The sequence below is a fragment of the Capricornis sumatraensis genome, chromosome 15, assembly GCF_032405125.1.
Source record: "Capricornis sumatraensis isolate serow.1 chromosome 15, serow.2, whole genome shotgun sequence".
Classification (NCBI taxonomy): Eukaryota; Metazoa; Chordata; class Mammalia; order Artiodactyla; family Bovidae; genus Capricornis; species Capricornis sumatraensis.
The window spans coordinates 68,514,482-68,657,590 of record NC_091083.1 but is presented as its reverse complement, the minus strand read 5'-3'; the positions used below and the strand labels follow the sequence as shown (position 1 = coordinate 68,657,590).

General features: G+C 49.7%; 2 protein-coding genes across 2 annotated transcripts; both read right to left on the bottom strand.

Annotated features, from left to right (window-relative positions):
* Positions 1-21,617: 21,617 nt before the first annotated feature.
* On the bottom strand, positions 21,618-41,402 carry AAR2 (AAR2 splicing factor). The gene is made up of 4 exons (XM_068987482.1): positions 41,349-41,402; positions 37,584-38,383; positions 33,370-33,599; positions 21,618-22,864 (listed from the first exon to the last, which is right to left on the bottom strand). Exons 2-4 carry the CDS (start codon positions 38,338-38,340, stop codon positions 22,697-22,699), a joined length of 1,155 nt encoding a protein of 384 aa, XP_068843583.1. The 5' UTR covers positions 38,341-38,383; positions 41,349-41,402; the 3' UTR covers positions 21,618-22,696.
* Positions 41,403-47,253: 5,851 nt separating this feature from the next.
* EPB41L1 (erythrocyte membrane protein band 4.1 like 1) lies at positions 47,254-119,139 on the bottom strand. The gene is made up of 23 exons (XM_068987484.1): positions 119,104-119,139; positions 102,411-102,601; positions 100,608-100,772; positions 98,594-98,698; positions 97,744-97,786; positions 94,081-94,156; positions 88,189-88,407; positions 85,923-86,010; positions 85,245-85,397; positions 83,278-83,375; positions 82,648-82,823; positions 81,239-81,384; positions 80,327-80,362; positions 77,738-77,920; positions 74,544-74,648; positions 68,103-70,097; positions 67,487-67,594; positions 66,017-66,427; positions 64,173-64,277; positions 62,002-62,082; positions 54,307-54,387; positions 53,882-53,998; positions 47,254-48,181 (listed from the first exon to the last, which is right to left on the bottom strand). The coding sequence occupies exons 1-23, from the start codon at positions 119,111-119,113 to the stop codon at positions 48,173-48,175; spliced, it is 4,701 nt and encodes a 1,566-aa protein (XP_068843585.1). The 5' UTR covers positions 119,114-119,139; the 3' UTR covers positions 47,254-48,172.
* Between the last annotated feature and the right edge of the window lie 23,970 nt (positions 119,140-143,109).

The following is a 143,109-nucleotide window of genomic DNA, read 5'->3' as shown; positions in this document are numbered from 1 at the left end:
CTGTTGATGAGACGGGGCTTCTGAGCGGGAGCTCGACTCCAGCAAAAGCGTGTTCTGGCTCCATCTGAGACTGGCCTGGTTTGCTTCCAGGTTTTGTTCTTTTTAAAACTGGTTCACTCAGTAGGTATTTAAGACAAAAACCACAGTCTGATTTGAGGGAAAAAAATAGTATTGGGGTCTAGGAACCCGACAGATCTAGGCTGAATCCCAGCTCGGCCACTTGCTCGCCGTGTGGTCTTATAAGTGACATCACTTCTCTGGGCCTCTTCTGTGTAGTGGGGAGAAGAATAGCTACCTCATCCCGGGTTTGTTGTGAGAAGAAATAAGCACTCTGAAAGGCACCCTGCTCTATGCCTGGCACACAGTAGGAGCTCAATAAATGTCAGTTACCTTTCCTTACTTCTGAGTAGAGTATGGCTATAACCCATCTCTCTTCCATTCACAAAGCCTAGTACAGTGCCTTGTATACCCTAAGCACTCGATAAATGTATCTCAAATAAACGGATGAATTTCTCAGTCTTCTCTGCTCCTCTCTAATCTCAGTCTGCATGTTGACATGTCTCTTCCCCAGTTAACACTGATATCTCTAGGGGCAAGGATGCTCACTCTTTTGATTTGTTTTCATCCTTTTGTATCCTCAGCATGCAGTCGGTGCTTAACTGGTGATTACTAAAGCAAAGCGAGAGACTTCCAGGTTCAGCACAGAGTCCTGTGGTCAGGATTTGCAACAGGGTCCCGAAGAGGATTTACAGCAAACTGCCCCAATACAGTTTGTGATTCATGCAGCCCGGTATTTCGCAGGAGGTCCTCTGCATATAAGTTAAATAAGGAGGGTGACAATATACAGTCTTGACGTACTCCTTTTCTGATACAGAGCTCTCTGCTACCCCGCTTTCCACTTTTCTTTACTAGAATCATCTGCCAACCAGCACGTCCCACTCTAGTACCAGAGGCCCCCGCGGTCTAGTCATCATAGCTCACACGATGGGTGCGCTCCCAAGGGCATCCACAGGCCCTGGATACCTCTCAAAATTTTTTCTAGGTCAGGAAAGCACACACGATTTTGCAGAGTGTCTTCAGTTCATTTCAGTTCAGTTCAGTCGCTCAGTCATGTCTGACTCTTTGCGACCCCATGGATTGCAGCACTCCAGGCTTCTCTGAAAGCCAACTCTCAAAGTCATGTCCATTGGAGAGTGTCTTAGGTCAGGTTTTCTCCCAGTGCAGATCCTGGATGAGGACTGGGCTGCGATAGTTGTGTTGCGATGAGGGGAATAAGCCAGGAAAGGGAGAGACGCCAAGAACAGGGCTAATCCTTGAGTTACCGCTGTGGCTGTCTGTCCCACTGAGGGGTGAGGAAGGTTTTCTCCACCACCCCCGTCCCCATGGGTAAAAGTGGCTCCTGGGGCCATGAAGGCCCTAGGACTTCTGGTGAGTGTCACTCCATGGCAGAAAACACCTTCAGGCAAGGAGGCCAGTAACCGGCACCTCCAGGGGAGGTGGGCAGGGCACACCACCCTGCCACAGCGCCATATTCACACGAGCCCTCTTGTCATGGGGGAATGACTGTCAACAGACTTCAGTTGCTCATGGCTTGGGGTACAGGTGACAGGCTCCTTTATCTTTCACTCAAGGATGCAAGTGAGTGGGGGCTCACCGTTCTATGACTCTGAATCCCCTCAAATTGATCATTAAAGTGATTCATTTGGAGAATCTAGGACTTTAACAGTTGTCTGTATAACAAACCTCAGATCCCAACGGAGAGGTTGTAAACCACCGCCCCACGGGACAGAGATAATAATTTCCCAGGGATCTCTGAATCCCCAAAGTCTGTTTCCCTTGGATCCAGCCTGCTTCACGTGGGCTGCAGGCTCCAGCCCCTCCGATCTCTCTGCACATCCAGATGACTGGGGTGAAGGGGCTCTTCCAGGGTGCCCTCTCCCAGGCTGTGAGGAGCTCAGAGGTTTTATAAGCAGATCTTTGCAGGAAACCACCCTCCACAGGCAGCCCCTTTTCTTGTTTTAGCAAAGTTACATTGTAACTAACTTTTAAACCAGGCACCCCCATGCTCTACTCATCTCCCCGCCAAGCACACCTTTCAGATCTTTTGATCACACAATACCTTGCCTAATCTGTTGGTTCTTTCCATAGATCAAAGAAGTAGAAATGAAGACAGACCTCTCTCCCAGCTTCCCCTTCAGTCGTCTCGCCAACAAACTGTGTGACCACATTGTGTGAACAAGATAATCTAGGGGAAGATCACAAGAAGCCCAGGAGCCTGCACACAGTGGGGGATGGCAACGACTTTGACCCTCTGTCTCAATGGTTACCAGAGATTACTCCCCTTCTCTCTTTAAAACTTCCATAGCTGAGAAGAATCTTCTAGGGTGGTTTTTGGACCACGTTGATTAAAGGCATCTTGCCTTTCTATCAACATCTGTGAGTACTGATTTAGTAAGTGGTGAGCAGTGGGACCCCTGATTCGATAACAGATTCTGTAGCTGTCCCCAGATGACTCCTCCAGAAGCCAGGTCTCTTTCAAGCTGTTCCTTTACCTCTTAGCAGCCATTTGTGGATTGAGGCTTCTTGTATTTTCTAGGCTTTTCCTGAATCTGTTTCAGGAAGGGCCAGCTCTGAATAGCAGAATTGGGGCATAACAGTGATAATAACAAAGATAACAAGAGTAACAATACTTGTCTCCCTGAATCATTTTTAGAGTGAGGCAGAATATAGAGGAAAGACTATCTCACATTTATTTGGCATTTTGTAGCCTCCCAAATGACGGCTCACATATGAATAATTTCCAAAACACGTTGTTATTATGTGAAGTCCTAAGTCGTGTCCAACTCTTTGCAACCCCTGGCACGCCAGGCTCCTCTGTCCTTCCACTATCTCCCGGAGTTTCCTCAAACTCATGTCCATTGAATTGGTGATGCTACATAGCCATCTCATCCTCTGCTGTGCCCTGCACTACCAAGTGAAAATTGCTGGGGCTACAGGGGTGAACGAGGTGGATATAGTCCCTATCCTCATGGAGCCCACATTCTAGTGAGAAAGATGGACAAGAAATAAGAAATTAGGGACTTCCCTGGTGGTCCAGTGGCTAAGATTATGTGCTCCCAAGGCAGGGGGCCCAGGGTTTGATGCCTGGTCAGGGAACTAGATCCCACATGCTTCAATTAAGGCCTGGCATAGCCAAAAAAATAAATAAAATACTTTTTAAAAAGAAATAAGCCATTAGACAAATTGTGATGATCAGTAGCATTTGGTAAACACTTGCTGAATGCCAAACACTGCACTAAATTCTTTGCGTGGATTGCACCATTCAGTCCTTACAATACTATTTTTAAGACATAATGTTTTGTCTCCAATACACAGATGAAGACATTGAGGAACAGAGAGGGTAAGCAATCTGCTTGAGACCACACAGCCAGCCAGAGGCACAGCTGGCAATTCTGAAGCTGAGGTTTTCTGATTCTAAAACCCATGTTCTCAGCCGGGCTTTCTCAGCCCTTTGCTCTCTGCCCCTCAGTTTCTCTACTTGTAAAATGGGAGAAAATAATAGCATCCCACCCCCACCCTCACCACAATTAACCAAGACAGCGGTGGGAACACTGTAAATGGCCAAGCGTGAGCTTCTGGCTTTCTTATTGCTGACTGAAACCCTGGCCTCTTGTGCCCGCCCCCTGCCCCTGAGGGCTGCCTGTGCACGGCTCGATCCACAGATACCTGGAAGGGCTCTTGGTTCACAGAAAAAGCCTATTCCCTCATCAGCCCTCCAATGACAATGTGGTTCTGTGCTGATTTAATTATAGATTAATCAGGAGAGTGGGGTTGGGGTGGGGGCTCTCCTCTTTTCTTCAGCAAGCTGGAAGATGACCCCCCAGTGCACACACACATGTGAGAGACAGAGGTAAGCCCCCTTGGGCTCCTTGTCTTAGGGGAGAACTGAAGCCGGTCTAGACCCCTCTGAGTGCGGCTCAGGATTCTCCCAGCTCCATCTGATACCTCCCAAACTGAGTTTCCAGCCCCTTTGCTGTCCCTTAGACACTAACTGTCCTTCTTATTCCATCCTCTTTACAGCCACTTTTTCTTTTCTTTCCTTTTTTTCAAGTTTTTTTTTTAAATGTGGACCATTTAAAAAATCTTTATTGAATTTGTTACAACATTATTTCTGTTTTATGCTTTGGTTTTTTGGCCACGAAGCATGTGGGATCTTAGCTCTCTGACCAGGGATCAGACGCCCATCTTCTGTATTGGAAGGTTAAGTCTTAACCACTCGACTGCCAGAGAGGTCTCTATAGCCACATTTTCAAGGTTCAGTCTAAATGCCACCTCCTGCAGGAAGCCTTCCCTGATGCTCCAGCTGGGATGGCTTCTTCCATTCCTCTTCTGAATTTCCATGGAAGTTGATCTGGCTTCATCTGAAGGTCCTATTTCTTACCCTGAGCTTACCTCCTTCATGGGAAGAGATCTCCTGGAGGACAAGTGTGTCCCCAGCATTCAGCAGGGGCTGGCATCAGTAAACTGACAGAATGAACACTGAACAGACTAACTCTACAGAGAAATTCCCATGGGCTTGAGCCTGGAGCCAAGAGCCTCCTGCCAGAACCCCAGCCTCAGGAGGACCTGCTGGCCCCAGGAAGGGCTCACACATCCACACTTGTGGCCTTTCCTCAGAGGCTGGATGGCTTCTTGGGCTTCTCCTGCCTTCCTGGGGACTGGCCTCCTGACAGTCAGTCAAGGGGAGCTGGTATCAGCAGGCAGGCACAGGCTGGGGAGAAACACCACCCACCCCACTCCTTCCATGGCCAGAACAGACCCAGGCATCATCCAGCAGCTGCTTTATTTCTCCCTGGGGAACCAGAACAGATGAACCACCGCTCAGCCGTGATGATGGTGGAAGGTGTTGATTGCTTATACCCACTCCTACCCCCTCCCACCCCACTCTGTGATCACAGACATGTATTATCTTTTGCAACCCTTCCAGTGCCCCAGGGCAGTGCCAAAGTGTACATGCTAAGTCGCTTCAAGAGTGTTCGACTTTCTGTGACCCCATGGACTGTAGACTGCAGACCCCTCTGTCCATGGGATTCTCCAGGCAAGAATATTGGAGTGGATTGCCATGCCCTTCTCCAGGGTATCTTCCCAACCCGGGGATCGAACCTGTGTCTCTTTTGTCTCCTGCATTGGCAGGCCGGTTCTCTATCACTAGCGCCACCTGGGAAGCCCTAGCAGTGCCAGTACTGGTCCCTTTTGCAGACAGTAAACTGAGAGGTGAAGCCACTTCATTAGCAACCAACAGAGAAGGATTTAAAAGCCAGTTCGGCTCCAGAGCCTGCGCCCAGTGACTCTTCCTGCAGGCTGTACTCTAGGCCACCTGCCTGGCTTCAGCCCAGGCCCTTGACCCCTTGACCCTGGGGAGCCCTTGCCGCGTGGGACCCATAGCTCCGGCCCGCTGCCCCCTGGCGCCGGCACCTGGCAGCCTCTCGGGCGGCATGAATGAACCGGCTCAGGAATGTGCAGGCCGGCCCGCGCGCAGAGCGCCCGCGGCTAAATCCGACCACAATGCGGGATAAATTAAGCGCCAGGGTAAATGCATTAAAAATCACGGGCGGAGGAACACGCTGTTCAGGGAGGGGTCTGGAAAGTGGGGAGAGGAGCAAGTGGGAGAAGCTCCGCCAGGCGCTGCCAGCCGCTCCCCAACAGCCCCAAATGAAGTTCCCTTCCGTGGGGGAGGACTCTCCCTCCATCTCCACCCGCCCAGCGGTTCCTATGGAAACGCAGGGCGAGTTTAGGAGGGAAAATGCCTGTCGATGAGCGGTATGGAAAGGACCAAGAATAGCTGCTGGAACTGGGGCTGCGAACAGGTGTCAACGGGCCTCTTTCCTGACATGGGGATGAAGGGGAGAGCCTGCCTAGTGTAGCCACACAGCAGCGCCCCCATCGCCCCACAAACTCCTGTCAGCATCCGGAGAGGGGATGTGGGAAGAGGACCACGTTTGATCAGACCGAGGGTCCAATACTGATGGCAGATGTTCTTGGGTAAAAGCATAGTAATATGCGCTTCCCAGGTGGCTCAGATGGTAAAGAATCTGCTGGCGATGCAGACGACCTGGGTTCCATCCTTGGATGGGAAAGATCCCCTGGAGAAGGAAAGGCAACCCACTCCAGTATTCTTGCCTGGAGAATTCCATGGACAGAGGAGCCTGATGGGCTGCAGTCCAGGGGTCACAAAAAGTTGGACATGACAGAAGCGACTTAGCACACACGTGTGTGCATACACATACACACGTATGTGTACACACGCATATGAAAAAGGCTAGTGTTTTACAGCGACTCCCTTTTTAAAAAAATTGTTAATTAATTTCCTTGGCTGAGTCAGGCCTTGGTTGTTGCGTGCGGGGTCTTTGTCATAGGGCTCTTTCTGTTGCAGCGCACGTGCTCTTCGGCCATGCGTTGCAGCACATGGGCTTCAGTAGTTGCAATGCCCAGGCCTAGTTTCTCAGAAGCATGTGGGATCTTAGTTCCCCAAGCAGGTATTGAACCCACATCCCCTGTATTGCAAAGTGAATTCTTTTTTTTTTTTTAATTGGAGGCTAATTACTTTACAGTATTGTGGTGGTTTTTGCCATACATTGACATGAATCAGCCACGGGTGTACATGTGTCCCTCCGTCCCGAATCCCCCTCCCACCTCCCTCCCCGTCCCATCCCTCTGGGTTGTCCCAGTGCACCGGCTTTGAGTGTCCTGTTTTATGCATCGAACTTGGACTGGTCATCTGTTTCACATATGGTAATTATACATGTTTCAATGCTAGTCTCTCAGGTCATCCCACCCTCGCCTTCTCCCACAGAGTCCAAAAGTCTGTTCTTTGTATCTGTGTCTCTTTTGCTGTCTTGCGTACAGGGTCGTCATTACCATCTTTCTAAATTTCATATATATGCATTAATATCCTGTATTGGTGTTTTTCTTTCTGACTTACTTCACTCTGAATAATAGGCTCCAGTTTCATCCGAGGTGGATTCTTAACCACTGGACCACCAGGGAAGTCCCTACTGCAAAATTCTTAACTGCAGCTTGGTGGTAAGAATCAGGGAACTTAAGGAGTTTTTCCTTATCTGCATTTTCTAATTTTTCATCACATATTCATTTTGGAAAGAAAGAATAGAATTATAATTTTGCATTTATCTTTTTTTTAAAAATGTAAACTCTTTGACCAGTCATCCAAATTCCAGAACCTTGTCCTAAGGGAATAATTAGGATAACCACAAGGGTTTAACAATAAGAATCAATGATTCATTGCTTCTCATGGGGAAAAATTAGACATAAGCTAAAATTTTCAGCGCTGGGGATTGGCTGAGCAAAATGTGGTGTAGTCATTGCAGGACACTATCCAGCCACTAAAAATCATGCTGGAGCAGTTCAACTGCTGACTAGGACAGATGTTTGTGAATATATCATTGGAAGAAAAAAAAGAACAGGTTTTAGAACATGATGTACTGAGTTAGCCCTTCTTTCTATAATATGTGTTTGAGCCAAGGTCTGGAAGGATATGTGTTTAGATGCTAATAGTTTTATTGGGATAAGTTGATGATAGGTGATCTTAATTTTCTTCTTCACACTTTCTTCACTATTATACAATAAATAGATATTGCCAGTTTACTATTACCTATATATTATTACATCTGGAGAAAGAAATGGCAACCCACTCCAGTACTCTTGCCTGAAAAATTCCATGGACAGAAGAGCCTGGGGGGCTACAGTTCATGGGGTCACAAAGAGTCAGACATGACTGAGTGACTTCACTTCATATATTATTACATGCATGGTTTTTAAAAATAATTTTTTAAAGAATTTTTGATGTGGGCCATTTTTATAATCTTTATTGAATTTGTTACAACATTGCTTCCGTTTTATGTTTTGGTTTTTTCGCCTCAAGGCATGTGGAATCTTAACTCCCTGACCAGGGCTTGAACTCAAATCCCCTGCCTTAGAAGGAGAAGTCTTAGCCACTGGACCACCAGGGAAGTCCCTAAAAAATAATTTTTTAAGAAGGAAAAATCAATAGCCTATTCTGAGAGTTCAGGCAATGAATGAATGGTGGGTTTTGCAGGGTGGGCAGGGGCTGAAGCCCCTGGGTAGAGGGCTGGGTTTGGGGGCAGCCTGCTTTGCACCTGCCCAAGGAGCCTCCCTGCGCATGCGCTAGTTAAGGAAGGGCCCCCACCACCACCCCCCAGGCCTGCTCTCTGCCATTCACCCTCTGGAATTAGCTTGCAGAGACCGTTTTAGGAAGCCTGTGGGCGGTTGGAAGCAGCTTGTGAGCAGAGCTGGGGGCCGGCTGAGAGCTGTGGAGAATGAGTGCCCAAAGGAAGGCAAGGCAGAAAATAAAAGAAAGCCAGCACCCTTTCCCATTTTTCTTTTTGGTTTGATTTTTCAAAAACAATCTCTGGAAAATCCTTGCTTGGGTCCAAATGTTTCCTCCTCCACCTTCCCCCATCTCCTCCAGGTCTCCATAGATGGGCTGTGTCTAAGCATGTGTGGCCAGGACCAGGGTTCTGGTCTCAATGCTTCCACTAACTTGCTGTGCAACCTCACCTCAATCACTCCCCCTCTCTGAGCCTCAGTTGTCTCTTGTATCAAACTGGACTAGAATGGCCTCAACATTCTCTTCCATCTCCATATTTGGGATTCCATCCCAAAAGTGAGGCCACTGGACCGGGTATCTCCAAGGCCTCCTTATAGCTTGAGATTCTGGATTCTGAGATTTGTGTTTTGAGGTCCTTAAGAGTCTAAAATATGCTGGCAAAGCTTCTGCATTTTGCACTCCATAGTTCTAGAATGCAATAATACTAAACTGCCAAGATTCTAGTTCAGGTTCTAGAGTGGGGCTGCTCACCGTTCAACATCAAAGACTGTTTCCGGGAACATTGTGCTCCTAGCCCCTGAGGCTGACCAGGTGCTTGGAAGCTGTCTCCATTAAGTGGGAAATAGACATTCTTAATCTTGGGCCCCTGCAAGGGGGACACGTGAGTTCAGACCTCAGGGAGCCTCCTAAAGGGCGGTGGAAATGATAGCTCATGAATAAAAGCCCTCACCACATGTGGGGCTGCAAGGAGTGAGAGGCCGTTTGGTAGCTGAGCCTGTTCCCTGAACTAACAGCAACATCTCCATTTACTCCACATCCACTAGGTGCCAGGCCTGCAGGCTACAGAGATTACTGGATCTAAGAGATAGCTGTGTTGATACCCATTTTCCAGCTGAGAAAGGAGAGGCCCAGAGGTCCAGTGACTTGCCAGAGTCACAGAGTGATAAGGGTAGTGGAGCTAAAGCCTGAGCCCACGTCGGCTGGCCTGAGAGTCTGCTGAATTGCTCCCCTGCCTCCCTGCAGACCCCAGCCCTGCTGGCTGCCAGTGGGCCAAATCAGGTGAGGGGAGAGATAGGAAGTGGCTTGCATACAATCTGGCTTCAGAACAAGGTCCCAGCGCACCCCCCGGGGCCTGCCCACATTCCCCAGCCAGTGGGCCAGCGTTTGTGCCTGTGTGGCTCCAGGAGGGTGTGTCTCTGTCTCCGTGTGGGTGTCCCCGTGCATGACGGATGCCCGTCCGATGTGTGTGAGTGGTTTGGATGTGGGTGCTGCTGTGCCTGTCCCGGAGTAGAGTGTGTGAGAGAGGCAGATGGGTGTCTATGGAGCCCACGAGAGGAAGGCAGGTGCCGGAGAGTTCTGGGCAGTGCTCCCTCCGTCCCCCTCATAGAGGTGGGTGTACAGACCTTCAGAGACCATGGCCTTGGGCCCCTGAAAAGTTGCCTGTCCCCCAGGTATCCCCACATTTGGCCAATTTGAACCCAGGGCCCCTGGTCCCCACCCCCATTGCTTTCCCTGGCCCCCACACCCTTCTGGTGGCTGGACCCACCACAGAGCAACATCAGGGGAACCTCTTGGAGGTTAGGGTCTCTCCTCAGCCTTGGCCTTGATCCAGGGAGGACCAGTGAAGCCCCTGCAAAAAGGCAGCTGGGTTCCAGGATCCCAGGTCCTGAGCCCACATCGTGTTCACAAACAACTTTCCTTCAGCCTCGGGATCCCCCTTTCCTTGGCCCTGAATCGGGCTTGCTATTGCTTGCTCTTGTTTGTCTTTAGAGGGTGGGAGGGAAGGAGAAAGTCCTAGAAAAAAAGGAGATTTCAGAACCCAGAAGGGAACTTCGTGGACGCCTAGAGAAGCTGCTCTCTGGGCGGAGCTCTCTGTTCGCCCCGCAAAGCCGCCTAGGTTTCCCACCTGCGTACTTGCAAGAATGGAGACGGGCTTCCCTACTGGCTCAGCGGTAAAGAATCAGCCTGCCACTGTGGGAGACGTAGGTTCAGTCCCTGGTCTGGGAAGATCCCCTGGAGAAGGAAATAGCAATCCTTTCCAGTATTCTTGCCTGTAGAATCCCATGGACAGAGGAGCTTGGTAGGCTACAGTCCGTGGGGCTGTAAGGAATTGGTCGCAACTTAGCAACAGACCAACAATAAACAAAGAATGGAGAACTCACTTCTTCTAAAGAGCTCATTGCATTCTGGGCAGGTTTAACTCTAAGTTCTACCTTATACTGAGGTTTTAGGCTTGCCTCTCTTAGCTTCGCCCCACTGGCCTCAGCTCTGCTCGCTGAGGTCCCTGAAGCTCAACTTTACTCTCTCCTGATGAGGTCGGGGGAAGTCAGTACAAATTGTGGAGACGGACCCTCAGGCCAAGAGGCTATTTCTGAGGCCAGGTGAAGGACTGAGAACCCTCAAAGACAGATACGCCAAGCTGAGCAGACACAGGGAGGCCAAGGGCTCACCATTCGCCGGGGGCTGATCTCATGACTGAGGACATGAGCATTTCTGGTCCTGCCAGACCAGGATTGAAGGAAACTTGGGGGTGGCTTCCCTGGCCCGGCCTGGGTCAGGGGTCTCAGGGACAGTTCCTGCCTCTGGGGAGCTCTTGGCATCACAGTGTGAAGAGAGAAGGGTGTGTGCATAGCAAACATTAGACGGGGAGGGGGTGTGGCTCCTTCCACAGCACACGGTCACCACCAGGATGAGCCATGACGTGCGTGTGCAGGAAGCCTGGCTCAGAGAGGGGGCTGGAGGAGTGCCGCTGTTAGGATATTATTCATCCATCCACCCATTCACTCACTCACTCTCCTCCTCTCTTTCAGGCCCAGGACTGAGGACTGGTGACCCAGGGATGGAGCCCCGCCCCTGAGGACTGAGCAGGAGGGGACAGACTCTGCTCTGGTGTGTCTTTGTGCCATCAGTGTATGCTGGACACACACTCCCTGGCTCCAGATGTAGTGCCCAGAGGGGGCTGTGAGTGTCGTAGGCTCAGGGTCCTGCTCGGGGAGGTGGGGAGCACACAGCCTTCTATCCTCCAGGACTGGGCACTGGGATTTCCCAGGAGCCTGGGACACAGCCAATCCCCTATGTGATAGAGAAGACCAGGCCCCAGAGACACTGACCAACTTGTCCAAGGATTACGGTAGGGTTAAGATTCTCTGCCCTCTTGCAAGGCTGTGGCCTCTTGGTGGGGAACACAGGTGAGAATGCAGATCTCAAGCTTGGGGCAGGTAGATGAGGGCACAGGACACCTGTCCTACTGAGCAGCCTCAGCCCCGCAGGACCCGTGCTCCTGGCTGCACAGGCAGCTGGCATGCCCGCCCTGACTTGAGCATGCTGGTGACCTTGGACCAGGGCTCTGCCCTCTCTGGGCCTGTCTCGTCCCTGCTCTAAGACAAGGGCACTTTAACTGCATCAGGAAAGACAAGCGGGTTTCCCCTCGTGTGTCAGTTTCCTGCACTGGCCGAGGCTGCCTGCGGCACCACATTGAGAAGGAAAGGGCATCACAATCAGTTTGTCGCATCTCCCCGGGGTGAGGACTGGAGTGGCAGTGTGTGCGCTGGGGCACACGCAGCCTGGATCTATCACCAGGAGCCCCCACCCCTGGGGCTCGGCGTCCAGTGAGTCCACGGGCCTGAAGCCTCCATGAATGCACCCCCCAGGGACCCCCCTTTGCTGCACGGGAACGTGTTGAGCCTCTTTCTGAGGAGCACCCAGAGCATCGTGCGCTGTGGCCCAGCCCTGCCCCCAGAGGGTCCTGAGCCCAGTTGGCTTGTGATCTTGGGCCCATCTCCACAGTGACACAGGCCTGATGCCCCGCCAGCTCCCCATTGCCTTCCTCTCTACTTGATTTCAACAGATGACCAGGCCTACCTGCCTTCAGTGCAGACTGAATACAAGTGCAGCGTCTGAGTGAAGGCAGGAAGGACTGTACCGAGAGGGAAGGGCAACAGCGAGCCTTCCCATCGCCTTCCTGGTACTTGGCTGTGTCCTGAACAGAGCGGGGAGAAAAGGACTTACTGTGTGCCAGCCGCTTCCAGTCTGTCCTTCGTGTGCTCTTCACTCGTATCCTGAGAGGTGGTTAATACCCCCACTTGCCAGAGGAGAAAACCGAGTCCCAGAAAGCTTCAGTGACTCCCCCTAGTACTATTATTATGGGCAAGGCTGGGAGGCTGCCACTTTCAGAATCCAGGTGTTTCCTCTTTAGCGTACCACACCTGTGGCTCAGGACATCGGATCTAGTACCAATGTCTGTTTTGCCAAGTTACTGTGGGGTGTCGCCCATTCACACTGCCTCATGTGCTGTTCCATTGTCGCCCATAAAACTGAAGAGTAAGTCTCCGTCTGCTCTCTTGGCTCCCACACAACCCCTACCCTGTCCCCACTTCTGCTGCTTCACCTCTGAGGCACATTCAAGAATGAATGAGTGCCGGCCTGGCAAGGGCAAAGTCTAACAATGTCAGTTCTCCCACCAGGGGATGGACAGAGACCCCCAGGGGTTAGAATATCATCATCCAGGCACACAGAGTACAGTAAAGCAGAAAAGCTACAATCCACGGGCTTTTGGTTGGCTTGCACAGCGTTGTTTTTTTTTTTTTTTAAATCTGAGTTTGTTGCCAACGCTTTAAAATAGAGAAGTTTCATGTAAAAATTCGAGTTTTTGGCTTCTCTTGAAAAACTGGAAGCTTTAACAAGTCTGCCTTGAATTGGCCGCCCCAGGCTGGAACACGGCAGCAGAGTGGGCTCCTGTCCACTCAGCCACAGGCCCACCTGACCCCTGTCAGTGTCCGAGTTTGCCTCCCCTGATGCAAAGGGTAAGGTCATGGGTCTGGAGTCAGGCTGAACTGGGTTAGTGCAAGCATGAGTGTGTGCTCAATTGCTCAGTTGTGTCTGACTCTTTGTGACCTCATAGACTGCAGCCCTCCCAAGCAAGAACATGGAGTGGGCTGCCATTTCCTCCTCCAAGAGATCTTCCCGACCCAGGGATCAGAATCGAATCTGCGGGATCTCCTTACATTAGCAGGAAGATTCTTTATCACTGAGCCACCTGGGAAGCTAGTCCAAGCATGTGGCTCGACTACAGTGTGACTATCGTAAAGTTCCCTAACTTCTCTGGGCCTGTTTCCTCGCTGGTAGGATGGGGATTCCCACAGCACTTCCTTCATGTGGATGTTGGGAGGCTTCATATGAAGGTGAATGGATGCAAAGCTACTGTACTGTCGAAGATGCAGCCTGGCACGTAGTGAGCACTCGGCAAATAGCAGCCATAGCCTTGATCACAGCCACCCTCTCCCGACAGGGGCCACGGGGTCTGGAGCAGCACAAGCAGCAGCCCTTGACGCCCTCCCCAGCCTGGTTTGGGCCCACCCTGGAGCGCTCCCTCGGCTGCACGTGTGCTTGTGGGGTGGCGGCAATCCTGTCTGGGTAACGCATCCAAAGACAACAGATCAATAGCCACTCGGCACTCCGATGCCATGGCTGAGGCCCACGGCACGTTCCAGGCTGCTGGCCAATGAGCTCAAGCTCCTTTTTCCTTTTGGGCAGAAAACAACTCTCCATGTAAGCTTAGATGAGTTCTTTTTTTCTCCTGGAATCTTGATTTCACTGACTGCAGGGTCAGCCTATGGTCTCTAGTGCTCCTTTGAGCTCTGACACCTTGAGAGTTTTGCAGACGGAAAGGCAAAGTCCAAAACCTTACCATTCAGGAATGAATTAGTCTGGAATCTTTTGGCTACGAGGCCAGGGACCTGTCACAAAGGGGCCTAAAGAAAAAAGGTATTTGTCTTCCTGGGACTGAATTATTTCACTCAGTATAATGTCCTCAAGGCTCATCCAGATTGTCACATATTGCAGAATTTCTTCTTTTTTGAGGGTGAATAACATTCCACTGTATGCATAATCTACAATTTCATTATCCATTCATCCATTGGTGGATGTTTAGGTTGCTTCTACATTTGGCTATTGTGAATAGTGTGAAGTATCAAAAGCAGTCAAATTCACAGAATCAAAGAATGGAATGGTGGTTGCCAGGGGGAGGTGGAAATGAGTTACAAGTCAATGGACATAAAGTTCCAGTTAAGCAAGATGAGTAAGTGGTACAACACTGAACCTGTAGTCAACAACACTGTATTGTACACTTAAAATTTCTTAAGAAGGTAGGTCTCATGTTAAATGTTCTTAGTTCAGTTCAGTTCAGTCGCTCAGTCGTGTCCGACTCTTTGTGACCCCATGAATCGAAGCACGCCAGGCCTCCCTGTCCATCACCAACTCCCAGAGTTCACCCAAACTCACGTCCATCGAGTCGGTGATGCCATCCAGCCATCTCATCCTCTGTTGTCCCCTTCTCTTCCTGCCCCCAATCCCTCCCAGCATCAGGGTATTTTCCAACGAGTCAACTCTTCGCATGAGATGGCCAAAGTATTGGAATTTCAGCCTCAGCATCAGTCCTTCCAAAGAACACCTAGGACTGATCTCATTTAGAATGGACTGGTTGGATCTCCTTGCAGTCCAAGGGACTCTCAAGAGTCTTCTCCAGCACCACAGTTCAAAAGCATCAATTCTTCGGCACTCAGCTTTCTTCACAGTCCAACTCTCACATCTATACACAACCACTGGAAAAACCATAGCCTTGACTAGACTTTGTTGGCAAAGTAATATCTCTGCTTTTTAATGTGCTATCTAGGTTGGTCATAACTTTTCTTCCAAGGAGTAAGCATCTTTTCATTTCATGGCTGCAGTCACCATCTGCAGTGATTACCACAACAAAATTAAACTGGGGTTGGGAGGGGGAGGCATACTGGCTCATTTGGAGGAATACTGGGGATGATGGGCTGTAAGTGGGTCTGGTTTCAGGTGTTCCAGAGATGTTGTTGGCTCTCTTTCTCACTCTCATCTCTCAATTCAGCTTCTTTCTGTGTTATTCTCATCCTCATTTCTGGTGCAAGGGCTTTTTTTTTTTTTTTTTTTTTAATGGATATGATGATCCCTATTAGGTCCAACCAACAGTCCTCTACACCATAACTCCAAAAGTATGCGCTATCTTTTTGCACCTTCTAGAAGCAGCATCCCAGGGATGATGGCAAGTGGTCTAGCTGAAGCTGTGTGTCTGTCTCTGAGGGTGGAAGGATGGAATGAGATACTGTGATTGGCACTCCTGCCAAAGATGGTGTGGGATAGAAAAAGTCTTCCTCAAAGCAAAGGAGGCTTGACATGGGTAGAGGGGTGAAGAAAAATGGGTTGTTTAGTCTGCAAAGCAGCAGCTACTGGCCATTCTGGGGTACAGCGATGGGACCTTCTCAGAGAGGGAGAGGTGATCTTTCAATCAACAAAGCATTGATGCCATTAGCCCCATGCTTGGAAAAAGGCAGTGCAGAATCACGAACAAACAATTCTAGCCTTGGGAAGCAGCAAGAAAAGCATTCCACGTCACCAGCCTGTAATATTGAGGGCTGGATACGGGTGTGGTTCTGGCTGTAAATGCTCTGAGGGGATCAGGAAGCCTTTTGAGAAGCCCTCGGTGGCCAAGGAAAGGACAAGGTTGGAGGCATGAAATGGTTGTTAGGACTTAAAATCTGGAGAGAAAAGTCAACAGCAGATGTGAGGTGTGATAGGTAGGAGCGGGGATGGATTAAGTGAGGCCAAGGAAACAGGGTTTTTGACTCCAGCAAAATACAAAATGAAAAATGGTAACACTGAGAAACACTAGAACCTAAATATAGGTTAGTATATATTTCATCTTAATACAGGAATGGACTTTTAAGCATTTAAAGCAGTGGGAAAAATTGTTGAAGCAGTAAAAAACCAAATCAAAAGAACAAGCTCAACATATTTGACATAAAAACGTATACATTTTAAAAAATCATAAAATTAAAAGGCAAACTGCAGGAAATATTTCTAATGTTAAGATCTATTATGATAAGATAAATGCTTATTTTATTGGGTCAGCCAAAAAGTTCATTCGAGTTTTTCTGTAATGTCTTGCAGAAATTAAAAAGTTTTTTAAAAAGGTTCAACAGGAAAATGGGCAGAGGACATAAATAGACAGTTTCTAACAGGGAACATGAACAATGGTCTAGCCTTCTTTATTCAATATATTCCACGGAGACACCCCCTCAATCCCCTACATCCCGTTCTCTGTCTTCGGCCTCCTCTGTGTATGTGTGGACATGTGTGTGTTAGTTGCTCAGATGTGTATGACTCTGTGACCCTGTGGACTGTAGTCCACCAGGGTCCTCTGTCCATGGAATTTTCCAGGCCGGAATACTGGAGTGGGTTGCCATTCTCTCCTCCAGGGGCTCTTCCTCACCCAGGGACGGAACATGGGTCTCCTTCATTGCAGAGAGATTCTTTAGCATCTAAGCCAATAGAGAAGCCCTCAGGCTCCTAGACTTGGAATAGAGCAACTTATTGATCCACAGAGGAAGTCCAGGTTTTTTATCAGGTCCTCACAGGCCCCACATCTCAAAGCGTCTTTCTCTCAAGCAAATACCTTTTGCAAATTCAATATCAATAGCAGGACAGGGTGGAAAGGCCCCGGCTCAGGTGTACCCCAGACTTGAGCAGCCCCTCGGGGGCCCCAGTGGTCTGCAGAGGCTAGAAGCAGCCTTCTTCTGGACCAAATGCTGCCCCCTCTCCTCCCACACCCAGGTGCCACCTCGCTTAAACCAGTCGGTCCATCATGGCCAAGGCCAGATCCGGACACTAAAAGTCTGGGCGGAAACATGAGCAGCTGTCATGAACCAAGAGGCCAGCAGGACCTGCCCACCACTCTTGTAAGTGGCTGACACTGCCAGTTACCAGGCTGGCAGCCTTGGATCCACTGGTAATTATCCCAGATTATGTAACCGTCCTTATTAAGGAGAGGAGCTGCGTGATGGCAGGGCTGTGCTGGACTCAGGCTGGGATTCGGGCTTGGAGACTTGGTCGCCTGTGCCTCACCTCTCTCACCTTGACAACTGTCTACACAATAAGGAATGATAAGACCTTCCTCAAAGACCTGGAGCTCTGCCCGAATAAGGTGAAGCTCATTCCCAATACGTTCCCAGCTGTGAGGAGAGAGGCCCCCAACTCCACGCCAGTTCATGTTAGTCCCCTGGAAGTCCACGGAAATGCCCTGGGGGAAGTGGGTGCTTGAATGATTCTTGTCCAGGGCAAACTAATACCAACAACCCTCAACTTTCTGTTAGTCGTGAGAAGCCAGCGTGACCCTCCTTCAAGCACTAGCAGGAAGGACAGCCGCACAGGTGCTGGCAGTGCAAGCGCAGCCTACGGGGCGCTGACTCACTTATGGTTTCCAAACAGAGCCGTCGAGTCCCTGCTCCACCCCACCGCCCAGAATCCCTGTGGCTTCCTCCCCAGCCCTTGATCATCACCCCACCTGCCCTAAGGTACCACATGGACACCTGGGAACTGGCAGGGCTGCCAGATCCCTGATGGGAGAGTTGACAGGGGACTCGTGGTGTGTGTGTAGGGGGGACTCAATGAGTCAGTATTCTGCCCAGGTTCTGAGACTTAAGAGAAGGAGGGGTTATCAGGGTAGAAGAGCCCTGGAAAGACATCCAGTACATCCCTGATCTGAGTCATGAGTCCAGCCCTAGCGTGCACACATGATGCCACCCTCATCAAGTCAGCATCACCCGTCCCCTCCATCGTGCCAGCCTCCTTACTGGTCTCCCTGCTTCCACCCAACCCCCTGCAGTCTATTTCCAACAGGGCAGCTAGTGATCCTGTTAAAACAAAAATCAGACCATGGCACTCTTCTGCTTAAAACCCTCTAATGGATCCCATTTCACTGAGTAAAATGCAACATTCTTGCCACAGTCTCTAAGCCCTGGACAACCTGATCCCTCTGTACAGTTGGAGATGGTCTCTCCTTCCATTTTTCACTTTGATCACTGCACTCACACCATGCTGACCCCCGGTGCTCCTCTAACACGCCAGACATGCTCCTGCCCCAGGGCCTTTGCACTCACTGTTCATTCTGCCTGGAACACTCCTGCCCCAGATACCTGCATGGCTCACTTGTTCACCTCCTTCCAGCCTCGGCTCAAGTGTCGCCCCATTTAAACTGCAGCAGGTCCTCTTGCCCTGCCAGGACTCTCCATTTCCTTCATCCTGCTCTTTTTCCAGAGCATTTCTCACAACTCAGGTAATCTATAGTCTACTTATTACGTTTATTGCCAGCTGTCCCCAACCCTCACCTCACTGGAATGTAAGTGCCCAGGGGTAGGCACTCAGAAAGTGTGAGTTGGGTAAAGAAGGGAAGCCACGCTCTGCCCTCCTGCAGTTTGGGGTCTCTGCTCTGCCTTCTGAAGGATGCAGAGAGCTCCTCTTTCAAGACAGCTCTCCCAGCCTCTCTGCTCTTGGGTGAAGGTCCCACATTTTTCTTCCAACTGCTTCTCATTCCACAGCTCTGTCTCCTCAAGACGAAACTCCATCTGTCGGCATCCCCCTTGGCCATGCAGAGCCCAGATTTGAGCCAGGTAAAGATGTCTGGAGGCGGACAGAGGGAAAACAGAGAGATCTGGGGAGGGAAGAAGCAAGACAGAGGTGCAAGGAAGATGCCCCTGTGCAGTTGCTTTGAAACTGGCCGTCTGACATTGCACTGAAGCCTCTTGACTACTCCTACCTTCCTCCCACCTTCCTCCCACCAAGGGTTTTTAACTGACAGCCTGAGAACCCTGAGGATCCCTGTTTTCCAGAGACATCTATTGAGTCTGTGCAGGTGAGCCCCAGATTGAGGACACAGGACAGAAGGCCTAGCAGGTGGGGGAGGGGCTGGACACACTCCTCCCCTGCCCCCCAGCAGGGAGCAGCTGACATTACATTTGGTCCTCAACCCCCATCTCAGCAGGGAGGCCACCTGCCAGTCCACAGCAGGTGCCCAGGGTTTGTGAGGAGAACGAGCCAGCCCCAGAGACAGACATTGGATGCTGCAGAGGAAGAAGGGACTGGAAGGGCCTAACGACTGCAAAGGCTGCCTGGACCAGCTGTGGTGAGCTCTGGGGTAAAATAGTGCCGTGGCCCCCGGGGGTGGCTCTGCGGAGTCACAGGGCCACACTGCCTCCAGGATTAGCAGGTAGCTCAGGTGAGGTGCCCAGCTCCATGCTACTTTCAGTCTTGGCGACCGTGACTCAGCGATGGCTTTGCCATGGCATCCTCTGCTTTTCCAGCCCCCGTTTCAGCAGGGGATGGCATCTCGGTCAAGCCAGAGTCTGATTAGTTGGAGAAACCAACATGTCACAGAGCCCTGAGAATATTAAATAATATTTACAAGGGGATGATGTTGGGAAAGTAATTACCGGTGGGAAGAGGCAATCAGTGGCAGGGAACTCCTCCCCTCCTCAAGTGGTGGGAAATGAGCCGGAGTGGGGCCCCGGAGCAGCAGGGTTTGTCACAGGGACAGCGGAAGGCGTTGGGGAGTCGCTACCTCTGCTGATTCTGTTAATAGGATAAAGCAGCCTGGCAAATAAGAGCCAGGCCCCAGGAGGCCTGCGTTTGAGGGGATTTGAAAATCAGGCCAGGTCCTGCCAATAGCTTCACTTTTAAATGTGTTAGAACTGGAAGGGAGCTTAGAGATCAGTGATGCCACTGGTTCGTGGTTTTCAAGGTTTCTGCCTTCCAAAAATACTGCAAGTGTTAAGTAATAATTAATTTGTTTTCACATTTTTTATTCATCAAAGACACAGAGACTGCCAGCTGGGACAAGCAGGGGAAGACACAGTGTCGATGTCACTCCAGCCCCAAACGAGAGTTCTATTGTTGTTTTTTTGTCAGCTAAGCCATATTACCTCGTGTGAATGTAGTTTCCCTTTGAAAACATTTAAAATGACACAGGGGTCCATTTTTAAGTGGAGGGAGTCTGGAGGAGCCTGGAGTAGCTAAACCAGAAATCTCCACCCCAAGCAAATCCTCTCACTTTATACATAAGTACACTGAGGCCCAGAGAATGTACGTGTCTTGTCCAAGGTCACACAGCTGGCTGTCAACAGGGCCAGGGTTAGACGTGGGGATGCAGAGAGAGGGGAAGGCTGTCCTGGACAGGGAAGGGTAGGGAAGGAGTAAACCCCAGTGGATGCAGTGCAGAGCGTGGGCTCTGGGCACCAACAGGCTTGCCTTGACGCCTGCCCCAATCCTTACGAGCTATGGGCCCCTGGTAAAATGAAGCTCTCTGAGCCTATTTTGCTATCCGTAAAATGGGGATAATAAGAGCACTGGCCACATACTGTTGTGAGGATTAAGTGACAGAACAGAGGACTTCTAAACTGTAGCTACTTTTCCTTAACCCATTTGTGTCGGTGGGCAGAGAGGGGTGTCTGTATAGACATAAGACCAACAAGGTTAGAGAACAAGGTCACGTGGCCCGGCTTCCAGGTGTTGCCCTGACAAGGTCATCAGGAGCAACTTAGTCTCAGTGGAGCTCCAGGTACTAAGTTGCGATACTGTTACTTCTAAGTATTAAGTCAAAACCTAGCATGCCTCAGAGCCCAGGCCATATCCAGATCGACTGTCTTAGTTTCTGTAGGGTGGGACTTAGAAGTTGGAAGTTTGAAAAATTGAAATGACAATTTACACACCATAAAATCTACCATTTTTAAGTGTGCATTTTCAGTGGTTTTTACTATATGGTTGAACCACCACCCCCACTATCTACTTCCAGAACCTGTTCATCATCCTGAAGAGAAACCTGGTACCTGTTAGCAGTCATTCCCCACTTCTCACTCTTTCATCCCTGGTCTCCTCAAATTCGTCCACTCTGGACGATTCATACGAACAGAATCATAGGACATGCTGTCTTTGGTGGCTGGCTTTTTTCACTCAGCACAGTGTTTTCAAGGTTCATGTATGCTGCTGAATGGATCAGGGCTTCGTTCCTTTGGAATCTGCACTTTTAACAAGCTCACCAGGTAGTTCCGATGAGTGGGCTTTGGGGAGAAAAAGAATAGCGAACCCACACAAGGTGAATCTGCTGGTTACTAGATAGATACAGGGCCTCGATCCTTCCTTCCGGTGTGCTCATCTCAGAGGGCTCATGGCGACAGGCGACGTCGCTGGCCGCCTGCCTCCTCAGAGCCTGCAGAGGTGGGCAGGGTCTTCTGGCACCTGGGAGGGAGGACGTGTGTGGCTCAGGACAGCGTCTGACTGCGCGGGGCCCTGTGCATCCGCAAGAGACTCACACAAGGGGATTTGGTCTCAGCGCCAAGACTTTAATGTACATTATGCTCTTGGAAAAACAATTCCAAGGAAACAAGTGGAACTGAACATCTTAACCAGCGGGGATTCTCACTCAGAAACCTGGTGTGAGCCGCAGCCTTGGGAGGCGGTGGGACAGGGACCCTCATCAAGGCACAACAGGGTGAGGTCAGCCAGGGCCTGTGTGCGTGATGGGCGAGCCCCTCAGGACACCCAGGAAACAGGAACCATCATCTACTCCTGTGGTCTCCACAGCGGGACAGGGGCACCCAGGCTGACAAGGTCGTCTCTGGAGCTCTGGATAAAGATGCAGAACTTCTACAAGGCCAAAGAAACCTGTCCAGAGCAAGAACCGTTCTCTTTGTTGCTGAATCTCCAGGTCATCAGAAACAGTCGTGGTGACTCTGGTGAGGAACAGGCCCATCTGGGAGGGTTGCCAAGGGCCACTTCTGGGTCTGAGGCCTCAGAATGGAACAGGTGGGAGGAGGGTGGCACTAGCGAGCCTCTGAGGTCAGGGGCTACAACCATCTTGAAAGGTTATCCACTGGGACCTCTGGACAGGAGCAAGGAACTTCAGAGACTGCAAGAGCCGACCACTCACCAGATTTAGCCCACTGTCTTATTTCGCCCTCCTCAACCTGGGGCTCCAGAGAGGCCACACGCCCATGTTTTCTGGGATGTATTCCCATCCACAAGGGGCAGGCAGAAATTCTGGCTCATTTCCCTATTACCCTGTGTTTAACTTTTAAAAAGTCAACAACTGACATCTCAGACTCCTGGGAAATCCAGGGTTTCCTGAAACCACTCTATGGAATAACCAATCCTTTCTCTTGGGCTTGGGGCTCAACAGCTTCTCTTCTGGAAGGAAGTAGACTGCTGCTGAGGCAGGTCTCTCCCAAGAGCCCATGTGGAATTCAGTTGGGTTAGCACCATGACCAGGCTGACGGGGAACCCACAAGGTGCCTGCGAGATGGGGAACAGCCTCTCTGGCACTGAAGGGACTTGATTACTGGTGAAGGAGGGGATTCTGGCTTCATCTTTGCAGGACCTAGCAGGGCTCCTGCCCCAGCAGGTCCCAGCTGCACGGATGAATGGAGAAGCCAGGACTGCGGCCGTGGGGAGGGGGCCTCCCCTGGCCGAGAGCTCTCCCGGTCAGCCCGTCCCTGCGCCGTCGGGGAGCTCCACCACCACCGGCGCGCAGTCCTCAGGCTCCGCCTCAAAGTCCCACCGGAACTTCTTGGTCAGGTGAGCTTGGAACCTTTCGGCTTTCTGCCTCAGGGTGGCATCCACAGCAACGCTGCGGGCAGAGGAGAAGAAAACCTACAGAGAACAGAGGAGAAGTCACTCCTGAGAACACGCAGGGGCCGAGAAAGTGGTGGAAATTTCCTCCGGGTGCTCGGCTCTCCGGGGCAGGAGGATCAGCTGCTGCTGGCACAGGCTCAGGACACCTGCTGTGCTCTCCCCCAAACCAAGAAAGAAGGTCCAAGCCCAGATGAGAAGCTGGGGCAGGACGAGAATGGAAAATTACTGTCTTGGGCAGAGATGCCCCACTGAGAATAAGGCCAGCAGGGCCATCACCCGGCCCTGCCCTCTGGTGAGATCTACTGGGCACGTGGGCAGGAACTTAGAAAAAATGGCAGCAGCGACACCAGCTGGTGCTAAGGTGTGGGGGGCTTATGAGCCCCTAGGTCCCGTAAAAAACCCCAGGCCCTAACCCGCTGAGGGTGAACCGCTGCTCTAGTCTAAATAGACTCCAGGTGTGGGTACGCATTGTATACAATGTGAGGTTTGTATTCTCCTTAAAAGCTGTCTTTGATTTTTTAAAAAAATTGTGGCAATATATGCATAACACAAAATATATCATTTTAACCATTAAAAAATTATCATTTAAAACCCTATATACCATTTACCATTTTAAAAGTACAGTTCAGTGGCATTAAGTATATTTACATTATTATGCAACCATCTCTAGAACTTTTTCATCTTCCCCAACTGAAGCTTTATACCCACTAACTCCTCATCCCCTCTCCTCCAGCCCCCGTAACTATCATTCTACTTTCAATCTCTATCAATCTGACTACTCCAGGTACCTCATGGGGCTTCCCTGGCGGTTCAGTGGTAAAGAACCCGACTGCCAATGCAGAAGGTGTGAGTTCTGTCTCTGGGTCGGGAAAACTCCCCGGAGAAGGAAATGGCAGCCCACTCCAGTATTCTTGCCTGGGAAATCCCATGGACAGCGGAGCCTGGTGGGCTATAGCTCAAGAGGTTGCAAAAGGGTAGGACATGATTTAGCGACTAAAAAACAATCAAAAAACCCCAACAGGTACCTTATATAACCTTACATAACATACAATACCTGTCCTTTTGTGCCTGGCTTCTTTCTCTTAGAATAATGTCCTCAAGGCTCACTCATACAGCATGTGCTAGAAATTTCCTTCTTTTTTAAGGCCGAATGATATTCCATTGTATGTATATACCACACTTTGTTTTCCGTTCATCTATCAAGGGCCATTTGGGTTGTTTCTATGTTTTGGCTATTATAAATAATGCTGCTATGAACATGAATCTAAAAATGTCTCCTATAGAAGCCTTGCTTTTGATTCTTTGGGGTGCATACCGAGAATGGACTTTTGGATTATAAGGCGATTCTATTCAATGCTTTGAGGAACCACCGTACTGTTTGCCGCAGTGGCTGTGCCATTTTCATATTTCCATCAGCAATCCAACACCTCTCTCTAACATCTTTTATTTTCTCTTTTTGTTTGTTTGTTCACAATAGCAACCCAAATGGGCGTGGCAAGAGTACTGGAGTGGGTTGCCATGCCCGCCTCCAGGGGATCTTCCCGATCCAGGAATTGAACCCGCGTCTCCTACATCTCCTGCATTGGCAGGTGGGTTCTTTATGACTAGTGGAAACACGGGCAGGGGCAAACGAGTAATTTTCTCTACATCTGAAACTCCATTTCAGACTGTCCTGGATTTCAATCCCTTCTAAGAATGACAGCAAACTCATTTCTCCTCCTCACACTATTTTACTATTTTCAAAGAAGTTTCACAGAGTAGCTCAATAGATCCTCACAAGGCCCTGGGAAGACACACTGCTGCTGCTCTAAGTCGCTTCAGTCGTGTCCGACTGTGCGTCCCCATAGATGGCAGCCCACCAGGCTCCACCGTCCCTGGGATTCTCCAGACAAGAACACTGGAGTGGGTTGCCATTTCCTTCTCCAATGCATGAAAGTGAAAAGTGAAAGTGAAGTCGCTCAGTTGTGTCCGACTCTATTATGGAAACAGAAGCTAAGGGGAGTTAAATGCCTGGGTCTAAATTACCAGAAAGGAAGTAGTTTTCCCAGACTCCTCACTGGCTCCCTGAAAGACCACCCTAGACAAGCGGCAGGAGGGTGAAAGCAGCAATTTGATCCACGTCACCCTGGTGCCCCAGTGACTGTAGACCACCATGGAAGGGATCTGGGCTCCAGGGGTCTTGACCTGACAAAGGTAACAGGTGGACTCTGCAGCTGCTTCTAGAGGCAGCCCCCTCCCGCCTGCCTCTCCACTGCCTTTCCGGTGGCAGGTGGCGTGAGGCTCACGTTTGTGGTCTTTGTTTGCAGCCACTCTGTTCGGGTGGGAGCAGGGACAGAAGTGACAGGGGAGGGGGTACAGAAGCAGAAGGTGGGGGGGTTACAGAATTTGGTTTCATTACTTGAGAATCGACTAAACACAGGAGCAGGAAGCACAGCCACAACAAAACACGGGATCAATAACTAATTAGAGGGGCTGTGTGAGCTCAGTGGCCAGCGGGCAGCGCGGAAGCCGGCGGCCTGTCTGCGGGCGGCTAATAGAGCTTGCTCTGGAGCGCTGAACTCGGGGGAGGGGGCTGGTACGGGAAGCAGGGAAGCCTTGTTGCAAACGGCCTTGGCGCTGGAGGCCCTGCACCCTCATGGGTCTGTCTCCAGGGGTCCGGGGGGGGCCTGATGGCTCAATTAGCAGAAGCCTCCACTCCTTACACGCTACACTGGGCTACTCACTTCACAGTCCTTCCTCTCCAGCTGCCCTGAGCAGCGACCCAAAGACGCTCCATCGTCTCTGCGTTTCTGCACACACAGGCGATTCCCTCTGCTTATAGCACCCTTCCACCCCTGCTTTCTCCTCCTGCACCTACAGCTTTCTACTAGTGACCCAAACGCAGCTCAGACGCCACCCTCCTTGGGATGTCTTCCCAGACCACAGATGGACCAGGTGCTCTTTTGCGCTCCCCTGGTGCCCAGGGTTACCTGGGACATAGCCTCACTCTCAGTCAGTGGTAATCCATTTACTACTGAGCTCTCCCAAGAGATGAGGAGCAACTCCCAAGCACGGACTCCTTTACATACCTGCATCCCGCTCCCCTGGTACGAAGTCTGACATATAAAAAGGACCCATGATATGTTTAATGAACAAAAGACAACCACAGGTTCTATGAAAATCCATTTCTGGGTTCCTTTGGCACACCCAGTGCCTACACCAAATGATTGCTCAATAATTATGTGATGGTGCCGGACAGAGCAAGGGACTCATCCTGGGGAGGAGGTGGCTTATTTACAAGGCCCCTAATGCCACTGGCTCACAGGCCGCCTCCGTGTGACAGGACTCTTATAAAAGCCCAAGGTGAAAGGAACTTAGCTCCAACCTCTGCTTCCCCAGTACCATGCCTGAGCTTCCCTTACGGCGTTTTTCACTCTCTGCTTGCATTACAGTGATCTGTGATCTATGCCCCTTCAGAGTAGAGGTCACTCCCTAATTATCCATGTGACCCACATGGCAGATTGCCCAGGGCCTGGCACAGAGTTAGAGCCCACAGGATGCTCCCTGAATGGATATGAATGAGACGGAGGGATCGCCCTGCATTCAGCAACGGCCAACAGCGAGGGACTGGAACAGGCTGGGCTCAGACTCATCGTTCACCCTCCCCACTCACCCCCTCAACACCACCAGCGGGGCAACATCAACTCTAGGCAGGTACAACAGAAGCCTTCAGTCTGAAAAATAAGGCTTCAGATTTTAAAAGGGCTATGTCCTTTTTGAAGAATCTGTCAGTCTAATCCTTGCTACAAACCTGGAGGTAGGAGGACAGGAAATTACTATTCCCATTGTACAGATGAGGATGGTGATAAATGCTGAGCAAGTGATACGGGTCAAGCAAGATGCAGTCCAAGTAGGGAAACTGAAATCCTTCTTCCCTACCAAGACCTTCTTTTTGTCTTGACACAGACTTAATCCATCCTTGATATTTTCAGCAGTGCCTGTGGGGAGCCAAGGGGCCTGGAGACCAGGTTCTTCTGGAACTGTGCCTTTTGTGGGCCTCTGAGACCCAGGGCACAGTCCAGGTTGACTGCTTTAACAAACCAACTTTACTGAGGCATCATTTATTTACAATTAAGTTCATCCATTTAAAATTTCGATTCATTTTGATGAATGTATACATTCATACACTGACTTCCCCAGTGGCACGGTGGTAAAAGAATCTGCCTGCAATGCAGGAGATGCTCAAAAGACCCGGGTTTGATCCCTGGGTCATGAAGATCCCCTGGAGAAGGAAATGGCAACCCACTCCAGTGTTCTTGCCTGGAGAACCCCATGGACAGAGGAGCCAGGTGAGCTACGGCCATGAGGTCGCAGAGAGTCAGACACGACTGAGCGACTAAACGACAGACAATATACCCGTGCAGCCAGTATACGACATAATCAAGGCAGATAAGTGTCTGCTTATAGCTTCTCCTTTTGGTACCTAGTTTTACGAGTTTAAAGGCCCACATCCCATCACTATCAGGATGCTGAACAGTTCCATCACTCTAAAAATATTCCCTCATGCTGTCCCTTAGGGATCAAATCCTCCCCATCCCCTAGCCCCTGGGACGCACTGATCTATTTTTGTCCCAAGAGTTTACAAAATTCACCATTCAGAAGAGGAGATATTTAGACAGTTTCACATTGAGACAGATGTTTAGACAATTTACTTTGATTCTCTTGTTTTTAGATTAATTGTATGCCTTCTTATGTAGATTTAGTAGTGATCTGGTTACTGTGAAACAGCAAACTTTTTAAAATCACTGAGAAATGAATCACCTTAATATGGGAATATTAACCCTGGATATTATAAAAATACTTTTGAAATAGAAAAATAACATTTTATAAACATCTGTATTTATCTAAAACTAAAAGCAAACCCATTGGGGATTTTTCTTCAAATGTAAAAAAAGGTATTAATACGTCTACCATTAAGTCTATATATTGTAAAATTGTAAATTATTTTAGTCAGAAAAATGAAAGCTTTCCTTTAAACCCAAGTTAAACAAATTGAGTTCAGTCGGGTCACCTTGAGAAATTCAAAATGCCACGGTAGACAGCTGAGTCACTTCTTATCCTATTTTTTTGGCTAGACCAAAAAGATGCAATTTTCTAATTTTTTAAACTCCCAGATGATTATTCAACTTAGAATGAAACTAGCCAGAGGTAGAACATTTTATTTTCACCTGCAGAAGAAGAAAGTGGTGTTAAAAGCAAGACTATCACTTCACAGTGATTATCAAGAAGGCAAAAAGCAGCAGCAATCATGCTTTCTAAGGTCAATTTAAAGAATTCAGGATGTTTTATCTGGGGCTCTAATCACATATGGGAGAGTCAGAATTCGAGTTCAGCCTTGTCATCCACCAGGTCTGGCAATCTTGGGCAAAATTATTTGTTTCCTCATCAGTAAGGAAATCAGTAAAATGGGATTATATACTTAACTTCTTAAATTGTTGTGAGAGCTAAACAAAATAACGTACAGGAAACGTGCAGAAGCGACAGCTGTCAGCAGGAGGTGCAGGAGCAGGCAGCTGAAGTTTATCATGGCTGGTGTTACGATAAAACACAGGTATATGTTGTTTTATTGCACTTCACGGGCACTGCATTTTTTTACAAATTGAAGGTCTGTGGTAACCCTCCATGAAGCAAGTCTATTAGCGCCATTTTTCTAACAGCATTTGGTCACCTTTTGTCTATGTCACATTCTTGTAATTCTCAAAATATTTCAAACCTTTCACCACCAGAAAGATTACAACTCACTGAGGGCTCAGATGGTGGTTAGCATTTTTTGGCAATAAAGTATTTCTTCATTAAGGTTGTTTTTGGACATAATGCTATTAAACACTTAATAGACTATAGTATACGACAGTATATGACTTTTAAAAAATTATTTATTTACTTGGCTGCACCGGGACTTAGTTGTGGCACACAGGATCTTCAGCTGCAACATTTGAACCCTCAGCTGCAGCATGTGGGATCTAGTTCCCCAACCAGGAATCGAACCTGACCCCCCTGTGTTGGGAGCATGGAGTCTTAGCCACTGCACCACCAGGGAAGTCCCAGTGTATGACTTTTATATACACTGGGAAGCCAAAAAATTCACGTGACTCACTTTGGGCGATATTTACTTTATTGTGGTAGTCTGGAACCGAACCCGTATCTCCAAGGTATGCCTGTGCTATAGACACTGTCAGAGCTGGTGTTCTCCCTTGAGAGTTAAAGATGGACAGTATTTAGAATACTGGCAAGAAATGAAGCTGGAAAGCCTATTCGGCCTACTGTGACTAAAAGTATTTAAAAAAAAAAAAAGGTTACATGACTATATGCCTAAATGCTATGCAATCAGCAATAAGAATTCTTATTCTGTACATAACTCACTTTATAACATACTATTAAATTCAGATTATCCTTTCATTGGCTTTAAACAAATCATGATGACTTAAGCTGCTTTAAGTAAAAGAAAAAACTGTATCTATTTTTGTAAAACAAATAATTTTTATTCATGCTAAATCCATGGGATTTGTAAATATCCCAGTGGCATCTATTGAAAGGGGCCTCTAATGGCAGAGGGCATTACATGGCTGATTTTACACAAGCTAATGTGGCTGTCTAAGTGCTCACACACAGACACCAGCCCCTCTCTGTGGGTAGTAGCCATTTAAATTCCGAAGCAGGAAAGCTGGTTCCACTTACTTGGCGACCTGTGGGGAGAGCAGGGGACTGACTGCAAGGCTTTTATGGGCTGATTCATTCCCTCACAGATACCGGAGGTGAGTGCCTGTAGGGGGGGCACTGGATCTCAGTGCCAAGATGGCACCAATGTAACTCACCATGGAAAAAGCGAGAAACACTTTTGAAATATCTTTCCCACATTTTGCCTGTTGAAATCTGTGTCATCCTTCAAGCCCATGGCCAAAGGCCTCCCCCTTTACAAAAAAGCCATTCTTGATCCTCCATCTCTTAAATCTCAACCCGTGTGAATGAACCAACCAACCAACCCTCTCTGGTGCTCCTAATACTCTTTGATCAGACTTCACTGTTTACAATATTGTAGCACGGTCATCTATTTACATTGTCACAGGAATTATCCACTGTGCCCATCTAAAAACACCTAGTAACACAATGTAAAATAAGTGCTAAACCTCAACCAGGTGTGGAAGATAACCAGATGGACAAAAAGTAGGCTTCCGGAAAAAGCCCATGGCTCGGTGGGGGAGTCAGACAGACAGCACATACATTTCAGCAAACACAGCCTGTGCCATCTAATAGTGACAAGTACAAAGTAGGCTAATAGTATGGCAAGGAGGGAGAGATTAGACATGGCACCACAGAGAGCGATGCCTAGCAGACACCTTGTGGGATGAGGGGTACACAGCAGGCAGGGAGAAAAGCAAGATTCAGTTAAGAAGATGTGAAATACGGGTATAAAGTTTTAGTTGTACCAGATGAAAAAGTTCTAGAGATCCGCTCTATTCATAGTTAACAATACTGTACTGTATCCTTGGACTGCAAGGAGATCAAACCAGTCAATCCTAAAGGAAATCAACCCTGAATATTCATTGGCAGGACTGATACTGAAGCTGAAGCTCCAATACTTTGGCCACTTGGTGTGACGAGCTGAATTACTAGAAAAGACCCTGATGCCGGGAAAGACTGAAGGCAAAAGGAGAAGTGGGCAGCAGGGGATGAGATGGTTAGACAGCATCACCAGCTCAATGGATATGACTTTGAGCAAACTCCAGGACACAGCAGAGGACAGAGCAGTCCATGGGTTGCAAAGTCGGACACGACTTAGCGACTGAACAACAACTGCACACTTAAAAAATTATTGTGAGGGTAAATCTCACATTATGTATTTTTTACAGTTAAGAAAATAAAAGGGAAGCATGAAACAACATGGCCGGTCTGGCAACTTGCAGGGAGACCACTGCCGCTGTGGCTGATGGGGAAATAGGGGAAGAAAGGAGACGCTGGAGAACAGGTTAGCAGCTAGATCAACATGGACCTCGGGACCTAGGTTTGCAGGCAGTAAGGACCACAGAGAGACAGGATCACAGGTGCCTTTTGGTGGCAGAGTGCGAGACAGATGGATTAACAGGGATAAACACGGAAGTTGGTAAAGTCTGATGCAATCCAGATGAGACCAAAAGGCCTGGGTTAGGGAAATGGTACTACCTTCTAAAACACTTAGTGCTATCTGGAGTCATTTGGTTAATTCATTTGTTTACTTTCCCACCAAAATATAAACTCCAAGGGACTATGTCTTGCTCATAGCTGTATTTCCCATCTTAGATCAGAGCCTTGTATACAGCAGGTGCTCAGCAAATACCTGCTAAATCAATGAAGTGAAGCCACTGCACAAGTCCTTCAACTTCCAGAGTTATATATCAGCTACCTGATAACAGGGACTCTTCCAACAGTATGGTGGCTTCAGAAAAGTGTTCTGTACCTCCGAGAAATAGGCTATCTCACGTATGTGTCCCTCAACACTTTCAGAAGAATGTTGTACATAAAGAAAGGATGCGCAAAAACAGATGCTGATTTATTTTTTAAAAGGCACATGTCCTGGATTTTTCCAAATAATGACACTGAATTTTCTTGGTGAAAACTCCAAAGACAGAATGCCTCTAACCATCAGCTTTGCACACCCCACCTGGATATCGAGCAATCCAGCTGGGCCCTTTATGCTTCATAAATCATTGCTGGCAACAAAGCCTCAGCAATTAGAGCTCAGCTGTTGGTTGCGCTGACAATGGCTGGGACGGCCAGTGACACAGTGTGGCTCTCCTATGTTTGCGCGACAGCATTAATGCACATCGCAAGGGCAGTGTGCATGCCCGTGGGCCACAGCCACTGCCAGAGGCAGGTTAGCAGGCTGCGGCCTCCTACTGCTCTGCAACCCACAACCCAGTAACTGTGGGGTGGATTTCCCCTGCAGAGGAAGAATAAAGGGATTTAATTTCTCTGTTGCATCAAAAACCAATAAAAGGGCAGTTTTATAACTTGTATGAAGTGGAATATGCCAGGCTCAAACCATCAGCTTGCCTGACTCATCCCTCATCTGCACATGTCCTTCAACTTCCAGAGTTTTATCGCAGCTGCTTGATCACAGGGACTCTTCCGACAGCATTTTGGCTTTAGAAAAGTGTTCTTTACGTCTGACAAACAGGCCCCTGATGGTGTCACCACTAATGTCAATCAAGACTCTTTCCAGAGGGGGAGACACTGTATTCAATACATAGGGGCATAAGCACAGGCCTGAAGTCCAAGACTAAGGCCTGGGTACAAATCCTGACTCTGCCACTTACCAGTTCTGTGACCTTATGTGAATGATTTAACCTTTGTAAGTCTCAGTGTTCTCATCTGTAAAATGGGAATAATCCTCCCTGCCTTATGGTGCTCCAGAGAGATTAAATGAGGGAACCCACATAAACAGAGAAGCATGGTGCCCATTAAATGTCAACAGGCATTTCATGACCGTTCATTCCTCCCCTTACCATGCGTGGGAGTGGGAGATGAGTGACTGGCCCCTTTTAAGGGGTAGGCCTACGGGGGTCTCCCACACAGGGAGAAGAAAGCAGTCCTGGAACAAAAAGTATGGAAACTGACAGCCTGCAGCTCTGCTTCTTCCACACTCAAGAAAGTTACAAAGCGTGAGCGACAGAGGCTGTCCCAAGAACATAAAGGGAGCTAATCTGTTTGCAAAGGGAGGAAATAGCGCAGGATGAAGATTTTAAGTTGTTTGAAGCTTCTTCCCTAATTACCACTCATAATGAAAATTTAATTGCTGAGTTAAAAGCAAATTTCACTTTTTTCTATCAGAGGATCTCTGCAGAAACTGGCACATTTTGTTTGAACAGGAAATCAAAGTTACTTTCGTGCTTAAATGAGGTCTAAGCAGTTGCAGATGTTTCCTTGGGAATAACTAGCTTCCAAACTCTGTCCTACTGGGTTGCGGCAACTCATAGCTCTAGGCCGGGAGGAAGAAAAACTGTTTTGAGTGCAGTTGCTCGAAGGGTGGGGCTGAATCAAATTCCAAGTGCCCCACTGCTAGGCATGTTGGGGTGAGGCAGGGAGAAGAGGGTATAGAGAGAGGGTCTCTGGCATTAAGGAGCTTACAATTGAGTAGGAGAAAGAGAACCAGGGAATAGGAAACTGAAATGAAGAAAGCTTGGCTCAGGAAAGCACTGTTGTTCAGTCGCCAAGTCGTGTCCGACTCTTTTGTAACCCCTTGGACTATAGCCCGCCAGGCTCCTCTGTCTATGGGATTTCCCAGGCAAGAATATTGGAGTGGGTTGCCATTTCCTTCTCTGGGGGATCTTCCCAAACCGGGGATCAAACCTGCGTCTCCTGCATTGGCAGGCAGATTCTTTACCACTCAGTCCCTGGGGAAGCCCAAAGGAAAGAACAGCAAGAGACAGAAATGTAAGCCTCTCTGGGTGCTTTCACACACCGTGGCCTTCATTCTGACCCACTTGGGTGTCAGCCAGAAGCCCGCTCACCTGTAAGGTGCTGGTGAGGAAGTTGTCCTGGGAGACAATGTCCACAAAGAAGTCGGCGGGGATCTCGCCGAGCTGGTGGTACAGGATGGAGATGAGGTTGACGTAGAGGGTGTGGTGCTTCACCATGGCCTCTTCTGACCGGCACAGAAGGTTCAGGAGCCGCTTCCAGTGCTCGAAGGCCTCGTACACATTCCCCAGCAGGAAGCACACGAAGGCAAACTGGAGCTCACCTGAGAGGTGCAGAGAGGAGAGATCAACCTGAGGGAGAGGGTTGCTGGCTGACTCGACTAAGCCATCAGGGCCACCGGACCTCAGCCTGAAGTGGCTGTCTAGCCTTGTCACTCCTCCAGAGCCTGGCATGGGGTTTTGCACCTAGCAGCTGCTCAATAAATGTTTGCTGAACTGCTATAAACTCAAGCCGTGAGAAACCAAACTGGTTTTAGATTTCTGTAAGATCAGATTGCAAGAGAAGAGGCACACCGAGTATTTACCTAGCATTTAACAAGTTAACAAAATGGGTCTGTGAACATTACGCCAAGTGGATCCTCAAACTGGCTGCCCATCTGAATTACTAGGAGAACTTGGGAAAAATAAAGCTGCCCGAGCCTCACTGCGAGAGATCCTGATGCAGACAGATGATGGAGCCTTGGCATGTGTAGCTCTAACAAGCTTCCTGGGTGAATCTGATGCACATGGTCTGCTTCAGGGGCAGGGAAAGGCTGTGTAACACCACGGAACCCTCAGCCCAACTCCATAAGGTGGTCAGGGAAGGTGGTATTTGCCTCAGTGTATAGATGAGGTCAAGAGACTTGCCCAAGGTCACACATCTAATGCTTAGCAACTGAACAACAGAAAGATAAAACAGATTTCTATTGGGTGGGAATGGTTCTAGGGCCTTCTAGAACAGGAAAATTCATGAATACTTGTTCCAGGGTGAGCCTGCCAGCCAAATTATTTGTGTTTGTTTAATCATAGGGCTCTACAATTTGCTTGCTATGAGCAGCTTGTGGCTAAGAGCATGGGCTCTGGAGCCAAACTGCCTGGGTTCAAGTCTCAGCTCCACCACTTCCCACGTGTGTGACCTTGGGCAAGCTACTTAATCTGTTTATGCTTCAGTTTCCTTATTTGAGGGATGCAGTAGAGATTATGTGAATCGATACAGTATTGCGTTGGCCCCAAAATTCATGCCAGGGTTTCCATAACATTGTATGGAAAAATCCAAACAAACTTTTGGGCCAGCCCAATACATATAAAGCACTTAGTGTAACACTTGGTGCAAATTAGACTTCCCTGGTGGCTCAGACGCTAAAGCATCTGCCTACCATGTAGGAGACCCAGGTTCGATCTCTGGGTTGGGAAGATCTCCTGGAGAAGGAAATGGCAACCCACTCCAGTACTCTTGCCTGGAAAATTCCATGGATGGAGAAGCCTGGTAGGCTACAGTCCATGGGGTCGCAAAGAGTCGGACACAACCGAGCGACTTCAATGTCAATGTCAATGTCGGTGCAAATTAGCACTCCAGAAACCTCAATTATTCCCACATTCCCAGCAGATCCCTGTCGCAAAGAGACCTGACAGTCCAGAAGCCACTGTCCTTGGGTGAGCAGCTGGGTCTCTGGGTGCCAAGATATACTGTTGCTGATCAGACATGTTTTCTCTGGCTTCAAATTTAAGGGGGACTTCTGTGGCATATCTACACATGGGCCATGAAAAGAACAGATGTGGGATGTCCCTGGTGGTCCAGTGGTTAAGACTCTGCCTTCCACAGCAGGAGGGGCAGGTTTGATCCCTGGTTAGGGAACTGTAAGGTCCCACAAGCTGTGGGGTGTGGCCAAAATTTTTTAAAAAAGATGTACTCAACACTAAACACCTCTTTAAACACATGGTGTCCAATTTCTGTCACTTCTGGAGAGCTGGAAAAACTAGTTCTCTGTTCCTAGGCTTGTGGAACTAAGTTTGATTTGAGCAGATTGCTACGGGGTCTAGACATTTTGGACATTTGATTAATATTTTCAAAATATAGTCAAGTTTTGAGGTTAATGATTTGCTTCTTCAGTTGGCTTTACCTGGTTAGTTTGTGGAAATACAAGCTGCTTCTCTGAATTTAGGGCATTCATTTAAATTTACACATCTCTGGCTTAGTCTAAAATTAAATTGAGATGAGAAATAATTTCAAAGAGCTGTCAAAAAGATACAGTGATCCTTGCAACAGACCTTTTCACAAGATTACTTTGAAGAACTGAAATGTTTAGGAGGTAGAAAACAGGATTTCTGTTCATTCTGAAGCCAGGATCTCAAGTGTTACTTATTAAATGAAAATTGATACACACCCTTAAAATGTCCCTCTTTATCAGCTGAGCCTATTATATAAAAGGCCCTATATTCAAAATTCTCACTGATCTTCCAATAGAAAATATGCAAATATTAGACTTGTAAAAGCAAAAATATTAGTAGCTATTAAAGCTGTGACAAACGTTTGCTGTCACTAGTAATCAAAGACGATAAACTGAAACAGAAAGTCACTCTTCAACCATCCAGTCAGAAGAGGACTCTGCTAAATCACCGTGTCAAATGCCATGTCAAAAGGTGATGGGCCACAACCTCATTAGCTGGCAAAGATGCCTGACCTTCTCCTGGCAGCATGCACTCTCTGACCCAACAATTTCAACCCCAAAATACGCAGAAGAGCACACCAGGAGACTCTTACACTTACAATATGGAAACCAGGAACATCTTCAAAGATTCATTAACAGGGGCTGGTCCAATAACTATGGAAGTTCAGTAGCCACTAAAGAGAAGTGACCATTTCAGTGACATGGAATAATATTTACATTAAAGCAAATTACAGGATAATATACTGTAATCCTGCTTTTGTAAAAATATCATATATACACAAACATATACTAAAAAGACTAAAAGGAAACAGAAACATATTAAACTGAGAAATACAAATGTGTACCTTAAAAATGTGTATGTATCTTAAAAACATTGTGTATGACTTAATTCCTTTTAAATTGTCAAGGTTTGTTTCAAGACCCAGAATACGGTCATACTTGTTTATGTTCTGTAAGGATCTGAAATGAATGTATATACCGAGGTTGTTGGGTAGAATGTTCTATAAATATCAATTAGATCCTATTCGTTGATGCTATTGTTGAATTCCTATATATATTTGCTGATTTTCAATCTAATTGTCCAATCAATTTTTGAGTTTAGTGTTGAAGACTTAAAACTATTGTGGGTCCATCTATTTCACCTTTCAATTCTATCAAGTTTTCGTTGACATATTTTGCAATTCTGTGGTCCGTTGCACACAAATTTAGAATAGCTATGTCTTCTTTGTGGACTGGTGCTTTATCATTATATAATGTCCTTCTGTGTTTCTTGTTAAAAAAAAAGAAAGAAAAGTACAACAAAGTGAACAAAGACAGCTATTTGCAGGTGGTGGGATTTGGACTTTCATTTTTGTTTTCCTTTAAGGATAAATATGTTATTTTTTGTAATAAGGGAGGGAAAAACAACAATAAAGACTGAAACAGTTAAAAGAAAATCACTGTTCTGGTTGAGAGTCAAGAGTAAACTGAAGGGGCAGGTGGAAGGCTCCCAGGGAACACAACGGACCGGGAGCCCTGGGCTCTGGTCTCACTTCAGCTATATCACTTAGCAGTCAAATCCCTTCCCTCTATGGACCTCACTCTGTAAAATGTAGTGGTGGGCAGGCGAGGCCACACTACGGGTTCCCTGACATGGGACTGTTTGCATCAGGCTCACCTACAGCACTTGCCTGTCAGGCAGACAGACAGGTAAAATGCTGGGAACCTACTCCAGATCTCTTGAATCAGTCTCCAGGGGTAAGGCCTGGGAATCTGTACCTGCATCAGGTCTCAGCTGTGTCATGCAGGACTTTTTGTTGTGGTGCACAGGGTCAGTAGCTGCAGTGTGTGGGCTTAGCTGCTCTGTGGCCTGTGGGATCTTAGTATCCCGAGCAGGGATTGAACCCAAGCCCCCTGCATGGCAAGGCGGATTCTGAACCACTGGAACACTAGGGAAATCCCTGGGAATCTGTTCTTTTAACAAGCATTGTGGATAAGACCCCCTCCTAGCCAGGTTTGGGAACCACTAGACCAAATCAGCAAAGAGGGACTCCCTATTCTCAAGCCGCTCGGCTACACAGCCCTCCCCTGGCCCACTCTCAAAGCCGTGTTCCTCCTCACCGAGCACGTCCTGGGGGCTGCAGGGGAACTGCTTGCTGAGCACAGTCTCCAGGGCATAACTGAGGTCCATGCTGTGCCTGGTTATCTCGGCCGGCGTGGCACCTGCCGGGAACATCTGTGTGGGCAGCTCGGAGAAGCGGATCTCTGTGCCGGCCCTGGGCTTCATCTCGGGCAGCCGGGCCAGGCCCTCTTGGTAGCTCTTGCACTCGGTGCCGCAGCGCGGGAGATTCTGCCCCACCCGGTCCTTGGTGTGCTTCATGGAGAGCACGGGCAGCACCTCTGAGAAGGCACATATCTGCCGACTCTCAGGCTGCAGCTTCTCCACGGTGGCCTCGCTGATGAAGTTGGTGAGGGAGATCCACTTCTTGAGCGTGGCGTAGGGGTAAGGTCCCAGGAACTGGTCCAGCTCCTGGAGGTTGGCCCTCATGGCCTCCACCTCAGCCTCTGGGGCTGGGGACAGGTCGACCTCTTCCCGGGCCGCATCCCAGCGTAGGACTTTCAGCCCCCGCTGCTGCAGGTTAAGGAAGAAGCCCATGCGAGGGCCCACCTCCCTGGGATTGGCCTTGTCCACAGAGCTGTAGTGGAGGAAGTGGATGCCTGGCGGGATCATCTTCACACCTCGGAACTTGGGCCCCACTTCCCAGGAGTTATAGTCAATGCCAAACTCTGTCCCCTTGGGCATATTCAGGATGACCACGGTGGCCCCTTCAAAGAACAGGCGCCGGGCAAGCTCAGGATCCATCTGCATGGCAGCCATGGGGCCAGGGGTGAGTGATCAAAAGGAAAACTTTTCTGTTCCGCTGAAAAAGAAAGAAGTCAGAGTTAATCAGAACCTTGGGAAGGATTCTTCATTTGCTGAGCATTCTCTATGTGCCAGATACTGAATTAGACCCCTGAAACAATTCAGTTCAGTCATTCAGTTGCGCCCGACTCTGCAACCCCTTAGACTGTAGCATGCTAGGCTTCCCTGTCCATCACCAACTCTGGAGCTTGCTCAAACTCATGTCCATTGAGTCAGTGATGCCATCCAACCATCTCATCCTCTGTCGTCCCCTTCTCCTCCTGACTTCAATCTTTCCCAGCATCAGGATCTTTTCCAGTGACATAATTTTCTACCTTAATTTTCATCACAGGTAAAGAAAACGATACTCAAAGAGAAGACGGTTTTTGTTTCTGAGTTTAATGAGCAAGAACACTCACTTCACAGCTGGAAAGACATCAGTTAAAGAAAAGAGACATGTTCAAGATCACACAAGGACCCAGTTAGAACCTGGGTACCCTGCCCTCCAGGCCAGTGTTCTTTCCACTGTGCACTTCGAAGCTCCTTCAGATCTCCTTCAGATCTGTGCACTCTTCAGATCTCCTTCTCATAACAGAAGATGAAGGTGGAGAATGCCTGGTTGGTCCACTCTAAAGGATTAGTGTGCTTAAACTGTCTTAAACTATAATTCTGTCTAAAACTTAGAAGATTCGAGAAGCATCCACCCAGTTTCCCATAAGCCTCAGTGGAGGCCCAGAAATGGACAGAAAGTGGAAACGGGGTGCTTAGCATCTAAAATTCACAAACGAGTATTGTAAAGTAAAATAAAGTAAAATAAAATAAAATAAAAAAATAAAATAAAATTCACAAAAGGTTTGGGCAGTGGAGAGCTTTTCAACCACAACCCTCTTCTCCTGCATATATACAAATACATATATAAAATATGTATTATATATATATATAAAGACGTCTAAAGTCCAGGGAGTGAAACAACTTTCCGAAGGGTCCACAGTCAGTAGCACCTCTGGACTGCTCACCCAAATGGATCCAGGTGGCATGGCTGGCCTCGGATCAGTATTTAGAAGACAAAGACCTTAGAACATTTATTTTTATCTACCTCTGAACTACCCAAGAGGACACACTGATAAGACTTCTGTAAACAGACATAGTCTCTGTATTTATAAGGATGGGTCCAACATGAACTAATTTTAACAGAACACGTCTAACTCTCTAGTCCCAAGACACCTACCTATTCAATTCAACAAATAACCTTGGAGAGCCTGCAGGATTTTTGCCAGACACGAACAGAAATAATCATGGAGAAGACAGTTACTGCCTTCCAGGCACTTCCAATCTAGCCAGACATATCAACAAGACCACAAAACTTCACAAACAGAAGAACCAGCTGCCTGTTTAATTCCTTTTACTCATTTTATTTAAACAAACAAAACAATACCATGAGGAAAGGAAGACCAACCCTTTTCCCAATATGGAAAGGACATATTTTATTGTCTTTACCCAAAACCTACCCAAATGATTATGACTCTAAATCAACATTTTTTTTCAAACTGCAAGTCACAATCAGATAATGGGTTAAAAGATCAACTTAGAGGATCTCAACCAACATTGTTTGTTTTTTTTTAAATAAAAGGGCAAAATTTTTAAAAATCAGAGTACATCCTAAGAAGTAAAACTAAGCACTGTTTTCTGAAGCTTTGTGTGTTTGTATGGACTCTTGGTCACCATGTAAAATGTATGCGTTACTGTAGGTCACAGTGCAAAAAGTCTGAAAGCCACTGCTCTAAATAATTTATATCATCTTACTATCCCCAATCTTGAGTTCAAAAGGCACTTAATATATTTATTAAAGGAACAGCTATTGCATTTAGAATAACTGCTCATCAATTAGCCATTTTCCCAGTGGCATCTGTGTGCTCCTCTTTGATAATGCCACTTCTTTCTTTCTACTTCCAGCAGATTGTAATTCTCTTCACTATATCTTCCACAGCTGGCAAATGACCTGGCACAAAGAAGATGCCTTGAGATACAGAGTATCACATCTACCCACTTCTCTCCACCACATCCTTAATCTAAGCTACCATGTCCCTCAGCCAGATCGTCCCTGCAATCCCTTCTCCATCCAAAAGCAGGAGTGACTTTCTCAAACCGCCAGTCTAAGCATGTCACCACCCATACTTAACATCCTCTGAGAGACTTCTCACGTGGCTCTTGGCAAACCTACAAGGGCTGTATGGCCTGGTCCATGGAAACTCCTGCAGCTTGTCTTATATCATGCTTCCTCCACAAGCTCTGCTACAGCTACACTGACTCTTTCAGACCCTCAAACAGAGGCTCCCCTGATAGAAAACTCTTCCCTCCTCTCTGTCTCAAACCATTTTTCTGATCTCTGCTTAATATTTACCTTCTCAGCAACACTTCCTCGACCTGGGGCTAAGTCAGATCTCCTGTGATGTGCTCTCAAAGTGCTTTTTATCTTTCCATTTCACTGATCACAGCTGCAAGTTTGCAAATATTAATAGAGGGCTGTCACCTAGAGGAGATGCGGGTCTTTCGTACCTCTAGCACATATTAGACGCTGGCTAAACATCTGTTTAATAAAAGCACGATGTCCATTTTGTAGATGAGAAACAAAGGCTCGGTTCGTGGAAAAGACCTTACCGAAGATAGAGTAAACCAGAACCACGTCAGGCGGAGCCAAGGCCTCCGAGCCCATAAGTTCTAAAGTTAGGAAAAAAGAAGTTTCCCAGGTGCCCCCAGGAAGTTCTGGCGACGGCGTATCTGACGGTTACAAGGGGAGCAAGTAAGAGTAACCCACGTGAAAGAGGCAGGTGGGTCCCACCCACCGGCTCAAGACCGGGACGCCACAGTCCCAGCTCGGTGCCCGAGTTCAGGCCCTCGGCAATCCCCAGCCGGAAAGAAGGGTGGCCGGACCACACAGACAACGAAAGCAGAACAGTTAAAAGAGGAAAGGAGGCTGCACTCACCGACTGGTGTCTCGCCCGGGTCCAGGGATCGCAGAAGCGCACCGGAAGTTCTCCCTCTTTGGCGCCGGACGGGAACAACAGGGGAAAGGGGCCGGGCGGGTCCCTGGGTCGCGGAAGAAACGGCCCGTGCCAGCAGGTTCCGCCCCATCGAACGTTGCCTTTGGCTGCTGGATTTAGTTCTTGAACCCGTGGACAATAACTTTCATCAAACGATGCATTTTATATCCCGGTACAGAAACACATCCGCAAGGCACGGCTTTTCGGTTTCAGTCGTGGTCTCTGAGGTTCGGGTCAAGGTCCTAGCTGTCCAGTAGCCACAGTCAGAGGCTGTCATAGTCCTGGTCAGCCGATCTCAATCAGAGTGAGTGTCACAGTTGGCCCTTTATCACCTGGTCTTAGCTTCCAACCATACTCAGCTGTAGGGGAGAGCTTCAGAAACCCAGGCCAGAGAGACCCAGTCTAACAGCCGCAGTCGCCACAGTGATCCTTCCTGCCATAAACACCCGATATCTTCTGGCAGTGCAGGCCTAGTATGAAATCTTAAGTAGGCTGTATATGCACCTTGAGGCAGGGAACCTGTCTTTTTCTCTGCTGTTTTTCTGGAATCCACACAAAGACCCAGTTCAACACATATAGTATGCATTTAATTAATGACAGTGATTCTTTATTAATTAGTGACTTCTATTTTGGGGCCTAGCTCTGTGCTGGGTGGTTGTATCAGTCAGGGTTCAGTCAAAGAAGCAGAGCCAGCGGGAGGTATTTAAGAGCTTCATTACAAGGAACTGGCTTATGTGATTCTGAGGGCTGCCTAAGGAAATTCAAAATCCAGAGGGCAGGCCCCTTGGGTATATGATTTCTAATCCTTGCACTAACCCTAGTAAGCAGACTCAGTATTCCCAACATGCAGAAGAGAAAACTGAGGCTCCGAGCAGTTGCACAGCCAGAGAGAGGCCAGGCTAGAATGCAAACCAAGGTCTGACTGGTGACTGGCTCTTCTTGTCTCTGTGCTGCTGCTCTTTAGCTTGCCTGTCACAATTCCTCAGTGACAGCTGGACATGCCCATCTGTCTCAGTCAAAATTCATCTCTTAGTGGGTTGCAGACTAGACTGGGCCCTGCAGTCATGGTGGATCACAACAAGCTGCCACAGGATTAGCCAGAGATGGCCTCTATCAGTCACAGTCATGCGTGTCAATCTCAGCCTGTCATGTCAGTTCCATTTCCTGCACGAAGAAGCTCAGCTCTCTCCCTACCCTCCCCATTCCTGGTCTTGGGCGCTGAGCATCGTGGTCTGTTTTCATGACAATCTCCCTGTTCCAGCTGAACTCACCATCTTCTGAGACTCTGGGGCACTGAACTCTGGGCACAGGCATCGTAGATGTTAGCCCAGGAATCTCACGTGGTGGGTTGCATGTCTGTTCAAATCAGGTTTCTCAACCTTGATACTATTGAGATTTGGAACCAAATAATTCTTTGTTGTAGGGCAGCTGTCCTCTTGTGTTGTAGGATGTTTAGCAGGATCCCTGGTTTCTACCCACTGTATGTTAGTAGCATCCCTCAGTTGTGACAACCAAAAGTATTTTCAGACATTGCTAAATGTTCCCTGGGTGACAAAATCACACATACTCCCGTGTTAAGAATCACTGATCTAAATGAATCAGCCACACTATTCCTTAACAGCTCAGAGACTGACCCTGTATTTATGGGAGATAGACACACAGATCCAGGGTGTGTGGGTATCCAGTGTTTGCAAACGATGTCCTATTTCAGGATCCCAGGAATGACAGATAACTAAAGGAAACCTACAGGGAAAATATGGGGAAGGATTCACAATTGCTTCTGACAATGGACAGGAGTTTGGAGATAGAAGAAGAATTGCTTTTCATAGCACAGAATTTTATATCACTTAATGAATTACCTTCAAAAAGAAAAAACATAGGACTTCTCTGGTGAACCAGTGGTTAAGACTCTGAGCTCCTAATGCAGGGTCCATGAGTTCAATCCCTAGTTGGGGAACTAAGATCCCACATACTGCCTAGTGTGGCCATAAAAACAAAGAAGAAGAGACGTGGTGTTTAGTGTTTCAAATTCTAGGGAAAAGATGAGGATTTAAGTTTTTGTAAGTATTTAGAATGGCATGTCAGAAAAGGCAATGGCACCCCACTCCAGTACTCTTGCCTGGAAAATCCCATGGATGGAGGAGCCTGGTGGGCTGCAGTCCATGGGGTTGTGAAGAGTTGGACATGACTGAATGACTTCCCTTTCACTTTTCACTTTCATGCATTGGAGAAGGAAATGGCAACCGACTCCAGTGTTCTTGCCTGGAGAATCCCAGGGATGGGGGAGCCTGGTGGGCTTCCATCTATGGGGTTGCACAGAGTCAGACACGACTGAAGCGACTTAGCACCAGCAGCAGCAGAATGGCATGTACAAGGTGACTTCAACTCTGATAAGATACTTATACATGAGAAAAGACTGGAAGAAACTGCACCAAATAGTTTAGCCATGGTTGTTGCTTATGAGATTTGGGATAATAAAGAAAGGGTTTGGGGTGAGCTGTTTGGTAGAATTAAAGTGCTGGTATGTGTATCTCAGGTAGCCCACAGGACAGGTTTAAATTTTACACGGATGATGGCTTTCAAATTTTAGTATTTTTGCATTTATTTTTATAAAGACCTCCTTTCTTTGGCAAATGATCCTAGTTTTTCATTTGTGGACATAAGAGTTTCCTTTACAAATAATTCTGTTTTTGTTGTTGTTGTTGAGTCACTTAGTCATGTCTGACTCTTTGTGACTCCATGGACTGCAGCATGCCAGTCTCCCCTGTCCTTCGCTATCTTCCAGAGTTTGCTCAGAGAGCCAATTTAAAGAAAAACGATATCAACATTGGAACAGGTGGCATGTACGGAGACATGGCAACGTATGTGAAGGGGATGAGCAAAGGCTGAAGTTGGGGCTTGTTCTGTACGTTATCCATTCGACTCCCAAGGAGGGGCCTCCACACGCCAAGCCCTTCTGTGTCCTGGGCCCACCTGCTTACTGTTCTTGCTGCCTAGAATGCACTCACTCAAGTTATTCACCTTACTGGATCTTTCTCTTCATTCAGCTCAAAAAGATGTCCTCAGGGAGGCCATCGCGGGCCACCTTATTTAAAGTGGTCTCCTTCAGTGACCATCCCCTCCCCTGGCGTATTTCCTTCCTGGTGCTGATCACCCTGGCTGGCATCATCTTTGAGCGCTCGCCTGGTTTGTTGTCAGTTTCTCCACTAGCCTCTGAGCTCCTGGAGGGCAAGGGCTTTGTCTTATTCATTGTTGTTCCCATAAAGCCAAGACCTGGTCCACACTGGGATAGGCAGATATTTGAATGGTGTTGTAGGCTGAATGAAAATGTTCCAGTTGGGATCTCTCCACCCCGGTTTTAGCCTGTCCCACAATGCCAACTTGTACTGGTAGCCAAGGTCAGAGAGAGATGCCAAGGCAGTTTGTGGTTCAGCATCAAACACATTTATTTCACTTTTATTGAGTCTACAAGAACAGAGAGCACACGCATAGAGCACGGAGCACTGAGGTGGGGGAGCGCGGGGACGAGAGAGGAGAGTGGGGTGTGAGTGAAAAGGACCAGGACAGCATCGCAGTCGGTTAGGAAGGTGCTTTTTGGAAAAAAAAAAAAATTTAGAGTGATGTTGTTCATGCAATTTCAGGCCAGTCTTGGAATGTGCTTACAGGATTCAAAAACTGAAACAGGTCTTGGCACTTCCTGTACCCTTAGATGGAAAAGATCCCAAGAAAGCAAAATAGGGGAAAACAAAGACTTACAGGCTGGCAGAGTGGACAAAAGCCATGGAGGGCATCTGCTTTTCCTGTTCGTTTTGCAAGTGAGGAAACTGAGGCCCCGAAGCGAGGATAAGATGAGCTCAATGGCACGTGGTGAGTTAGAGGCTGAGCCAGGATGGCCACCCAGAACTCCTGACTGCCCTCCAGGACTTCTTCCACTATGCTACATGGTCTCCTGGGTGGAGAGGCAGCATAGAAAGGATGTGAAATGGAAAATGGAAAAGTAGGTTGAAGACAGATAAGAAAAACATCTATATTCCCTATGAAGAGGAGGATGGGAGGGAAACAGCGCCCTAGATTTCAGCTTTGCAGCTCCCCTCCTCCCTGCTGGCAGATGTCTGCCTCTGTGTGGAAGGTCAGAGCATCTGTGGACTGGAGAGCTCCATAAACCCTGGCTGGCCCACAAACCAAGCCTGGTCACTTCTTCCCTGTCCTGAAGCCACACACATAGGGTCTGTAGGCAGGTGCAGAACCCACAACAAATATTCTTCCTCTGAGGTATGTCCAGTGTGCTTAGGACACCTGGTTCCTGCAAAGACAAGGATGCCTGAGCCAGATTCCAGATAGCCCAGAGAGGGCAGAGCCACTCCAGCTCTTGACCCAGAAGGAGTGGGGGCTCTCAAGCTGAGGAGGACGGGGAGGAAGTTCTGTGGCTTCCGTGTAAGAAGAATCTGACACACTTCCACTCTCAGGGGGAGTTGGAGGGGGTGTGGCTGGCTGCGCCACCTGAGCCCCAGATGCAGGGCTCTCTCTGCCTCTCCTCATCACATGTTTACCTACAGAGGCAAACACCGTTCTGCCTCAGGTCAGCACCAGTTAAGCAGCGAACCATATGTGTCATCAGGGGAACGGATAAGCAAGCCTGGGCATCTGCAGATGTCTGATAATTGGAGAGAAGGCAGAAGTGCTCTCAGAGGGGCTGGAGATGTAAGGCTGGCTCAGGGAGCTTTCTAGGTCCCTCTGCTCCCCCCTCCCCCAACCCTTTCTCCTTGAGCCTAACAATAGTGCCTGGCACAAGTAAGTACTCAGTAAATATTGTTGAATGAATTTATCGACTGCTTTAGAAGCAAGATGGGGGAAGTGAAATGGGACTGAGAAATTAAAGGGCAAATGCCTTCAGAAGGGGCCTCATTGAGCTCAGGAAAGCAGCTTGTGTCTGGAAAGCCCACGTGTGCCACAGGGCAATGCCAAGCTTTTGATGGGACCTTCTCCAAGGGCTCCTGTGTTCTCCAGGCCACTTCTGGGACTCTTAGGGCCCAGGATCAGAGAGCAAATGTTGACTGAAGGGGAGGTCTCAAAGCCAGGGTCTTATTCGCAGGTGGAGCCCCAGCAACACCTCCCGTCCTCCTCAGCTTGTTTCAGGAGCCTCTGGGAGTCCAGTCTTGACCTGTCAGGGCCTGCCCTGTGTTCATTCTCTACCGTGGCTGCTTTGACCCAGGAAGAAGAGAATGATTCAGACAGAATACAGGAGTGGTCAAAAGAAAGAACTGAGCTGGGGACATTCAGACAGCCAGGTGGAAGCCACCATCTTCCGTGGCAGCTGGGGGCATCACCTCCCTTGGGATAGGAGTTAGCTGTCACACTGCGGTCAGGGAAAGGCAAGACATGTGGCACAACACAGAGACAACTGAGAACTGCGGCGAGCCTTCCAGGGAGGTAGCGCGACTGAGCTAGGGGATCTGTGCTGCAGGACCCTGAGCACGGCCCAGGTCCCGGCTGCTACTGCCTGGGGGAGAAGGCATCTTGAACCACACCCGGGGCGCTTCCTTCTTGCCAAACCCCTGCCTCTCCATATGGGGACCCCACCCCTCCCCACCAATCAACCAAGTACAAACACCACACGCTGTATTTCTACACTGAACTGTCAGCTCCTACTGTGAGCGACCCACAGCCCAAGTCCGGGTCTCCTTGGCTGGGTTGGTTCGGTGAGATCTAGGAACCTTGAGAATACATCAATCACAGTCAGATAATTATAATTTTAAAACGTCAGCTTCATACTTACCAGCACTGTTTATTTTAATATTTGTTTCCTGTTATATGTAATATACATAACTTAAAGCACATCCATACAAATCTCCTACAAGCGGCACCTTCATAATGAGAACCCATAAACATACAATGTCTACTTCACCTCCTGTGGCTTGGTTTCACGTTCTTGCTTTTCTTATCTTTTTCTCATTTCCAGTGACAGCCATCTGCAGTGGCCCTCGGCAGGACCAGGACACAGAGGGTGAGGGGCATGGGGTTGGAGAGAGGGAGGAGGGAACCCAGACAGAAAATGACAACAAGACGTGTGAGAGTTGAGGGGGAAAGGAGGCGGAAGAAAGGCAGGTGGATTTTGCAGCCCAGTGTCAAGACCCAAAAAATAAGAATCCAGTGTTCCTCCTCCTCCTTTCCGAATGGGGGACTTTTCTTTCTTGGAAAGCGGTTGACGGGGGCATGTCTTGCTGCTGCAGCTTCTCTAACTGGCTGCAAAAGTGTTTTCCTTTGCATTGGAGTGGGCAACAGACGCAGGAAAAGGAGAAATGGGATGCTTGTCCACTGAAGGGAACGTGTAGGCCCAGGTGGCATTGTACTTCTACAATCAGCGTGGTCTGGCTTGCCTTGGTTGTTCTGCAGGGCTTCAAAGTGGGGTGGAGAGGGGAGCAAGGGATTACTGTTGTTACAATTTTTGTTTGTTTGGTTTCCTGGAAAATCCCACCAATTCTTCAATTTGTCTGCAAAGGAAATGTAGGCGTTCAGATGTTGGTTGTTGCTGTCGGCCGAATGCTCGGCCAGCCCCGGCAGCAGTGCAAGGACGTGGTGTTTCCTGTATATATCTCTATATCTATATATATCTATATATATATGCTTTTCCTTTCCCAGTCTCTTTCAGGGACAGTACGTCACAGCTGGGACGTCAGTGTTGAGTTGGAGAATCCAGGATGAAGGCCCCTTCTTTATGGTTCTCTGGCTTGGGTTGGACCAGAAACGCCAGCATCTTTTCACAGAGGTCAGGATTCCTGAAGCCAGAGGTCGGGGGGGCGGCGGGTAGAGAGGAGAGGGGAGATGCAAAGGAAGGAAGAGGACAAGAAGAGTTAGTAACTTTCGTCATTCATCTTTAAATACATGGCTGTTTTCACTCTCTTTACCATGTGCCCTTGATTATGACTTAGGAAGACAGAGTGACTTATCTAAGCCCACACAGCTGGTAATAAAGTGGCCACTGACAACTGAAGCCATCTTGTTCAGTCACTCAGTCGTACTCTTTGTGACCCCATGGACTGCAGGACACCAGGCTTTCCTGTCCTTCACTCTCTCTTGAAGCCACCTGTCTGACTCCAAAGTCCATGCATGTTTGCTGGGCTGTTTCCACGCAGGTAGGATCTTTCACTTTGGCTGAAAATTTTTCAAGTTACCTTGAAACTTTGTCCTTAGCTTTCCCTGAAAGCTAAGATCACACTTATCTCATTTTGTCCTCCTATCTGCTCTCAGATCTAAAAAATATTTAGACGTGATGGCAGAGGTGGGTTTTGTTGTTGTTGTTGTTGTTGTTTTTTGTCTTTCCTTTCTGTTTGCCATGGCCTGTTGTGTCCTGGAGGTTAAACCCCAGAGAGTAGTGTTTAAGTAAAAGAAACTGGAATCTGGATCCCAGCTCAAGTTTGACTCCAAAACTTGAGTGGTTAAAGGGTCTGGGCTCTGAAATCAGACAATCTGAAGTCAAATCCCACTGCATGGTCTAACTCTTGTCACTTTGGGTGAGTTTCCTAACCTCTTTAGACCTTAGTTTCTTCCTCTGTAAAATGGACAGAAGTTGTAGGGAAGATTCAAGACAAGGATCAGCGTAAGTGCTGAGTAAATACTGGCTGTTCTTATCATTACTACTGCTGTTGTTAACTTAACCACACACTGTTCTGATCTCATTGAGGGCAAGGGCTGTCTCTTACTTATTGCTGTCTTTCCAGAGCCCAACACCATGCCTGCATACAGCAACTACCCAGAACTATTTAACAGGTGGCCTATCATCCCTGTCCTTTATCACTTACATGGTCAAGTGCTAATGGAGTGGTAGATAACTGATCCTTCTTGGCTCATTTGCTAGATGGGAAAACTGAGCCCAGAGGGTGCAAAGACTTAGCAAGTTGGTGGCAGAAACAAGACTAGAACCCAAGGCTCCTGCTTTGAAATAGGTCAATCCTGCCTCCCCTCCCCCCTTCCCCATTTAATTAGAACTCTGAAAGCAAGAAAGCTCTGGGAAGCTGGGTGGGTGTCACCCTCTTGCTGGCAGTGTTTGTATACAGATCCTGCCTGAAGGAGGCGGGCCAGTGGAGCAAAGACAGTGCCAAAGCCTCACAGCTGGTCTGTGAGCTGCAGGGAGAGAAGACTGTGTAAGGCAGGTGATTTCCACACTCACAGCAAGAACTTCAAGAAGGAAGAACTTCATAAGGAAGTCTGCGGGAGCAGGGACAGAAGGAGGATTCAGGGAGGGGAGAGGCAATGAAGACTGGCAAGATGAATGCCCACACAGAAACAGAAACTCGTGCAGCAGGCTGGTGACAGAAGTTCAGTCTGACTTGCTCAGGGCTCTCATCAACCACTCAGCATGACGAAACTATAGGGACAAGGAAGCAAGTTCACATCGCCAAGCACCTTTGGCATGAGAGACAACACCTTCGTAAGTCACTGCTATGGACTCGATGTTTGTGTCCCCCCAAAATTCACAGGTTGAGGCCCTAACCCTCAAGAGAATGGTATTCAGAAGCAGGGCCTTTAGGAGGTGCTCATAAACAGGATGCGTGCTTTTCTAAGAAGAGACATGAGAAATATGACTTCTCTGCTTTCCACTGCATGAGGACACAGAGAAGATAGCTGTCTACAAACCAGAAGAGGGCCTTCACCAGGAACCAGAGTGGCTGGCACCTTGACCTTGGACTTCCCAACCCCCAGAACTGTGAGAAATTAAGCATGTCTTGGTTAAGCCATCCAGTTTTCTGTTCTGTTACAGCAGCCCGTGCAATCTCCAACACTCATAAATGTGGTTTATTACAGCAGCTTCAATGTATAGATTAACTCCATGTTGTAGATGAGGAAACTGAGCCCCGGGTGGTTCCTCTGGACACACTTTCTGTGTCCAAAGCTGGGTGTGTTCTTTCTACTCCATTCTGTTACTTTCTGAGAAGTTTTTCTTACAGTGCTGGCTTCACTTTAAGTTTTCTCATCAATTATTAGAGTACCTGACTTAGAGGATTTCCCTGATGGTCCAGTGGTTAAAAATTTGCCTTCCAATGCAGGGGATGCAGGTTCAGTCCCTGGTCGGCGAACTAAGATCCCCCACGATGCAGGGAAACTAAGCTGGTATGCCACAGTTACTAAGCCTGCATACCTCAACTAGAGAGAAGCTGAATGTCACAACTAAGACCCAACACAGCCAAAAATAAATAATTAAAAAAAAAAAAAGTTTCCTAATTCAGAGAAGACTTCCCCTCCGGAATTAGTGAGTCTGACTATATTAAGAGTCAGAGGTGGTTCCTACTTGGCGACAATTAATGGGATGGAAGGTGGGCAGAAACAGCAAGGGAGAAACTTCTGTCTCTCCAGGGCAACATAACAAGGTGACCTTTACAGAAGAATCCAAAAGAGAGAGAGGTAGAGAGGGAGTGTGGTGACATGTGGGACAATGGCAGCCAAGAAAGAAGTAAAGGGTGGGGGAAGGAGGAGGGAATGAGACGGCAAAGGGAGCACTGCGGTGGGCAGACGTGAAAGACCGCACGGGGTAGGCAGGATGTGGACGCTGGGGTGAGAGCTGAGAGCACCGAACAGCCAGGGAACACGGAAGGCAGGAGCCTGGGGGGACTGACTGGGATGCTTCTGGGAGAGACGAGGAGGAGTGAGACAGGGAACGGAGGAGGTACAAGAACCTAGGGAAGCAAATAAATAGCGAGAGGATTGGATATAACTACAAGAGGGCTTGTCCTGTCTCCTCATTTTGCAAATGAGCACACTGAGACCCCGATGGTCATGAAGCTAAGTCAGCAGGGTGGATGGAATGGAGTCAGGTCCAGATTCCCAGCACAGAATTCTTTGCATCAGTGGCTCCTACACTTGGCTGCACACAGACTTCCTAAGGACCAAGGTATAAATAAAGATTCCCAGGGGGTTTCCCTGTTGGTCCAGTGGTTAAGACTCTGAGCTTGCAATGCAAACAAGCAGCACGTGTTCAATCCCCGGTCAGGGAAGTTACGCATACTGTGCAGCCAAATAAATAAAATAATAAAACTGAAAAAAAAAAAAAAAAGATTCCCAGGTCCTAACCCAGCACTTCTCAGTCAGACTCTATGACAATAGTTCTGTACTATCTGTGTTCCCAGGGTATACAGCCAGCTCAGCACCAGCTTGGCAAGTGACCTACACTCTACCCCTCTGAGACCTGGGTAACAAAAAGCAACAATAACTGAGCAACTGAGGGGACAAGAGTGACAATTTACATGAAGGTCTGAGGAAGGCAGGCCCTGCCTGTGATCAGCTTACATGGCTTCTAGACCAGCCCTGTCTGGGCCTTCCCTGGTTGTCCAATGGCTAAGACTCTGCACCCCCAATGCAGGGGGCCTGGGTTCATTCCCTGGTCCGGGAACTAGATCCCACAGGCTGCAACTAAGAGCTCCCACGGCACAATGAACCTGGCATGAATAAATAAATTAAGCACACAAATAGACCAGCACTGTCCAACAGAAATATGAGCCACAGATGGAATTGAAAATTTTTCAGATAATAGATTTTCTAGACAATATTTTCTAAATGTTCTAGAAATTTATGGCTTTCTAAAATTTTCCAGCCATATTAGTAAAACTCTAGTGTTTGAATTTACATCAAAAAGAGTAAAAAGAATCAGGTGAAATTAATTTTAATAATGTATTTTACTTAGCCCAATATATCCAAACATTATCACTTAACATGTAATCAATATTAAAATTATTGAACTATTGTATACTCTTTTTCTCCATATATAATCTTCAAACTCCAGCACACATTTTACCCTTAAGGTACATCTCATTTCAGATTAGCCAGTTTCAAGTGTTCAACAGTCACATGTGGCTAGTGGCTCCTACACGGACAGCACAGAAAATTATTTCCACCACTGTAGAAAGTTCTATTGGACAGCATTGGTCTAGATCGGGGTTGGCAACGCTTCAGAGTGGCAGGAAAATACTTCCGTGCCTTTTCTTGTGACATGAAGGGGGTGGTAATCAAAGGGTGTAAAAGAAACATTCTGTGTCTTTCTGGAAAACACTGGTTTCCTTCGTCAGGGAAAAGGACGAAAGGAGACCTGCTACTCGTGGGGGCCTTTGAAATGGATTTATTTTTCAGTGAGGTATAATGTGCAAAGTCAATCAAGTACACAAATATAAGTGTGGAGCTCAGCACATTTTGATATGTGTCCACATCCATGCAGCCCTCCCAGTTCAAGACACTGACACCTCCAGCATCCTCAAAGGTTCCCTTATGGTTCTTCCCAGTCAATGCCACTTCTCAGCAGGAACTGATATTCAGACTTTGAGCATCTTTAGTATGGCCTGTTTTTGAACTTCCTATGAATGGACCCATTTGTAAGTACTTTTTGTGTCTAACATTTCACTCAACTCAATTATTATAGATCCGATAAAATTCAGTAAATTTCTAGAGGGGCCTCACCAGCTTCCCCCAAGTTCAGGGGGGAGACCTGTCTGCTCCAGCACCATTTCCCTCCTGTTATTCACCAAGGCACTGATGGCCCGAGACGAAAGAGTAAGGATTGAGGTCCCCTCAGATTCTGACCCTAGGTGGCCTCAGAAGGGTTTCCAATCTAGCAAGAAAGATGCAATGAAGGACTCTGGGTCCCATATTCCTCCTTGGCATCAACTATACCTTCAATTAAAAAAAAAAAATTAGGAGTCCCCTGGTGGCACAGTGGAGAAGAATCCGCCAGCCAGTGCAGGGGACGCAGGTTCAATCCCTGGACCAGGAAGATCCCACGTGCCACAGAGCAACTAAGCCCATGAACCACAGCTTTGAAGCCTGTGTGTCTAGAGCCCATGCTCTGCAGCGAGAGAAGACCAGGCACTGCAATGAACAGTAGCCGTCACTCTCCACAACTAGAGGAAGCCCATGCAAAGCAATGAAGACCCAGAGCAGCCTAAATAAATACAATTTTTTTAAAGATAAAAAAATTTTATCTTTCTTCAACTATAAAAGATAAAACTATAATTTTATCTTTTTTCAACATTCAACTGTTCTTCAACTTATAAAACTTTCCTTCTTGGCGACATCTAGTGGGTGGTGATGGAGACAGAGCCTTGGCGACAGGAATATGACCGTGGGCTGGGTAGGACTTTTTCTGACTTCCAGCTTACAGGCAATGGGCCAGTGAGGTTTTGCTTATCTCTGTCTATCCCACCTTGGTATCCACCCATCCAACCCTCTCTCCTCGTTTCTCACCACTTCTGGATTTACTTTTCTGGGTCTGGAGCCTAAAATCCCAAAGAAACCAGTCTTCCTTCCCCTCTGTCCTCATATCAAATCTAGGGGAGTGATTTCTTCCTTTTGAACCCCAAATCAGAAAGCCTGGGGGGTGGTGATCAAAGCTGTGCTGGGGACCCAGCCTCTGGGTGGGTCCTCACATGGAAACGCCTCTCGGAGGACCCTGTTCTCTCCTCTGTCTCACAGCTACTGAGCCCCATGAGCCTCACCTGTGGCTTCTTGTCCCTCTCCTCCGGGGATGGGTCTGTTTCTCTGTAGACGACGGCTTTGGTTACCAGCATGTCGGGATGCTGCAGTTTGGCCTCCTTGATGGCCAAAGCCAGGGCCTGGAGGAAAAGAAGCGCAGGGTGAGGAGCCAGGGCACACTGAACACGGGTGAGGCCGCGGAGACCAGCAAGCCCCTCCAGTGCACAGCGAGGCCCCCACAAGTTCACAGGAGAGGGTGGAGTTCAGGTCTTCTGGCTCCTTCTGCCTCCCATTCAGTGCCCCTTCCTTGGGGGCTTCTCGTCTGGACAGGGTCAGCAGGAAGTGGATATCTTCTCTGCTCACACACGCAGGCGTCCACAGGTAACCCAACGCGGGAGGGCCGGCGGCCTGGGCAGTGCCACTGGGACCCACGCTCCCATCCGCATACCTGGTCTTGATCGACATCTTCGTCCCCGGTGATGATGATCCGCTTCTCGATTCTCGTCTCAGAAAACCCTCCTTTCACAGTCTGCAGGGGGAGAGGGAGGCGGGTTCAACCTTGGGTCTGGCTGGGGCAGCAGCCTCAACAGGGGACAGAGCCAAAGCACCCCTCAAGGGCAAGGCTGGAATCAGCAGTTGCCTTCTCTCCTGGCTCCCTCGGTTTTTCCCTTTACTAGTTTTGGGACTTCAGACTGAACACCCTGCCTGGCTGCCACTGTTCCCCCAGCTACCAAGCTGCCCTCTCTAGCTCTTCCAAGCCGGGCTCGAATGCTGTGGCCCTCACCCTGGTGAGCTGCCCTTCCACCTTCCTGCCTCGGTACTTCCCGAGCGGCAAGTTCGTATCTCTCGTGGTTCTGGGCCTCTCTGTCTTGTGCTGGCCTTGTGTGTGTGACCTGGCCTTGCTCACTAGGCTGGGGCTCTTGAGGGCAGGGGCTGTTATTTTTGTTCACCTCTGCATCCTCTCCTCCCCCACTCCCCTGCCCCACCTGGCCAGACAGGTGCTAAAATGCGCATTTGTTGAATGAAACACATGAATGAAATGTGAATGGTGACAAGGTTCTCCTTTAAATGACTTCCAACGACACTAGAAGAGAAAATTGCATGGATGATGCTTATACATAAGCTCATAGCTGCCACTGTTTTCTGAAGGGGTGGAGCCTGGGAGCAAGCTTAGAAGATGGGGCAGGACTTAACTGCTTGGTATATTAAAGGTAGGTGGTGGCGGAGGGAAGGCCCAGCTGGAGTCAGGAGTGGACAGAGAGAAGACGGCTCCCAGGACAGAGTAGATGGCTCCCAGGTGGCAGGGCCAGGAGAGACTTTTGAACTGTATGCTGCAGGGTGTGTGATGGAACCCCTTCCCATAAACCTTTCAGTCAAGTCATCCTTGCTCACTGATGCTTTTGGTAGGAATGGGTTCTTTCTGGGGACCATGCTGTGTGGGTGAGGGCAGGGCTGGGACGGTCTTGCTTATTAAGGGCTAGTGCTGTCTACCAGATTCCTCCTTCGATGCTTGAACAGAACCTCCCACTACAGAGGCCAGCCTGGCTCCCTGGCCTCTCTCCTCCAGGACTGCATCTCTGCCCTGGGCTCCCTCCTGTTCTTCCTCCTGGCCACTCAGGCATGGACAAAGCCCACGGGCCCCATCCTGTAAGTCACTGCTGACCCCCCCGGGAAGGTCTCCCTCCTCTGGCCCCGCCCCTTCCTCCTGGACCCCTGCTGCGCCCCCTCCACTCCTAGTCTCTTCCACAACTCTCTTCTTTCTCCCGTCTAGCTGCACATCCTGGTGGACCTCATCTCCTCTCCTTAAACCCCTTTTCACTGGGTTCCTTCCCACTTTAAAAACCTTGATGGCTTTCCATGGCTCTCAGACTCAGACCCTCTGTTGTCACCCTTGTCCTGGGATTTCTCTTTCTTGTCTCTGTTCTGCTTCCCCCTCCCTCAGTTCAACCTAATTTCTCACAGTTCCGCCCCTACATGCTGCTTCTTCCTGGCAGAGACAGCTTATCTTGTTTCTCCGTGTGCACTGCTTGCAGCCCCTCCAGCAGTCCCTAGCGTGAGGGTGACAAACTAACATTTGCTCAGAGAATGAATAAGTGAACACACGGTTTCTGCTCCCATCTTTTACGTGGCTTAGAACGTCTGCCTCCTCCCTCAAAAGTCCTCCCTGGCTTTCCAAGACCCTGCACAAACCCTACCTTTTCCAGAAGCCCCTTCCTCATTCTTGGAGCCTTCCTTAAATTGCTCCTTGCTAAATCTCTCTGGCATACTTAAGCTCCATAAGGCACAAACACTATGGTTCACAATGTCTTCCAAGGAGACAGTCCCATCCCCCCAGCCTGGCCGTCAACAATGAAGGGCAGGTTGGTGCCTATGATGCTTAGCACAGAACAAAGTGCACAGCACTCCAGAACTGGGAACACTGCAGTCTTCTCTATCCACGTCACAAGGCAGAGCTGTGGCGAGCTTCCGAGCCCCACGGCCAGGCTGGGGGCACACGGGCTCCTGCTGCTGCTACTCACTTTGGTAACATGGGTGGTGGTGGAGGTGGAGAGGGTTTCCGCGGTGGCGCCGTAGGTGCTGGTGAGGACATCTTTCCCGATGATCTGCAGAATATAACCACCACCACCCCACCCCAGGGGTCAGGTGAGGACGCTGGGGTCTGCAGGATGGGCCAGGGGTGGGGCCAACCAAGGGAGAAGTGGGGAAGGGGGTGGTTCCATGAAGGTGAAGTCTGGAAGCTAAGATGCTTTGAGTCATGGAGTCTAAGAACTCAGGAATACTGGAGTCTTCAGAAGGCTGGACCCATGAAATTCCCAAACCCTGGAATCTAAGATTCCTAGAACCTGAGATTCCTAAGGTCTTGAAGCCTAACAAGACCCTAGAATTTAAGAATCCTGGACTTTGAGAAGGATGAACAGAGGGATCCCAGGGCAGAAACAGAGCAAAGGGTGGGGAAGACGCTCTTTCTGGGACCAGATGATGAAGACGACAGATCAGGAGAATGGAGGCACTGCCGGAGACCTCTTAGGACAGACTCGGGCTGCTGAGGGTGGAGCAGGTCCAGAGTGCAAGCCTCTGGACTCCTAATCCATTACTCCTCCTGGTCAGCAAGGAGAGCAGATGCCAAAGAGCTGCGACATTACAGGCATCACCAAGGGGAGGGACCAGTTCATCCCACTCTGCCACTGCCCTACTTGTACGTGGGGGCTGGTGGGGAGGGCAATGGACGAGACCCTGACCAGGGAGCCCTGTGGGCATCCGAATGTGATGCCGTTTCCTAGTGCTGTCCTTAAAGGGGCAGCCTCCCAGGCTCCACGCCACACTTGCCTTGGGCCACCTGTGGACCCGCGTCCACACGCTCTGTGTGGAGTCCCCTAGCCTGAGCTGGCCCTGCCCACTTACCGGAGAAAGAGAACGGATTTCCGTGGCCACCGTCTGTGGGCCTGGGATCATGGCAGCTGCCCCCTTCCCGGACTTGAGACTGTTCTCCTGGGGAAACAATAGTGCTCAGATGGCCAGGTCTCAGGTGGGCGGGCCCCCAGGATGGCCGGAGCACGTGACCATGGAGCTCTCCCAGCCACAAGGTTGAATAGCGACATTAGAGGCAGAGAGCTGAAGGCATCATTCAGTCCAGTCTGCTCCTGTTCATCCCTTGCTTGCTCACTCAACACACATGCTTACACACTTACTCATAGCCCCACTCATTCAACAAATATTTACTGAATGCCTGGCGTTAGGGACACTGTGGTGAACAAGACTCAAGACTCAATGTTCTCCCTGGAAGTACTAACAAAGGAGTCGAGACATCCAGGCTCTGCCATGTTCCAGACATGTGACCTGGGGCAGACCCACTTCCACTCTCCAAGCCTCCTCAATTCACCTACATAAAAGGACCCTGCAGGATACAGGTCACCAGTGGCAACAAACATCCCACTCCAGTGGGAGATGCTGATAATGAGATGCAGGTAGGGGATTGTGTATGTGCTGGAGGGCAAGGGGTCTAGGAGAAATCTCTGGACCTTCCTCTCAAGTTTGCTGTGAACTTAAAATTGCTCTAAAAGAATAGTCTTAAAAGAAATTTTTTTAAAGGGAGACCCTGTCCCACTTGCACAGAGACGTTATGAAACTGACAGAGGATGAAAGGGCTTTGCAAACAGCAATCTGTCAGGTAAATACAGGAGTACAGGCTGGTACTAACAACATGATGACTATTGCTTTCTGGGTACTCACGAGGTGCTAGGTATTGTGCTAAGGATGCATGGTCTCATTTAAGCCTCTGAACCACCTAGGAAATTGTTTTAATATTCCTGTTTTACAGGTGAGAAACTGGAAGGTCAGGGAATATTAAGTGGCTTGTTCAAGCCCCTGTGCAAGTGAGTGACAGAGCCTGGATTTAGATCCAAGTTGGTCAGACTCCAGATTCAACAAACTCCTTCTGCCATGCCCCTCTGCCCTTGAACCAGCTCTCCTGGTCCAGCCTTGGGGTCTAACTCCTAGATATTCCTGGAATTGGAACCAGGGTTACTGACCCACACTTACTCCAGTATTCTTGCCTGGGAAATGCCATGGACAGAGAAGTCTGGTGGGCTACAGTCCATGGGGTCACAGAGCAGTCAGACACAATGACTAAACAACAACAATTACTGGTGGGAGCCTCCATCTCCCACTTCCTGCACCACCTCGGGGTTCAGCCTTGTTCATCCAGGGGCCCAGAGCTGTGTCCACTCTGCAGCTCCCCAGTGGGCTGAGCCTCAGGTCTGGGCTGTGCATGACTGATTCTAGGTCTGGACCTCTGTCTTCCAGGGGGCGGGTGAGGACAGAAGCCCTCTGCCTTCGCCCCACCCTCCCCTGATCTAGCTGCAGCTGTGGGTAACCTGGTTACCTGGTATTCTAATCACAAGCCACTTTCTCAGAGAGTGTCCCAGAATGTGGCTCAGCAGCAGGCCTGAAAGGGCAGCCTTCTGGGCTTCAGGCTTCCTTTCCCCCAGCCAGGGAGACAGCCACTGGCCCCTCTGAATCCTCCCATCCCTCCAGGCCTTCAAACTTTTACTTCCTCTATGGATCCCTGTTTTCTAGCCAAGCCTCACCTCCACCTTCACACTGCTGGGCACACAGGTCATTCCAAGCAAGGTGCCAGCTACTCCACTTTCCTTTCCCAGATCCCTAGCTAGCCAGTCACCTCTCCTGCCTCAAGGAGGAGCACCCCTTCTCCCTGGCTGGGGCTACACCTCCATTTCCACCCCAGGTCCTTCCTTCCCAGACTCGGGCCTCCTCTCCCCACCCCCACTCCCCCCACTACTCTCTGAGACGCCTCAGCCACTCAAGCCTTCTATGGCCTCATCAAAGCCACAGTCCCCTCTCCCTATATCTGCAGCTCAGATCTTTCTTGAACCCGAGACCTTTAAAACCAACCGTCTCCATGACATTTTCCCCTGGAAATGTCCCACAGGCATCTCAGGCTCAATCAGACCCCAAATGGAATTCACTGCCTCCCTCACCCCCAACACATGCCTTCTGCTAAGGAGCACCCTCTGCTGTGATCCTCCTTGGTGTAAGTGCTTCAGATTTGAGGGGTATCACCTGAAGGACTTGTGAAAACATAGACAACCCCCACCCCGGGCCCCAACCTGTAGTTTTCAAGTTGTCTGGGGTGGGGCCTGATAATTTCCTTTCTAGCAGATTTCCAGGGCGACTCTCCACGCTACTGAGCAGCCTCACTGGTCCATCTTTTCTCCCATCATCTGAACGTCCAATCAGTGACTAAATCCTGAACTTTCCTGCCTCCAGACAGCGTTAACCCCATCCCCCTGGTCAGCCTCCACCACCTCTCACTCTGGCCCTGCTCCAGCCCCTAAACTAGTTCTCCCCCTGCTCTTTCCGTCTCTCCCAGCAGAATATGGCTCAGCGCTGCTGTCTCCCTCCGCGCTGGATTCACAGTGCCTGGCTTCACACTACTTCACACAGTGTGGGTGTTCAATAAATATTTGCTGCAGGAAGGAAAGAGGGAGGGAGGGAAGGAAGGAGGAAGGATTAGAGGGAAGAAGGGGAAAAAAGGGGATGCGAGCTCCCAAGGGAAGGAAATTTGTCCCAAGCATGTTCCACATAGGTTGCTAGAGTTATCTTTCTAAAGCACAGAAACACATATTTGATGACATCATGCCCCTACTTAAAAAACTGAAGGGCTTCCCTGGTGGTCCCAGTGGCTGGGAAACTGTGCTCCCAATGCAGGGAGCCTGGGTTCAATCCCTGGTCAGGGAACCGGATCCCACATGCTGCAACTAAGACCTGGCACAGCCAAATAAATAAATAAATATTTTTAAAATGGAAGTGAATCTCCATGGCCTCCAGAATGAAGCCTGAACTTCATACATGACATTTGAGGCCCTTTCAGCCCAGCCTTCCTTTCTAGCTCCTTCTCCCCCTGCTCCCCGTCCACACACTTGACATCTCACTTCCCTGACCACTTCCTTTCCCTAAATGCTCCACTTCTTGACATCTTTGCCTTTACACCTGTTGTTACCATGACCTATGAAACCTCCTCCCATGACTGCCCCCTAATTTTATCCTCCAGGGTAGCTCAGATGTCACTGCCTAGGGAAAGCCTTCCCCGGCTCCTGCAGTCTCAACCCATGCCCTGGGCTCCCTGGGAAAGCATTATTACACCATTCCCTGAAGGCAGGAAAAAATAATGGCCACTCTCGTTTACAGACCACTTACAGTGCGCCAGGCAGTCTTTGGAGGGCTTCACATAGATTACCTTAGTTTAGCCTCATCTCAACACTTTGGGGGATATACTATTGTTGCCCCCCACCCCATTTTCCAAGTGGAAACAGGTCTGAAAAGGTTTTGGGTAACTTGTCCAAGGTCACCCAGCCAGGAAAGTGGGAGAGCCGGGCCTTGTTCACCACTGTGTGCCAGGACCTAAACATTAGATGTGTCTGTGATTATCACTTGGACGAATGAGTTCTAACAGGCAGTGCCTTTTCTTCAACTCTATATCCCCATTCCAGGCAGAGTAGAGACTAATACATGTTTTTAGAACAAATGAATGGATGGATGGATGGATGAGTAAATGGATGATGCAACTGCCTGCTCACCATGGTACAGATTTACGTTTAGCCCGAGGAGCATCCTGATGCCACATGGCAAAGGGTTGACGGGAACAGAGTGACCCAGGGAAAGTGTGCAAGCTGGTCACTGGTTTAGGCTTATGTATCTTAAAAGTCTTTATTTACTCAAAACCTTCCTATGCAGTAGCCTAAATTAATGTATAATTTTCTTCCTATGTGTGTATCAGGAGTTTGGCAAGAGAAAGCATTTGAAAACAACCTCCCCTGGCTCAAGACAGATCCAGCCCAGGCACTGATGCCTGCCTGCTCAGCCCCAGCCCCAGCCCCATGTGGCCACTGTTCACAACGGTCAGAATCGGGGAGCAGAGCAGAGCGGTTGAGGTGGACAGTGGGGCTTTAGGACCCAGAACGCCTGGCTTTGACCTGGCTCTAGCATGTGTTTGGTGGTGTGACCTTGGGTAAGTCACTTTACCGGTCTGAATTTTATTTTCCTCCTCTGTGAAGGGTGGAGGAAAAAGAGCATCCACCTCACAGCTCTTTTTCTGCCCCCCCGAGGCCACTGCATGGAGCCACAACCTGTGGCTGAATGCTAGCTATGCTGTGTCATCATTTGAAGAATCTGACGTGATTCTTCAGAGCAGAACCACAGGGTCCCTAAAGTCCCCACACGCCATCTACTGACCAACGTGAGGAAGTGGCCTGGGCCACCTACAGGTGCCAGGAGGATGGACTTCATCCAGGAAGGATTTTATAGGCACAATCCTTCTGTGTTGCTGATAATCAGTTAATCAGACAGTAGCATCCTCTCTTTGTCCCTGCCATAGCTCAGATGGTCCAGATGGCTGAAACTCGGGGATGCCACCTCCCACATTATTCACTTTGCGAAACTGAGCTCTCACAGGCTGTCCTATGGCAGCTCTGGGCCAGACTTTCAAACTGTGACTCTGTGTCTCATGCCTGACACAGTGAGGTGGATGAGGGCTTCCTGCCTCACCTGGCGAGGTCAGCTTGTTATCTGGCTGTTTCCGGGGCAAGGGGGCTGGTCAGAGAGGCGAGTCTCAGGTCCTACTTACCATGGTGGTTGATATGGTCTCTGTGGTGATGGAGGGAGTAGTGGTGAGGAACTCCTTCCCTCCTGGGGCAGTCCCATCAACCTGGGGGCCAGAGGAGGAGTTGTTAGAGGGGTCGGGGGGAGAGAAAAAGAGTACCGAAAACGAGTGCAGCATCTGCCACCTGGGCAGGAGGCATCCCCAGGTACCAAGTGACAGGCAGTGTGAGGGAAGTGGGGAAGGGGATGTCCACACACCATATGTACCTGTGTGCATGCATTCAGTTGTATCTGACTCTTTTTGCGGTCCCATAGACTGTAGCCCACCAGGCTCCTCTGTCCATGGGATTCTCCTACTAGAGTGGGTTGCCATTTCCTCCTCTGGGGGATCTTTCCAACCCAGGGATCGAACCCGCATCTCTTCTTGATTGACAGGCGGGTTCTTTACCACTAGCGCCACCTGGGAAGCCCTATCACAAACTACAAACGGGCCTCAGGTCATTCCAGGTCACAGGTCCTCCGGCTCATTGGAATCCTTTTATTTCAGGAAGGGAAAACAATCCCAGATAATTTGAAGCATTCCATCCAGATTTCAGAGCCTGTATTCTTTGACTGAGGAGCGCATTGCTAGGGATTCACCCTTCGGATGCATACTGAAGTTTTACCAGGGTCTGAACAGAAAAGTTCATTGCAGCATCAGTGTTAGCTGCAAAAGACAAAAACAGTCACAGGTCCATTGATGGGAGATAAATACATGCTAAATCAGGATCCACTCCTAAGTGGGAATAAGGAGAGTGAGTGGGTCCACATGGGCCAACAAGGAGGGATCTCCAGGGTAAATATTAAGAAAAAAGGTAAAATGTAAATGAGAACAATCTCTTTTGTGTAAAAAATTTAAATATCTAGAGATGTAAGCACATATGTTTGTATATGCATAATATTTTTTTTCTGGGAAGAATCACAAGAAAAATTTCATTTTGTTCTGTTTGAATTTCATAACTGTGACTATTTTGTTGTTATTTTGTTATAGGAGCTGTGGGGCCATTTTTAGTTTTCTACTTCTCTGTATAAAAACAAAGCCAACACTCATTACTAAAACAAAACAGACGAGTGGGGCAGCTTGCCCAGGGTCACACAGCCAGAACTCGAAGGTTTTTACAGCTGCACTAGCCACCTCAGAAACCTCTATGCATGTTATCAAAGATGGAGAAAAAGTTCTGGAAAGGACAGAGTTGCCCACGTCGTGTAGATTTACATCTTACTTTAAGTTCTTGAGACAAAGATTGGTCCCCAGGGCAAAAGAACCCCCAGCACTGCAGTTCCTCTGGCCAGCAAGAACCAAAAGGAAATCTATCAGACCCTCAGTCTCCCTTTTCAGAGCTTAAAAATGAAAGGAGCTGAGGAAATGCACTGTAAGTCATGGATCTGTGTCTGTTTGCAACAGCCTCTCCAGGTTGGGCTTCCCTGGTGGCTCAAGCAGGTAGAGAATCTACCTACAATGCAGGAGACCCGGGGTTCAATCTCTGGATTGGGAACATCACCTGGAGAAAGGGATGGCAACCCACTCCAGTATTCTTGCCTGGAGAATCCCATGGACAGAAGAGCCTGGTGGGCTACAGTCCATGGTGTCACAAAGAGCTGGACATGACTGAATGACTTAACACTTTCTCCAGGGTACTAAGTATTTTTACTTCTTGCTGAGCCAAATAACTTATCTCTTTTTTTTCTCAGTTTGTTCATTCTGTCAGTCTGATGTGGAACCCCATGCATTAAAAAAAAAAAAAATGACCCTCTGTGAGCAGCTCTGGTTAAAGCTGAATTGGGATCTCTCTTCTCCCAAGGCAGTCCCTGGGATTGCTCGAGAAACCTCTCCAACTCCTTCAAGTGACCCATCATCACTTGATAAGACCCACTGTCTTATCCATGTAACACTCCCAGGAGAATAAAGGCCACATGACCATCCCCATTTTACAGTTGGGAAAATTGAAGCTTTAAGAGGAATAGTCTGCCCATCCCATCACCCACCCGTGGGGCTCAGGGAAGATAATGAAGCTTGGAAGAGCATCGGGGTTAAAATTGTGGTGCTGGGGGAAGCCAACGTGGCAAGGGCTGGCCAAGGGAGTTTGCCACGGTGGGGACGCCACACTCCAATGCCCAGTTTCTATGCTCAGGCACATAGGAAGAGGCACAGGTTACCTGGGTGGTGTCCACAGTGGCAACCCTGGTCTGCAGTACAGCCTCTGGCTCAATCTTCTTCCTGATGGCCAGGCTGCTGACAGTCATGGTTTCCGTTTTCACGGGCTGTAGGGAGATGAGGGAGGAACACTGTGTCTCAAACCCCAGCATCATTCCTGCTTACAGGCAACTGTGACGTACGGTCAGCAGGTGAATTCCAACCCCTGCTGCTGGCTGACTTTCCAGAGGGTGATGCAGGCCAGGGCAAAAGAGGCCTGGTGTGATGTCACAGACAAACAGCCTGGGAAGGGAACCAGACCCATCAGCAGCACCCAGACAGGCTGCCTGTGACCCTGCAACAATACAACCTCATGGTGGTCGGTGCTGGTTTTCAGGCTACCATTAAGAGAACATTCACTATTCAATAAACATGCTCCTTGCCGGGTCTCACATCCAGCATCTTCCTGATATACACCATCCTGAATGACTTCAGGGGTGATGCCACCACCTCCCAGCTGCTCTGTCTGTTCTTTAGAGCAAGAGTCCACACCTGGAGGCCTGGGGGTGCGGGGAAGGGGCAGGCAGCAGATGTAAACGAGTGAAGTGGGCTTGCTGAGGACAGGGATGAACTGGAGAGCGTATGGGGTCCACTCAGGTTTGGTCTGAGTGACTGGCTTATCTGATTTTTTAAATGATATTAAAAAAAAATCCTTGGATCTTATATTCATCATCCTGATTTTTAAAACAAGGTCAAAGAAAACACCCGTGGGCAAACAGACTACAGCCTCTACTCTAGAAGTCATGTTAAATGATTAGTTTCTTCTGAGTCCTCCATCGAACCTAGTTCGTGGCTATACATGCAGCAGGTGCTAATGTATGTGAATGAAAGAATGAATGAATGCCAGTTTTCATCAGGTTAGGAGGCTGGTAAGAGGGAACCCTTCTTTTAATAGTTAGAGATTCATTCAATTAATCATGATTAGTGCTTGGTATGTGCAAGCTTAGTAGAGTTGCCACCTGGTAGGAACACAGACCTGTCAGCCAGTAACCTGACAACTTGTAGTTATGATGGGAGCGGAAGCAAGCAGAGCAAGGGGGCCGAGCAGAGAGCAACGCTTCTGCCCTGGATGGTCAGGAAAGCATTACTCGTTAAGCAATATGTGGACTCGGTTCTGGAACATGACAAGTTTGCAAGGCAGAGAAAGGGAGAAAAAACTTTCTCCAGAGGGTTCAGCACGGAGTGAAAAACCAGAGTGGATGAGCTCCTATTTCAATGCCTGGAATGTGGGGGAAGGGAGAGTGTGGTGGGAGGCAGCTGGGGCTGAGAGAGACGCAAAAGCAAAGGAATCGGGACTAAAGGTCCCCCGAAAGAAGCACCGAGAGCAGGGAGGCCCAGATCCAGTCTGTCCCCGAGTCCCCTTCTGCAATGACGTTTCCTTTTCTCTACGAGTTTCCACTGTTCCCCCAAGACCCCAGGCCCCAGGGAGAGGAGCCAGCGCAGGGATCAGAAACAAACATCTGGCTTTCAGAGCAGGCCACAGGCGCCCCCACGAGTCCACAAGCACACAGTCTCTGCAGGTGCCATGCAACGCAGGCAGGGGAGGAGTCGAGTCGGACCAGACTGCCTGTCATCACCTGACCTCAGGCAAAAGATGGGGTCACGGGGTTAAAGCGCCTGGGAGTGCATGTTAGGGGTAAACCGAGCTGCCGAACATGCGAGCACAGAACCATGCTGCTCTGCGGAGGGGCGGTCATGCAACACGGATCAGAGCTTCCGGCTGGCGGCTCAGTCTTCTCGCGTGGCCCAGGGCCCTCTGAACATGCAGTGCCCGGCGGGCCCGGGTCCCGGTGACGCTCCACTGTACCTCGAACTGGGCCATATCCGGGGTGGAGCAGGCCCCATGGTCCGGGCTGTCCTCCAGGCCCCCGGACTCGTCATCCTGGCTGGGGCCCCGTTTGTTGAGATCCCGGGAGAACACCAGGCCCTCGGTTTCCGAGTCGCTCTTGTCCCGGTCAAGCTCAGGCAGGCTGCGGGAGAAGTCTTCGAAGGCGCTGCCGTGGTAGTCGCCGATGACCGTGAAGTCGACCTCGGCCTCCAGGCTGGACGTGGAGCTGACGGTGATGCTGGAGCACTTCCGCTCAATGGCCAGGTGGTTGTCCTTCAGGAACACGGCGTCCCTCTCCTGGTCTTGGTCCTCGTCTCCCGCGTCACTCTCTGGGGCCCTGGGCCGTGGCGGTTTGACTTTCTCCTCGGAGCCCTCCCTCAGCCCTGCTCTCTATGACCAGATAAAATCAGAGGAATGGCGGGGTGTGGGATGGGGGGAGAGAGAGAGAGAGAAAGAGAGAAATCAAGATGGTGAATGACAGAAGAAATCTTGGGGCCAGCTGATGCCCCCAAATGGAAGAGCAGGTCAGGAAAAGAAAACCCCGGAAAGGTTCTTTGACACCATAATAAGCTAAAAAAAAAGAAAAAGAAAAGAAAACACACACACAGAAAATTTCTCAAGAGTGAGGACACTCCTTTCCGAGGGTCTCTCGCTGATGGCAAAGCAAGTACAAAGCAAACATCCTGCCAGTTGGGCCTGGACAGGAGGCTCCATCCAAGGTTTGGCTCTGGGAGTTTATCAGAAGCGGCACTGCGCACGTGGCAGGGATGGGAGCCCGGACCCCAGGCCCATCCGTGCAGGCGGACATTGAGGAGACAGAAACCAAGGAGGAAGGCCCAGGGATTAGGGGACACCCAGGATGGGGAGGCAGAAAGGCTGGAGCCAAGAGCTTTGAGGAACAAAGAGGAAGCCAGCATGGTTTTGTCAATTCCACTGAGTCTCGGTGGGCGGAGTCAGCATCATCTAGAGGGAGGAGCCACACGGGGAATTCCTGGGAGCTGGGTGCTACAGCCCTTCACCCTGAGCTCCCTGAGTGGAGGTTCTGGTCAAATCAGTGCAATTGACAACAGCAGGCCAAGGAAGTGCTGGAGGGGGACCAGCCACTCTTGTCTGACATACATACCTCTCAACTTGGCCTGTCAGGGATTAAACACCACACACACATTTTTGGCTGTTTTACGGCATTCTTTTTTTAAAGACCAATCTAACATCCACCAAATATTTTCTTTTAAGTACTTGGCTCCAGGTTCTAGAGACTCAGTATGCTTAGAGATTCACTCGCGAGACAAGCCTCCATTCAGCCAGTTTCTGGAAGGTTGAGAGGTGTGAGGACACATTCCAGACAAGCCAGAGGTGAGCTGCCAGAGCAGGTGGGGGTGTGGAGGTCGCGAGGCACCCTGGCCAGGTGAAGGTGACCAGGTCATCAGGGCACCGAGGGGCTGCAGAGACCTGAGGGCCCGGGGGGCTGGCGAATCTCAGGTGCCCCCCCTTTCCTGAGGGGTTCGCCGCTAGGCTGGTGACCTGCGTCTCTTGCCTGACCACGTCTCCGGCTTTGTTCTGGATTAGAGAAGACAGTTAGTCTTAAGGAGGCAGAAAGGAACTTGGCACTGGGACCGAGAGGGAACCAGAAGCGAAGGATGGAAACCTCTGGACTGTCAGCTTCCCACGGGCAGGAGCATCAGGGAAGGGAAGAGGATGAAGGAAGATCGCTGGCCAAGCCAAGCAAAATGGCAGGAACCCAGCAAGTGGGGGCAGCAAGGCAAAGCGAGTGTGTAGTTTGCCGGAGGTGGTAGCCCCTTCTCCACCCGGGCTGTGGGACCCTCCGGGCGCCAGATCACACCAGAAGCCGAGGGTCTCTGTGGCTAAGCTAACATGGGCCAAGCAGATGAACCCGTCATTCCGCCTGGGCCACACTCAGGCCCATTTAGGGAAGAGAACTCATAGGGTTGGACAAGCAGCCTCTGGTTGCGGTAATGACGAGGGGCCACGGAACCATGCTTCTACAGAGCTACACAGCATGCGGTCAGCTCCCCGGCCAGGGGCGGCGGTGGGGGCGGGGGCTCACGTGGCCAGTTCCCCCAGGGGCTTCCTCCAGTGTGGTTTCACAGCCTGGATTGCTGGACACGAGCTCAACATCCTTGCGTCCTTCCCGAGGGAAGGATGTAGAGACGCCCTCCTGGAGGCGGCTGGGAGCCAGTGGCATCGTTGAAGGCTGTGTGACTGTGGGGACAGCCAAATCCCCCAGGGGCTGGAACTGGACACATCCCAGGTCGAAACGCTTACTCCGCTGTTGCTCTGCCTGGCCTGTGGAGGCCTCTGAAGACAACTCGTGGGCAAAGGCCCTGGTTTCCCCCAGACCTGTCCGGCGAGTTTCAGCTCCATGGGTCTCAAAGATGCGGATTTTGTTGGCCACGGAGGTCTTGCTGATATCTTCCAATGAGCCCTCTTGACCCCCAGCCTGGAGAGAGGGCATCTCCCTGTGCTTCCCTGCAGGGAACACCAACCCCTCTGCCTCTTCAGAGATGATTCTGGGCTTCCTGCTGGCGACGGGAGGGGCCCTGCGCTCCCCTCCATCCGTCGGGGTCACAGCCAGCCCGACTCGGTGCTTGGGCTCCAGGCTCTCTTTAGAAGGATGGGCATATTTGAGAAACACAGGGGGCTGTTCTCCAAAGGGGTCCCTGAGCTGCACAGGGTCCCCTAACCCACGAGGGGATGAGCTTGCAGAAGCTGCCTCTGGAGAAATCTGAGCCGCAGATGGAAAAGGGGAGGTCGGGAGCGGGGTGATCACTTCCATCTGAAGGAAGGCTGGGACTTTGCTGTCCTCTGCTGCAGGTTCTCTTGTCTGGGTGTGAACCGGTCCCCTCTCTTTGGGCAAGAAGTTACCTCTGTCCGGCCTGGCTGGCTTCCCAACGTCGCCAGGAGGGATGGCCCACGGAAGGGCAAAGACCTGGGGATCTGGACGCATGGCCCCTCTTCTGTGAGGTGAGTGGTTCTGTTCTCCGGGGGGGCTTTTCTCAGCCTTTCCCATCAAATCTCCACTCCTGAGGGCCTCTTCCTCGGCAGCTTCTGAGGATAAGGCGAGGGCAGTCTCTCCTTCCACCCCACATTGAGCTGTGTCCCCATCCTCAGCGAACATCAGCCCTGGAGAAGGTCCCTTTCCAAGCTGCTCATCAAAGACCTCCAGGTCCTCTGGTCGGTGGTTCCTGGGGGGCCCCGCCTCGTCCTCTGGGGAAGCTGAGGGGGCGACACCCCCATGGTGTTTGTTCCCAGCAGCAGCAGAGCCCCACGGGCCTGAGGAGTCCAGCTCCAATCTCTCCGTGAGCCCCTCCACCAGCTTCAGCCTGGTCTCCCATTCGGATAGGGCATCTAGGTGCTCTTCTCTCTCCTCCAGGGGTGGAGGGAGGACTTGATCTTCAGCATCTCTCTGTCCGCAGCTGAAGTAGAAGCTTCCCTCTGCAAAGGAAGCATCGGTTTCATCACTCGAGTCGGCTCTGGCTTCTGTGTGGGTGGGGTCCAGAAGAAACGACCGGAGTCCTGCCGTGTCGGAGGCTGGAGAGGGCACATACACCTCTGCGGGTTGGATGCCCGGGGCAGTGGGTCTTCTGCGAGCCTGGAACTCCTCCAGCTCCTGCCTCAGCTCTGCCAGGCCCTCCAGCTGATCATTGGAGGCCGCAGGCTTCCTGACCGCTACCGCTGCAGCATCCACCCTGAACTGGGAGCCCTCCGGGGGCCTTCCTGCTGGGGTGCTGCCTGGAGCCAGAGAAGCCCTTTCTGGGCATCCCCTGGCCCAGAGGGCTTCCTCCCACACGGACTCGAAGTCTTCAGGGCTTGCGATCATTCTTCCTGGTCGCTGGGAGTTTGCTCTTCTGGCTCCCACCTTTTCTTCGGTGGCCACTTCCACCTTGAACTTGTCCACCAGGATGTCTGCCTTGGAGAGTCTGCCATCAGCAAGGATGCTGGCGAGGCTTGAGTCGCTTCCTTCCTGCTGCGTGCTGGTCACCTTTAGGAGCTCTTCTGGCCTAATGTACTCTCTCTCTATAAATACCCAGTGCTCTGAACCCTGCGTTTCAATTGGAGCAAGAAGAGTTAACATGAAATATCTGGCACCTGAAGAACGTGTCACTTTTTCCCTCTGCAAGAAGGGGCCAAGGTCAACTTGTCCCCAGAACTGGCAGGGCAGAGGAAGGCATGACAATGCTGGTCAGCCTCATCAAGGATCAACACTACACTTCCCATCAAGGCACCCAACCAATTATCTACTGATGTTATCTCCCCTCAACCACCACCCTAACTTGGTAAAATGGGGTGGGGGTCTCATACCCTCCCCATGTTAACCAAGGGGAATTGGAGATCTATCGATGGTCCAGGACTCTTTCTCTTTTAATAATAAAACTGTCAGTGACAGAGGGGAAAGTAGCTTACATCACGTGGAACCTTTGAAGGTTAGAGCCAAAAGAACTCCTAAGACCCTCCAGTTTTCTCCGTGTACTGAGAAATGGGGTAAACTGAGGCCTAGAGAAGGCAATGGCACCCCACTCCAGCATTCTTGCCTGGAGAATCCCATGGATGGAGAAGCCTGGTGGGCTGTAGTCCATGGGGTCGCTAAGAGTCAGACACGACTGAGCAACTTCACTTTGACTTTTCACTTTCATGCACTGGAGAAGGAAATGGAAACCCACTCCAGTGTTCTTGCCTGGAGAATCCCAGGGACTGGGGAGCCTGGTGGGCTGCTGTCTATGGGGTCGCACAGAGTTGGACATGACTGAAGTGACTTAGCAGCAGCAGAGAAGGTCAGTTACTTACTCAAACTCACAGTCAACTGATGGTACAGTCAGGAAAAGAATGCTTGATTTTTGATGCCTGAGAGCTTGGCCAACTTACAGCCAACAGAATATGGGTCCGAGCTGTAATCTAATGTCCAACTGAGGGGGAAGCACTGAGTTGAGTTTCACAGGCCACAGCCTGAAACCTTTCTGCAAGAGCTAATTGGAAGGAAAGAGTTTAGAGTGAAAACTGCCACACGGCCAGATCTAGAGGTCAGTACCAGTCACCATAATGGTTTAAACAGTTTAAATTCTGTGGGGTTCATTCCCCAAAAAACAAATACCAAGGCCTATTCTTAGAAATGACTTTCCTGGTAGCTCAGATGGTAATCTGCGTGCCATGCAGGAGACCCCAGTTCAATTTCTGGGTTGGGAAGATCCCCTGGAGGAGGGCATAGCAACCCACTCCAGTATTCTTGCCTGGAGACTCCCCAGGGACAGAGAGGCCTGGCGGGCTGCAGTCCATGGGGTCATAAAGAGTTGGACATGACTGAGTGACTAAGCACATCCATTCTTAGAGAATTCTAACAAAATTCATAGAAAGAGTGGAAAAGGACTGACCAGAACACATCAGAGAAGAAAAACATCTAAAGATCCAAGCAGCAGCGTCAGTTAGAAGCAGTGAGTGTGTCGCAACCAACCTTCGAGCCAGCCTTCTGTTGTCCCTAGAGTCTCTCAAACAGCACTTAAGAAGGGAAGAATGGACTTTTAGAATTGTCATTAAAAAAAAAAATAGGAAGAAGGCTGGGAATTCCCTGATGGTCCAGTGGTTAGGACTTCGTGCTTTTACTGCCAGGGGCCTGAGTTTGACCCCTGGTTGGGTAACTAAGATCCTATAAGCCAACCAGTGTGACCGAACAAAGAAAAGCAAGAAGGCCATTGGGATTTTAATCTTACAACCACAGAATACTTTCTTCACATGAAATCTTGATAGCAGTTCAGTATGTAACATGGATACTGGACTGCCCTGTTGATATTGGAGGTCTGGGCTACCTTAGTGCCCCAGAATGCCTCCCTCTTTTGAAACCACTGCTCTGACTCAAGCTCACAAGTGTGGAAACTGAGGCCTGGGGGAAGTAAGCACCATGCCCAAGGTCAAAGAGTGAGCCAGCGATAAAGGCAGGCCTAGAACCCAGTCTCTGACTCCACATCCTACGAAGAGCTCAATGGTAAGATGTGATGAAAGTTGCTCCCAACAACAGAAGGGGGCAAGTTTCCAGGAGCTTGGGCTCTGATGCAGGTGAGCATTTGGTGAGGAATCTGTCAGACCCTAGAAGATCTGAAGCATTCTGAAGGATCAAGGGAGCATGGTCAACCTCTGACCTCCACTCCCCAGATCCACTTTAGCAAAATCTCCACGACTTTCAGGGAATCAAACTTCATGAAAAGAATGTCAACAGGAAAGAGAGAGACAAGGAAGGGGGAGGGTCCAGAGAAAGTCTGCATCGGTTTCTGAGATTTTCCTTCAGGTTGTTAAGCTTTCAGGACACCAGCACTTGAACCATCCCAGAGGGAAGAACTTTGAGAGCCTACAAAGCCTCCTTTCTGTATTTGGGAAGCAGGCAGCTTTAGCTGCTCCCATTTCAGCTTGTACTGACATCAACAGCTTGGCAATCAATGATAGCCAAAGATAGTCCATGAGACCCCTTCTGGAGCATCCCTGCCCCAAGTCTAACTGGAAACTAGTTTCTAGAAACCAGAAGCTTAGGAACTAGGTTGAATGAGGTGGGAGCTAGCACAGAACAGAAAGGTTCTGCAGGAAGAAAAAGGGAAACACGCCCTTATATTTAGTTACTATGTGCCAGGCAATGTCAGCCCTTTGGAGACAGTATTAAATTTAACCCAGATGGAGACCTGCGAGGCAGGTCCTGTTACCCTTATTTCAGAAGGGGAAACTGAGGCTCCCAGAGGGAAGAGAAAACTCTGTTTCTAACAAGTAAAAATCCTGAAGAGAAAAAAAGACTGCACAAAAAGAGGAAAGCTTTGGCCCTCTGACCGGATTCACCAGATAGCCTCCCTAGCCATTCTTTTTCACTGAGCCAGGGGACCTTTAGTGCCTGCTCAGAGCGCCCCCTGCTGTCAGATGGGGCCACTGCAGCAAGACTGGCCCCGAGACAGAAGCAGGGAGCTGGGAGCTGGGAGCCAGGGCAGTTAGGTTCCCACACAAGCCCACAAGAAGAAAATCTCCAGCCAGGATTCTGCTGACTCCAGGCTCTTCAGGGTCCACCTGGAGCTCTAGGTCACATTTTGGGCCCTGCTCTTTACAAGCAATGTCCCCGCCCCAAGCAGGGGTCCAGGACAAGGAACCCTCTAGAAACCAAAGTAGAAGCTGCTGAATAAAGTGGGAATTGGGGGTGTAAAGGGGATGCTCAACTCTGAAGTGTCTTCCTGGAGGAGGATACAGACCAGATCTATAGGTGCCAGGGGGCAGAGCAGCTTGTGGGCAGGTGACTCAGAAGGGCAGGTTATAATTCAATATGTAAACTTCCCAAAGGATGACTGAAGACAAAATGGGATGCTGTTAAGAATGCCGAGAGCCTCGCCTTGTAGAAGAGGCTGGACAGACAATTTTGGGGATGCCGGTGAAGGATGCATGCTGTGCCTCAAACAAGGGCATTAGGGCTTGGGTCCACTCACATCTCTGTGTTCCAAGACATGACTGCTTCCCTAACCTTGGGATGCTGTTGATTCCTGTCCAACTTCTCTCGAGTGTTCCTGGGTTTGTTTTTACTTTTACATTGAGGAAAATTTCAGAGTGGAACTGTGAGTTATGTTTTACCATTTATGTAGCTGACTCACATCTCTTTTACAGCTCCAGGACATTTCTAGCAGCTACAAAATTTTCCTCTGGGAGTATAGAATACTACATGCCCTCACACACACTCTGCCAACAGAGAAGGGTTGGCTATCGGGGAGAAGGAAGTTTTGCCCAGATGATCAGTTGGTCCTCCTTTCCAACCCTGTCAGTTTACGAAGTCCCAGTAGAGAGGGACGATGCAACCCCCCTGCCCTGGACCTGGATTCTGTCTGGCTTCCAGGCAGGGGCACAGGAAGTTCTGAGAGCTCTTGGCCTGCTGTCTTCCTGAGCACAGAAGCAATGCCCTCCTAGTTTAGAATGCTTGCCTCAACAACATCCCTACAACCCCAAGGATGCTCTCTGGAGAAAGACACTCACTTCTTCCTGCCTGGAGACCCTGACAGACCCAAGCTCCAAGTGGAGTTTAGAGAAGGTGGAGGCAGGGGATGGATGACTAACAAGCCACTGCTAGACTTCACTCAGGCCTCTGAGCAGAGACAAGACCTCAGGGCAAAAGCAGTTAGGTGCCACAACCCCTGATCCCAAGCCTAGCAGTCAGAGTCTGCCTCCAGGTCATCTGCCTCAGTGGGGCTGGAGAGGTCATTTCTGCCTGCCCTTTTTAAGCCAAAGGGGACTCAGACTATTCTGTCTCCCTTGAATGCTTTCAGTCCTGTCCTTCCTGAGAAACCACAGATGAGGGATGGGCTGGCCCTTTATGGATCCCTGGGAAGGGGGACACTAACTTGTCACAGCATGTGGATAACATGGGGTACCCACTGTTCCCACCTGCAGGACAGACCCTGGTCCAACCCCCTCAACCCAGAGAAAGGGCTTTCTTAAGACCATGAAGGTGGTTCTGGGTGGGCAGGGAGGTGATGACAGTAACCTCAGGCGATGCTGCGAGGCTTTTCTGAGTGAACACTTCCAAGCCTATGGCCGTCCCAGGCTCAGGTGCCAAGTCCTGCTGAGAGGTGTCCGGGGTCCTCTGGGACTGCAGGGGAGGCCCAGGGCCGGAGGAGAGGGAAAGAGGGAGGAAGGGAAGGAGAGACAGAGAGGGAGAGAGAAAAAGCAGGAGAGACACACACACAGAGTCTGTGAATAGCCCAGCTTTGTAAACCCTGCATCCTTAGGTCAGGAAGGAGCCATGTGGGGACTGCGGGGTGAGATGGAAAGAACCATCCCTTGGAGCCATTCAAGGGAGGGAGGCCCCTGGTCAGCTGCCAGCCAGCACCAGACCTCGGGCCTTTCCTCATCACCTGCCACTCTCATTCAAGAGGTCTGGAGTCCTGTCACTCGGACTCTGAGTCCAAGTCTTCCCTGGGTATCTTTGGTGGAGGCAATGGTTCAATCCTGCAGTCTGGGTTTCAGCCCCCTTTAAAAAAATTATCTTTGGAACTTACTCTATAGCACATGGAACTCTGCTCCATGTTTTGTGGCAACCTGAATGGGAGGGGAGTTTGGGGGGAGAATGGATAGATGTATATGTATGGCTGAGTCCCTTCACTGTTCACCTTAAGCTATCACAACACTGTTAATTGGCTATACTGTAATACAAAACAGAAATCTTTTTAAAAAAAGTTATCTTTGGAACAAAAACCTGGCTTTGGCAGATGGGAACTCTATAGTATGGGGTCCCCATTTTGGTTTAAGTTCCTACCACTTTACCACTGGCCCAGATGGGGCCCCAAAGTACATGAGGAGCTACTAGGAACTCTGAGTGACACCTGCAGGATAGACCCAGAAAGCCCACGTCTGGACCAGGGATCCTAGTTACCATCAGCCAATGGCCCCGTGACTGTCCAGCACTTTCCAGTTTATAAAGTGCTTTTTTATATCCATTAGGGCTTCCCTGTGGCTCAGCTGGTAAAGAATCCGCCTGCAATGCAGGAGACCTGGGTTCAGTCCCTGGGTTGGGAAGATCCCCTGGAGAAGGAAAAAGCTACCAACTCCAGTATTATGGCGTGGAGAATTCCATGGACAGTGAATGGGGTCACAAAGAGTTGGACATGACTGAGCAACTTTCACTTTATATCCATTATTTCATTCAAACTTCCCAGCAATGCTGTGGAGTGGCAATTTTGGTGCCCTTTTAGATGGTCTGACTAGGCAGTGAGACTCAGAGAGGTGATGTCACCGGCCCAAGGACCCAGTCCAGTCCTGGGCTACAGCTCCTCCCATTTCCCAAATTTCCAAGGGCCTCTAAATGCCAGTGAGAGCTGTAAGCCAGTTAAATTGCCCATCACTCCAAGGTTAGCTCCTGGACCAGACAAGGCACTATGCTTCTTACAGGGGCGGCGGGGCGGCGGGGCGCTGGGAGGTAGAACAGACTCCGCCTTCTAGTAAGATGCACCTTCTAGCAGTTCCAGCTGTCACCAGCAGGTGGGGCACCCACCCCCTCAGAGGCACCTCAACTCTCCAGAGCCCTGTTCTGGCCTCAGCCTTCCCTTCTCAGCTGGAGTCCGACCTTTCAGAAGGCTGTGCATCCACTTCACCCACTTCAGGACTGAACAGAGGCCACCGGGGACAAGAGTCTCTCAGGGAAGTTAGGAGAGGGGCGTGTAACCGGATCACCAGATCAGCCCCAGAGCCCCATGCAGGGTCTGCAGCGTCCTTGATGGTGCCGGTGGGGACCACAGAAGCGCTCAGGGGGTGAAGACAGGCGCCCTCCTCCAGACCTAAAGGCCTCCAGAGCATCCGTGACTTTGTGAATCACCAACCAGGGTGCTCCTACAGCAGCCGCACTGGATGAGGCCCTCCGTCACCCCGCATGTCAAGGCCACGGGAGTACTGATTCAATCAAAGGCTCGCTTATTAGATCACAGCTGCATCACCGACTTTCAAACCATTAAAGGGCAGCACATGCACAACTGACTCTGTCCTGGTCTTCATGTGATTTGGTCTTGCTCCCAGGCAGCTGTGATTTAATAGCGAATACAATGGCCTGGGTCACAAGAAAATCAGATTCCGGCTCCTCTTCTAGCAGCTATGATACTGATTAAGTCCAAGGCCTTCCCCTTTCTGATTTTCTGTGCCCCGTGTGTAAAATGATGACCTTGGACCAAGTAGGTTTCCAGGGTCTTTCGAAAGGATTCTGATTTGAAATTAACTTTCTGTCCCAAGGCTCTCCAGATGAAAGAAGTAACTCACACTGAGTATCTAGGTCCTCTCCTGCAAGCCGATCCCTCCCTGCTTTGTCTCATTGGCTGCTCACAACTGTCCTAGGAACTAGGGACTTTTATTATCTCTACTTAACAGAGGTTCAGAGAGGTTAAGTAGCAAGCCCAGAGTCAGCCAGCTAGCAGGCAGCAGAGCCACTGAATAAACCCAGGCACTCTAAGTCTGGACCTCAGATGGGTTTGAGATCAGGGCGCAGCAGCACTAGGGAGAAAACACCTGCGTGTCAACAGGGGGAAAGAGTGCCAAGATGCAGCAGCGCTAAAAATAACGGTCTGGGATTATAAATACAGGAATTCTCAAGAGCCTACCTTTCTCTTTTCTCATTGGAAAAACACCCCGTGCTTTCCACTTTGACAGGCGGGTCAAGTGGGACCTTTTCCTGGAGCATCAGGAACAGCTCTGACTTTCCTAGAGGACCTGGTCCCCTCTGGTGGGCTCTGAGGATCGTCCCAGGAAGGAACACCGCCCCCACCACCTAGCCGTGTTTTCACCACAGGCATAAAAAGGTGCGGTTACCGGACAGAGCAACCAGGATTCTTAAAACTTAGGATATGTGTGAGGATCTCCTTGTTTAAAATGCTGATTCCAGGGTTCTAACACCAAATATTCTGATTCAGTAGGTCCAATGTGGGGCCCCAGAACCTGCATTTCTAACCAGCACCCCTTCTCCATTATATTCTGGCTGATGGAAGGGAAATACTCCCAGCTACGGTGAGTCTTTAGAACATTTCAAGGTGGTCCCTGAGGCCCAAGAGTCCAAGACAGAGTAAATTTGTCTTCCTTGGCTTAACCCGCTGTCCCATTCCCATCACCACCTTATGCAGCAGTGGGGTGTGGAGGGGAGTGATAAGTCAGGACATGGCAACCTTCCCCACCAGTTGAGGGGCTCAGGGTGAGACCTACCTCATTGACCTTCTCAGGAGTGCCCTTGGGGGAGGGGGAGGCGGGCGAGGAGGGCAGCCGGCGTTCCCGCTCCCAGTCTCGATCCCGGTGGATCAGTTTGCTGTTGGGTTCCTTCAAGGTCCTTTTCAGCTCGTTGATGCTGGCCTGGTGCTTCAGCAAGACGTCCTCTGGCTTGTCTAAGAACTAGGGGTGCACGGAGAGGACAGTCAGCTGTCAGAGGAACAGCTCCAAGAGGAGGACGCAAGGCGTGGGTGAAGATGGTGAAGATGGTAATGGTCCCCATCACTGCCCTCCATCAGCAAAGTCGGTCCCATCCATGGCCCCGCCTTACCCTCACAGCACTCCATAGCCAAGCAGAGCAAGGATGATAAGCCCCAGCAGGTGCACAAACCACCCAAGATTAAACAGAAGAGCAAAGAGCACTCAAGATCAGACAGAAGGACAAAAAGCACTCAAGATCAAGAAGAGGAGACGTCTGGCCAAGTACCACCTTTTCTTCTCCCTGGACTGGCTCCTGGCCTCAGAGCACCTAAGTCAACTCAAATCCCACGGGTCTGAGTAACGTTCCGTTTAGTTTCATAAGGTGCGCCTTTCCTCTGGCTACTAAAGCCACAGTGAGAATTCACCAACTCTGTTCACTGGGCTGCTCTGGTCATTCCCTGGATCCTGGTCCCCACTGCTGGCCAAACCTTGGACCACTGTGTTTAAGTAGGATTCTCAGTCTAGGCCCCTCTTAGCCCAATGTGTTACTGCTCAGGCCCTGTAGGGCCCTTCTAAAGCCAAGGACATCCAGGAAAAAGCATCCTGCTTCCACGCCAGGGACTGGGGAGAGATGACGTTCAGCATTCTCTGCTGTGAGCTACTACCTTCCCTGACCACCCAGGATCTCCCAGATACCTTGTGGGCACCCACTCCTCAAGAGCAGACAGCGTGAGACACAGCCAGATGGAGAAACCAGGGCTCTGTGAGGTGTTCAGGAAGACTACCATTAGAAACCAGGAAGAAGGGAGGTAAGTCCCAAGGCTGGGCACAGGAACCGAGCCTGGTATAGCTGGAGTCAGAGGTGTGTCCTTATTAAACTGTCAGGTCAGAGCTCTGGCCAGTACAGCATGAGGCAGTAATCTGCCCTAAGTTCAAGTAAGGACCAGCCTTTGCAGAGAAGCTGGAAGTGGTCTGCCCACTTCTGGAGGCAGGGCAGGTGGGCTGGAAGCCCATGGACCCTTATCTGCAAAGCTGTTTGAGGATTCAGGACAAGAAACTGACAATCTCAGCTCATGATAAAGTCGGATCAGCGGTTCTGGAACAACTGCCTGGGAGGCAAGTTCGCCCTTGGACAAGGCTAGATGCTTCCCCTGGGCTTACGTCTGACATCCAAGGATCCACTAGGACTGACTCTGAAGTCACTTCAGGAAGGAAACCAATGCCACGGAGGCTCTGCTTCCCCTCCAGACATCTGTCTGTACCTCCTGCACCCCTTCCTGAGCAAAGCTGCCCCAGGACGACATCTGTCTGAGCAATCAAATCTGAGAGAGCATGCACAGGATGGCAGGCTCAGGCTGCCATGAACCCAAGACGTGGCTGGTGACCTTCCATCCAGAAGCAGCCGCCCTGGCCCTATGCGCACGTGGTGCTCCCCCAGGCTGGAGGGAGCGGTGGATCCCCGAAGGCTAAGGGCCTGGGGGAAACCTAATCTGAATGCCCTGCTGTGCAGACAGGGGGCTGGGGCCTGAGACAACTTTCCCAAGACTCTCAAAGAGTCAGTGGCAGACCTGGGGCTGAAACCCAGATCTCGGGACCCCAAAAGTCAGACCCTTCTGATGCTCCAGCCTCTGACCTTTCTCTCAGCAGCCCAAGAACAGACCTACTTCTCTGGTAGTTAAGTTTCAAAGGGAGAGTTGGAGACCATGTGAAAGAAAGGAGACGTGGTTAACACAGGAGGAGTAAGTTGAGAGAATCAAAAAATGGGAGGAGGAAGAGAAGGGGAGGGAGAGGAGGAGGGGGGAGCTTTCCCGGTGGAGCTGGAGCAGGGAGGGTCCCACCAGGGTGGTAGGAGGCGCGGTAGGTGTGCTCTGAGGCTCCACCCCCCCATACCCCACCCCCCACATCCGGTTGCCAATAGATACAAAAAGCATTTTGGGGTGGGATGCAACAGACACTGATGAGGTGGAGGCATGACGAGACAGTGGTGGAGGAAGGGGAGTCTAAGGGAGGGTTTGGGACAGGGGGTGAGGGAAATAGGGGTGGAGACGAGCTCAATAAAATCATGGAATCATGGGTCGCAAGAATGGGGGTGGCGACACAGTGGGGATGGTCAGCAGGTGGGAAGCAAGCATGGGGTAGAGAGGCAGAGCATGAAGCTGGGGGAGGGAGGGGGAGGGAGAGAGGGGAGCATGGCTGGTTGGTGGGTGGAGTCTATCCATGAGCTTAAGACAGGGAGGGAGTGATGGCAGGTGGCCTTGGGTGATGGAGAGAGATGGCCAGGAGCGGACAAGAAGCTGAGATGTGAGCCGGGATATGAGCCTGGGATGGACGGCGGTGGCCAATGATGAATGGCTGGGTGGGTGGGGACAGGCAGCCCCTGCGCAGTACCTCCTGCTTGTGTCTCGGCGTGGTTTCCTGCTCCGGCTAGCGGGACATGGGAGGAGGAAAAGGAACCAGCAGGATCAGTAGAGCAAATGGCTTAGAGACAACCGCGACCGCCCTGGTCTAGCAGGTAGCCCGGAGCACTGTGGGATGCTGGCTGGGCCGCCAGCAGGGCAGTGAGATCGTCAGAAGGTGCAGGAAGCAGGGAGCCCAAGAAGGCGAAGAAGGGGGGTGGGAGGACCAGAGGCAAAGCGGGCAGTCGCACTCAGCCGATGGGACATAGGGGTTCTGGGAAGTCACGCTTCTTGCAGGCAGTGTGTGTTCAGGGGCCTGTGTCCCCGAGGTGCGTGATGGAAACACACTACACCCGTGTGTGCACATGCCTGTGTGTGCACGCAGGCTGTCTGCACGTCAGGGTACATAACCCTATGGGTGAGAGGGGTACACAACTATGAGTGAATGCGTGTGAGTCTGAGGCTATGTGGGCCTGCATGAGCATGTGCACAGGTTGGTGGGAGACGGGGGTGGCAGCAGGAGGTGTCACACTTGAACCTCACCCCTGTGGTCTGCAGGGACACCCCATCATGGGTGGAAGAAGGCTGTGCAGACCCAGATCAGAGGCAAAGGGGCAAATCAGGAGTGAGCAAGAGGAGGCCAGAGTCCACCAGGGGGCAGAGTGCCCCTCCGGGACAACAGGGCCAAAGGAGGGGAAGGGTACAGGGTAGGCAGCACATGCCACCCCCACCTGGCAATTCCAGGTACAGAGCATGGCCCAAGGGCAAGGCCCTGTCCATGGCGCACCGCACAGCAAAGGTGCTTGGCCACAGCCGGGGTACCTGAAGGCCAAGGCTGAGCCTAGACCCAGGATCAGCCTCTTGACCCTCCAGGTCAGAGGAAACGAGAAAGCCAGGCTCGTACCTTTAGCTCCTTGATCTTGGTGGGGGTCTTGACCTCCCCCTCCTCAGCCTCGGACCGCCGCCCTCCAGACTCGCCGTCCTCCTGCTTGTCGCCGTCTGGTCCTGCATCGTGGTTCTCACTGACGGAGGCTGGGCGAGAGAACTCTGCTGAAGTGGGCAGAGATGGCCGGCAGCTGTGTGAGTCATCTCCCAGGCGCAGGGACCGGGAGCCAGCCCACCACCTGCCCAGCCACACCTGGAGTAGAGCAGACACTCAAACAGCCCCAGCACCCTGCGGATAAGGAGCCAGTGCCCCGAGGAGTGAGTGGGCCTTCCCAGGTCATGTGGATGGTGCCTGAGTGGCCTCCAGCCCCAGCTCCTTTCCTGACTCTATCGCACTAGAGCCTGGGTTCAAATCTCAGCTCCATCTCTTCTTGGCTGTGTGACCTTGGGTAAATTGCACAACCTCTCCGGGCCTCAGTTGCCTCATCCACAAACAGTAGCTAATTCTGACAACTGAGAGGCGGAACAAATAAACTGATGTGTCTAAGAGAAGAAGTGGCTAGCACTGAGTGAGCTAATTCAATCAATGTTGGCTCACGAATGTTATTGTTTTGGGGGACTTCCCTGGTTTAGGCTCTGTGCTTCCAAAGCAGGGGAACTCAGATCTGCTTAACTCCCAATGCCCCATAGGGCTCCTGAATCTCTCCTAAAAACTTGTGTGCATATCCTGGGACAGTCCTGGGCCCTAAGGAGTGTTGATTTAGTAGGATCAGGTCAAGGTCTGAGACTCCTCAAGTTCACAAGCTTACAGCTGGTTCTGGTGCTACATTTTGAGAAACCCTGGTCTGCTTCATACAAGGGCAACTGAGCTGCCTCCAGTCCCAGGTCCTTTCCTGATTCCACACCTCGGTTCAAATCACAAATCCATCTCTTGTTGGCTGTGTGACCTTGGATAAATCACACGACCTCTCTGGGCCTCAATACAGGCAATTCTCATTGACAGTAAGGGCCTTTATCAACTCAACAGAAATGGGGGCAGTGGAGACTGCCCTGTGGTTAGATGTCCAGAGCCCAGTGGAACCAAAGAAATGATTGGGAATAACTCTGCCTCCGGTAGGACATCACCAGCTCCTCACTGCAGTTACATTCCTCACCATTCCAGTCTGTGAACAGCTCAGCTTCTGAGGAAGGGGGCCCAGAAAACCATATGATAAACCGGAACCCCAAAAGGCCACAGCTCAGGGAAGTTGTGGGAAGCCCAGGGAGTTGGCAGTGCCACATTCCAGCAGGAGGGGAACCCAGAGGCTAAACTAACTCACAGAGAGGCACTGGGCGCAGGAGTGTTCCTGGGCCTCCAGGCCTGGTGCAAAACGAGTGTGATGTACTCTCCACACACCCCTGTCCCCCAACCTCCAGTGCGGGGCATACCTCCATCAAGGCTGCGGGACATGGTGTACCGTTTGCTAGAGGAACGTTCAAAAAAGGGCGCGGGCCGGTCGATGAGGGCGCTGGCCTGGCGCGTCTGTGCCTGGGTCCTCCCGCTATACCGGAACTTGGAGCCCATCACCAGGAAGCCTTTGGGTGGGGGCTCAGGGGACACGAGCCTGCAGGGGAGGGGTGGAAGGGTGGAGGTAAGGAGGGAGGACCAGACCTGCAATGCCAGACCCAAGGCTGGACCACAGCTGGCCTTCCATCCCGCTGTCCCACCAGCTACGACAACTCTTGCTGTTCAATCGCTCAGTCATGTCTGACTCTGTGACGCCATGGACAGCAGCGCGCCAGGCTTCCCTGTCCTTCCCCATCTCCGGAGTTTGTTCAAACTCATGTCCACTGAGTTGATGATACCATCCAACCATCTCATCCTCTGTCGCCCCCTTCTCCTCCCACAACTCTAAGTGATCCAGAAGGGGAGAGGCTTGGGGAAAGAGGAGGAGGAGGAGGGTTTTCCTAGAGTCCCTACTGGCTCCTTCTACGGACAGAACACAGACACGACCCACATCCACTCACACAGCCTCTAACTTAGCCCCAGCTACCCACCCCGCCCAGGCGCAGGCTCACCGGAAGAACGTGTGGTGCTCGATGCAGACCTTCCACAGTCTCTTGGCTGACCGGTGATTCGGGAGCTTAAAGCCAATCGTGCTCTCAAACTGCTCGTACTGCAAAACCAGGGAGGGCGGGTCAGAAGGAGGGCCTAGGCCCACTCCCGCCGCCAGTGCAGGCTTTCTGCACCTCTTCTCAGGCCTGTATGACTCTGCCTGGTTACTTATTTATATAAATATATATATAAACGATATATGTATGTATCATTTATTCATTCATTTAATCAATCAGGTGGGTTAAGCCCTTACTCTGTGACAGGTCCAGGGCTAAGCAGCAGACACCATGGTGACCAAACAGAAGATTCTCAGGGGTTGGGGGAGGGCAGGGAGATCGATAATAAGTGAGTACACAAGCTCATCTCAGATACTGATAAGGGCACAAAGGGAATGGACAGAGGTGTGGGATGTGACAAAGAATGGCTGAGCAGGCCGGGGGTGAGGTGCTACTTTAGAAGGGGTGATCAGGGACCTCCCTGATGGTCCAGTGGCCAAGACTCTGTGTTCCATACGCAGGGGGCCCAGATTTGATCCCTAGTCAGGGAACTAGATCCCACACGTGGGAACTAAAAGTTTCCACATGTTGCTGTGCAGAACAAAGATCCCACATGCCACAGCTAAGACCCGGTGCAGCCAAATCAGTACATAAATAGAAAGAAAGAGGGTTATCAGGGAATACTTTCTACACAGCGGATCTTGGAGCAGAGAGCTGGAGGATGGGAAAGGAACCAAAGCTCTGTGAGAAGGAGGGGCAGAGGATCTCAGGAAGAGGGAACATCAGATGCAAAGGGCTCGGACAGGTGAGAGTTTGCTTACTTAAGGATCTCAGAGAGGCCCCAAGCGGCTGGAGTGCCACTGGCGTGGGGCGGCAGGGCAGAGACATGTGCGAGAGGCAGGTTGGCAGAAGAGTTAGGACTTGAGTCCAAGAGCCAAGAGAGCCCTCGAAAGGTTCAAGGGAGGAGTGGGAGTGGGGTAGGTTTGTCCTGATCTGCTGGAAGGGACTCTTAAGCAGCTGTGAGGGAAAAGGCCTACAGTGACCGTGGAGGCCAGGGGACCAGTAGGAAGGAGAGGAGAGGGGTGGAGGGGAGAGGTGGTGGCCAGGGCAGTGGACAGGGGGCCAGAGGCAGAAGGGCTCGCCCTAATTCTAGAGGTAGAACAAAGTGGAGTTTGTGATGCACGGGATGTGGAGGGTGGAAGTATTCAAGTTTGCATGTGTGTATAATCATGTGCATGCGTGTGTACCTTCATACGTGTACACGCTCGAGTACCACATGTAAGCAAAACATGGCAACATGGACATGGTGCTGCTGTTATCTTAGTTGCTAAGTTGTGTCTGACTGTTTGAGACCCTATATGGACTGTAGCCCCACCAGGCTCCTCTGTCCATGGTATTTCCCAGGTAAGAATACTGGAGTGGGTTGCCATCTCCTTCTCCAAAGGATCTTTCCGACCCAGGGACTGAACCCACATCTCCTGCATTGGCAGGTGAGTTTTTAACCACTGAGCCACTAGGGAAGCCCAGATATGGGCATACATTCATTGATCTGTGTAACCTAAGTATATGTGGTTATCTTTTTATTATTAATTTTTGGCTGCACATGGCATATGGGATCTTATTTCCCTGACTAGGGATTGAACCCATGGCCCTTGCATTGGAAGTACATTGTTTTAACCATTGGACCACCAGGGAAGTCCCTATGTGGCTGTCTTTATAGGTACACTATTGTATGTGTGTGTGCGTGTGCACGTGCACACGCAGGCACACATCGAAAGTGTAATGTCTATGTAGAGAGCCCCAGCAAAAGAGGGCCCTCTCCTCACCTAGCACCTCCATCTATGTCCCAGGAAGGAAAAATCCAAGGTCTAGCTGCCAGGGTCCCACCATTTTAGTTGATCCCAGGGAAGAAGGGATTCCCTAGGCAGGCTCACCTCCCCGGGCCGGATCTTGATGTAGAAGTTACTCCTCTTGTAGGAGATCTTGAGAATTTTGGGCCAGGCGAAGCGGTTGATCCTCAGCCGGTCCCGGTAGATGAGCAAGCCGTTGGCACAGACTCCTAACATGATGTCGATGCCCTCTGAGTCCTGTGTGGGAGGGGCCGTGCAAGGACGGTCTGGGTCCAAGCCTGAGGACAGCCTGCCACCCACCCCACAACCCCTCTCCGGGCTTGCCTGTAACGAGCCCTCAGGAGCAAGGTTTGAGCATCCACGGGGAGTCGCCTGATGCATCCCTCACAGAGCCATCAGTTCACTCATTTTGTCGTTGACTCACCACTCACTTGTTCCATCATTTTCCACCAATCACTCACTCACTCATTCACCCAGCACACATTTAGTGGTACCTAGGCACGCTAGATCATATGCTGTGCGCTCAGGATACAGAAATGAGTTCAGACCCATGTCTTTCCCGCATGAAGCTCTCAGTCTAGTGGCAGCACAGCCAGGCTCATAAATAATAAGGACAATCATAAGGGTCATGGGGAAGTAAACGGTTATGGGGCGTCAAGGAGTGAGAAATGAGGAAAGCCTGGCACACCGAGCCCTCCGGAAGGCCCTGGTGGCTCCTCGGGGGCACCCCCAGGCCCGGGGAACCCCGGCCCCCAGCCGTACCTTAGCATGGTGCAGGTCCACTCCATACATAGACAGCTTCTTGGCATTCTCTAGGAAGTGGATTTCTGCTTCTCCTGGGGTCATGCCCCTAAGGGAAAGAAAGAAAGTGATCAATGATGGCCATGGGAAAGGCCTGGGCCCGAGTCCCGCCAGCTGAAGGTGGCTATGATCAGAACCTGAGATTCCAGAAAGAAAATTTTCTGGAGCACAGTGCAGCTGGGCCTTCCCGGTCTCTCCCCTCTGCTCTCAGTGCCAGATGGTGTGCCCCTAGCCCCCTGCTTCAGCCCACTGAACTCTCGTCTCTTGCCAAAGCTCAGGGCCAGTCCTAGTTCCTCCCGGAAGCATTCAAGGGCTCAGCCGGGAGTCTGGAGTTTTGCCTCATTCTGCCATTGGGTTAAGCGTGAACCATAAATTCTGTTTCTTCACGACAATGAAACCACTGTGACTGACACTGATCATTATAATCACCCAGGGGCTCCTGAATTATTACCCACATCAGCTATTTTTCTCAGAAGCCATTTAATCTTCCCTGAAGAACAGGTACACATTCTGCTTTCTGAAAAGAGGAGTTATGTAATTCACCACGTTCCTTCTTGGCTTTGGCTGCCAGGAAACTGCACGCTCTGCACTTAGCCATGGCTAACATTTGTTGAGTACTATGAGCTGGTTACCGGTCCTAGCACTTAACATGTATTAACTCATGTGAATCCTCATAACAAGTTACAAGGTAGATAGCACTATTCTCACTTGATAGATGAGGAAACTGTGGCATAGACAGCTTGAATAACTTGCCTAAGGGCATACAGTTATTAAGTAGCAAAGTCAGAATTTGAATCCAGACAATGTGGCTCCGTGGTTGTATTCCCAACCACTTTCTTCCATCTGTCTTGTATCCTCAGTTTCCTGTGTTCCATCTACCTTGGGGAGCTGCTGCATGGATGCCTAGACACTAGAGGTCAGTCTGCTTTAAGTCAAAAGAGCTGTTAAAGTTGAAGTGCTGGGGACTTCCAGCTAAGGCTCCATGCTCCCAAGGCAGGGGGCCTGAGTACAATCCCTGGTTGGAAACTAGATCTTACATGTCTCAACTAAGAGGCTTCCTGGGTGGTGCTAGTGGTAAAGAACCTGCTTGCCAACACAGGAGACATAAAAGACACTGGTTGGATCCGGAAAGATCCCCTGGAGGAGGGCCTGGCAACCCACTCCGTATCCTTGTCTGGAAAATCTCATGGACAGGGGAGCCTGGCTGGCTAAGTCCATGGGGTTGCAAAGAGTCGGACATGACTGAGTGACTAACACTTTCGTATCATTTATCACACTGGGTTCCCCTAACAAGCCTGGACTTGCAGTCCAAAGTGCTTCCAGCTTAAAAGGACCATTTAATTCCACGGGACCCTCAGGGAGAGGGTATCACCTTCACGGCAGGGATTTGGAAATGGGGGGTACATTTTGGTTTTTACAAAGACCGAAGGGGTGTTATGGGCATTTAGGGCCTGGGGTCCAGGGATGCCAAACATCCTGCACAGTGAATTCTTTTGCCCCAATACCAGCAGTTGAGAAACACTGATAATCTATGTCCTTACAAATACAAGTGGGAAAAACATTTTTTTAAAATACAGGTGGAAAATGGGGCAGATAGGTTAAATAGCCAGCCCACCATCACCCAACTAGTTAACTATCTTCTAACTCCTGGAACAAGGTGTCTTCCACTGCACAATCAATGACTCAACCCCTCAAATCACAGAGCAACAATTACATGCAGTGAGTCTCTAATATATGCCATTTAGCACCCCTAGGACCCTATAACGTAGATTTTCTTAGTGCCCACTGAACAGATGAGGAAACTAAAGCAGGGGGAAGTGAAACAACCAGCCCAAGATGCCCTAGTTAGAAAGTGGCAGAGCCAAAAGGTGAACCTGATTGTCTGGCTTTAGAATGTAAATTTGACCTTTATGCCAAGATGGAGACATCAGGACACTTACCCAGGGACACATAATAGTTATTACTGTGTTATCTCCAATTGGCCGATCAAGAGACCAATTCTCAGAGGCCAAGGACAGGGAATTATCGCACCCATACAGAAGTCATTTAAGGTCACATAGTGAGTTACCATCATTCCCCTCTGATGAGATAATCTGCTCTCAGACACACTTCACCTTAGCAGCAGAAGCAGGTGGGGTCCTTACAGCACAGCCTCTAGGATCTAGCCAGGAAGGTTCTGGCCAATAGGCCGAGGAGCCAGGGGAGGCCTGGGTGGAGGTCCTCTCACCTGTACGTCTTGTGCAGCTCCATGATCCTTTCTTCCAGCTCCCGAGTCTGGTTCGGGGCGAAGCGGAGCTCGCTGACATAGTTGCCCACGTGCTCCTCAGCATCATAGTCACCCAGCTCAGCCTGCACGGCGTAGGAGCCCAGCAGGGCGTGCGTGACGAAGGAGCAGGGCAGGCGGCCTGTGATGATGTCCGCCCGCAGCTGCAGGCACAGGTAGTATCTGGAGATAGGGGAGAGCGGGCATGGGCACGGGGGGGCCCACTCCCTCCCTAGATGCCCCCAACCACAGCTTCATATGGATCCATCAGCTCCAAACTAATCGATACTCAGCACAGAGAGGAATATTCCCAGACACGCCATGTGTTAATACTGGCAGGTCATGTGTTAATGCTCTGGGTATATCTTAGAAGATGGTTATGTAACATTTCATGAAATGTTAAGCATTTTTGTTCATTTCTAAGTTTGATGGATTTTTCCTACTATGGGAACATTTTCAATTTCAAACTCATTTTCAAGCTAAATTAGGACTGCTTTGCTGGTTTAGCCATTTTTTTAAAATGTGATGTATTTTGAATTATACAATTAATATATACTCATGGTGGGAAAAAAGTGTAAACTTTAGAGGTAATTCTAAATTTCCTCTTTATATTCATCCTCAGTCCTAATCCCCTCCCCCAGAGGTTACTCCTGTTATCCCTGTGGTGGTTAGACCTTTTTCCTCCATGGACATCTAGAAATGTATGTAATTTTCACATGATCATCTTCATAGATTCATAAAAAGCATTTGATAAAGTTCAACATCCATTCATGATAAAGAAACATCTTAAGAAAGTGGGTATAGAGGGAACATATCTCAACGTAATGAAGGTTATTTATGACAAACCCACAGCCAATATGATATTCAATGCTGAAAAGCTGAAAGCCTTCCCACTAAAATCTGGAACAAACAAGGATGCCCACCTCACCAGTTCTACTCAACATAATATTGAATAGAAGTCCTAATCACAGCAATCAGACAAGAAAAAGAAATAAAATGTATCCAAACTGGTAGGGAAGAGATAAAACTCTCATTATGCAGATGACATGATACTATATATAGAAAATCCTAAAGACTCCTCATAAAAACTACCGAAACTGATCAATCAATTCAGTGAGGCAGCAAAATACAAGATTAACATACAGAAATTGGTTGCATTTCTTTACACTTTAACAATGAAATATCAGAAAAGTAATGTAAAAAAACCAAATCCCCTTTAGAATCTGCATCCAAAAAAATTAATAAAACAAACAAACAAGAATAAACCTGGTCAAGGAAGTAAAAGACTCATATGCTGAGAACTATAAAACATTAATAAAAGAAATCAGAGATGATTCAAAGAAAAGATGATTCAAAGGAATGGAAAGACATCTCATAATTAGAAGAATGAACATGTGAAAATGGCCATACTAGCCAAACTAACCTAAAGATTTAATTCAATCCCTATCAAATTACCTGTGACATTTTTCACAGAACTAGAATAAATAATCCTATAATTTGCATGGAACCATGAAAGACCCAGAATTGCTAAATCCTGAGGAAAAAGAACAAAGCAGAAGGTATAACCCTCCCCAGACTTCAGACAATACACAAAGCTACAGTAATCAAAACAGCACGATATTGGCACAAGAAAAGACATATGGATCAACAGAACAGACTAGAGAGCCCAGAAATAAACCCACAGACCTATATGGTCAATTAATCTTTGACAAAGGAGGCAAGAAAACACAATGGGGAAAAGACAGTCTCTTCAGCAAGTGGTGTTGGGAAAGCTGGACAGCCACATGTAAATCAATGAAATTGGAACATGCCCTCACATCATACACAAAAATAAACTCAAAATAGCTTAAAGACTTAAATATAAGAAATGACGCTGTAAAATTCCTAGAAAAGAACATAGGTAAGACATTCTCAGACATAAATCATACCAATGTTTTGCTAGGTCAATCTCCCATGGCAATAGAAAAACAAAACTAAACCAATGGGACCTAATCAAGTTTATAAGCTTTTGCACAGCAAAGGAAACCATCAGCAAAACAAAAAGACAATCTATGGACTGGGAGAAAATATTTGCAAATGATGCCACCACCAAGGGCTTAATCTCTAAAACATACAAACAGTTCATATCATCTAGTTTAAAAAAAAAATCAAAAAATGGGCAGAAGATCTAAATAAACATTTCTGCAAAGAAGACACACAGATGGCCAACAGGCACACGAAAAGATGCTCATCGTCACTAAATATTAGGGAAATGCAAATAAAACTACAATGAGGTACCACCTCACACTAGTCAGAATGACCATCATTAAAAAGTCTACAAATAACAAATACTAGAGAGGGTGTGAAGAAAAGGGAACCCTCCTAGACTGTGGTAGGGAATGTAAATTGGTGCAGCCACTAAGGAAAACAGTATGGTGCTTCCTCTAAAAATTAAAAATAGAGTTGCCATATGATCTAGCAATCCCACTTCAGGGCATATATTCAGAAAAAATATAATTCAAAAAGACACATGCACTCCTATGTTCATAGCAGCACTACTCACAGTAGCCAAGACATGGAAACAATCTAAATATCCACCAACAGATGAATGGATAAAGAAGACGTGGTATACTCGGTTGGCCAAAAAGTTCACTTGGGTTTTTCCACAGGACATTACAGAAAAGCCCAGATGAACTTTTTGGCCAACCAAATACAATGGACTACTGCTGCTGCTAAGTCACTTCAGTTGTGTCCGACTCTGTGTGACTCCATAGACGGCAGCCCAGCAGGCTACCCCGTCCCTGGGATTCTCCAGGCAAGAACACTGGAGTGGGTTGCCATTTCCTTCTCCAATGCATGAAAGTGAAAAGTGAAAGTGAAGTCACTCAGTCGTGCCCGACTCTTAGCGACCCCACGGACTGCAGCCTACCAGGCTTCTCCGTCCATGGGATTTTCCAGGCAAGAGTACTGGAGTGGGGTGCCATTGCCTTCTCTGACAATGGACTACTACTCAGCCATAAAAAAGAATGAAATAATGGTATCTGCAGCAACATGGATGGATCTAAAGAGTATCACACTAAGTAAAGTAAGTCAGAAAGAGAAAGACATACCACATGATAACACTTATATGTGAAATCTAAAATATGGCACAAATGAACTTATCTATAAAACAGAAACAGATTCACAGACACAGAGAACAGACTTGGTTGCCAAAGGGGAGGGGTGGCACGGGGGAACAGAATGGGAGCTACAGATTCACGGGTGCAAACTATTATCAATAGATACAGAATAGAAAGACAACAAGGTCCTACTGGATAGCATGGGGAACTATTACCTGAAATAAACCATAATGGAAAAGAACATGTAAAAGAAAATACATGTGTGTGTGTGCATATAACTGAATTACTTTGCTGTACAGCAAAAAGTAATACAACATGATAAAGAAACTATACTTCAATAGAATAAAGTTTTAAAATGCACATGGTTTTGATTACTGGGGAGTTTTTAGCAGGTAAATCTAGCAAATGCAACATCTGACTGTGCAGCTCACTTGCCTTCTCACACTCAGCTGGGTGCCTTAGAGCCCTTCCCATGTCAGCACGTGCGACTTGATTTTATTCATTTTAACTTCGGTACCATAATCCACCATCCGGAAAAACCTGTTTGCCAATGTATTCTCAGAACTTTTTAATTTGGCTACAGCTCTAAATGAATTGTCAAAAACCAAACTGGCTCAGAAGAAACATTTTCAACCACTTTTATAACTTTCAAGACTTTTTATAACTTTCATGCACACTTGGATGATTTTACCATTTTTAGAACCATTTCAAACAAATTTTTTTATTGCTTTTTAAATTACTGTGTATTTTTTTTAATGTTCCAGTTCATTCTCAGCCTGCAGTACCTCCCTGACCGCTTTGCCATGTCTCACCATTTTTTTTTATCAATTACTTGTATCTTTTAAGTGGCTTTTATTTTTAAGTAGTTTGCATTGCTCCATGACATGATCTTGCAGTCAGAACTGAAGCTCTGGCAAAAAGTGCATGGAGCCTCAGTGTATGCTCAGAGGCAAGGCTGCGGTTCAGAATCAACAGCAGCTCAAACATCACAGGCGCCAAGGGTGGGCTTATGGGCATTTCATGCAAAAGTCTCCAAATTCAGAAATCATTGCCAAGTACACAGACTTGTCTTTCATTCCAGTCACTTTGTCGTTTTAACCAGTTTATTTGGGGTTTAAATATTTTTTGCTAAACAGCTGCCACAGGGACTTCCTCAGTGGTCCACTGGTTTCCACTGCAGGGGGTATAGGTTTGATCCCTGGTTGGGAAACTAAGATCCTGCATGCCATGCAGTGCACCCCCCTAAAAATAAACACCTAAATAGTTGCTACTACCTGAGGCCATCCATACTGGGCAGGGCTAACTTCTTTCCTGGTGTTCCAATGTCCAGGAACAAAGAGGGGAGGCACAGTGGGCAAAACCAGGAAGGGTGGGGGTTTTCTTGGTCTAAAGCTCTCGGCCCTGTCAGGAATGAAGTTTAGACCCTGCTGCTGCCACCCTAGCCCCAAGCTGACCTCAGGAATTAGAGCAGGGCTAATGAGGCCAAGGCCTCAGATTTGATCTATTCCAGGAACATCTGTTTTATCTCTCAAGTCCACAGTCAGTATCTTGACCTTGGCTGACTGCTTGGCAAGTGGCAGAGATTAGAGGGGGACCCAGTGGGAGACAGGGACTGGCTTAGCTCCAAAGCACATCCTATTTGTGGTAGGCTTGATACAGCCCCAGGATATCAAGAAGTAAGACTATCTCTTTGGAAGGGGCTTAGATAAAGAGATGGAGGAGGAAATGGCAACTCACTCCAGTATTCTCGCCTGGAGAATTCCATGGACAGAGGAGCTTGGCAGGCTACAGTCCATGGGGTCGCAAAGAGTCGGACATGACTGAGCAACTAACACACTTAGATAAAGAGAAAGTCCTCTCCTTGTTTTGGGTTCCAGAGGCAGGCTGAGCCCCGTGAGTGATGCTTCACACCCTCTTCTAATCACCAAGCCTTCTTATCTACTGGCCCTGAGGCACAAGGCCTACATCCACAATCCAGATTCACTCCAGCAGCCTGGGCTTGCCTCCCTGGGGATGTCATACGCCCCATTTGACTACCACACTTCAAAACACAGGACCAAACTCTCACTTTCAAAGGCATCTATGTTCTAATCCCTCCTTATCCCCATAGTCAAAACCGGGTGGTCCACCCAGCCCATCAGCCTTCAGATGTGTCTGTCTTATCCTACCCAGAGATGGCCCACATCATATGCTTTGAAAGTTTAAATGAGTTGCCAGCATTTTAAAATTGTGGCTGCTGCTGCTGCTGCTGCTAAGGCGCTTCAGTCGTGCCCGACTCTGTGCGACCCCATAGACGGCAGCCGACCAGGCTCCACCGTCCCTGGGATTCTCCAGGCAAGAACACTGGAGTGGGTTGCCATTTCCTCCTCCAATGCATGAAAGTGAAACGTGAAAGTGAAGTTGCTCAGTCGTGTCTTTTACTCTCAAATCTAGCCTTCCTCCAACAATAGGGTCCAATGCCCATGTGATTGCCGAGGGGAACAGGGACCATTTTAGGTGGGCTCTGTCCTCTTGAATTCCCACTGAGACCCTCCGCACCCTGTGACTCCTCCCCCTCCGAAGTCAAGGACTCACTGCATAGACCACTATGCTTGCATCACACTCTCTTGCACTGAGTCGGATTCCCTTGTTGATGCTGTCTGCATGGCCTCAGCGGGCATCTGGGTTTGCCCTCCACACTGTGTACCCATATTCCATCTCGTGTCTCCCAGGGGCCCGAGTCCATCCCCCTCCAACACCACCCCTCCCCAGCCCTCACCTTGTGATGTCTTCTGTCAGCTGGGCAGGGTCAGGAGGGTAGAACTTGACTGTGAAGGCGAAATTCCAGGGGCTGCCTGAGAGGAGCAGGTGGGAGAAGAGATCAGAGGGGCCCCATCTTCCCAGTGGGTGGCCCGGATGTACCATCTCATGGGCAATTTTTCAAAGTTTTCCCATGACTGTAATCTTAGGACAAACCCGTAAGAAAGCCTGGAACATTACTCCCACTTGACAGACGAGGAGACTAAGGCCCAGGTTAAAAGACTTGTGAACTAGCAGTGGGAAGGAAGGTAGAAAGAAAGAAAACCAGCGGTACATGCTAGACATGCTGTTAAATACTTTACAAACATCACATCATTAAACCTCACAAGAGCCCAGTAAACAAGTCCTACGATCACCCCCATTTTGTAAATGAGGATGGTGAGGCCCAGGTAGCAAAATGGCCAGTCCAAGGTCACCAGCTAGGAAGTGGCAACGCTAAGGTTCAGCCCCACCCTGGCCACCTGGCTGCAGAGCCCACTCTCCTCTACACCAAAGTCTGTGCCCAGGACATTAATGGGAAGATAGCTAACCTAGAAAGTACCACATTAAACAGGTTTCCTGACTTTGGGTTTCTCAGAGCTCTCACTCTGCTGCTGTGGCTTGCACCTCTTAAAGGGGGGGCATGTATTCAAGAGTTTCCAAAGCCCATTTGACCTGCAGCATCCATTTGTCACAGGGCCTCCTTCCATATTAATGTTTCTCAGAACAGACTTTGCAAAACTCTGTCCTATCTGATGTTGACTCCATCTCAAATGGATTATAAACGAGACTGAAAGGCAAATATAATGGGCTAAAAGTAACAAAACACATTTCACTGGGATAAATGTTAACCTCCACATTTAGCTATGAAAAATCAATGGTACACATTTAAAAAGTAAAGAAAAATAAAGGCCGAGGTTTTAGCTGGAGAAAAGCTCTGTGAGCCGAGAAAAGGGATGACCACTTAAGAAGCGGGGGGTGGGAAGGGAGGAGGCCTTGATGAAAGGCCATAGTCCAGAACAATGGTCAGATGGCCCCTGGGATATTTTGGGCTCCAAGTTCTAAAAGAACCCCCAACAGGGACTTCCTCAGTGGTCCATTGGCTAAGACTTCATGCTCCCAATGCAGGGGGCCCAGGTTCAATCCCTGGTTAGGGAACTAGATCCCACATGCTGCAACCAAGAGTTCTCGTGCTGCAATGAAAATCAAAGATTCTGTATGCCACAATTAATACCTGGCGTGGCAAAAGAAATAAATATATTTTTAAATTAACTAATTCAATTTTTTAAAAAAGGACCCCTGACAAACTGAGAAAGCAAGGTCCATCCAGGGCATAGCCGTGGTCAGGAAGGGCTGGTGGCCACACCGCCACTACCATCCTGTCCCTCTGGCCATTACTATCTTCATAGCTCTCACTTCTCCCAAACGTACTAAGTGCTGGTTGCCTGGCTTGCTAAGAACTCTCTATGTGTTTGTGAAATTTAATCTTTATAATGATGCCGAGGTACACTTTGAATAGACGAAGATTTTGAGAGGTTAAGTCATCCTCCCAGGATCACCCAGCCAGCCAGTGGTAGAAAGCAGGTCTAGCCTCTGATCCCAAGACCCCACAGCTTAGGTTCCTGACCACAGCTGACTCCTCAAGGGGAAACAATTCCTGTCTCAAGAATAATAATGGAGGAGTTCCCTGGTGGCCTATGGTTAGGATTCCAGGCTTTCACTGGGTTCAATTCCTGCCCAGGAAGCTAAGCTTCTGCAAGCGATGCAGTGCAGCCAAAAAAAAAAAAAAAAGGAGAGAAAGAGGAAAAATAATGGCATAATTAACAATAATAATGACAACGGCTAAAACAAGTGGGTGCTACTATGTGCAGGCACATTCTAGGTATTAAACACCTATTAACTCATTTAATCCTCACAAGAACCCTAGTTATAAGGGTGACCTGCACTTTATAAATGATGAGTATAGAACAATTAACTAACACAAGAAGTAGTGATGGAGTCAGGATTCAAATCCAGGCAGTCTGACTCGTATCTGCCCTTTTAACCATCACACCAGATTGCCTCCTACTTTGTGAAGAACCTATTCTGTGCTGGCTGTTGTCCACACCACATCATAGAAACTTCATCCCCACCTAGTGAGGCAGGAATCATTAACCCACTTGCTAGGGAGATGCAGGAATCCGGAGAGGTAGAGGAATCACCCCCAGTACCCTGAGTGATGGGCACTGAGATTCAGGAGGAAATATACCAAACTCTGAAGGCCAGGACATCAGAACTCAGGTGCCAGCTTTAGAAGGCTGGGGCTGTCACAAATCAAGAAAGGGGACAGGGAATTCCCAGGTGGTTCAGTGGTTAAGATTCTGCATCCTACTGCTGAAGGCCTGGGCTCAATTCCTGGTTGGGGAAGATTCTACAAGCCACATGATGGGGAGGGTAGAGTAGGGGATAAGCAAATTGTTCCATGGAGCCCTGGAAGACAGAACTGAGATGAATGAGTAGAAACTGCGGAAAGGAACAGGGATTGAAGGAGGCAGCTCTGCTTTGCAATAACTTGAGGGGACCTGACTCCCTGCCCTGGGAGGGAGCTGAGACCCAAAGATTCTATCAGCAGCTTCGCTCTTCCAAAGTTCTGGTCCATCTCAAACACTCTCAGCCACCAGCATGTGCTCTGACCCTCTCAGGCATGAGGGGCAGGCTTCCCGGCGGGGCTGACATTCCTGGGGGGAGCCTGAAGGCCAGGCCTGGGACCCTGCTGGCCCCAGAGGAGAGGGCACTATCTGCGAGCCTGCCTCTTTGTCTCCAACTGACAGGAGGCTACAGGAGGAATCCTCAAGCCCCCTCCTGCATAGTCAGCTGGGATCCCTAGACCCAGCTGCCTGCTGTCATGGCAACAGGCTCGGCTATAGCCTTCCAGCCAGGGGACCAGGGAACCCAAGCACAGCCAAGGGGGCGGAGCCCCTGGTGGAGGCATCTCTGCCTCCAGGCTCCAAGTCCACCTACCTCTCCCTTCTGCCATTTGAAGGCTGCCCTGTCCCTCCCAATATGCCTTGCTTTCCCCTCTGGGCCAGAAAAGACAGGTTGTTGGCCTGTTCATCTGTCTTCGCTCCAGGCCTTGAAAAGAGTGCAGGATGGTATTGGGAGGCCAGGGCTGGAGACCTGGCGTGGCCAATACCTCACTCTGTGATCTTGGGTAAATAACTGCCTTTTTCAGGGCCTCAGTTACCCAGTATTAAATAAAGGACATGTTCACTACCGATCAGTTGGCAGCAGCCTAGAGTGCAGTGCAGACAAGGATTCTGAGTCAAAAGTCACTGATCACCCAAGACAACACTGGCCCAGCACAGGAGGGTGGCTGTTTTGAGGGCCATCAGTTTGCCCCCTTGTCTTAGATGACTCTGTAAGTCCCTTCTGGGCTTGCAGACCTGGGCTGCCTAGGGCTGACATCCTGAATACTCCTTTGCTAACATGCTAACTGACTCCAGACAGTGATTCCTCTTGTTCAGGCTTCAGGCTCCTCATCTCTACAATAATACCCTGCCTTCCCTAAGATCTGCCACGCAGAGCCATGAACTCATGGGTCTGAATGCATTATCCCAAGGAGGATGCAGGCCCCACCATGCACCCACTAAGGCAAGTCACTCACTCCGGATCTGCTTCTTGATTTCCTTGGAGGGGTCCAGCCAGTTCTGCAGGAGAAGACAAGAGGTCCTTAGAGGGAGCTGGGAGAGGGGACTTGGGTAGGGCGAGGAGACAGAAATTTCCTAAAAGGCCCTGCAGACAGCACCCCAGCAGGGAACATCCTTCCCTGGCTGAGCAGTCTGGGTCATTTCCCTTGGGACTGGGAGGTGAGGGAATGAGGCCTGGCTTCACACAGGACTGGAGACCTGGGGTCCTGGGCCTGGCATTGCCCTGAGGCAGCACGGTGAACAGGTAATGCAGCTGGCATGGGTGAGAAGGAGGAAATGCAGACAGGAGTGTCCCAAGGGTGAGGAGGAGTCACTGGGGTTATTTCCCCAGGAAGCTATGCCACAGCATCTGGGGCTGACTTGCAGGTCCCAAGGAAGGACCGGCACACAGCGGAGACAGAGAACTGAGGATAGACAGGGATGGATGAACCCTGGGGTTGCGCAAACAGAAGGTGCCTAGTGGGGACTTCCTTGGCAGTCCAGTGGTTAAGAGGTCACCTTCCAATGCAGGGTTGCAGGTTAGATCCCTGATCGGGGATTTAAAATCCCACATGCCCCGCAGCCAAAAAACCTTTAAAACATAAAACAGAAGCAGTATTGAAACAAATTCAATAAAGATTTTAAAAATGGTCTCAGTTCAGTTCAGTCGCTCAGTCGTGTCCGCCTCCCCCCAAAAAAGACAAGGTGCCTAATGAAGGTCTGAGGATTGATGGAAGCCATAGCATGCGGCCAGGCCAATGGGGGCTTAAGAGAAGACGTCTCCCCGCAGCAGACCCTCCAGCCAACTCTGCTCCCCAGCCCAGGTACCTTCTGACTGTCGGCATCACAGAAGGTCAGGCCAAAGTAGTCCTTCTCCAAGAGGTTGAGGTGCTCACAGACCAGGTCAAACAGCACCTGGCCCCGGCCGTGTTTCTAGAGAGAGATGCAGAGATCCCATGAGGCTGGAATACACGTCAGGGTGGGGTGGGAAGGTGCCCCAGGCTTCACCAGGACAACACGAAAACCCCCAAGAGGCTTCCAGCGTCTGGGGAGGATCTCAGAGCTCCTGTCTCCCACCGGGCTCTGCTCGCCAAGTCCAAAGGGACCCTGGGGGGACACTAATCCCAGCCCATCCACTGCCTTCGTCCAAGCCCTCCTGGGGTCCTCCTAGCACTTAATCTGCTTGGGGGGAAGCCGGAGTGGGGTCAGGGTGCGACTGACTTCTCCTTCCTGTACAGTGAGTAAGAGAAACAGTCTAAGTTGGACCCAAGGAGGAGAAAACCAAAAATCTGAACTTTGGATGTGAGAGGAAGAGACGAGCTGCCTGATGAGTCACGGATGTGGGCAGGGGAGGAGGGGAGGGCCTGGGACTCAGTGTCACAGAGTAACTCTCCTCCCCGGTCCCTCCCCTTACACTAAGGGGGCGCCCCCTATCCAAGCAGTGAGAGTTTCTTCAGTTGTTCATAGTGCTTAAATCAGCTTCAGATGGAAGCAGCACTGTGGGAGTAACCTTCTCCCCTAGCTCCACCATCGACACGTGGCACCTCTCTGGGCACCATCCAGGCCTGAGGATTAGGAAAGACAGAGCCCAGAACTTGTGGGTACCCAACCCACAGGTGTGAAGACGAGCACCAACAGAGGGATGTGAAGCAGTCACCACCCAAAGAGGCAGGGGACTCCAGGGAGGTGGTGAGGTCCCTGCAAGGTCTGGCAGAGTCACTGGGAACTGGGATCAGGCCTGACTGTGGGATTGGCTGAAAAATCAAGAGGAATTTTGGGGTTTTGGCCTCCTCTCTTGAAGGAGGGCTTCAGAGAAAGTGGCCTCGGTCAAACCCTCACACTCTCCTAGGGCAGCTGAAACAGCACCCTGGAGCCGGCATGGGCAGAAGAGAAGAGGGAGAGGATATCCTTCTCTTTGGCCCTGGGTGTCCACCCTGCAACCCTTCTATGGAAGAAATAAACATCAAAAAAAAAAAAAAAAAAGACAGAAACCCCAACCCTGAAAAGAAGACAGAACCAGCTTCCCAGGGCTTAGAAGTCAGTCAGTCACTTAAGACCAGTCAGAGGTTGGGGTGGGGTAGGGGGGAACTGGTGGCTCTTGTAACTATCAGCAGTAAGGCCACCCTCTGGACTTTTCCATACATGTGGACAAGCCGGGAATGGCACGTGGACGGGGGCAGAACCTCTAAGGGGGCGGTCAGAGTTCAGAATTCGAGTGGGAGTTCCAGCCAATATAGGAAAGGGAGACGCTAAATGCGGGGCCAGGAGGGCTGACCCCAGAGAAGAGGTGTCCTCCCTGCCACCCACTGGGGGACAGAACCATGCCACGGGGTTTCTACAAAGCCTGTGGGGAGCAGTCCTTCCCATGCGCCGCCTCCCTATGCCTGGGGGACACTTTGCCATGGAACCCTCGAGTGACCAGTTTGTCCTGGAGCCCTGGACAGGGTGGTTCACAGGGAGAACCCCTCTCCCCATCCAATAAATACATGAAAATGATTCTAGTCGAAACCGCGGTATCTACACGGTGAGATAGAAGAGGCCAGGTCCTACCAGGCTACAGATCAGCCCCTAGACAGTGAATCCTACCCAAGGTACAGCCACCCTAAGAAGGCTTTTCCCGGTGCCAGGCCTGGGCCTCATCTAATTCTATGTGCAATCATAAGAGCCCTCTCTGGGCCTTGGTGACAAGGTCTAGGCAAAGGAAGGCTGGCCTATCATCTCACGGCAGTCAGTCCAGGCCTCCATTAAGAATGGATGCCCTCTGGCTTGGCCCAGGCTGAGTGCCCAGAGGCCTGTCCTGGCTCCGAGGCCAGTGGGCTGGGGCTGGGCTGTGACTCCCTACCTCCACCTCGCACTCATACTCAGAAGCATCGAGCAGAGTGACTCGGCAGACGGCGCTCTTGTACTTCTTGGCAATCTTCTGGGGTGACTTCTGGGCCTTGCTGGGTGTGGTCCTCTCTGACAGGCCGTCGGCCTCCCCGTAGTCCTTCTCCTCCATGTCTAGGCTCTGCAGGTCCAACCAAGGGAAGGATTTGGTCAATGAGCTTGAAACCATAGCTTTTCATCCAAATGAGATGCAATGAGGAAGCAGCTGGAGCTAAGACAGACTCCAAAATGAGAGCCATGGCCCTCTAAGAACACCCCCAGGTGACACCCCTGTCTAAGGTGCAGGAGGAGAGTCAGCACTGCGTACAATGGGTGGGTTCATAGGAGGGGGCCACTGCTCCCCTGCAGGCAGAAGCATCCCACAGAACCAAACCCAGAGGCCGGCGCTATCCTTTCTCCTTAGAACTAACACTGCCCAAGTTATCAGGGCTTGGCCTCCTCCTTCCCAGTCTGTCACTGGGTCAAGCATGAGGTTTTGTTGTTGTTGTTTAGTCACTAAGTTGTGTCCGACTTGTTTGCAACCCCATGGACTGTAGCCCCTGCCGGGGTCCTCTGTCAATGGGATGTCCCAGGCAAGAATACTGGAATGCGTTGCCACTTCCTTCTCCAGGGGATCTTCCCCGACCCAGGGATCGAATCCAAGTCTCCTGCATTGGCAGGTGGGTTCTTTACCACTGAGCCACCTGTGGCTAGGACTGATCTAATGGAAGGAAGGGAGGTCAGAGCCCTGCATATCAGTCCTAACTCTGCAGCAGATAACCTCAATGATCTTGGCTGGGCCCCTTCCCTCTCTAGTCTTGTTGTGAACTAAGGGAGGTGTGAATTCAATGGCTAGATGACCCACCCCCCACCTCAAGTCCTTTGTCTCTTTATTCTTTTATTTAAGTTTTTCTTTTTTGACAGTGCTAGGTCTTTGTTGCAGTGAGCAGGCTCTTTAACTGCAGTGTGGGCTTAGCTGCTCTGTGCATGTGGGATTTTAGTTTCTTTACCAGGGATCAAACCTGCGTCCCTTGCATTGGAAAGCATATTCTTAACCACTGGACCACCAGGGAAGCCTCTTCTTGTCTCTTTAGATGATGAATTTTGCTCTGGAGTCACACCAGGCCTGCCCAGCTAGAATGAACAGCTTGAGGGAAGAGGAAAATAAGGTTGAAGGAACACAGATTTTTCAACACCAGATCTAGATTTGACTTGGAACTTCTCTGGCAGTCCAGTGGTTAAGACTCCACGTTTCAACTGCAGAAGGCATGGGTTCAATTCCTGGTCAGGGAGCTAAGATTCTGCATGCCATGCAGTGCGGTCAATATATAGATAGACACAGATGCAGATTTGACTTGCACTTCTGTCACTTTATGCTTCCCTGGTGGCTCAGATGGCAAAGAATCCACCTGCAATGTGGGAGACCTGGGTTCGATCCCTGGGTTGGGAAGATCCCCTAGAGGAGGGCATGGCAACCCACTCCCGTATTCTTGCCTGGAGAATCCCCATGGACAGAGAAGCCTGGCAGACTACAGTCCATGGGGTCACAAAGAGCTGGACATGACTGAGCGACTAAGCACACAGCACTTTATAGTAATGTGAGTCCATCCTGCTGAGGCTCTATTTCCCGCACTGTAACATGAGCAAATGAATAGTTATCTCCTGAGGTCCTGGAGAATAAAACGTAAAAATGAACACGATGGTCCCTGCACAGTGCTCAGCATGTCATGGGTCAACAGTACACCTCAGTTCCCTTCTTTCCCCGCTCCCGGGCACACACCTGTTCTGCAGGCCGAGCGTCCTGCTGGGGCGGCTGCTTCTCATTGGAGTTGGCCTCAAGATGGCCGTGGCCCGCGGGGGTCACAGGGGTGGTCGCTGCAGTGGCTGCTTCAGGCTGCTGCGGGGCCTCCTCCTGAGCCTTCTTCACCTCAGAATCAGGGCCTGTCTCTGTTGTCATGGTGACCAGCACGCCTGCATTGGCATGAAGGAGAGAGAATGTGATGAGGGAGAGGGGCAGCGAGGGCATGACAGAACAGAGCGAGGGGGACAGGAACCACACGCCGAGAGAGACAGATGGAGACAAATGGACAAAGAGCCACAGAGAGAAGGGGGAGGAGGGAGAGGCAGAAAGGGAGGATGGGGAGAGAGTCCGGAGAAGTGAGGGGTCAGCGGCAGCAGCTGAGGTCACAGACCCCCACCCACTACCCTTTGCCCATATAGCTCCTCAGGGACTCCAGTCTACTGGCCCAGGTCTGGAATCAGGGCCCTTCCTGGAGACAAGGAGAGTCTCTCCAGGGGGCCCCACTCTGCCAAGAGCCCCAGGGACAGTCAGGGACTACCTCCAGGCAGGCCCTGGGCCCGGCTGTCTCTCCCACCACAGCACCTGGCACATGGCAGCCCCTCAGCCAATGCTGGATAAACTGAACTCAACCCAAAGAGGCCTGGGCTCCCAGTCCTTCCAGCCCCGACATTAGGCAAGGTTCCTCATGCCCCAAGCCTCAATAACTCCTGCCCTCTGACTCCACAGGGATGCGGTCAGGATGGATCTAAAGGGGTAAGACAGGTCCTCTTAACAAACGCATAGCCCTGTTTCATCCCCAAAGCGAGGGACTCAGAAATTATCTCTGCGACAGACTATTCTTATCATTTCCCCCTTGAAGCAGGAAATGAGATTTCAGAGAATCAAGGACCTACTGCCCAGCTGCTCTTTGGAATAAGCAAATTGCCAAGAGAGAAAAGGAGAGAGAGAGAGAATGGCATGGTCCCATTTATATGTATAAAATATATATATAATATAATTTTATACTATATTTAAATTATATTTAAATTTTATATATTTTGTAATATATTTATATATAATTATATTATAAATTTTATATATATAAATATAAATGGGACCATGTCATTCTCTCTCTCTCTCCTTTTCTCTCTTTGCAATTTGCTTATTCCAAAGAGCAGCTGGGCAGTAGGTCCTTATAAACCCCAACAATCTCAACATCTTAGTGCTTGTACACATGTAGTAAAAGATCTGGAATGATACTCGCTAAACTGTTACGAGAGGTCAATAATTCAGAAGTAGGTAAAGGAGAAAAAGAGAGTTCCACAGGGCATGATAAGAGAGGGAACTTCATTTTTAACTTCATACACTTTGGAATTACTTGCATAATTTTTAAAATACACACACACACACACACACACACACACACATATACATATATTTAACCCACAAGTTGTTTGTTTTTAGGAAAGCAAAATAATCCATTTCTGACCCCCTTCAGTGAAAACACACCTCTCAAAAAAAAAAAAAAAAGTAGAGCTAAAACCTGGACACAGAAATGAGCAGGAACCCTCACCTGTTGAGTCTAGAGCCTTCCTCTGAATCCATCACTTTAAAAGAGAAAGATCCAGATGAGATTTGGCAGGTCCCTCCCCCACCCCACCCACCCTGGGGGCCTTTGATGGGCAGGTGCAGACAGATACTGATCCACCCTGGGCTGTGCACATGCTCCAAGCCCCAATCTTATTTCCCCCACTGCTACCAGCCTTGCCCAAAGCAAAGGGCACTGAACAGAAAGTCAAGGGCCCTGAGCACCCCCACTCAGCCACCCAATGTCTCCAGGGCCCAAGATAGGTCATGAGCATCCTCAATCCCCACCTTATGGATAATGAGCGGAGCGCTTTGTAAGCTGGAGCTTGTAGCACAAATGAGAGGGTCTGGTGTTATGGATGCTGTTGTTAAGAAGATGAGGAGGAAGGGAAGGCCTTGGTCCACATGGCCTCATCCCCACCCAGAAATGCTTTCCACTCACATCATTACCCTGGGCTTTATGGTTATAACTTAAAGCCATCGTTAAATAAAAGCTCTGTTGCTTACATGACGCTAAGTGCTGACTCAGTGCCAGAACACAAAGCCACAGAGCTGCTCCGGGGGTGTTGGGGGGTGGGGGTTTAGGGGGGAGGGGGGCGGGGGGGTGGCGCACAGCCTCATGAGGTCAAACTGAGATGATCTGGATTTCTTCTAAGCCTGCACTAGAGATATCATGTATTATGCTAGATAAGGCCTACAGGGAAGAACTCTTCAAATAAATGCCTGCTTAATTTTGCTTCAAAAAAAAAAAATCCACAGACTAATCTGTATATTTTGTGCTGGGAGAAGCAGAATCCACACACCCCTCATGGGTTCAGGCAGCCCAGAGGCTCCAGGACATCTCCTCCTGCCTCTGCTTCAGTCTGATTTCAGCCTGGTCTCGCTGAACCTTCACCAGGGCCTGCATCATCTTGGAAATAGCCAGCCAAGTAATCTTAAATAAATATCCCAGGCTTTCACCACCCAGGTCTCCAGCAGAGGCTGCTGGCATAACTGCTTGGTGCTGGCAGAACCACAGATGAGAGGAACTGGAAGCTTCTGAGATAATTCAGTCTCCTCCTCTTCTTTTACAGGTGAGACCCAGCGAGCAAAAGGGGCTTGAGCAACAGTCATTTCCTCAGACAGGTTTTCCCTGGTCGCCCCCGCCCACTCTCCTCCTCACCCAGCCTCCTGACTCCCCAGACCCCAGCTCCAGGTCCACTATTCTTCCCGCTGCACTCTGCTGCCTCAGGCAAACCTCAACAGAATCTCAGAGGAGGAAAAAGCACTCAGGCCCGGGCTGGGAGCCAAGGCAGCGGCATGAGCCACAGACAAATCCTGTGGCCAGGGGCTGGTGAGATAAAAGATGGCGTGTCTGCTCTAGAGAGGGAAAAGAGGTGATGTACAAAATTATGGAGGACACCTGAGTGAAAAAGCATGACACACAACAGTTTGTACAGATCGACCCTATCTTAACTAATGTACACATACAGATACAGAAAATTCAGCAAAGAGGACCTCCCTGGTGGTCCAGTGACTAAGACTCTGCACTCCCAATCCAGGGGGACCAGGTTCAATCACTGGTTAGGGAAAACTAGCTTTCCCCATACCACAGCTAAGAGTTCTCATGCTGTAACTAGAGATCCCGAGTGCTATAAATAAGACCAGGTGCAGCCAAAGAAATAAATATTTTAAGAAAAAAGAAAATTCAGCAAAGTATTAACTATGGTTGTTTCTAGAAGGCGGGTAGACAAATTATTTTTTTTTTCTTCTGTTTAACTGTAGTTCTCATTTTTCTCTACTACACTTGGAGATTTCTTGAATGATTTAAAAAAAAAATAACTAGAAGTCAAAAAATAAATGTTTCCAATGCACATGGTCTGGTATGACAGGATGAGACAGAGATAAATAAAATCTGTTTAAACCTAAAAGAAAATTTGTGAATTAAAAAGAAAAATCACATTATTATTTTTAAAATCTGTGATGAGGAGAACCTTCTTCATCTCACAAGTCTGGGGATAATGGCATGGTTCTCTCACTGGGGCCAGAAAGTGAGCCAAGAACCCAACCTTGGCTTCTGCCCCAGCCAGTCACATGGGCACAGTTCTGCCCAGGACCAGGTCAGCACAGACTGATGGAACCTGCTGGGCGGCCAAGCTGGCCGGGCACTGTAGCGGACCCAGAGGACCATGTGCTGTTTCCCATGGAGCCCCCGGCCACATGGGAGGATGATACTCACCCAGGACGTGACTTAGATTTGCCCATGTACATTTCAGCCTCTAGAAAATTCTGGGGTCTGGTGACTGGGAGTATGGCCTGGGGTTTCCAAGGAAGACTTATAGGGTAGGAAGTGCAGGGTGAGCTGGAGTTAGGTTTTGAAAAAAGGGAGACTCTAGACAGGTGATGGCAGGGAGGACATTTGGACTAGGTCACCATGTGGGCAAATGCTCAGATGTGGGAACAAGCAGGGATGTGTAGAGGACAGGGAGTCTTGACCTCTTGTTTTTTTTTTCATATTTAGTTATTTGGCTGCACTGAGTCTTAGTTGTGGCATGCAGACTCTTAGTTGCATATGTGGGATCTAGTTCGCTGACCAGGAATCAAACTCTGGCCCCTGTGTTGGCAGTGTGGAGTCTTAGCCACTGGACCACCAGTGAAGTCCCGGCGTTGACAGCTTGACTTCTTGGAACAAGAAGCCTATAAATGTGAGCTCCACACAGACTGGCAGGAGGAACAGGTTTGAGTCAGAGAAATGAAGAAGCTGGACATGGATGGGGTCGGGGGGCAGTGTGGGGGACAGCAGCTTTGCAAGACTCAGAAATGTTACTCTGCTGCAAAGGGTAAGACTCCTGTCACCGAGCCATTGCAGGCCAGGCCTAGCATCAAACACCATATGCAGGGTCATCTCATGGATCCCTCCATGCAGGGCAGCAGGGCCAGAGGCAGACCCAGGTCAGTGAGACCTAGACCCGGAACCCTCCCCCACTAGCTCCCTCTGGGACACTGGGCAAGTGACTTCACTCCTCTGACCTTAGGTCATCTCAATCCTAACACAGAGATATTCCTCCCTCCTTCTCAGGGGGGTGATGGAAATTCAGGAAAATAGCATAAAGAGGGCACCCAATAAAACAATCCTGAGAAGATCCAGAATGACAAGCAGTAATGGGAAGCCAGAGTGGGAAGTGGTCTGCGAAGCTGAGGTTTAGAAGTGCCCACCCTGAGACGTCCCTGGTGGTCCAGTGGTTAAGACTTGGCGTTTCCACTCCAGCGGACACAGGTTCAATCCTTGGGCCATGGTGGGGGAACTAAGATTCCACGTGCTACATGAGGAGGCCAAAACACACACACACACACACAAACCCAACAACAACTAAAAAAAACAAAAACAAAAAAAGAAGTGCCTACCCAGAACAGATGGAGAGAGAGACAGAGGCCAGCAAAGCCTGACTGATGACACTAACATATGAAAACCCGAATGCACAGGATTAGAAAAGGGAAAGGTCAGCCAGAGAAGGAAATGCTGACGGTGCCTGCACCAGCCCTGTCTGGAGGTGAGGGGCCCAGTAAGGCCCAGCATGCTCGCCTGGCCCCCTCTGGGGCCAGCTCAGCAGCCTGTCAGCCTCTGACACTCTTCAACACTGCAACCACAGGCTGGCTCCCGGGGCTCGCTTTCTGGGGGCACTAAGCAGGCTTCAGACACTGTGGCTTTCCATCTGGGCTGCCTAGAGGGAGAGGGTGTCTCCGCTCGGAAGAGGCAACGCCCACTTGGCCTGCGGTTGTACCCCCACATTAAAAGTGAATTGACTGGTTTATATATCAAGCTCCCCCACCAGGGTTAGCGTGACTCAGCATCTCTGAGTCCAGTAAATTGGATTTGTTCTTTTTCTCCAGCCCTACTTCCACCCAGGTCCAAGCCACTCTCAGCTCCTGTCTGCATGGCGGCTCCATCTCTTCCACGGTCCCTTTAGCCACTTGGGCTCTCCTAGGGCTTATTCTCCACAGAGGATCCAGTTACAGTCCAAGCGGATGGCCTCTTTAAAACCCCCAATGACCTCCCATCAAAATAAGATGCAAATTCCTTACCAAAGCTCCAGGTCCCTGCATAAGGCCTCTGCTTAGCTCCCCTACTGCCCCCATCACTGCGACAGTGGTGCCACACAGGTTTTCTGTCTGCACCGCAGTCACGCCAGGCTTGCCCCTGCCTTGGGTCTTTGCCCTTATTGCTCCCTCTATGTGGACAGTGGGCTTGTCCCCTGTCTCTTGGTAGCTCTCACCCTTCGGATCTCAGTTTATGTGCCTCTTGACCACTCTGTCTAAAGTGGGTCCCTCTTTCCATTTTATTTTATTTTATTTTATTTTGGTTACAGCTGGTTTTTTTGGTTTTGCTTTATTCTGTTTTTGCCATCTTAACCACCTTTAAGGGTAACAATTCAGGGACAATAATTACATTCACAGTGTTGTATCACAAACTCTACTACCTACTTTCAAAAAATTTCACCACCCATCAAGAAGAAACTTTATTCCCATGAAGCAAGCATGTGTTTCTTCATAAGTTCACAAATTGTTTCTACTCCTTCTCTAGAATGTAAACTCCACAAAGACAAAACTTTATGTCTTGGAAATTCCTTGGTGGTCCAGTGGTTAGGACTCCCGTGCATCCACCGCAACGGGCCTGGGTTCGATCCCTGGTCAGGGAACTAAGATCCTGCAAGCTGTGCAGCATGGCCAAAAGATAACAACAAAAAACCTTTATCTGTCTCATTTGCCATTTTCCCCAGGGTTTAGAGCAGTTCTTGATAAATAACAATGACAAAACTAACATTTATAGAGTTTGCTGTTTACCAGGCCCTGATCTAAGCATTTTACATCATTTAATCTTCATAATAACCCATAATAGGTACTCTCAATATCGCCATTTTACAACAGAAGGAACTAAAGCACTGAGAAGTGAACTAACTGGCCCAAGATCATGCAGCTAGTAAACAGCAGTGCCAGAATTCAAACCCACTGGGGTCAGATGGATAAACGGAAAAACACATGGGTGATGGGTGGATGGAACAGCAATGAGATGAGTCAGAAGACCTGGGCTGCACTCACTTCAGGAGCCTGTCCTGATAACTTATCAGATCTTAAGCAGCTAACTTCTCCATCCAAACTCCTGATATTATCATCCTTATTTGACTGATGAGGACACACGGCCCCAAAGATGCCTACCGATTTGCCCAAGGTCATAAGGCTGTGCCAAGACTCTTTGACTCCCAACGTCCGTCCCACTACATGACATTCCAGCAGCCTCAGGGGGTTTGTCTGTACTAATTTCGCCCAGGGGTAAAACTGGCTAAGGAAAAACTTCCTAAGATTAAAAGGCAAATACACTGAGAAGAGCTGAAGTTAGAATCAGGACCACTGTTTCTTGTTTCAGTTCTGCCATATCCTATTTGATGGGTCTTGGGCGAGTCACTTCCCCTTTGTGAGCATCAGTTTCTCCATCTGTTAAGCAGGGAGGAGAGGCCCTAATCGCCCACTTCAGAGCAGGGCCACGTAGAGAAAAAGGATGTTTCAGAGAACAAAAGGACTTTGAAATGCAAAAGTTACAGTCACGCTAAAGACAAGGGAGCGTGTATCACAGATGTTTATGACATGCGTCCCGGAAGCGTGTCTTTGCATACATATGCACTGCAGTGGAACCGCGTGAGAGCACACACAGCCACGAGTATCCACGGTCATGAACAATCACTCCCCAGCCACGAAGGCTCTCTTCTAAATCTGAGACACTGACAACTTCTGTCCAGACGGTTGTGGGAATTCTGAACCAGGCAGGAACTCACAGTAGGAAGGAGTGCAGAGAGGAAGAAGGAACACGGCGTGGAAAACGCCAAAACAAAGAGAACGCTAGGCAGAAAGTGAGAGTCTTCTGAAAGATGTTTTCAATGATCACCGTTACCAGGATCATCCTTTCTTTTGGCGAAGTCACGGGGCACATCTTCCCCGTCCCCCTAGGACCAATTCCTGGGCTATTGATCCCCATTTGCACCCCCAGAACCATGTCCCACTCAAAGAGCCAGGAGGCTGAGCTCTTGGACTGTCCTTTGAACTCCTTTGCCTGCTGACCTCTGGTTGCCTTTGGTCAATGGGAGGCAGTGGCAGGAGGTCAGAGAGTGGAAGCAGAGAGGGGGTAGGTCTCCCCAGTCGCCCTCCCTGTGGTTCTAGTGGCGGCTGAGTGGCTCTGTGACAGCTCCACGCACAAGCCCAGTAACACTATTCCCTCCCTCTGTTCATTCAGGCCGAAGGGAGCTAACAGTCTCTGTCACCGTGAGTTTGTGGGTCCCCCTCGTGGGTTCCCTTAACCCTGCCCACAGCTTTCTTAACATCTCCAAGTTAAAGCATCTGAGTTTTCTGCCAGAATCTGACTGATACACTGTGCTGTGTGCTGAGCCGCTTCAGTCACGTCTCTTTTGCGACCCTATGGACTGTAGCCCACCAGGCTCCTCTGTCCATGGGATTCTCCAGACAAGGATACTGGAGTGGGTTGCCATTTCTTCCTCCTCCAGCGGATCCTCCTGACCTAGGGATTGAACCTGAGTCTCTTATGTCTCCTGCAGGCAGGCAGGTTCTTTACCACTAGCGCCACCTGTGACTGATATACCACCCGACAGTAAATAGATACACGAACTAGAGAGGGAGGGGAGGAGAAATTGGAAAGAGGCAGTATAGGCGAATGGTTAAGGATAGACTAGGCGACCAGGAAACCCTGCATTCTCCCTTAATCTCACTGGGCCTCAGTGTCTTCATCTGTAAAACCGCAATGATAATCTTACCCATTTACTAGTTTTACTAAGAAAACTGAATTAGACCAAACTGAATTTGGCTCGTAAAGCACTTACAAGCCAAAGCCCACAGTAAGTACTCAAGAAATATTAGAAATTCTTATTGTCTAAAGGCTCAAAGGTTAACAAGAGCAGAAATTACAGACTTTTGTTTTTTTGACTTTTTAGGGGGTTCTCTATGTTACACCATTTTCCTACTATGAGCCTGTACTACTTTCAGAGTCAGAAAAGAAAAAGAAAAGAATTAAAAGAAAAAATACAGTGAGAGAAAGAGAAGCTATTAAGATTTATTCTTCTCCCTCTGGGAATGATGTTAACTCCCATTGGGATCTCCCCAGTGCAGAACATTCACTTCCTTGAGTGACAATCTCCAGGTGGACATGAACGAAATGACCGCCCGTGAGGAGAGAGGTGGGGAACTGTGCCGCCCTCCCAGCCAGGGCTCTGATGGAGCCCGAGGGGCAGAAACAGGAGCTGGACCCGCAGTCATTCCTACGTGGCAGGGCAGAGACGGCAATTTGTCAGAGGCCGGCGGTACCCATGGGCACTGCATTAAATAAAATCAAGCCATGTGAAGAGGCTGCCACCCGTCAGCACTGGCTTCTTGCCCAAAGGTCTCACATGCCACCGCGGAGCCACAAACTGATGTGCCATTGTAGGCCGGGGACCACGTGACATGCCCAAACTGCAGAGTAAACGGCATCAGAAAGGAGAAAAGCCTCCTACTTGGTCCACACGGATGACCGCAGAGGCAGAGGAGACCTCCCTGGAGTGGGACACCCTCTCTGAGAGCCGGACCATGAGCTGGCTGTCTTCTGGGCTTTGTCACCTTTGAGCTCCACCAGGGACACATGAGATGGGTGGGTTTATTCCCCCAGCAGGCAGGGCTGGCCAAGGTCACATGGCTTGTCAGTTCGAGTTGAGCAGGGACTCGGACCCAGGTCTGCTGGCTCACGGCTCCATGCTCTTCCTCCTCAAACCTGCTACATCCCACTTGCTGTCAACCATGTAACCAAAGCTACTGTTGCTCTGGATGTGGAAATAATAACAGCACTATCAACCCCTCCCACGTGCCGGGTGCTTTACAGTCTAAAGGATCCTTTTATCATCATCACTTCACTTGGACCTCACCGATCAGCAGTTGGTGAGAGGGAGCGGGGAACTGCAGTAACAAACATGGGCTTTGGATCAGTGTCCTTGCCCCTTGGGGCTCTGCTGAGAAGGGAGGTGAGGAGGGGAAAGAAGCCAGAGAAGTAGGGAACCCTCCCCAGCAACCCTGCGCAATCTCAGTTTCTGAATCTCTCTCACTTGATTTTCTTGTTTAAACACTACGAGAGTTCATGGTCAGCGTTATTTAGAATAGAGTAAAATTGGAAACAACTTTAAATGTCCATCAACCCCCTGTTGATGGCCAAATGAACTAGGATTTATCCTGTGAAAAAGGAATTACAAAAGTATTACATATCTAGTGTGAACATTTTGGGGATGGGGTTTAGATGCACTGACATAGAAAGATGTTGCCATATAGAATGAACAAAATCTAACTTGTAAAACAATAATGCAATTTATGGTCCCATTCCGGTTTGTATGCTTATTGTTTATGTAGACATAGAAAAAATTCTAGGCACCATCCTGTTGTCATTGGCTACCTCTGAAGAGAAGGATTTTGGTTGGGAAAACAAGGGGAGAGTATGCTTCTGAATGATTAGGATTTTTCACATAATTCTTTTGTAATTAAAACAAGAAAAAGTAAGTATTTTTAAAAAGCTTTGTCTGGGTCAGTCATTCATTTCCCATAGTACCTGCTGTAATGCTATTTCCGCCTGTTCTCTTCCAATCTGTACCTATGGTCAGATCTAATTTTATATCATTTTAATCTGAGTGCTCACGGTCTGGGGTTTTTTTCCATTTAACATTAAATTGTATCGAGGGACCTTCCTAGCAGTCCAGTGGTTAAGACTCCAAGCTTCCCCTGCAGGAGGGGTGGGTTCGATCCCTGATTGGGGAACTAAGATCCCACATGCCACACAGCACAGCAAAAAAAACCATTTACTGTATCAGAAATATTTCCACAATATTATATCATCATCATCACATCTAACATTCTTAGGTACTTCTCTGTGTGCTAGTTTCTATGCTAAGGATCTTACATACCTGAAATCATTTAATCTTGATGACAAGCTTAAAAACAGGTACTTGGATTATCCATATTACAGATGGGGAAATTGAGGCTTAAGAAGATGAACTGACTTACCAAGTCCTCACAGTCACTAAGGATAGATACTGAGCAGTGAGTGAGAAGAATGTGCCAAGTAGGGATGAGAAGACCCTGGTCCTGGTCTTCCTACCTGCATGACCTTGGACAAGTCACTTGCCGTCTGCTTTGTCCACTCCATCAATTCTTTCACCAGACAAGCATTTGCAAACCACTCAGCCACGCGCTGAGGACAGAACAATGAATAAAACATGAACACTGCCCTCCAAGAGATGACAGCCTAGCCTGAATCTCTTCACGTGCGGGAAGGCTGTAACCCCTGTCCCACCTCTGTCACAGCAACATGAAGTGAAATAAAGAAAAGACGCTGAGGAACCTGACGAGTACACAGCTCCATACGCTTCGAGGGTAAGTATTTCTGCGGCTGTTCATGGCTGCATATTATTTTATCCACTGGATGTTCCAAAACGCTCTCAATCATTCCCCTATTGTTGGGCACTTAGTCCCAATTTGCTGCTATTATGGAAGAAGCTCTGATGCAGATTCATCCAAAGGAAATTATGCAAAAGGGAAAAAAAAAAAGCCAGATGCACAAAGACGACGCTGCGCAACCTTCAGAATGACTGAAGGGAGATGAGTCCTTCATCTGAAACTTCTGAAGCTGCAAACCAAATTCATGCCCTTCCCCCACCCCATGGCCTTCCCCACCCTAAGCTGCTCCTCCCGCAACCATCCAAGGGGACAGCTTAGTGTGGTTTCAACCTCCCTCCCTCCCCAGCCCTCCAGGTCCAGAGGGCCGATGTCTTTCCTGCAAAGCTGAGCCCGTCCCTTCCTCGTGGTTCTTACCAAAGGGACCTTCCCAGACCCGGCTCTGTCCTGCCCCAATGCAGGCCCCATGCAGATCAAATACCCGCAAAGGTTCCTGGAGCGTCCAGGCTCCTGGGGAGGAAAGTGATGTTAGCCGAGTCCCTGTGGCATGCCAGCAGTGCACTGAGTTCTTTACATAACAACCCTAACATGGCCTCCTTGAGACAGGCGCACTTGGCCGCACTTTACAGATGAGGAAACTGAGGCTCAGATCAGCTGAGTGAGAGCCCAAGGGTACGTGGCTAGGACACAGTGGAGCTGCAACTAGAGCTCAGGCCTGCCAGATTCCAGAGTTTTGCCAAAGACCCAAAGACAAGCTGACTTTCTGAGTCACCTCCCAGCGCCCCCAGCCCCCTGCACCATCTGCTGCAGGCACACCAGACCACCCATTCTTCAGACACGTCCCGATTTCCCTTCGCTCTGACCCAGGAGAGGGTGTGCCCTTCCCCCCACAGCTATCAAAATTCCACTTGGCGTTTGGTGCCCAGTGCCAAGGCTGCAATCTCCTTGAAGCCTTCTCTGATCACCAGACTAGGAATCCACGCCTACAGAGGCAATAGCTCATCCTTTACCTTCTCTGTGCCATGTCTATGTCTCTCCAGGCCAGACTGGGAGCCCGGGGAGGACAAGGATGCTTTGCCAGAGGCCGTACAGGATCAGCAGCAGGTACTCGGGGGATCTTTTTCAAATTGAACAAAACCGAGTATGACCTCTGAAAAGAAACTTTGAGCTGCTGGCATGGCCATGGGGAAAGTGGCTCCACCTCACACTGCCTGGATTTGAATCCTGGCTCCCCGACGACTGAGCTGTGTGACCTTGAGCAACTGTATTTCGCTTGCTAAGCCTCAGTTCCCTTCATCTGTAAAATGGGAGAAAGAAGGATTTTTGCCTCAAAGGGCTTGTGAAGATTGTATGAGTGGCACAGTTAAGCCCTTAAAACGGGTGCCTGGTATATAGTAAGTGCTTGATAAATGCTGGCTGCTACTATTCTTACCCACAAGCCTCCCGCCCACAGAGGAAGTGGTGCCAGCCTGCTCCCACCCCTACCCGCCTACCCATGCGCAAGTCCCCTCCCCACCGGGCCTCCTCCTCACAGTCCCAGCTGGTGCACCCGCATTCCCTCCTTTGTATGTTCTGGTCACTGGGTTCCTGTCTAGTGTGGTGGGGGTGAGTGTCAGGGCCAGCCAGCCTTAGAGCCACCCAGTCTTCCCCTGCAGCCAATGGGAGCACAGAGTCCAGAGCATCCTCACTGCTAGGGGTTCCTGGCCAGGAAGCAGAAAGCCAGGGCCAGTCCCTCTTTCAGGCTTCCGGCCAGTACCTTTCTGCCCCCTACCCCTCAGGACCCCAGGAGCACTCGGGCCACCCTTGCCTCACAAAACCTAACCCACCCTTGAACTCTCCACCAGGACCAGTCCTGGCACATCAGTTCTCTGGCTCTGCCGGACACCAACCTGGTACTCCCAGGTTGTACTTGCTCCAGGTACAATGCCAAGGTAAACAGAGATACTCTGGACTCAGCCACACTCTTTCCAGCTGTGCAACCTTAGGAAGGTGACACAACCTCTCTGAGCCTTAGTCATGTGTAAAAAGGATAATAATAGCACCTACCTGTCAGAGTTGTTGGGAGATAATGCAAAGCATACAGTAAATACTCAATAAATATCCTCATTCTGATTGTATAATCACTGGTATTACTCCAGATGGAGATTACTATCCACTTTTAATAAATGGGGGCACAGAAGCCCAGACAGGCTCACCCGGACGACTGAGCTGGAGCAACACAGAGGCCCCTCCCACCTCAGCAGCCTAGGCGGGAGACCCTCTCCACTGCTCCTGGGGGCTCAGGCCCAGAACATGCCTGGGCACCCAGCATCCTCTTGGCTCTGGATACTTCCAAGAGGGACCAGGATTCAAGGTTGACTATGTCTCAGCCCTTGCCCCTTAACCAGGACAAGGCAGCCTGGCAGCCAAGGCAACCTGGCCTTGCCTTCTCACCTTTTGGGGTCAAGGGCTGGGAGACCAATGTAAGTCCCTCTCTAGAAGGCAGACTCAGGCTCCAGGCTATAACGCCAACCCATCAGAGTCCTGTGTATGGAACGGCCACGGCAATAGGGAGGCAGGCATTTGGGCTACAAGAAACCCAAACTTGTTAGAGGCTGTGGGTACCTAAGTGCTGGCTCTCACACCCATTTGCCTGTGACCTTGGACAAGTCATTCCTCCTTTCGAGGCCTCAGTCAATGTTTCAGTATGTCCCGAGTGAGCCCTCCGGGACCAGGCATGGCTCTCATGCCGGTTCTGGGAAGCAGCTCTCCATGAAGCTCACGGAACTCAGGCTCAGGGAACTGCACATGGCCCAGGAAGGGTTTTAATGGGAATAGGTCCCATGCACTGATCTCCTCCAGGACTGCTTCAAGGGGCCCCTTAGGAGCCATGCTCTGCACACGCACAAATACAGCACACGGGGTCACCGGTAGGCATGACCTCAGACTGGCCAATAGAAGCCAGCTTCATCCCTGCACAGAACTGGCAGAGCCTCCCTGGGCCACGGCGGCTCAGAGAGGAGGCTGGCACAGGCTGCCTCTGCCGCAGGCTCCATATGAACGAACGGGTGGGCAGGCGGGTACACAGTCGCCTCTGTTCTCCACACCCTTGCCCAGGACAGACAGCCCCACTTCCTCCAGGGGTATCATTCAAGGTCCTGAGTCTTCAGCCTGGCCTGGTGGTTACTGAATCTGGAAGACTCCTAATGCTGGGAGGTGGGGGAGAGGCAAGCTGTAACCCCACCCAGCCCTGGAGAGGTTATAAACCTAGCCCTCTTACACTCCCACCTCTGGGTACAGAGGAGGAGATATGAAGTGATGGCAGGAACAAATGGTAGTATCTCTCTCTCATCAAGGTATTCTCAGAGCTGGTGGGGGTGGGGAGTGGGGGGTGAGGGCGGGGAAGGAGGTGGGCAAGGACCGCAACCGGCAGCTGCGAAGGAGACCAGTATCCTCAGTACTCCTTCCTAGTCCTTGTCCAGCCTCCTAAGCCATACCTCTGCCAGACAGTGGCCTTAGATCTGATAAGCACCCTGGTGGTTGCAGTCACTTGCACCCCCAGCCCCCCGCAGCCGCATACCATGCCCACCTCCCAAGATCCCACCCTCACAGGCCCTCAGACATCCCCCAAGTGAGAAGGTGCCAGGCACAACTGGGACCCACAAGTCCTCTCCCTCTAACGTGTCAATGCCAGGCCAGAAACCCTGTGTCCCTAGAGCCAAGTTCTATCCCCCTAGCTTTGGGAGACATGGAAGGGAGGCAGGATGGGGAATGAGCCAGAGTGGAGGAAGGTCTGCAATCAGAGGATGAGTGAGGACCAGAGCTCTCCAGCAGCCCAGGCTCCAGTCAAGAGACTGTCTTGCAGCGTCTGAAGCCTGGAGGAAATATCCAGAGGGCTCTGGGCCTCCTCTGAGGCGGCAGGAGTAGTCTCCGAGAAGGGAGAACAGGAGTGGGCCAGCCCGGCACCCACCCAGCAAACGTTCATCCTTAGAGCAAGCCTCAGCTCCCCGCCTGCCCACCTCTCTCTCCCGGAAGGCTGCAGACCCGGGAGGTCGGGAGGACCAGCCAGGACGGCCCCCACACTGGCCGGAGGGCCGACAGCCTGCAAACTCAGTTCCTGCCGGTCTGTCCCCCACTCCTCGTCCTCCCCCAGGGCTGAAGGCTGGGCCTTCGGGTAAAGAGCCCCCGGCCCACCCCTACCCAAACCCACCCACGCCCCCCCGTGCCACCTGATTGCCCGCACGTGCCTACCTGGGCCTGGGGGTCCCCATCTCGGGCGCGCGGGGCGGGGGGCGCCCCCTCGGCTCCTGCGAGCCGGCAGGCCGCGGGGCGGGGCGGGCTCTGCGGAGCAGCCTGTTCCGCGACACCCCCGCCCGCTGATGGATGCCGACTGCAGCAGCGGCGGCGGCGGCGGCTCGGCGTGCGCCGGGGGCTGGGCACCGTGCCCACAGCCCCGGGCCTGGCGCCCGCCGCGCGGCCCGCCCCCGCCCCCGCCCTGCCTCCGCTCCCAGGCCGGGGGCCGCCGCCGCGCGCCCGCCTGCTCCTTCGCGGCGGTCCGGCCCCTGCCTCCGCCTCCTCCCCGCCGGTATCCCTCTCCCTCTCGCCGCTCTCTCGCTCCCGCAAGCTCCCAGGCCACCTCCTCCGGGGCGCCGTCACACCGGGCAGTCCCCGGGACCCCGGCGGGACTGTGCCTCGGCCGCCCAGTCCTGGGGCTCCGTGGCTCCCTCCCTGGCCTGGGCCAGCCTCTGGTCCCCTCGCGTGGGGGCTCGGCAGGGAGAGAGGGAGAGGGGAGTGGGGGAGGAAGAGGAGAGGCGCCCTGACTCAGAGGGGGTGACTCAGCCTCGGCCCACCGAGCGCGGTCGGCTACCCTCACCTCCCCTCCCCGGCAGCTCCGCTCCGCGCGGGGCAGAACTTCCCCGGAGCCAGCGCTCCTCCTCCACCAGGGGGGCGGTATCGCAAACGTCTCCCAGGGGTCCCATGTGTCTCTGAGTGTGTGTACGTGTGCATTTGTTCCTATGTGCTTCGGTGACAAATGGCTGTGTAACGGTGGGGCCTGGCCGGTGTACAGCTGTTTCTGGAGGTGCCGTAGGCATCCAGGCTCTAGGAAGGTGGGCTTGGGGGGTGGCCAGAAGGCCTGCAGCACCAAGGTCCCGGCTCAAAACCAAGTGAAGCCTGGCTCCTCCCCTCCAGCCACGCTGTTAGAACTCAGAAAGCTGTCCAGACCACCTTACCAGACAGAGGAGAACCCCCAACAGTCTGCGTTCCAGTCCAGCCCTGTCACGTGTCAACCAGTACCTTTGGGCACATGGCTCTCTTGCTCTGGGCCTCACTTTGCCAATGAAAGAAAGAGCTGGATGTACCTGTCTCCACAACATGATCCCCTGAGATTCCTGCCCACCGGTCCACATTTGCAGCCCACACGACCCCTGCTCCCTGACCCGCCACCATCCCGGGCATACACATACGCATTCTTTAAATCATTCCTGAGTCCCTACTGCATGCCAGCCACTGTTCTAGGTGCTGCAGAATCCACCACACTGGAAACTGGAGGTTCAAAGCTGGGACGCCACCCACATGAGAACCAAGCCTCTACACCCTCCCCGCCCACCCCTCCCAGGCTGCATTTCCTTCAGTGTCCACCTCACCAATGGGCTGCATCCCTTAGTGTCCATCTCACCAAGATCCATCTGCACTCCCACACTGCAGAGACAGGCAGCTCCTTCCGTCCACTCTTCTCTCCCAAGGCAGATGCTCCATCAGGATGACCTACCCCAGGTTCTATTATCAACCCTAGATCCTCCACGGAATGAAGCTATGCCCCTCTCCCCAACCCCTCTCAGAGAACCAAGACAGCAAGCATGTCCCTTCTCCCCACCCCCAAACCAAGCCTTCTCTTCTCCAAGTTAAACATCACCAGCTCTTTCACCAGATGTTCCCAAGACACAGCTTCCGGTGCCTTCACTCTCTCTGCTGCCCCTAGGCTCAGTAGTCAGAGAGCAGGGAGCAGAAGGAAACCAGCTCCTCCGAGTCCTAGAGAACACGCCCTCCCTCCAGACAGGAGACGTGAAGATGCACAGACCAGCGGGGGCCAGCTCCCAGAAGGACTGGAGTCCTGCTGGGCGGACTTCCCTACAGATGTCCTCTTTTGTCTGTGGACTTTTCAATCCCCAGCTTCCCAGAGTCAGTTCTTCCCAGGACCTCCCCAGACCCTCGGGGGTGTGGCCTTGGGCAAGTCACTTTTTCACACTAGGGTGCTCTGCTTGAGTTCAGTTCACCACATTTACTCAAATGAATGCGCGAAAGGACCAGTAAAACTTAGGAGTTACACCAGATGAATTCGTTCTTTGATAGACACGTCTGCTAAGAGATTTTTTTCTGACTGCTTACTGCAAATATTTTCCTTCCAAATTGACACTCAGCCTCCTCTGCTTGCTGCCCTCCCCAACCCTGGGCTCCCATGGGCCAGACCCAGCTGCCCAGATGGCACTGCCTGGCCAGGCCAGTTCAACTCTCCTTCCCTCAACCCTCCTCCCGTTCCTTTCTTTCCCCAGGAAGAAGCCTTGCTCTTCCCTCCTCTCCCCTCCCCTCCCCTCCTCTCCCCAGGGGCAGGGCCACTTTCCCACCCTCCTCAGCTAGATGGAGCCTCTCACTTTCCCAGAAGAATCCAGGCTACATTCCAAAGACCAAGGCAGAACATTCCCAGATATGACTCTGGATTTAAACCCAAAGAACTCGATTCCCTTTAAGTCAGTGGGACCACACAGAAAACTGGGCTTCTTCTACTGCTATCATTATTATTTCTTATATTATTATTATTGACTAACTTAAAAAAAAAAACTTTTAAAACAATATTTATTTGACTGCAGCAGGTCTTACTTGCTGTATGTAGGATCTAGTTCCCTGACCAGGGATTGAACCTGGGCCCCTTGCATTGGGAGTGTGGAGTCTTAGCCACTGGACCATCAGGAAAGTCTCTAACATTTCTATTTGTTGTTCAGTCGCTAAATCATGTCTGACTCTTGTGATCCCATAGACTGCAGCACACCAGGCTTCCCTGTCCTTCACCATCTCCGAGAGTTTGCTCAAACTCATGTCCAATCAGTTGATGATGTTATCCAACCATCTCATCCTCTGTCATCCCCTTCTCTTCCTGACTTCAACCTTTCCCAGCACCAGGGTCTTTTCCAATGTGTCAGCTCTTCACATCAAGTGACCAAAGTATTGGAGCTTCAGTTGCAGCAACAGTCCTTCCAATGAATATTCAGGGTTGATTTCCATTAGGATTGACCGGTTTGATCTCCTTGCTGTCCAAGAGACTCTCGTTTCTATTAGAACTTTCCAGTTTGTAAAGTACTTTCAGAAGTCATCCTCACATCCTGTGACACACTGTCACCCTCTCATTTTATAAGCAGGCAATTTGAGGCCCAGAGCAGTGAGTGATTTATCCAAGTTCACACTTGCCAGTAACACTGATTTTCTGGACCAGACACTTTCCACTTCACCCCACAATAACCTTTTCCAGAGAAATCTGATTAGGGTGAGGGCACTCTCTGAAGAACAAACAGCCCCCTATAGGCATCAGTTGAAATCACTACCCAAGTTACTTGCCTTCCTTCATTCCCAGGACAGGGAAACTGAAACACAGGACCAAGACCAAACCGAGAACCAAACCTTGGAGAAATGCGAGTCGTCCAGGTGGAGGAAAAGAAGCCTCACCTCACCCCCCTCCCTCAATAAAGAGGGCTCTTCTGAATTCTGCTTCCAGCTCTGGCTCTGCCACTTCTTTCCATGTTACTTGGGTAAATGATTTGATCTTTCTGAGCCTCAGTTAATTCCCTATAAAGTCGCAGAAATTCTTCCTGCTTTATTCCCTGAGTTGCTGTGATGGAAGTTCAGCAGATGTCAGCAGCAAAGAAGGACTCCCCCTCTCTGGGCTGCTGGGGAGGCAGGAGAAAGTCTTTCTTCTTATTTTTGTCTCTCTCTCTTTTTTTTTTTTTATGGCCATGCTGAATGGCTAGTGGGATCATAGTTTCCCAATCAGGGATTGAACACGGGCCCTTGGCAATGAAAGCCTGCCATCCAAACTATTGGACCACCAGGGAATTCCCAGAAAGTCTTTCTTCTGAAATTTTAACTGGAGGGAACTTGATAGTGCAAAAGTGCTAGGATACAGGAAAGCCAGGAATAGAATGAAAGTGATTCGCACCCCTGGCTGGGAAAGCAAAAACACGAGGTGTTAGCTAAAGCCCCCCAGAGCCCACTGGTGGGGCAGGGACCAAACCCAATACTCAGGTAGAGTCCCTCCCACCCCACCTCTTTTATCTTTTGAATGAGGAATCCAAAGCTCAGAGAAAAGTGGCAACTTGCCAAGGTCACCCCATTGGAGACAATGGTCTCATGACTCCCAGTCACCAAGGGCCCCTGGATTCCTGGGCGGGCAGGGTGGGGTGGTGGGCGCGGCTAGTGTAAGGATTGCATCTTTCATTTAGCAAACAGTGATGTACACGCTGAGCCTCAGGAAGGCAAGAGGAACTGGGTAGCCTCTGTCCTGGAATTCACTGTCAGTCCAGCGGCAGAGAATGGTACCTAAACCAGCACATCAGAGGGTGTTGTTAGATGAATCACCACCACTTTTTGAGTACTTGATCTGTGCCTGGCACCGGTCACACATTCATTTGTTTAATCCTTACAACAATTCTCTGGCATTGAGATTATTAACTCTTTTCATAGCAGGAATCTCTGAGGCTTGCGGTTAACGACTTCCCAAAGTTCACTCAGCTAATAAATGGCAGGGCCAGGATGCGTCTGCCCGGTCTGTCCGAGGCCAAGCGCTGAGCTTCAACCCTTATGCTTTGCTCCCTGCCTCTAGGGCTCTGCTGACCTATGAGCTAGCCACTACTCACACATGGCTTCTGAGCACTTGAAATATGGCTCGTGCACATTGAGATGTGCCGTAAGTGTAAAATCCAAGCTAGGTTTTGAAGATTTAATTAAAGAAATGTCCTGTATCTCCTTAATAACTTTTGTATTGCAATGCTATTTTGGATGTATTCAGTTAAATAAAATATATCATTAGAATAATTTTATCTGTCTCTTTTGGCTTTTTTTATTTTTCACGTGGCTATTAGAAAATTTAAAATCACATATGGGACATCCCTGGTGGTCAAATGGTCAAGAATCCACCTGCCAATGCAGGTGACACCGGTTCGATCCCTGGTCCAGGAAGATTCCAAGATTCTACAACTACTGAGCCCATGCTCTAGAGCTGGAGCTCCACAACTAGAGAAGCCACCTCAATAAGAAGCTCTCAGACCACAACCAGAGAGCAGTCTCCACCCACCTCAACTAGAGAAAGTCCACACGCAGCAATGAAGACCCAGCACAGCCAAGCAAATAAATAAATACATTTTAAAATAAGAAATAAATAAAATCACATACGTGGCTAACACGCGTGGCTCACAGATTTCTTTTGGTCAGCACCAGTTTAGATTCTCTGAAGCCCTAACCCAGCCCATGGACCTCAGAAAAAACAAAAGTGAGTAAAAGGCACAGTCCTAGGGAGGAAGGTATGCACCAGGGCAGGAGGGCAGCAGGGCCTGGGTGTTTGCTAAGACATGTCTGACTCTTTCCAACCCCATGGACTGTAGCCCGCCAGGTTCCTCTGTCCATGGAATTCTCCAGGCAAGAATACTGGAGTGGGTTGCCATGCCCTCCTCCAGGGGATCTTCCCGACCCACGGATCAAACCTGTGTCTCATGTCTCCTGCATGGGCAGGCGGGTTCTTTACTGCTAGCGCCTCCTGGGAAGCCCCAAGGGCCTGGGTGGGCTGAGCTGAATGAAGCCCCAGGCAGCTGAGAGTGGGGCCAGCTTATAGAGGAAATTACCAGAGCCAGACTTTCCAGAGCAGCGTGATCGATGGGCCTGGGAAGTTCTGCCTGACAAGGCTGTTCTTGCTAATCCCAGGCATGCTCTGGAAGGCACTGCAGGGCAGCTGTGTCTGGGGGCGGGGAGCAGTCTGGGTGGATGGGCAGCAATGCCCACCTGGCAGGGACCTCCTGGCTCCCGCTGCCCCTACCGCAGCTCCTTCAGTCTCCCCCAAGAAACCTCTTGAACAACTGCTGTCTCAGAGAACCTCACCATCCTCTCAAACCTTCCAGCCCAGACTGTGGGAACCACGCATTCCTGCATTAGGTCATGTTCTGCCATGCAATGATGAAGCTACACAGAGGGTCACACAGTGCAAAGCACTTTTCCATCCTTACTATGACAGTGTTGAAGAGCCGGGGGGCAATGGTTACCTCTGGGGAGAGGACAGGGGGAGGGACAGAGGAGGTTCATTAATAGCACAGGAGCTGTGTGACCTTGGGCAGGGCCCAAACCTCTCTGAGCCTCAGTTTCCACCTCTGTACAATGGGGTTTCCCCAATGGCTCAGTGGTAAAGAATCTGCCTGCAATGCAGGAGATCCAGGTTCGATCCCTGGGTGAGGAAGATCCCTTGGAGGAGGAAATGGTAACCCACTCTAGTATTCTTGCCTGGAGAATCCCATGGACAGAGGAGCCTGGCAGGCTACAGTCCACAGTGTCACAAGGAGTCAGATACGACTGAAGTGACTGAGTATACACAATGGGGATATTGTCAGCACCACCTCTTCAAGCTCCTGTGACACAAGAGAACACCTGAGAGATGCCCAGTCTCTTCAGACCCTCCAGAGGTCACCTCCCCTCTAGGAAGTCCAGCCCCCTTGCTTCTAACATCCAGCCTGTCCCTCCTCTAGCCTCTGGACCACACATCTCTCGTCTCTACTTCTGAATTTGGGGTTCAGCTGTCACGAGGCTCTCTGGCCGCTCCAGTAAGACTGCAGTTTGTCAAAGGTGGGAACCTTGCCTGTGCCCTCATTATCCTCACTCTTCCCCCTCCCCCGGTCTTCGCCTCCCCACCCCCACCCCTCACCCCGACAGACATGTTCCTGCACAGATCTGCACAGCCCAGAGGCTGCAACAGCCTAGCGGCTTGGCCACTTGGCCACTGTCTTTGGCCCAAAGCGATGCGAGTCAGGATGACTGTGCACACTCTGAGGAGCTGCACCTACCCTGCTCCCTCACAGGAAGAACCTTCAGTAGCCAGGTGTTCTCTGATAAAGTGACTGGAACCCTCAGCCCAACTCTGCAGACCTTTCACAGCCTGGTCTCACCTGCCTCTTCATTCTCAGGTCTCTGTGAAACTGACTTGTTCTGGGCCCCCAGGGTGCAGCCACATAGGGCCCTGCCTCTCTGCTTTTGCACGTGTTCCTCCTCCACCTGGGAGACCCTCTTCCCCTCTCCCATGATCGTGCTTTCAGCCATTCTTCAGGAAGTCCTTCCTGATCCCCTCCTCTTTACAACCCCAGCTCCCAGCTAGAAGGAACCTCAAGGCTCCTCCCCTTTCTCCTGCGCTCTGCCCTCCAGTCCTGGGATGTGTGAATTGCCCCACTCAGCCCTCGGCTCAAAATAGGTGCATGGGGTGTGTCTCTTGGGAGCCAGAGCCAGAGGCCAGGGAGCCAGGAGTTCACCCAGGACGCCAGGACCCTGTTGAGGCTGAGCTCTGCTGACCCACACTCTACCTCGGCTACATTTTTAATGGATCTCCACACTCCTGCTCCCCCTGGGAAGTCAGCCCTCCCCTAGGACGTCTGGGAGCCATACTCCTGGGGCCTGAACATAAAAGATCTGGCCACGTTCCCACTGCATTCAGACATCCACCCAGCCTCCCATCGGGTGCTTGAAGTGTCAGCTGAGGTTTGCCTCATCACAGCATCACAGATTTCTTGCAGTCAAAAGAGACCTTGGAGAGAATCACACTGAGGCTGGGAGCAGGGAGAGGCAGCAGAAGAAAGTCTGTGTGTGCGTCTGTGGTCCTCTGTGCCAGAAGATGCTGCAGAGACACCATCAATCACCATCATCATCACAGAGAGCCTTTGGGACCCACTACGTGCTGGCACTGTGCCTAACAACATGCATCCATTTTCAGTTCTTCACTTCTTCCTTCTCTGTAAGGCAGAGGTGATATATTTTACCTTGATTTTATAGGGGAAGAAACCGAAGCTCAGATCAGGTAAGCCAGGAGTGCAAGGTCACATTGCTAGTAGGTAGGGGGCCAGGATTCAATCTGAGGTGTGCTTGACTCCACAGCCAGTTTGTCCACTATTAATCCTACACACACACGGTTTAACACAAATTCACTGCAGAGAGATCGGCTATATTTTATCTCCTGTCTGGGGGTGGGAGGTGGGGATAGTTTCATAAATGTGTGTAAACTTATGATCTGTGTACTTTTCTGCATTTATAACCTCAGTAAACTTTTTTTTTTATGTTTTTGTGCCAGAGATGAATTTACGCTAGAGATTTGGGGGATGTGCAATACTCTTTATATTAGAGTCTGAAACTAGAAAACTATATTTTTCCTTTTTCAACCGTCTTGCCGTTTCAACAGGGACTGTTCTGAAGAACTCATAAACCCCCAAGTCAGACCCAGCAAAAATTCACCTGCTGTTCATGGCTCAGACCGCAAACATTTTCTTACACTTACATTCCCAGACCAAGTGCCACCTACCCAAAAGTCAGTTTCCAAAAACTAGCACTGCTTTGCAGTGTTTGCAACTTTCTCTTCATCCACCCATCCGCCCCAGACGGCTGGACCAGCTGCTGCCTCACTGTTAATCCCCAACTGCATGAGATGGCCAGGCAGCCACGTCTAGATGTTCCTGTCTCCTCGCACCAGGCCAGGCTGGGCAGAGAAGCCGTCTGTGTGTGTAAACACAGCCTTCTGCTTGGGCAGTTCTTGCCGGACTCTCCTGGCCAATTGGGGCCCTCTGTGGCTTTTGTCTTTCTGCCCAAAATAACCATTGGCTTCAGTGGTTCTCTGGGCACGAATCAGACTCTCCTAAGAGCGTGTGGCAGCTTGAAGACAGGAAGGGCACTTTATCCATCTCTGTTTCCCCTAGGCACTAGGACAGGGGTCTGCAATATTTACTGAGCGCCTCTGTGCGCCTGGAAGAACCTGTGTTGGGGTTGAGGGACTAGAAAAGTCTCAGGAAGCTGAAAATTTAGGGAAAGAAAGGAAACACCAATATCAGCCAACAGCAACAGAAGGCTAAAATACTAAAGGTTGTCATAAAGTGGGAAAGTGTCTTGGGAGCTCAGAGGAGAGAAAGATGAGAGGGGAGTGAGTGTCAAAGAAAGTTTCAAGGCAGAGGTGGCATTTAGGTTGAGTCTTAAAGACAGGGCACAAGGACAGTCTAAATGGAGGAGAGAGTCTGAAGCAGGCACAGATTGGGAAGTACCGGGTAGACTCAGGAAGCTGATCTTTTCTTTTTGGCTGAGCCACACAGCTTGCAGGATCTTAGTTCTCCGCCCAGGTATTGAACCTGGGCCCCGGCAGTAAAAGTGCCAAGTCCTAACCACTGGACTGCCAGGAATACCCAGGAAACTGACTTGAATGACCCAGAATAAAAGATGCCGAGGGCTGAGGCTGGGGCTGGAAGGGCACACAGTCCCAGTGGAAGCCTCAAATGGCATACACCAATGGGTTTCCTGCACTGTCTGGCAATGAGCCACACATGACTATTTACATATAAATTAATTAAAAAGGAAAAAAAATATAAAAGTCACAGCGACATGTGATGGTGGTCACCATACTGGACAGTGTAGAACATCTCCATCACTGAAGATAGTTCTACTGGGTGGCACCGGAACAGAGAATCCAAAAGGCACTGAGCAGAGGTGAGACTGATTGGAGCTGGGCTTTATGGAGATTAACTTGTCCCTGGAGTAGGTACCTGGAGGTAAGACAGAGACCTGGACCCAGGGCAGGTATTGTAATAATCCAAGTGAGATCAATAACCACGATTAGGGACTTCCTTGGTGGACCAGTGGTTAAGAATCCATCTTTCAATGCAGGTGATGAGGGTTTGATCTCTGGTTGAGGAACTAAGATCCCACATGCCACAGAGCAACTAAGCCCGTGCATCGCAACTACCAAAGTCCGTGAGCGCTGAAGCCCACCCATCCCACGCAGAGAGTCGGTGTGCTGCAACGGAAGATCCCAGATGCCGCAACTAAGATCTGATGTAGCCAAATAAAAATAAATAAGTAAATCTTTTTAAAAATAATCACGTCTGTTCCCTGTGTTTTTCCTATCAGTACGCAAGAAAGCAGAGAGCCATGGTTCTCAAAGTGTGGTCCCCAGAACAGCAGCATCACCTGGGAACTTCTTGGTGTGCAAATCTTCAGGTCCCACCCCAGATCTACTGAATCAGAAACTGGGGGTTCAGAGCAGCAGCCTGTGCTTTCATCAGCTGTCTCCTGATTCTGATGCACAATCCCCAGATAGAGGCTAGGAGCCAACTCTGGTTCCAGACTCTATACCTCTAAGTTCTACAATCAGAAAACCTGGCTCCATGTCTTACATCTCTTGGCTCTGCTGTTTACTAGCTGTGCTTAATCCCTTTGTGCCTCAGTCTTATAAGGATTAAAGAAGTTAATACATGTACTTTTCTTAGAAGAATGCCTGGCCTATACTAAGTGCTCAATGAATGTTAATTATTTTTAATCCTCATGGGCCACCTCATCCAAACTGTTATGGTACAGGGACTTCCCTAGTGGTCCAGTGGCTAAGACTCTGAGCATCCAACTCAGAGGGCCTGAGTTTGATCCCTGATTAGAGAACTAGATCCCACATGTCCCAGCTAAAGTGTCTGCATGCCACACTAGAAGATACCATGAGCTGCAACTAAGATCCAGTGCAAACAAATAAATAAAAGTAAATATTAAAAAGTAAATAAACTCCTATGAGAAACGCAGGGCTGGATGAAGCACAAGCTGGAATCAAGATTGCCGGAAGGAATATCAATAACCTCAGATATGCAGATGATACCACACTTATGGCAGAAAGAGAAGAACTAAAGAGCCTCTTGATGAAAGTGAAAGAGGAGAGTGAAAAAGTTGGCTTAAAGCTCAGCATTCAGAAAACTAAGATCATGGCATCTGGTCCCATCACTTCATGGCAAATAGATGGGGAAACAGTGGAAACAGTGAAAACAGTGACTGACTTTATTTTTGGGCTCCAAAATCACGGCAGATGGTGACAGCAGCCATGAAATTAAAAGATGCTTGTTCCTTGGAAGAAAAGTTATGACCAACCTAGATAGCATATTAAAAAGCAGAGACATTACTTTGCCAACAAAGGTCCGTCTAGTTAAAGCTATGGTTTTTCCAGCAGTCACGTATGGATGTGAGAATTGGATGATAAAGAAAGCTGAGCGCCAAAGAATTGATGCTTTTAAACTATGATTTGGAGTAGACTTTAGAGAGTCCCTTGGACTGCAAGGAGATCCAACCAGTCCATCCTTAAGGAAATCAGTCCTGAATACTCACTGAAGGACTGATGCTGAAGTTGAAACTAATACTTTAGCCACCTGCTGCAAAGAACTGACTCATTGGAAAAGACCCTGATGCTGGGAAAGATTGAAGGCAGGAGAAGGGGATGACAGAGGATGAGACGGTTGGATGGCATCACTGACTCAATGGACATGAGTTTGAGTAAACTATAGGAGTTGGTGATAGACAAGGAGGCCTGGCATGCTGCAGTCCATGGAGTTGCAAAGAGTCGGACACAATTGAGCGACTGAACTGAATTGATGGTACAAAGTTGAATTCCTCCCACAGACAACGGACCAGCATCTGTCTCTTACCTGCCTGTCCATCAAATAATATTCCTAGGCCTGCTCCCCACCCTATCACTTACTTCCCCCCAGGCCTAGAATGTCAGTTCTTCTCCCGGAAGGCGGGGGCATTTCCTGTGTCAGGGGGCCATTTCCACCAGGGGAGAATGTCAAGGCATAGGAGATGGATTTAATATCCTGCGCTAGGATGTCCTGTAAGGAAACAAGTCAGAAGATGCCCCAGGAGACTTTCTCACAAAACCACCTGGAGATAGGAACTTCCAGAGCAAAGTGCCCAGTTGCCCACTGCTATTGAAAGCCTCAATTCATTTGGATCCATGCCAGCCTAAAGGCCATTTGAAATGGTACCTGGAATTCTGTCTACTGCAGGTAGCTCAATCCTGACTCAGGGAACCAGCTGGGGGAGGATGCTGTCAAGAAACCTGGATTCTGATCTTGGCTGTGAGAATTCGGGCAGTCATTTTCTTCTTTGGATCCTATTTCCTCACCTCTAATGTAAGGGGCTTGGACTGGTGTGATTCTTAACCTCTTATGGGTCGTGGTTTCCTTAGAAAATGTGATAAAAACTGCAGAGCTTCTCCCAGAAAAACATACATGGGTACACATCCAGACATACACAACCTTATTATGATTTTAGCATCAGGAAACCTCATGAAACCCATGCATAGCTCACCCCTTGCGTCCATGGACACTTAAGAAACCTTGGCTAGATGGCCTCTAGCCATCAGGATAAGAAGTCAGCTGTATTTGTATCTAATCTAAAGGGAACTTATGATAAAAAAAATTTCACCAAAAAGAAGAGATGTGAAATGGGCTTTCACAAGATTCAACTGTTGATGGGGTAAATGGTATGCATCCATCTGAGAGCCTACCCCCAACCTTGTCATATTGCCTTGGCAGTCTCCCCCAACTTCCTGTTCCCCGCCCCAACTCAGCAGAGAGCGAGCATGTAGTCCTGAAAGACACTCCTGTCCCCACCAGCTGTCTCTGGCACTTCCCAAAGAGTAGACAGATTGTCTCTGGGCCACGACAAGGTAGAAGAGGAGGAGCTGGCCTGCCTCTTGTCCCCCTGCCTCAAATCCCTGGCTCAGATGCCAACCACTAAAGAGGCTCCCAGATGCCACCCTCCACCCCCCCAACACACACACACACAGAGCCACACTCATGCCCTCCCTCGCACAGCCACAGCCAAGGAAGGGACTGCACCTCCAGACACTCAGTGGTGAGGCCACCTGGAACAGGCAAGAGTTATTTTTAGAGGCTGAGTGACAGGACGGGTGAGACCAGTTCCACCCGTCAGGGCTCCCGCTGCCGCCACCGGCTCCGATGAATCACCACCCACTATGCGAACATCCACATCTGTCAGCATGGCCAGAGAGGCTGCACTGGCTTCAGGAGCGACTGTCTTGGATTGGTGACCATGCTGATCACAGCAGCAAGAGGCCAGGATCACACCAGGGGTGAGACGCCCAGCTTGAGTCAGTGCAGACCGACTGCCTCTTCCAGCCCAGTCCAGCCCAGCCCTGGGCCACCAGGCCAACGGGGGCCATTCTCTGCACAAGTCCCTTCAGAGTGGCTGTTGATACCTCTTTCTGTCCTCAGCCTATCTGTAAGCCACTCACTCGGCCCCTAAATCATGGCATTCTAGTTATCATGGTAATGACCCCCCTCTCCCCGCCCAGTTAAAAAGGCAGACTTGGATGGCATCAATGCAGCTATCAACTGGTTTCATCTTTCTGGAGGGCATTTTGCGGTTTAACTGCAGGAGTTTTTGCTATGTTTGTTTGTTTTTGGCCATACCATGTGGCTTATGGGATTTTAGTTCCCTGACCAGGGATAGAACCCTCAGCAATAAGAGCATGAAGTCCTAACCACTAACAGCCAGGGAATTCCTCTCTGGAGGGCATTTTGGAAAAGTGCATGATAAGTCTTAAAAGTGTGCACACCTTGGGGACGTCCCTGGTGGTCCAGTGGTTAAGAATCTGCCTTTCAGAGCAGGGGATGGGAGTTCCCACATGCCACAGGGCAACTAAGCCTTCCCTCTGCAACTACTGAACCCATGTGCACTGGAGCCCAAGCACCACAGCTAATAATTAATTTTTTTAAAAGCGTGCACACCTTTGAACCCAGAAACTCCTCTTCTGTCAACTTATCTGTGGGATCAATGGTGATCCTCAAAGATGTAGTTATAAGAACACTTGTCTGTTATATACAGGAGTCTTATATACCAGAGTAAAGTGGAAAATTGGAATTACTGTAAATGTCCAAAAATAGTGGGTATTTTATATAGTGATAATACATATCCTGAAATACTAAACAGCTATTAAACTATAATGTCATGAATCTATATGACTATATGTAATAATGTTCATAACATAATACAGATTTTTTCAAAGCATATGGAACATGTAACCCAATTTCTATAAAATATGTCTGCACACACATAGAAAAAAGAAAACTGAAAGGAAATATTTAAAAAGTTATGTTCCCAGAGATTGTTTTATGATAGTGGAATTTCTTTTGTGCTTGTTTGGGTTGGGTTTTATTTCATTGTTTATCTTCTGGTGTGCATATGTGTTTGAACATATATTATTTATATGAGAGAAGCAACAAGAAAGGCCCATAACCCTCACCTCACTCACAGCCTCTGGGCTGAACCATCAAAGCCCTTCCTGGAATCTCAGCAGAACCTCCACCCCGTCAGCCACCACTCTAACCAAGTCTCCCTCTGGCTTTGAACTTTGCTGCCTTCTTCCATAGACACCTGGGATTTCGCTAATTGGGGGGCCCCACCCAGCCCTTCCTCAGAGCCCCCTGACACATGCCTCCACAATGGAAGTCCCCTCCTCCAAGGCCCCCTGTTCATGAATCTCACCCAGAGAGAGTATGTCTCATTTTACAGTAAGAGAAATAATAATTAACAAAGGTCAGAATTAACCTTCACATTTATGTTTTGTGTTCCTTCTTACAGAGCACTTTATCAAACACATTTCACTGAACCTGCCCAGTGGTTTGTGAGGCAAGCAGTATCATACCCATTGCACAGATGAGGAAACTGGGGCCCACCAAGTATAGCAGCACAATATCTGCCAGAGGTCTCATAGTGACGCAGATTCAAGTACAGGTCTGAGTTCGACATAGAAGGAGTTAAATGGAAGAACTGGACAGCTTACCCTGAGCCTACTTCTAAGGAGCGAGATTCTACAGAGTCCCTCCTTCCAGCTGAGCTCATAGTTGCTACACCACCACCCCCTGCCCAGAACCCCACAAAAGCCCATCTGAGGCCACATGCCCTGTGTCTCCACACCAGTCCATCACTCTCTCCCAGCTCTGGCAATGGGTCCTTGCTGGCTCCTCAGGTCTCCTAGCAACAAGACATCCTGTGGCACCTCTCTTGCCACCTCTGGGCTTTCCAGCTTGGGCCTGTCTCACCGAGAGAAGGGGCAGTCAGCAGCTCCTCTCACAGGGGCTGTGGCACCCATGTGTGGTGGGGGAGTGGGGGAGGAGGTGGCATCAGCCAGCATAACCCCCACTCTGGGTCTGCTCCCAGCTCCACATATGGGGCACCGGCTCTAGCTACACTGTTCTTTTCTTGAGCTCCTGACTGTCTGCTGACTGGGACAAAAAAAAAAAAAAGAAAAAGCTGAATCCTAGGGTTCAAATTCTGGTCAATTCCAATTTACTTTTGCATTCTTGAAATATATGGAATCTTCCCATTAGAATAATATTAATATTAAAAATAGCAGTAACAAGTACGAGCCACAAAACAGCTGCTTTATTCAGGGCTCAAAGCCACCCCTGAGAAGCAGGAGCTAGCATCTTCATTTCACAGATGAGGAACCTGAGATGTAATTTGCCTAAAGGCACTCAGCTAAGGAATGAACAAGATTTGAACAAGTGTGTCTGACACCAAAGTGTATGTTCTGACCACTGCACCGCATCACACCTCTTAGAAATCACCTGGTCCTACCCTCTTATCGCAGAGAGAGGGAAACTGAGACCCAGAGCGGGGAAAGGACTTGTAGTCATCTAGCATTTACTGAGCAGCTACTATGCATGAAGCCTCGAGTCAGGAATGTGAATAATAAACTGTTTCAGTTCCACACTACTGGATAGATGGGCTGTGACTATTTATTGAAAACTGTCGGAGCTGAGCAGTGGGTTCATGGAGGCTCATCATACTAGTGCCTCTAGCACTCTTCTGACTGAAATTTTCCATATGTATTTGGCTGCATCAGGTCTTAGATGTGGCACAGGGGAGGCATGCCGACTCTCCAGTCGTGGTGCGCAGATTCAGTTGCCCCAAGACATGTGGGATCTTAGTTCCCCAACCAGGGATCCAGCCTGGATCCCCTGCATTGGAAAGCAGATTCTTAACCACTGAACAACCAGGAAAGTCCCTGAAATTTTCCATAATAAGAAAGTTTATAAACCCATGGCTGATTCATGTCAATGAATGGCAAAAACCACTATAAATATTGTAAAATAATTAGACTGCAATTAAAATAATTTTTTTTAAAAAAATCAAGTTTAAAAGGACTATAGAAAAATGACTGATGAATATGTAAATTTTAAGTCTGGCTCAACTCATTGTTGTTGTTCAGTCACTCAGTTGCGTCTGAAACTTTTGCGACTCCATGCACTATAGCTCACCAGGCTCCTCTGTCCATGGGATTTCCCAGGCAACAACACTGGAGTAGGTTGCCAGTTCCTTCCCCAGCGGATTTTCCCGATCCAGGGATCAAACCCGTGTCTCCTGTATTGGCAGGTAGACTCTTTACCACTGAGCCACCTGGGAAGCACCTTGGCTGGACTAGATAATCAGTAAAATCACCGAAACTGGGGGATATTTTGCTCCAATTGTTTGGAAGTTCAGGCAAAGGCAAGTGTACTGGAACCCACATCATAGCCTCCTCTCTTTCTCCATCCTGTAAAATTCCTGCCTCTGTGTTGTTGCTAGGATACCAGCGAGCCCGAAGAATCCCAGTCTGACTGACTGGGCCCTCTGCCTTCTCACACTGCTCCTTGTGGGAGACAGCACCCCTGCCCCCAGGGAGCCGACCCTCCTGGGCAGGCTCTCAAGCCACACAACACAGGAGATGCTGTCAGTCACTGGGAGAGAGGCAGCTAGAAATCCAGAGGACTATGATTAGAAAGCAAATGACAGGCCTCTGTAGGTTTCCAAGTCACAAAAACTTCCTAGGAATCAGAGGTCCATTATTCAAGTCACTCAAAGTTTCCAGAGAGGGTGGACACACACAAGGTAGGAGAATGAAGATGTGAGATGAACAAGAGAGAAGCTACACAGCCAGACACAGAAAAGTGCGATTAGATGGGGGAGAACGAGAGGCCACTGGGAGGCAGAGCAGCCCGACGGTCACGGGCAGGCAGCAGGTCAGAGTTCCAAGCCCTGCTCCAGTGCTTCCCAGCTGGGAGCCTGAGCAAACAGCTTCACTTCTCTGAGCCTTCATTTTCTCGGCTGCAAATTGCAGATAATTCTAGCTACAATAGAGAGTGAATGTAGCCATTGAATGGGGCCAGACATGTCAAGTGCTTAACCCGGCTCCTGGCACATAGTAAGCACACAATAAACAGAGGCTTTATTTTTTTTAAGATATTTTATTTTATTTGGCTGCTCTGCATGGCATGCAGGATTTAGTTCCCCAACCAGGGATCAAACCTATGCCCCCTGCAGTGGAAGCTCAGAGTCGTAACCACTGGAACTCCAGAGAAGTCACAACAACGGCTTTAAAAAGAAGTGCTAACCGTATGATCCAGCAATTCCACTTCTGGGTGTTTATTCAAAAGAATTGAAAGCCGGATCTTGAAGAGATGTTTGTACATCCATGTTCACAGTATCATTCACAAGAGGCAAGAGGTGGGAGCAGCACAACTGTTCAACAACAGAGGAATGGATAAACAAAACGTGGTATATACATGCAGTGGAATGTTCGACCTTAAAAAAGAAGGACATTCTGACACAGGCTACAGGTGAATTGGAGCATGGCTGAACCTCAAGGATATGATGCTAAGTGAAATGAGCCAATCACAAATGACAAATACTGTTATGATTCTACTTATATGGAGTTATCTAGAGTAATCAAATCATAGAGACAGAAAGCAGAACGGTGGTTACCAAGAGCAGGCAGGGGAGAAGCATGAAGCATTATTGTTTAATAGGTATAGAGTTTCAGTTTTGCAGAATAAAAGTTCTGGAGAGAGATGTGATGGTGATTGCAAAACAGCATGAATGCTCCCAACAGTGCTGAACCCCGCTCTTAAAAATGGTTATCATGGTGAATTTTATGTTAGGACTATTTTAACGCAACAACAACAACAAATGTTTAACAAAAAGTACCAGGCTAAAAACCAAGAAAGAAAGTACAAGACTAAGAGGCCAAGCTAGAGAAAGAGAAAGAACTGAAAACATGACAGCATTGTAACACAGTGGTGGGATGATTCAAAGAGGAGACACACACATCACATGCACACCCTTGCAAAGCCATCGAGCATAAATAGAGGGCTTCCCAGCAGGGATTTGCATTTCCAGGATGCTCAGGGTCCACTTTCTACCCCCAATTCTGTGCCCACCAAGGCACTGTTCTGATCATCACTGAAACACAAGCCTGTGGGAGAATCCTCTACACTACCCAGAATCCTCAGAAAAGGATCAAAGCCCAGAGGAAGTGAAGGAAGGAATAAGAGGTAGAGATGGCACCCTTCATGCAGCAGAGCAGCATGTGTGGAGGCCCTGAGCCGTGTGCTACATGTGGAAAGCAACCCAGGGTGGCAGGAGCCTCTGGTATGGAGAGGGAAATGGGAAGGAGAGAAGGGGCAAACAGTAAAGGGCCTTCAAGGACCACCTACCACATCCTGGACCTTACCTACCTCATCCTGGACCTTGGCTACCTCATCATCTCAGTAACCTCTCATCATAACAGGCAGGCATTTATGTTCCCACTTGATGGAGAAAGAAATGAAAATTCAGATACATAAAGTAACTTACCCAAGGAAACATACATGGTAAACAGAGAGCAGGGATTTAAAAACCAGCTGCCTCCTAACTTCATGCTTATTCCTTCAGCCCATGGGATACCACTACGTTAAGGTCAGACCATGGGTTCTGATGACCCAGCAATCCCACTCCTGGGCATATACCTGAAGAAAACCATAATTCAAAAAGATATATGCATCCCAGTGTTCACTGCAGCACTATTTACAATAGACAGGACATGGAAACAACCTACGTCCATCAACAGAGGCACGAATAAAGGAGAGGCAGTGCATACATACAATGGAGCATTACCCTGCCATAAAAAGCAACAAAATGGTGCCACTTGCAGAGATGAGGATGGACCTAGAGGTTGTCAAAGACAGTGAAGTCAGAAAAAAGAAAAATAATGATCGTATTATTAACGCATATATGTGGCATCTAGAAAAATGGTATCGACGAAGTCATTTGCAAAGCAGAAACAGAGACACAGACATAAGGACAAACGTACGGATACCAAGGGGAGAAAGGGGTGGGTGGGATGGACTGGGAAATTGGGGTTGGCATATATAATACACTACTATGTATAAAATAGATACCTAATGAGAACTGACTGTATAACACAGGGAACTCTACTCAGTTCTCTATGGTGACCTAAATGGGAAGGAAATCCAAAAGAGAAGGGATATATGTATACATAGAGCAGATTCCCTTTGCTGTATAGCAGAAGCTAACACAACATTGTAAAGCAACTGTACACCAATTTTTTAAAAAAATGAACGTGGCTTTTGAAATAAGAATCCCAAATGCCACTCTATCTTTCACTAGCTGTGTGATGGGGAGAAAATTACTTAATCTTCTGAGGGTATTTCCTCAACTGTCAAGTAGGGATGACCATAGCACACACATCATATGGTTTTAAGAGAATCAAATGTAATACTGCAAGAAAAGTGCTTTGCACACGGTCAGGCTAGGAAACCCAAAGCAACTTTTATTATTCATTATGTTTAGGCCTCTAGTCACCCCTTGCAGAAACCACACACAGACTTGCAGCCACTGCCTGTCCCTGGTTGAGTCTAGTGCAGCCTTTGGAGCAAAACAGAGGCCAGACCCAGAGCCTAGAAAGAGCTAAGAGCTCAGGCTGGGCAGGAACCTTGCAGAAGCAGCTGGAACATCCTGGAAATGACCTCCTCCACTCTGTTCTTAAGGCCATGGCCTGCCTAGGTGGCTGTGCAGACGCTCAGTGGGACGCAGTCTGAGCAGATTCCATTCTCATGGGGCTGGACATCATAGAAACACCAGGGCTGCCAATTCACCTACACACTGGCCTCCACCATGGACTGACCCCTGCCCCACAGCACCTTCTAGGCCCAGGTGATCTACAATTGCAGAGCTTCAACACCAGGAAGGCCTTTGGCTGCTGCTGCTGCTGCTGCTGAGTCGCTTCAGTCGTGTCCGACTCTGTGCGACCCCAGAGACGGCAGCCCACCAGGCTCCCCCGTCCCTGTGATTTTCAAGGCAGGAGTACTGGAGTGGGCTGCCATTGCCTTCGGAGACCATCTTAATTCCACCCCTTGTCATACAGATGGGCACACTGGGGCCTGAAGATAAGTGGGGACCAGCTTAAGGTCGCAGAGTAAGCCAGTGACAAAGCTAGAACACAGCCCTGAGCCCCCCATCTCCCTGGTCTACAGCAGTTTCCTATTTTGCCTTCTCTAGTTCTTTGCTGTGGCAACTTCAAGTTTAAATAGTCAAATTTGAAGAGGTTTAGTCACCTCTGTCGGAGAAGGCAATGGCACCCCACTCTAGAACTCTTGCCTGGAAAATCCCATGGATGGAAGAGCCTGGTAGGCTGCAGTCCATGGGGTCACTAAGAGTTGGACACGACTGAGCGACTTCACTTTCACTTTTTCCTTTCATGCATTGGAGAAGGAAATGGCAACCCACTTCAGTATTCTTGCCTGGAGAATCCCAGGGACGGGGGAGCCTGGTGGGCTGCCGTAAATGGGGTCGCACAGAGTCGGACCCGACTGAAGCGACTTAGCAGCAGCAGCAGTCACCTCTCTAACTCTGGGAGGTGGGCCTTATAGGAAAGGCAAAAATTCTGGGGACAGACAGACCTCAGTTCAAACCCCCACTCCACCACTCCCCAGTTGGATGGCCCTCTATTCATTTATATATTAGAAGACTATGGAAGATGGGAGCTAAGAACAGAGTGCAGAGACTTCTCCGGTGGTCCAGTGGCTAAGAGTCCACACTCCCAACACAGGGGGCAGGAGTTTGATCCCTGGTCAGGGAACTAGGTCCCACATGCCACCACTAAAGATCCTTCACGCTGAAACAAAGATCCAAAATTCTGCATGCCCCAACTAAGACCTGACACAGCCAAATTAATTAATTAATTAACTAAAAAATAAATAAATAAAAGGGCTGAGTTTACAGCTCTTTCTAGCTCTGCCACTTTCTGGTGGGCAAGTCCCTTTACCAATCATTCCTTCGGTTTCATTGCTTCCATTTCCTCTTCTATGAAGGCTGCCTCACACAGTCAGGTACAGAATGAGAAAAATTAAGGAAAGAACTAGTATAATGCTTATTCAACAAATGATGTCTACTGTTAGTACTATGATCTTTAATGCTGCGATTGGAGCATGTTGCCGGCAGGTAACAAGAAGGTGTCTGTCACTCAGTCATGTTGGACTCTTTGCGACGCCATGGACTGTAGCCCACCAGGTTCCTCTGTCCATGGAATTCTCCAGGCAAGAATACTGGAGTGGGTAGCCATTCCCTTCTCCAGGGGATCTTCCTGGCCCAGGGATTGAACCCAGGTCTCCTGCATTGGCAGGCAGATTCTTCACTGTCTGAGCCACCCTCCTTCTAAAAGCTCTTGCTCTCTCAGTTCCCCTCATGGAATCATGAACTGCTCAAGCTTTTCACCAAAAAAACCAAGACCCAGAGGGAAGTGACTTGCTCAAGGTCATGGGGGAAGTGCATGAGAGCTGAACCAGAACTCAGACCTCCTGACTCCTACAGACTTCATTCCATAAGCATGAAACCTTACTCTCCAGGCAGCTGAATCTGTTCATGGATTTGGGAGAAAGGGCGAATGGTCTTTCAGACCCCAAATACCAAAATATAGCTGGCTTCAGCCAGAATGGAACTTGGAGCGGCCAACCCTGGGCCCAGGGCAGGAGCAGGGCGGGGCTCCGTGCTGGCAGACCAGGCCAGCTGGGCCAGCAGCCAAAGTGGCACTATAGGCACAGCTCAGAGCCCTCTCACCAGCTACATAATAAAGTAATTACGGGATTAGGCATAAAATTAGTCACTTGTGTAATTATTTTGCTTAGAACAAGAGCAGAAAGGGCCTTTTAAGAGTTGTTCCTTGGCCCCTCCCAAGAGTACTGCTGCAGAGATGCAGATGAGTGAACACACACACAAACACGTATACACATGGCAGTGATGGCAGTGGATGGACAGGGCTGCTTGGCTTCCTGCAGCAATGCTTCCCAGTGGGCCGCACCTATCAGTGAAGGCCAGGGGCTACATTCTCTGACGCCTGCCTTGTGGGACACCGCTGTCACACTGCAGTAGGGTACACTGCCTCCCCTAAGGGCCGTCCACCATGGAGAATCTAGTGATACAGTCTCTTATGCCCCTCCCCAAGTGTTAATTACTCAGTCGTGTCTGACTCTTTGTGACCCAATGGACTGTAGCCCACCAGGCACCTCTGCCCATGGGATTCTCCAGGCAAGAATACCGGAGAGGGTTGCCATTTCCTTCTTCAGGGAATCTTCCTGACCCAGGGATCAAACCCGGGTCTCCTGCATTGCAGGTGGACTCTTTACCATCTGAGTCACCAGGCAAGTTCCACGCCCCTCCCCAACTACACCATAATTAGATCTGGGTTCCCCCTGGCCCTTCTTCTATCACAGAGGTTGATGGTATAATTTCAGCAGTAGCTGGGGTCCACTAATTCAGAGAGACCCCTGCTATTGGTCACTGTGGTAAGTAGAATAAAGGCCGCCCCCCACCAACAATGACCATGTCCTAGTCCCTAGAGTCTATGAGTACATTACCTCATATAGCAGAAGGGACTTTGTACATGTGATTAGGTTAATAATTTAGCGATGGCTAGATTATCCTGGATTATCCAAGTGGGTCCAATGTAACCACAGTCCTTATAAATAAAAGAGAGAAGCCATGGAGTGAGTATCAGAGAAGGCCGTGCAACAGTGGAAGCAGAGGTTGGAGTGACGCCACTGCTAGGAAGGGCCACAGGCCAAGGAATGTGGGCAGCCTCTAGAGGCTGGCAAGGGCAAGGTACAGATTCTCCCCTGGAGCCTCAAGAAGGAACACAATCCTGTCAACACCTTGATTCTAGCCCCATAAGGCTCACTTTCAGACTTCTGACCTCCAAAACTATATGGTAATTTAAGTTGTTTTAAGCCTCTTAAGTGTGTGGTAAATTGGTTACAACAGCAATAGAAAATTAATATAGCCTTGGAGCCTACCTTTCCCTCCAGGATTGAAGCCCTCAGTGAAATTCTATCCTCAAAGGCCAGTCAGGGAGATTCCTAGGCCTAGAATAAACCTCAAATCATCCCTAGGGAACAGGCCAGAAACAGCACCCCAGAAAGAGGGATGGTTCTAGGAGAAAAGGAGAAACTAACAGCTCCGCTCCAGGAACTCAGCCCCTCGACCACATTCTCAGGTAGGGACACTGGTCCCCATCAAACAGACGGTCCCCAGGGGTAGGCTAGCTCTGCTGGTAGGCAGGGAGAGACTTCCGGAAGGCAGAGCCTGGGTGCTGGCCTCAGCTCAGTCTGAATCACTCGGTAGCTTCCTCTCCCTGAACCACTGTCCACGTGTCTCAGCAGCTCTCAAGTGCCAGGCTGAGTGCATCCACGCTTTACACAGATGCTAAAGCTCCATGATGACCTTGTGAGGTAGTCACTCCCATCATGCCCATTTGAAATATTTGTTTATTTATTTGGCTGTGGTTGCGGCAGATGGGATCTTTCACTACAGTGGGCCGGCCCTACGTTGTGGGTTTCTCTCTAGTTGCGGCATGCAGGCTTAGTTGCCAGAGGCTTAGCTCCCCCACCAGAGATCAAACCCGCATCCCCTGAATTGGAAGGCAGATTCTTAACCAGTGGACCACCTGGGAAGCCCCAGTCATGCCCATTTTACAGCCAAGGAAATGGACTCAAGCAGTAGAGAAGGGAGCATGGTTTGAACCCAGGCAACCTCACTCCACAGCCCTACTCCGCCCCCATCTGAGAGTGAATGAGGGCCTGGACACTAGGAACAGGCTCTTCAGACCTGCAAGGAACCCACAGCAGTTCCTGTCCTATCACCCTGGATGCTGGGGCTATAAAGTGGCACAGCAGTTGGTCAAGAGTTACCATCTGAAAGTCACCCACAGCATTTGACCCAAAGTCTCCCTTTTGGGGCCCCACCCTAACAGACATCATCTGAAACACAGAAAAAAACACTTTAGGGCATGTTCATTGCTGTGTTACTTAAAAGAGCAAAAACTGGAAACAACATGGCTGTCCATCAACAAGAACAGAGGCAAATAGATCAATATCTTTAATGGAATCCTCTGGAACAACCCTAAAGGGGGGCTTTGCATACACCATTAAGTGAAAAATGCAGGGTGGTCGTGAAGATGTACTGGGGCGACTGATGGCTGGAAGGAAACACACCAAACTCTCAACAGTACTCAAAAGTCATTTTTCCCCTCTTCCTGTTTTCTGAAATCTCTGTACTGTTATTACTTTGATTATTTTTTTAAAGGATTATTAAAAAGAAAAATTCAGTAATTGCAATGGAGCCCTGAGGACCCCACACTGAGCAGTAAAGGAGATGAGGGGGAACAGGCCAGGGAGGTAGTGGGGAAGCTGGAAAGAAGGGCGGGGTGTCTTGGAGGTGAGGGAAGAGATGGAAGTGGGGATCCCCAAGGTCGGTGTGGCCTGGAGGTGCTGGTGACCCAAAGCTTGCCCCCATGTCCCCAACAGCATTCGCAACGCAATCCAGGCACCAAGAGGAATCAGCCATCCACCCCCACGTATTCCTCAATGAGGAGTCTAAGAGTGGCCAGTGTCCCCACGAGCAGCAGGCCTTCCAATGCAAGCTAGGCACCAGGAGAAGCAGAGACGCACCACCCCATGGCCCTCAGCTGCCAGCCCAGCTCCAGCAAAGCAGAGAAGGCCTCAGGCAGAAGAGCCTGGCCAGCATTCTCTCCTGGCTCCAGGACAAGGCTCTCCTGGGCCATAGAGGAGACAGCTGTTGTTTAATCCCTAAATTGTGTCTGACTCTTCTTCAACCCCATGGACTGTAGCCTGCTAGGCTCCTCTGTCCATGGGACTTCCCAGGCAAGAGCACTGGAGTGGGTTGCCATTTCCTTCTCCAGGGGATCTTCCTGACCCAGGGATCAAACTCGTGTCTCCTGCATTGGCAGGCAGATTCTTTAGCACTGAGGCACAAGGGAAGCCTTCCTGGTCCATAGTGAAATGAAGTGAAACTCGCTCAGTCATGTCCAACTCTTTGCAACCCCATGGACTATACAGTCCATGGAATTCTCCAGGCCAGAATACTGGAGTGGGAAGCCTTTCCCTTCTCCAGGGGATCTTCCCAACCCAGGGATTGAACCCAGGTCTCCCTCACTGCAAGTGGACTCTTTACCAGCTGAGCTACAAGGGAAGCCCTCCTGGGCCATAATCACTCACCAGTTCTGTCACCTGTTCCCATGGGGATCACATTCTACACAAGCACGCACGCGGGGGCAGGCGTGCGCGCGCGCGCACACACACACACACACACACACACACACACATACACTCGCTTCTCTGCCCTTCCCTCAGCCTCTCTGAGGCCCATGCTTAGATGCTGGGCCTCCTTGGTATAAGCAGACACCCCCCACACCCAAAGTCAGATCACCAGCCAGCTTTCTTCACCTGAAAACCTCCTTCCT

Coding starts and splice junctions, on each gene's coding strand:
- EPB41L1 (XM_068987484.1), bottom strand. Junction 98,699..100,607: donor AGTATGAGTGCGAGGTGGAG/GTAGGGAGTCAC, acceptor ATCTCTCTCTAG/AAACACGGCCGGGGCCAGGT. Junction 94,157..97,743: donor AATCAAGAAGCAGATCCGGA/GTGAGTGACTTG, acceptor TGCTCCTCTCAG/GCAGCCCCTGGAATTTCGCC.
- AAR2 (XM_068987482.1), bottom strand. CDS start 38,340: ATGGCTGCCATGCAGATGGATCCTGAGCTTGCCCGGCGCCTGTTCTTT. Junction 33,600..37,583: donor CAGCCCCCAGGACGTGCTCG/GTGAGGAGGAAC, acceptor TGCACCTCTCAG/GTGAGCTCCAGTTTGCCTTC. Junction 22,865..33,369: donor TCCTCACCAGCACCTTACAG/GTGAGCGGGCTT, acceptor TGTTCTCTGTAG/GTTTTCTTCTCCTCTGCCCG.